We start from the raw sequence: 110,321 nt of genomic DNA, 5'->3' as shown, positions 1-110,321 counted from the left end.
TGATAAGTTTATAAAAAAGGTAATCGATGTTCAAGGTTGCATGCTACTTTATAATTGAAAGGATAATATTCTCATCGTTGCTAATCGATTGTCTAAAGCCTAAATATTTAACAAATCCTGTCTTATTCCATCGATTACCGTAAACAATAGTAAACATCAATGAGAGGATTATAATTGCTATTTTGAATTCATTTGAGTAATTTGATGCATTGACTTATAGAAACGCGGTGTCAATTATAGATTGTGGAAAGATAATAGATTGTCGAGCTTTTGTAACTCTATACGCATAACACGATTCTTATTATTATATATTGATAAAAAGTGATCTAAATATAACAATCAACATGTACATGTAAAGCAAATCAGCTTTGTAACATACCTTAGGAATTCTAAAGAGGTGGTTAGGCATAAAATATCAAAGCTGCATCTATTACTGGTAAGTTTTAAAATACCTTTCATTATTTCTTTAAGCTCACCTGAACCATTTAGGCTCATGTGTTTACTATTTATAACATGCATAAGGAGACCTTGAAGTTTTTAATAAGCTATAACTTGAAATAATAAGTTGTGTAATAGGTAGTAGCATGTGACATGTTTATTTCGTTCAAGGTTAGCAATTTTGATGTAATTTAAATTTGACTTCCAAATTGTTATGAATTTGTCCTTCGTTTATCTTTTTTCTTTTAAATAACTATATATTTTATAAGGACTGTTAAATGAGAAGGTGTATAGCATTAATTAAAATCGAACAATTTGATTAATGATTTTGACTAAATAATCTCATTATTTTCATGAATGAAGATTACAGTTTTCCCTCCTCCACTGTAAGTTTCCCTCGCCGATTGTAATTGGGATAATTATATATTGATGTAAAATGAGAAGTTAAAACATAATTTTTCTATATATATCTATAAAGTTATCAATTGTCACGAAAGTTTACATACGTTTAAACCTTTGTTGAGTTTAAAAATAAAAAAACCCACCAGTCTTGGGACAATTTATTCTGGTGGCAAATTGTAAACATATTAGTTACTACTAATAAGTGCATGATTGACATGAGCTAATTGGCCTCTGTGACGTCGGAAACGTAATTGCAATCGATGACGAAAGGCTTTGGCGAAGGGACAGGTATACGTGTCCTAATTTGATGCGACATTTGTTTACTGATGACCATTATTTGTTAATCGACAAAGAAGAGAAAAACAAGGTAACCAACACAAATTTAATGAATCGCATCATCTATAAAAGGAGCAAGTCCAGATATTTTGACAGGGTGAGCCGTTGCTTGTCATGCTTCACTTGCCATTTGAATTCAGCCTTAGTCAAACTGTCCCAATTGGGATTAACTCAACAGGGCATGAACAATATTTGGTTAAAAAGTGACGTTGGCTGGACAAGTTATGGGGATTGGACACGTTTGAGGGGAAGGACAAAACTATGTGAGTCCAATATACAAAACATGTATTAGAACAATATAATAACAATATGAAAGTTATCATAAAATTAAAACTGGCTACTACAACCTATGGTTTTACTCTCACCTTTACTAAACCCAATGGTTTCAGAAAAAATAATTGAGAAATTCTTGTACGAATGAGTTGAAATCACACAAGCTTGCGATTCTTGACAAACAAAATGTCTAAACTGATGTTTTCTTTTTATCAGTCCTGACTGTCGTACAGAAGACGTAAATGCTCTAAACCTTAATAATTTTTTTAATGTATTTGCTTTCCAACAAACACCCCAGTTATTGAATAACATTGTATATAGGACACAAAACGGTTTGACATTGTAACTAAGCAATCTCTTTTCTTTTCGATGATAAAATAAACATTCTGTCCCGAGAACCAAGTTATTTTATTATGCATTTTATAAACAAAACACGCAAATTAAAAAAGTCGCATCTGCTCTAAAAAAAATACAGTGTAGTGTTTTAAGGGAGCTACCATTTGATTTTTATGGGGGGGCTAGGATGAAATTTGAAAAAAAAAGGCAGGACAGGATTTTGAGTAAAAAAAAAAGGCAGGATGAGTAACTTGGTAAAAAAAAAGGCAGGATGACAATTGTGGTAAAAAAGTCAGGATAAGCTAAGAAAAAAAAAGGCAGGACCGAATAGACTGAAAAATAAAAAGGCAGGACAGAGATTACAACTAAAAAAAAAGGCAGGACATGATTTTTCATCCTAGCCCCTCCATAAAAATCAAATGGTAGCTCCCTAAGTATATAGGAAATTTACATAAAAAATATAAAACATTCTAACGGCTCTTACACAAGATTCGGACAACTGTATAAGAATGGAGTATAACCTTAATCACCATACACTAAAACTTAAAACTTTTACTAAATTCTGTCACAGATATAAAGATTTGACTAGAAAATTTGACTGGTCCTGAAAGAAAACTTTTTAAAAATGGTATTTCACATTCTAAATTTAACAGTAACATTGTACCAAAAGGGCGAAAATCAACATGTGATCCGTGTAAACTCATTGGACTTTTTTTATGAAAAAAGTAACGTTTATCTTACCAATGTTGTAATAAGATCATTCCGTTGTCCATTTGTCTGATGTGTTTTATCATTTGATCTTGCCATTTGATAAAAGACTTTCCGTTTGAATTTTCCTTGGAGTTCAGTATTTTTATTATTTTACTTAAAATATAGTTTACATTTGCACAACTATCGATTTTTGTCATCGTTATAAATAAAGGAGTAGGTCCGGTAAGGACCGATTTTGGACTCAAATTTCAGGTTCATCCAACGAAAGATTTTGACTACTTTTTAAACAGTTAAGTGTCTATTTCATTTACTTTATGATTTTAACTGATTTGATTCAAGCTCAAATATAAAAAATCTACCAAATATTCCAAAACAAAATGTCACTTTTCAGATGGTTTTTGTCAAAAATGAAATTAGCTGCATCCGTGTTCATCCTCAACCTTTATATATATGTTATGTATTTGTCATAAAATACAACTTACATTTCAATATTAAGGATGAACACGAATGCGGCCACTTTCGTTTCACACAAAAACCGTATAAAATTTAACAAAAATGCTAGAATTGTGAAGATTTCAGTAATTTAACATGACTTCATGGTGCTAGTACCCGATATATGTGCATTGTGTTGTCAAAAGGAGCCCAAATTTATGTAGCAGAAGCATTCTACTGTTCAATAAATAACTAAAAGTTTACATTTTTAAAACAATTTTGTAAAACTGCTATATTTTGGGGCCAAAAAGGGGTCTTACTGGACCCACTCCTTTGTTTTCCTATCAAATGGGATGTATAAATACACATCCCGGTCCATTTTCTACAATGAGGTTAACTCCTAACTATCCTTCAGCCTGTCGATACTTTATTTTTGGCATTGCACATGTCAAGTCTTTTTCTTTTAACTAGCTTTCAGAAACAGCGAGTGCTACGAAATCGTACTTTCGTGTTAATTTGACCTGCTAATTCAATTTGTTATGATTTTGTGTAATTTGATGTTCACTTATTCAGTGTTACATTTCGTCTCTCTATTTTCAATATATACCAACTTTAATAACTATTTGGTATGATTGATTGATTGTTGGTTGCTTAACGTCCAGTGTCTATTTGGTATGACTATACATTTTCACTTCTGTTCTCGTTCTATGAACAACAAAATTCTATATTTTGTAAAATATATTTCCGTTCTTCATTACTTTATACCTAGCAACAAAATAATTTTCATTTACCTGTATACATTATTCTATTTGGCAGTTGTCATTCCGATTTCATAATTAGTTGTTCGGTGTGAGCCATTGCTCCGTGTTGACGATCGTCCTTTGACCTATCATGGTTTACTTTTACAAATTGTGATTAGGATGGAAGGTTGTCCTATTGGCACCCACACCACATTTTCTTATATCGATATAATGGAATTTATCAGCTCTAAAATACTATTTTTTATCCATCTTTATCAAACTTGACCTAACCACTACTCTACATTTATATTATTGGACTAAATTTGTTTTAATGTAATTTCAACCCTACTTTCTAGTTAATGCACAAGATAGAAGAAATACATTTCGAAGATGTATGGGATAAGATTTGCAAGTTATACATGATAGACAACGAAAATCAAAGGCCGGGATCTTATACAATATTCTACTATAAAGCAGTATATGTTGAATAAGAAACGAAAACACAATCATTTCAATAAGTAAACACCGTGGAATGCAGGTAGATTTAGATGTACTGTGCATTTGCATTCATATACTGTAAACCAACTTAATTTCGCGTTTTACCCTTTCTATACCACTTTGCGGCTATTTAATTTCGCGATTTTCTGAAGTTAATTAGGAATGATCCAAGGATTACATGTTCGCGACGATTAATATTCGCGTTATTTTTCTACTCACGAAAGTCGCGAAAATAAATCGCTCGCGAAAATAAGTTGGTTTACAGTATCGCAGATCAAATTTATTCGTTCATTGTGTATTAATTTACGTTTTTTGATTGAGTTAAGTCTGCCAATTGATATTTTATCGTGTGTTTTTCTATGTTGTGATGCTATGCTATTGTTTCAGAAAAACGGAGAAGGGTGGATCCATTAAAACGTTTAATCCCGCTGCAAATGTTTGCACCTGTCCTAAGTCAGGAATCTGATGTACAGTAGTTGTCGTTTGTTTATGTAATATATACGTGTTTCTCGTTTCTCGTTTTTTAATATAGATTAGACCGTTGGTTTTCCCGTTTGAATGGTTTTACACTAGTTATTTTGGGGCCCTTTATACCTTGTTGTTCTGTGTGAGCCAAGGCTCCGTGTTGAAGGCCATACATTGTCCTATAAAGGTTTACTTTTTTTTAAAATTGTTATTTGGATGGAGAGTTGTCTCATTTGACCTCACACCGCATCTTCCTTTATCTATATAAGAAATATAGTAATAAATATGTTTATTTGTTTTTATTACTCATTTAAACGAGAGATTTTAAAAGAGGGACGAAAGATACCAGAGGGACAGTCAAACTCATAAATCGAAAATAAACTAACAACGGCATGGCTAAAAATGAAAAAGACAAACAGACAAACAATAGTACACATGACAGACTAAACATAGAAACCCAAAATGCAACACACACGAGACCCACCAAAAACTAGGGGTGATCTCAGGTGCTCCGAAAGGGTAAGCAGATCCTGCTCCACACGTTGCATCCGTCGTGTTGCTTAGGAGATAACAAATCCGGTAAATAGTCTAATTCGGTAGGTCACATTTATGAAAGGGAAGGGTATTGTAGTTACGACGTAAGGAACATATCCGATGTCATTTGTGAAACGGGTACTCCATAACGGTCAACCAACTCGTGATGGCGTCCGTAAAATTTACGAAGAGATGATTTCAACTTCACCATTTGGAACTCTTCATTTAATAGCTTCCTTGTTAGCAACAACCCTCTATCAAGAAAACCATGACAGAAAATGCAAGCACGGGAATATGGTATCAGTTGGGAGATATATATACACCGTATGCAGGTGCTGCTGGAATGTTGCTACTTAGAAATGGACAGTTCACAATTGAAAAGCTGAAATCATCTCTTTTGTCGTAAAGTTTTGTTTTCAATCGACCATCATTGTCAATTTCTAGATGTAAGTCAAGATATGAGGCCGACTTAACTGTATCTTTTGTATCCTTTATCTCTAGTTCAATAGGATAGATGCATTCGACATAGTCACCAAATTTTGAATTATTTAGTGAAAGAACATCATCTATATAGCGGAAAGTAGAGTTAAGGGATTTTGCTAACTTCTTATTTTTCTTCCTAAGAAGTTCTTGAATGAAGTCAGTCTCATAATAATAAAGAAAAAAGTGGGCAAGAAGAGGGACACAATTCGTTACATTGGAATGCCGATAGTCTGTTGAAAACACGTCCTCCGAACGTAACAAATATGTCGTCAATAAAAATAATAAGCTTTTTGATAATGTTAGTTTCAGAGAATTTTTTGTTAGAATCAGAGTGATCCTTTACAAATTGTCTCTGACAAAGACATAATCAGAGATTAAATCTAATTTTATCTGTGGTAATTTCTTCAAAACTTTGCGTCAAATGTAAGGAGCGAAAAACACTTTGCTTTTGGTCTTGATTTTTTTTACATACTTAGGCTGTTAAACTGGGTTTTATCTTGTGATTTAGAAGGGTAAACAAACATTTGTTTGGGTAAATGTACACTGCGTTACTAATTTGATTTAAATTATACAATAATCCAACCAACATGTTACTACTTTAACGCATAATATGTCAAATAAGAAAAAAAGAATATGATATACATAAACTATTAAAATTTTGATGTTGTTTCTTAATTATCATTTATAACTGTTGATGTAAATGTCATTTAATTTTTGTGAGTCTTTGTTTACTCCTTGGTTTTGATTGTTATTGTCTTTGATGTGTTCCAATAGCGCATAGTTATTTATAAAAAAAATAGTTGAAGAATTAACGATGTGCCAATTGAAAAGGCAATAACCTTAAGACAAACACTTACATTTAATTTAAACTTATACTTTATAAGAAGTAACTTTCAAACAAACCTACAACTACGTTAACGTTTAAGAGGACTGTTTACAAGGCAAGTGTGCAACCATAAAAAATACAACAACAAAAATGTGTCCATAGTACACGTACGGATGCCCACTCCCATTATCATTTTCTATGCTCAGTGGACCGTGAAATTGAGATAAAAAATACAATTTGGCATTCAAATTAGAAAGATCATAACCTAAGGAGGATGTGTACAAAGTTTCAAGTTGATTGGACTTCAACTAAACCAAAAACTACCTTGACCAAAATCTTTAACATGAAACTTGCACTATCCTTTTCTATGTTCAGTGGACCGTGAAATTGGGGTCAAAAGTCTAATTTGGCAATTAAATTAGAAAGATCATATCATAAGAAACATGTCTTATAAGTTTGAGGTAGATTGGACTTCAACTTCATCAAAAACTACCTTGACCAAAAACTTTAACCTGAACGAACAGACGGACGGAAGGACGGATGGACGGAAGAACGGACGGATGCACAGACCAGAACACATAATGCCCCTCTACTATCGTAGGTGGGGCATACAAATGTGACATCCGCTTATCACTTGGTAACAGATTTACTTTTGTCAGTTTTTATCGACTTTTCCCTTTTTAAATCTTCCTTGGAGTTCAATATTTTTGTAATACTTTTTATCTAGCATGATCTTTTTAATGGGCTCCAGTTTTGTTTGAGTTCGCGTCGCTATGTAATTTATAATAGAAACTAAGTTTAATTAAGTTTACTAATTCGTTTTTTCGTTGAGTATGAGTTTTGTTTGTTGCTATGAGGCGCTGTCTATGTTCTTGCATCATGTACCGTTCAATGTTGACTTTTGCGCCCCTATTGTTGATATGTGTACCTATCATGTCTGTTTGTGTTGTTCACACATCGTTGCCAATATATTGGAGTTTTATACAACTGTCATACTAGTAAGAGGTTTAGCTAGCTTTAAACCCAATTTTTATCCATCTTTTCCCTACTTAATGTCATTCAACGGAGAGACAAATACCCAATGCAAATATAGACGAATGAAGGGAAGAACTCTTTAATTTGTAATAAGAAAAACAAAATAACACTCAATAAGATTGAGGTTGCAAATTGCAGTTGTCGCGCTTGCATCAATGACGATAGCAGTAGATTATCTGTGTTCAAATCTCATAGACAAAGCAAGCTGAGGGAATCGGTTGAACAGCAAAAGAAGCGAGACCGGGTAATGATTTCCTATCAAACTTTATTCACAGTGTGAATCAACACACGTTCAAAATTTCACAGGTTTGTCCTGAGAAACAAATTTAACAGTTTATCTAGGTTAAATGTTTGTATTGAATAAAAAAAATCATAATAAGGCTTGGAGTCCTACTTTCATATTTAGATAGATAATATATGTTTTACTTTATTAACACAAAATTAATGTTTTGAATTGCATCTATCAAAGCCGGAATTAACTTTTCCGATGTTAACAGTTGTATTTTCTGTTAAAATATGTGTAACACAATTGAGCGTTGAACCGAGTAATTAAAATATGTAGACAGGATTTAAATACAAGATGTCAGATAATTGGAGATTTCTTTTTTGATTATATGCATCACTTAATGTATTGGTTATAATTTTATTTTTAACAGATATTGAGAGTATAAAAAAGTATAACAATACTTCAGAACCAAGTACTTGTAGCTAGTCAGTAACATGGAAGTTGTTTCTCACTTTTGTTTGATTAAATCATTTGAAGTGTTTATATACCTTCCTTTTTTCCTCGGAGATTATTTTTATGCCCCACCTACGACAGTAGTGGGACATTCTGTTGTCTGGTCTGTGGGTCCGTTTGTTCGTTCGTCCGTCCGTCCGTTCGTCTGTCCCGTTTCATGTTAAAGTTTTTGGTCAAGGTAGTTTTTGAAGATGCAGTCCAATCAACTTTGAACTTAGTATACATGTGCTATGATATTTCTAATGTTTATGCAAAATTAGAGTTTTATCCAAATTTCACGGTCCATTGAATATAGAAAATTATAGTGCGAGTGAGGCATCCGTTTACTTTGAACACATTCTTGTTTTATCTATTTCTGCAAAACAGTAATATCATTGAACAGTTCATAAAATGTTAAAATCCATTCCATTCACTAATGATTATTTCAATAACCATAGGCTCATATTGACTGGCTTCATTTTGTTCTACTTTCTCTCATGCATAAGAAACTCAAGTCAGGCGTACATAACTATCAGCATTTGAGAGGTTTTATGAATAAAATGTTTATCAGTGTTGATTAAAAATCCGTACTTTGAAATGGAACTAATACCAATGACATCTTTGCCATACAAAAAGCTTAAACACATGAGAAGAATTGATAACTACTGTAATATTTCTGACTTGGTACTGGCATTTTCTTATGTAGAAAATGTTAAATTACCGCTGTTCAAAAGTCATAACTCGATTGAGAGAAAACAAATGTCACAAACCAAAATGGACAGAAACACACCAACTATAAGAGGAAAACAACGAAATGACCGATCACAGAAGTGCAACAAAAGACAACAGAAACACTAAACTGCTACTGAAACAAAAGCCAAAATACATATATGAAAACCCCTGCCATATTCCTGACTTGGAACAGGACATTTAAAGAAAAATAGTTGGTTAACCTGGTTGTATGGCTAGCCAAACCTTCTGCTGATATGGCAATGTTAAAAAAAATTCGATAAAACTACGTGACAGAAATACAGACGCATGTTTGATGTCAATGATGTTTATTCATATTGTGTGTTTCACATTTATGATTTTGTTTTAGAAAACAACAAACATAACAAAATTCAAAATTCAAATTCCCTATGAGACTGTTATAAAGATGAGAAGTTTAGCTAGTTATTAAAATAGGTCGACCATTGTTTACTTACGGGAATGTCTGTACCAAGTAATAAAAAATGTGGTTTTCCATTCGTTTGATGTGTTTGAGCTTTTGATATTGCTATTTGATTAGGTACTTTGCATTTCGAATTGCCCTTGTATTGAAGGATTTTTAGTATTTTTCTTTTTGCCTAATCATTTAGCAAAACCAAAAGCTCAAAACCACCAAATGATTGAAAAACAACTGTCATATTCCTGACTTTGCACATGCATTTTCTTACGTAGAAACGATACTATTAATAGCTACGGATGCAGAAAGAGATTGACTTATAGGTACCAGTCTTGTATTACAACTCCAATTTCCGGTGCATGTCAAAACATGGAGGGAAACAAAATAGTGCATTTTTTTCTGAATTTTTTTCTGAACTCCATTTTTTCTGTTTGATTATAGGTTTATGCTGAATTGAAACATATATATAGACTTTAAAAAAAATCTTGCATCTTTTGGGGATATCAATCCAGGAAAGTGGAAGGATATCATGTTTACTGGAAGTGGTGCGGCCTAGTAAAAAAGCAAACAGAAAGTAGATCAAAAATGTTTCGACTTCAGGATTGCGTTACTTTTTATTCTTCGTGACAACAACCTCTTTTTTTCGATTAAATCACAATTTCACATTTTTTTATACATGATATGAACATGAAATTTTTTTTCTATGTAGCATTTTTTATTTTTTTATTTTCAAAGATCAGCTGTTTAGCATGTAAGCCTATGGAGCAGTCAATTACAAGACTGCAACCTATAAGATGTTTATGAGCAGTGAAATATTCAAATTGTGTTTGCTTTCATGATATCGTCATGACTTGTATTGATTTCTTTACCATTAATGATCATGGTTTATATTCCTTTCAATTAACTTTATTCTTACTTTTTATATTACATAATAAATACTTGTTTTCGATCAAACATTTAAAAAATAATCCAAAGCATAACAATAAGATAAATATTTAAGGCAAAATTCTTCAGATAACTATTATGGATATTGATAGTACATTGCCTCCTTGACGATCTTCGTCTCATTTCATGCCACTGCTGGTGGACGTTTCGTCCCAGAGGGTATCAGTAGCCTAGTAGTCAACACTTCGGTGTTGACATGAATATTAATAATGTAACCTTTTTATAAATTTCCTGTTAACAAAACTTTGAATAATTCGAAAAACTAAGGATTTTCTTATCCCAGGATATAGATAACCTTAGCCGTATTTGGCACAACTTTTTGGAATTTTGGATCCTCAATGCTCTTCAACTTTCTACTAGTTTGGCTTTATAAATATATTGATATGAGTGTCACTGATGAGTCTTATGTAGACGAAACGCGCGTCTGGCGTACTAAATTATAATCCTGATACCTTTGATAAATATTCACAAATATGATCATAAAGCGTGAACATTAAAGTGTATATTACGATAAACCTCAGTCGTTAGATTTAGTAAAAGTTATGCACATCTTTATCCTGTTATAATGATAAAGGTTATTATGTATCTTTAGTATCTAATTTCATTATCATAAGTGTTTATAAAACATAGCGTTGAAATAAACATTAGGTTTTGGAAAAAATCAGAAAAGGATTTTAACCGATTTTGCATTAAACTTAAAGGTCTTATTTCTTTATTGATTTTTTTCCCGAAAATATGCAGAAATAATAATGTTGAATGTATAGGTATTTTAAACGTTCTGTTTCACAGATTGGCTTTTTAAAGTATGTTGATTATTTTATGCAAATCCAAATACAGTAATGGTCTGGCAGTCATTAGAAAGGTTATTGATCATTTGATTAATTATTAAAGTACTTATGTCATGTAATTATCGATGAGACAGACTCCTAAATTAAACATGTTAAAATTGCATAGCATTTTACAAATTGTTTGACTTGACTGTATTTTTCAAAGTTTGTATTTTTGTATTGTTTTAAGGTTAAAGTGACATTCAGATTTTTAATGATTGCCAGAATAGGTAGATGTGTTTCGAATTCCAATGAGACAACTCTCCACTAGACATAAAACTAACAACTATAGGTTAGCTGACGACCTTTGAAAATGAGAAAGAACAACACCGCTTAGTCAGCTATAAAAGGCTTCGAAATGACAAATGTAAAACAATTCAAACGAAAAAACTAACTAGAATCATATTCAAAACAGTGTGGTCCTGGCCATTGATTGACGACCTAAATTATCCCATTGACTGGGACAGATTAGGTGAACGTTTGTCTGTAACGACCATTTCTCACTTCTTACTTATTATAGAATTTAAACTGTGGGGTCACCAAAGGTTCTTAACGCCTTTAATAATAAAATAATTTGAAAAATTATTCAGGAATAACCTTTATGTTTTGATTTATATTATTGATATAAATCAACACATCGTATTATTCCGGATTCGTTTTTCGAATTGCTTTTTTTAGGTGTTGAGAACCTTTGGTGACCCCACATATTCAGTGTCTGTAATAAGTACATAGTGAGCAGTGATTGTTAACGACAAACATTCACCTAATCTGTCCCAGTCAATGGGATAATTTAGGTCGTCAATCAATGGCCAGGACCACACTGTTTCGAATATGATTCTATCTGATTTCCGATGAGAGTAAAACAAAGTTAATATGGCGCAACCAATTTAAGCTGCCACTGAATTGCAAGCTGCTGACTTGGGACAGCCTATTACAGAATATAGCGGGGTTGGACTAATTTGCTTGCGGCAAACACCCCTTCTAGCCTCGGACAGTGGTATAACAGTACAAATACGAACAATCTATAGAATTTCAGTAAAAAGTGCTCAACACATCAAATCGATATAAAAAAGAAAATAAAACATTTAGTAAAAATGCAGACTGGCCGTGATAGTATAATTATACGTCCCTTCAACAACATAGACACTGAAACCAAATCTGAGAGTACTCACAGCTACTTACAGTTTATTCAAAGCCAAGATCAACTAATAAAAAAATCAGGCATCTAAAACTAAAACATCAATCAGTAAGGCATGCTGATGACGATGATTAAACAAAAAACAGAGAAAAAAATCACTTTTCCAAACTTCTTTTTTCTAAAATCTAACACACAAGTCTCACTCAATCTGCAATAACTAGAACCAATATAAATACAACTATACTTCATTCAATACATTACACGAAAACTGTATTTCAACTTCATAATTAATGTTCAAAGTAAACATATTAGCATGATCAAATGTACTTCAATAGATAGAAATACAAGCTAAAAACATCGTCTTTTCTATTAGACCAAATTTATCGACAATACATCATCTGTATATGCTTTTTATAAAGCTTTGTTTTGTCTCTAGTCTTTGATGACAGCATAAGAATACGGTTGTACATCTTCAGTTATTTTGGAAAAGTTACACAATACTAACATCAATCAGGAAGCAAAATCTAATTCACAATCCATTCATACAAATATATTACATAAAAGGATGTCCTGATTTCATTATTGTTGTTGAGTGACAGTCAATCGTTGCTGTCAACGAACTAATACTTCAATAAAACTTCTTATTTGCCCAAAGATTGCTTCATTTTGGTAATCAAACTCTAGATTTTCTTGAGTTCTCTGACTTTTCCAGAAATAGAATTACAAGGACTATTGTACTATTGTTCTTGCTTTGTCTATTTTTATAATTTATTTATCTAGACCTATTGTTACCTTTTCCATTATTGTTAAGATTATTTTAGGAAACACATTAACACAAACAATACCATGCAATTATATGAAAAAAAGGGAAAATACAACAAATTGATGCCACTTTATTTTTCATAGAAATAATTTATCAAATCAATCTAATGAGAAACTAGTTAGCATTAGGTACACTAATTGACATTTTTTAAACATTTTATCATATGTTAATCTCAATAATAGCCATTTAACTAATTGCTTTATTTTTTAGATTATATATCTATTGATGATGTATTATTGCGAATTAAACTAAAATGAAGAAAAATCAACACTTCTTACAGTAAATTCGATCTGATATAAGGCTAATACTATTAATCGATTGATGTGGCAATGAGTCGTGTTGAGCGACAACCGGATTATTTAATTGTAGCATACATAGTCGTTCCGACTACGATCTTGATATTACTGTTACTGTTGCTGTACGTCACATGTTCAAAACGCTTCCGTCTGAACTGGTATGAAAGGTTTCTATTGGAAGAAAAATCAAGTGATAAAAAGTTCAGTGAGGCAAAGAATATTAAATTACCACCGAAAGCATCTGTGACTAACGTGTTGTCAGCTATAGGTGTAGGTAAAGAAAGAAGATATTCAAAGGTTCATTTTAAAACTGAATGGATGCCGGTCTCACGGAAAATGGGCTCAAGCCCCAGTTCTCCAACAAGAGATGTCAGTGAAAAATTCTGGGTACCGCCGGCTGTGTTAGAGAGGAAAAGAGCACAGAGTTTGGTGCCAACTGTTCCACATCATGACAGTGATGACGGTAGGATATTTTATCATTAAAAAATGAACCACATCTAAAATAAATAGTTATATGTTATCAGACATTTTTTAAACTTTATAAATTGTACAACTGAATATTTGCTTTAACAATTTACCTATTTAAATCATATTGATAATATTAACAATGATTTTAAATATATTCTTTATTCTTCTTTCAAGTTATATATATTTTCTTAAAGGTTTAGGTATTAATCTTTTGATACATTTCGAAGTTCTTTACGAATAACAGATATATAGAATCAACAATGAGGAATTAACAAAAATGAAATCTTACGGACAAATACATAAGAAAAAATCAAATACAAAATTTGGATTTACTAACTGACAAATCCGATGAACGAGAAAATAAAATATAAAGTTCAAAATTTTCGATTGGAACTATAGGAATCAGTCAAATGAAACAAAATGTATGTTTGTCTGTATAAACGTGTGTGTTCATGCGTACTTGTGCATATATCTAAATATGTAGGCATATGACATGTATAACGTGGACCGTATTTTTTGTGTGCATATGCATATATTTGCGCATTTGAGTTTTCAAAGTATACTAACATAAATGAAGAGCTGTTTTATCTAAACAGCAAAGTAAATAAAATGTACAAATATGTAATGATCGAGTGTAAATTGCTTTGAGCAGTTACAGCTGTTGAAACATACATTAAAATGACATTTAACCGTCAATATATACATGAAGTATTATAAGTGAAAAGTGAAACATATGCAAGGTCGTATTGATTTTTATCTACATGTTTTTTATGAATTAATACTGAATCATTGTGGAAAGTGATGTGTGTTTAGTTTTACACTGACACGTACCGACTCTTAGTTATTAGAATAAGATGATATGGTATGATTGCGAATGAGACAACTCTCCAACAAAGACCAAATAAGTCTTGGTTAGTTTATTATGTATATATATATTTAAATTGATAGTATAGCATGCACAAAATAACCTACACAAGGGGGGTCAATGTCAAGAAAGTAACTGCATTATCAATTTTAACGATTTTTGATATATACAGAGACACAAATATTCTTTCATAATTAACGTCATAGGTTCTTATCGTTAGAAAAGAGAGGCGAAACATATCACGGGTGTTCAAACTCTTATATATAATTTTAAAATTCTAATTTGATGTGTAAAAAAAGTTACATATCCAATTGATATAAAAGGAAATGTAATTTTCTTTAAAAAGTCTTGGTATTCGGTTTAAGACGCTCTGATTTGACGTCATTAAAAATAGTGTTCCCTCACATGAGAGATATTTATCTTCTATGTTATGTAATAGTTTAGTATTTCACTAGATTAGGAAATAGTATATGAATACAAAACTGAATTAAGTTAATTTTGTTAAGTTTAAAATTAACTCCACATCACTACTAATAAAACATCTTAAGGAATCATATTATTTAAATGATACTCGTGGTTAGTAATATCAAAGTATTTGTTAAGGAATACACAGTTTTTCCTTTGAGGCCCTCCTTGTATTCTTGATTTGACTTCTTATTTGCCTGACTATTAAACATAATTGAGAAATTTTACCTTTTTTAGCGTATATTTTGTTCTTCATATCCCATTGATACCATATTTGTTTAATTTTTCTGCTAAAGTGTTCACTTTATCTGTACAAGATAAAAAACATATATATATCAGCCTTTGATATAATTTCTATCTTTGTAATGATAAAAATAAATCCACGCGTTATATTGATATTCATTCTCTAACTCGTTATCTTTAGACGAGGAAAACGGAGGTGTGAAGCCTCGAAACGTTGGGATACACGAATACCTGGTTTCTTTATTTGAATTGTTTTGACGTATGTGAACATAAGGGATGTTTCACAAAACTGACCTTAATCTGACATTACTGGATATCTAAACGCGACTGTCATTCAAGTGAAAGGTTTACCTAGCTATCAAACCAGAATTTATCCACTATTATATACATTAAAAATGCCTATTCAAAGTCAGTTGTTATCCATTCGTTTGATGTGTTTAAGCTGTTGTTTTGTCATTTGCTTAGGGACTTTCCGTTTAGAATTATCCTCACTGTTTTTTGTACGTTTAACTTTCATTTACAAAATAACAAGCCGCGTTTCTTAAATGAGTGTTTAAAACACTGCGTCCATGTCTCTGCTGATGAAATATTCATCTCCTCGGATGTCACCAGTCTAGAAGTTAGTATTTCAGTTTTTGATATGAATTATAAGTGATCGGTAGTTTTTGGTATATTAATTAACTGTTTACAAATTTTTGAAGGGTTTTAAATATTAAGTTCTTTTTGTACCAACATCATAGATTAAGCAGTCTAACTTTACATTTTGTACATCTTGAGTCCTCAATGCTCTTCGAATTCGCATTCGCATTGACTTGTTCTGTGTTTTTATCCAAGCATTGTGGGTGTGTATTTTAGAGACGCATCTGGCGTACACCATTATGAAAATTTGGTATGAGAACTTGCCCTTGAAAATTTGGTATATGAATGAGATTTAAGAGACACGGTATATAGCTAACAAGTTTGATTCATTTTTATGATACTCATATATAATATAAGGATTTCTTTTGCATTCCATACAAAATTGGTGAAATATACCGAATAAAGTATATGGTAAAGTAACCTTTACATTAGGTTTGATCAAAGTGAAATTGAAAAGAAACACGAAAAGTAGTGTTAAAACTGTACAGAATTTAGCATATTCATCTATTGTAATAAACATTCATAATATCTAAAAAAAAAGTTGTAGATTTAGCTAACAAAGTTCTTATATTTGTACAAAGTAACATTCGTTTATAGTGGAACATTGTTTCAACGTTAAATTAGCTAAAATTAAAAAAGCTAGTCCCTCTCTGTGATTTATATTAGATAACTGGTTAATTTCTCAATCAATCTATCATGAAGGGCCGATAAATAACTCGACTGTCATTTATAGTCTATTTTCAAAAATGAAGAACGGTTCTTTATATTGGTATGTAATCATTTTAAACGTTTTCAAATTTATGAAATTATATTCGTACATCAATGTTTTTGATACACCATTAACAAAAACTAAAATTTATTGAATTGATACATTTTGTAATTATTCAAAATTATATCAGAAATCTATACTTAATTATAAAATAATGAACCTGTCGAAGGGAGACAATACTCGCATAACTTTTAGAATCGGCACATAATACAAAGGAATGTCACTCTTGCATAAAATGACACATCAATATAATTAATTAACTGTGCATTCGTGCTCCACCTTCAAAGAAGATTCTAAATTATAAATATAACCAAAAGTTGTTAATCTATAGGATAGTGAAGACTAATGAAAGCTAACCCACTGTAAAAAGTATTTCTTTGGATTTTTTTTTAAACTTCCTCAGAAACATGCTCGAGCCACTTGACTTTCATAGCTCATCATTAAAGTTTTTACACAATATTTTAAGAAATTAGTTCAAGATTATTTGCTTCACAAAGTGTAAGACGCAATAAAAATCGTATGCTTGCATCATCTTACCCAAATTCAGATTAAATTAAATCCTGATCATTTCGACATTTGTTTGATTATTTTTATCAATACCGGTTTGTAAACAAATCACAAGTACATGTTAAGATCCGATTTAATACATATATCCCGATTTCGTCAGGTAAATATGCTAAACAATTATCTAAATTAACAAACAGTTGTAATAGGTAGATTTTATCTAGGCACAGTTGAACAAATAATTGTTCAAATGCTATATTTTATTAGTGATTGCTTTTTAAAAGTTATATGCAGTAAACCTCTAGTTTTATTTGTCAAGCACCTGTTTGTTAGTTCTCTGTATTGTATACCTAAAAGATGTTAATGATTGATTTTTTGTTGTGTCTTGAAAATAGTATATAGCAATTAACTGACATATTGAAAATGACTTGTTAAGTAGGGTACAAGTATTGTTAAGTGAACACAATCTCGTCCTATCTCATACTAGAACTTCTGTATTTGTATTGCAACCTTGATAAATATAAATATGGAACTAATATTATGAAAATCATTGTTTGATTCTATATAAAGAGAATTGTAATTACTACCTGAAACCATTAAGATTTATCCGTTCAATTTAGCAGCTCATTACGTTGATGATTTACCTATGTATTACCATTAATTATCAACAAGGAACAAAAAAATCAATACATAGATAAACATTCTTCATTTCCGACAATATCAATAGATATATGACCATTATCTGGGTTCCTTCTTGCATATGCATATCATAAGTATATCAATATAGATAAAATTTTCATTTCAAGTTTTAAGTCCAAGTCTGCGATTGTACAAATTTCATATATAGATAATTTTTCATTAGCACTTAAACTAAAAAATATAAGGATAATGTTATTTATACATAAGTCTCTCATTGCGTTATAACTTTCAAGTTGAGTGAAGAATTGTAAGATACACAATGTTATTTTTATATGATACTATTCATATTGAACATGCCGTTATTAGAATAGAACGCTAGTTTAAACTTGCATTACAGCTGAATATAAACTTGATTGAAAAGCTGGTATTATTTTTGTTTCAGCTTTAGTGTTCGAATTGCTCACATCTTTTATTTCATTCGCTATATGTTTGGCATTTTACAATTTGACCGTTATTGTAATTCATTACCTTTCTAAATGTATTTGATTTTGGCTGATGTATTAGTATTCTTTTTCATCATAAAGGTAACCTTATGCTATATCAAAGTTACCGGAACTTTTCTGCCTCGCATTTCTTCAGAAAATCCCAACGATAGGTGGCTCATTTTAGTATGTACGTTTTATTGACATTTGATTACAAGATAAACATAACATGCTCATTTTATATGTGTCCGAATGTCTGTTTAGACAAATGACCACCGGTAAACAATTGAAAATATTTCTATTATTAATACTATTCCGTTCAATGTCGATGTACATGTGTGATAATTTAATAGCTGAATCTATACATATTATATCTTTCATTATTGCCGATTATCGTATATTTACAATGAATGACTTTCTGATATTCGTTTATGTGCTATTAACTATCAGTTGACAATTATGAAATTTATCTATATATTTATTTTCCCATTGCAATGCTTTGTTGTCTGCTTGGTTTATTACATTTTAACAAGTATACAATGAAATTGAGAAGATATGGTATGCTTGACAGTGATACCACGCGAATAATACAGGAAATAGTGTTGACTTCAACCATGAGCAACACCCGTACCTTATAGAAGACTATGGTTTGCAATAGCATGACAAAATAATAAAACAATACAAAAAAGAAAACCAATATCCTAATGTTTACTTAAACAGTATACAAAAATAGAAAATGAGGTCCGTTTCATTGTGGTCTTTTTTTAATTTTATCAGCTCTCATTTCATATTTTATTGTGGATTGAGGCCTTGCTCATCACTGACCAGACATTAATTGTCGAAATACACATCATATGCAATCAAATTGATCAAATGTTGCAAGTATCACTGTTTCGTTACTTCTATTGATGGTCTAAACCAAACTCCGGACAGTGATCGTTTCCGTTTCGGAACTTTTTTTCCCTTACTCATTAGTGTAGAGTAGTATTCGGGCCCGTATGCGGATCGAAACTAGAACTGCCGGGGAGTTTGGGTCTAAACGTTTTGACAAATTTGGTTTGTTTACTTTGCTACGTTTTTCTTTCAAACATTGCATTTCTTAAATCATTATTTGATAGAAACAATCTACTTCCTTATCCTGTTGACTTAAATATTTATTAGCTTGATAGTTCAATTTCAAAATGTAAACTTTCTCCAATAAATAGGTTGTGATGTTTAGCATATAGGAAAACTCTGAAAAGAATATATCTATAATGATCGTCCATTTTAATCTGCCAAACACCTGCTTCTAGTACTTATAACTCCTTTCTTAGTAGTGCGAAATTAATTAATCAGTTTATTTGTGACCAGTACTATAAAATCTTGATAATATTGATTTTATCTTATTTTTTAGCCTCACTATGAACAGTATGGTTATTATTAGTTATTATCAGTTATTTCTAACAGTCAATTTTCCTTCTGATACCTTGTTATTTTTCACATGTGAGCAAATGGAAATTGATCGTTTGCATTTGGTGTAACAACACAAAATGTACAAATTAAAACAGCACCAATTGGCTATTTTGATATTACTGACTTTTGAACAACTGTTTTACATGTTGTAGAATTAGCTAGCTGTAAAATCAGTGTTAGCCAACTACTTTCCTCAGAAATTGTCTTTTCTTAGTCTTGAATATGCCAGTTGTTTTCTATTCGTTCTGTTAGTTGATAAAATCTCACAATTGATTTTGTCAGCTGTTATGGACCTCCCCGTGTTTTAATTTTTAACCCTGGAGTAAGTAATTTTTCAACAGATACCTACTCTGTGGTAGACCAAACTGGTTTGCGGTGAATTAGGGCAAACTTAAAAAAGTGAAACAAGCTATAATGGTGCAGGTTAGAAACAAATGTTTCGTGTTTTCTACAAACTCATCGGGAAACAATTCTTTTTCTCCAAATCATTTATAAGCTTCATATTACATCCTTTAGTTGAGTTCACCCTAGTTTTTGATGGGGTTCATGTTGCATAATCGTTAGTTTTCTATGTTTTGTCATGTGTTGTTTTGTTTGTCTGTTTGTCTTCTTTCATTTTTAGCCAGGCGTTGTCAGTTTTTTTTCGGTTTGTGAATTTGACTGTCCCTCTGATATCTTTTGTCCTTCTTTTAGTTGCTCTTTCAATTCAAATAATATAGAATATGTAAGATAGTATTCTAACAAACAAATGTTGAATCATATAATGATGACATAAGGTTTAGAAGATTGGTGAATAATTATCAGCTAATGGTGAGCATTAAAATTTAAATGTCAGATGTGAAGCGTTTAATTCATTGATATTTTAACGACAAGTTTATAGGCAGTGCAAAATGCGGAACGAAATATAAAATTCATCCTATCTATACTCCTATAATGTTAATATCCCGTTAAACTGCGCTTTATTCAACATAAGAAAATGACTGTACGTAGTCAGGAATATGACATTTGTTATCAATTCGTTTGATGTGTTTGAGCGTTTGATTTTTCCATTTGATTAGGGACTATCCTTTTTGAATTTTCCGCGGAGTTCAGTTTTTTGTGATTTTACTTTTTATCGTCCTACTGTTTAAGCATCATAATGTATATAACAAATTACTTGTAATAAAGAGGAAGACCCTAGTAATTCCAACCTTTAAGATTGATTTCCCTCTGATAATATGGAATCAATCAGGTACATAAAGTATCTGTCAACTTGAGCTTAGAATGTTAAGGTTAAATCATAAATCTCAAACTGAAATCACCCAATTTTTTCTCAAACTGATTTCAAAACGATTCAACATTCCCCCATTTCTAGATTTCGGGATATATCAATATTAAGTGTAAAAGTTCGCAATTGCCTGACAAGTGTACGGTCACGCATCACTACTACAGTCAAAGATCGGTACATCGTGTGTTTAATTTACGTAATCGACCAGTCACTACTAAGCACTGCTACTTGTATCCCAGATTTAACGGAAAACAATATCAAACGAATTGAAAAAAATATCTATGGTTTAAATTTGATGAAACAATTAGCGTGTTTGTTTCCTGATATCACTTACTTTCTAGACATTTGTCACTTTAAGTCAACAGCGGATGTACACAAAATTTGGTATAGACTTATACAAGAAATGATTTGGAACATGATTTGTTTATGTTTAACAAAAAAGCTTCAACAATTAGTCTTTTTAGAACGATTTATTAAGTTATTGGAAAGTGTACTGTACAAATTATTATGGCAGCGAAATTTACACGGACAATCAGTGATACTGTTTCATATAGACGATAGACGATATTTCCTTGGGGTATATTGAAATGACATCTTCCATTCATAAAGATGGTTTCCTTACTTCCAAAGACAACAAAGTCCCCCTCAAAAATGACAAATACCAAAGTCTATGTTTCCTATCTTAATCAGAAAAGCTGTCATTATCTAGGTACCATCTTTGTGCTTGAGTAAATAGTCGTTTTGCTTTAGCTTGTACTTGATCATATCGTTAAGAATATAGCAGAGTGTACAAAGATTATTTGAAGACCAAAGACAAAGTTAAGTACAGATTTACCGTACACACTCTACCAATATTCCAACGTACTTCTAGTCATTTTTTTTTCTTTGACCTATTTTTTACCAAGCTACCAAGATTTGATTTAACGATTGGAATAGTGAATATTAAAACATCCTTAGCACATTTTTGATACTTTTTGCTGTCTCTGTAAAAATCTCGCAAAACAATGTTGATGGGTGGATTATCTTTCTATCTATCAATCTGTCTGTTTGTCAATTTGATTTTCGAAATGATGAACAAAATAGAAAAAGATGGATTTAAATTTACCAATATTGTGATTTTTCTTGTTAAAAACCCAGTTTTTATTGTTCTAAACCTGTAAATAAATAACACAGAAAACTGAGGATTAAGCGACACGAACCCCACTTAAAAACAATTGCGACTCATAAATTCAAGTTATTAAGTTAACAACCTTAAAATTGGCCCAAAACCATATACATCATTGTTGTATCACGATGTATGATCATACAATTTAGCTACTTACAGTTTTCTTGTCACTCAATAACCCACATTTCAATACATGCTTATACCTCATATATCCTATTTAAATGAAGATAAATAAAACAACAACAAAAAAGAGGGTCACACATCTGACACAGATCGACGACTAAAAGACAGAGGCAACAGATACCAAAGAGACGTTCAAATTCGAAAATAAACTGACAACGACACTACTAAAAAAGACAAGAAGGACCAACAGATAAACAAACAAAACACAAAATACAACATAAAAATCTGAGGACTAAGCAAAAGAAACCCCGTCAAACTGAGAGTGATATTGAAGGGTGAGCAGATACTGCTCCACATGTGGAACCAATCATGTTGCTCATGAAAGTACAAATCCGGGGATACGTTTAATTCGGTAGATCTCATTCTGGGAAAGGGGACGGAATACTCTAACTAGATTCCATGACACACATGAGTATTTCAATTTTCCAACTGTCAACTACGCATTTCTCAGCAGAAATATACTTTCTGCTCTACCGTATCGCGATATCTGCGTTAGTACGTCAAGCTTGTACATCATCACACTATACGGACTTTATTAACAGGGTGGTGTTTCTAGAATTAAAACTGCTCCAACAGAGTTAAAGTGGAACAGGGACATGAAAATGAAATTGACATGACATATCGTTCAAGGTAATCATCAAATATCGAGTTACCAATACAACATGTCGGTGTTTAAACTCACCAGCAAAATGTTTTGGCCGTCTTGGATCTTTAGAATTTTATACTCGATTCCCTCAAATTTTGTTTGTTACCATGCTTTATTTATATCTCTCTAATATATTAACGAGATTTTAGCAACGGTTAACTATTGTTTGCTTGATTTCCATAATCTCTTTTTTGGTTATAACCTAAAAATGTAATATACTGGTGGAGTCGTTATCAATGGGCAAAGACTTCTCTAAGAAGTTAAAAGAGATTTTCTAAAGTTGGCTTATTCGGAGATCTTGTTGGTTATTATTGTTGTTTCAAGCTTCTCGCTAGATCTAGTTTTTAATTTTGTGTTTCAATCAAAATATATATAATATAAACAATATAACTGGTGATATCGGTCATATGACTTATTTGAAGATTATTTTTAGTTCATATCAAAATAAAGCTTGAAAATTCTATATAATATAATAAAATAGTACTAAAACTATCAAAATATAAACATGACTAAGACAAATAAATAAATAAAACGCAATATGCCCCAGTTTTGATAAACTTTAAAAACGTCATCCTTTTGCATATTGGTTATCTGATAATCCTTACCTGACAAACCATATTTTATAAAAACAATTTTTTTAGATTTGATCGGCGTAATCTGTACTTAATTCTTGAATGTAAGCGCATTCTATTAAAGCTGAATTTGTCATACAGTTTGGTTATAGCAGTCGTATAATTCAGTGGTAAAAAAACGAACACTATCAATTTAATTAAAAGCTGTTACATGTATTTCATGTAAATAACATAATGAGGATACACTTATGAAGACATCGCAAAAAACGACAAGTAATCTAAAGACATATAGGCGTCACAATGCAGTCCCTAGAAGTGTATTTGCAATATGTCAAACTAAAAGTCTGATGGGTAAAGAAGTTAATTTGGCATACAACAAACAACAGACATTAATAATATTTCGCAGAATTTTCTATTTTATGCAAAGTAATTTTTTTCCCATAAATGTCATAGGTTTAACAACTCATGAGAATTGGATATTAAACTCGAAAATATGATAACTAGACAAAAGTTGACTTGCTACCGCTACTATGCTTCTTTATATCAGTGTTTTATCTATGATGAGTTTATTTTTAGTACAATAATAAATATGGAAAATCCTTTCCTGTAAATATGTTCAGATACAGAAGAAGTGTATCCTGCTAATATAAAAAAAAACTCATAAAAGATACCTGGCTTTTTATTTTGTAAGCCAGACAAGTGTTTGGTTAACAAAAGACTCATCAATGATGCTCGAATCAAAAAAGGCAAAAGGCAAAATAAAGTACGAAATTGATCTTTAAGCACACGAAATGAATTTTAATTATAACTGTATAATGATTTTATATAGACTATGTCTATACATTTATCATTTGAAAATTAAAAAAAACCAATATGTGGACGTTATAATTCTTTTGATTAAATATATCCAAATATTTAAACTGCTTAATAAACATAACTTTATGCATAACACGTTTGTTATATCGTTTATAAACATAGTTCTTATTAAATACCTCCAAAGAATATACCCATTGATTTAACCCATTTAGAATACAATTTGAACATACTTTATATGATAACAGTGATTTCTCAGTATATTGTATTTCCAAATATGCGTCGTTATACTGGAAGTTGAAACAAACTTAATGTGTACAGAAAATCTGGGATCAAATAGAGGGGTATTTACAATTCATTTACTGTATATTTAACCGTTGTAATGGTCATCACATTCTTTTTTTCAACCATCAACTCAGTAGTCAGCACTTATGTGTTGACATGAATTATCACAGATATTCTAATATCAAATCAAAGTCACTGTTTTCAAAACTTTAAATGGTACAAATTACTAAGATTTTCTACCCCAAGAAATATGACATAAGATGTATTTGACAAATCTGTTAAGATATATGGTCTTCGTTCCTCTTCAACTTCGTACCACTTTTCTTTTTTTTTTTCTAATTATTTTTATTCAAATTCACGGAATAATCCTTTGTACATGAAAATTGTAACAGCGTAAAAAGTTTCAGGCATAGCATCTTTGATGATATTTTTTTTCATAACATATAGATTTAACCTAAGGTTAAATTTATTGTTCGAATTATGTCGGAGCTGTATATATCCCATATACTTGTTATTCTTCTTACATATCTTACGCTTAGTATACAGTTTGATTGTCCCTCTGTATCTTTCGTCCCTCTTTTAATATACAGTCGTTCTTACCAGACTGTTTATTTTTCATCAAATTTTATGTAGGGCATATTTTATGCCTGGGGTTAAAAAAAATCAATATCTGGAAAGTAGATAATTTGTCTGTAAGGAATTTTAGTAGAATTTATAACACCTGTTGACTGCTGTACCCCTATTTTGAATATTTTTACCTATCATGTTTTTTTTTATACAAATCGTTGTCAATATAATTGAACTTTATGCAACAGTCATACAAGTGAGAGGTTTAGCTAGTTATAAAACCAGTTCAACCAATTAGTTTCTACATAAGAAAATACATGTACAAAAACAGGAAAATGACAGTTGGTTTGTATTGTCTTTCATTTTTGCTGGCGTGGTTGAGTACTTTGAAACATCCCGGCATTATGTTATTGTTCTATTATAATGTCACTTTGTTATTGTTCTATTATAATTTAAGAAAAACTTTGATCTATATCTCTTCCTGTGTGACGTTTACAGAATGCTGTCAAACACACGACTCTGTACTTGAGTTGATGTGAACCTTGCCATTCAGTTACATGTCTTCAAATATTTCAATCCTTTATGAGTTGATTTGAAACACATATATAGATAAGCAATGAATATGGTTGTTTAATTTGATATATACTTATTGTGCTTCTTTGATGTTTTTTTTTTTTTTTTTTTTTTTTTTTTTGATTGAGATTGTGTCATGGTGATGACTGTTGTACCCCTATTTTGACAATTTTACCTATTATGTCTATTTTATTCACGCAACGTTGTAAATATAACGGAATTTGATGCTATTGTCATACAAGTGAGCGGTTAAGCTATTTAACCAGGTTCAGTCCAACATTTTCTACATTTGAAGATGCGTGTACCAAGTCAGGAATATGACAGTTGTGCATTCGTTTGATGTGTTTTGTCATTTGATTTTGCCATTTGATATTAACGGGACTTTCCGCTTTGAATTTTCCTCAGAGTTAATTTTTTTTTTGTGATTCTACTTTTCATTATCAACTCGTTTTATTTGTTTGAACTTTTGATTTTGAAATTTCATTACGGACTTTCCGATTTGAGTTGTTCCCATGAGTTCAGTTTAGTTTTTTTATTTTTACTTTTTGATACTCATGACAACTAAAACGAAAACAATACTTAACTATTAATGCAAGGAGTTAAATATAAAATTAGCACTTTGAATTCGTTTTTCAGTTGTTCTTCTGCGTGGGCAACTCATAAAATATATTCACCACTAGTTTTATTGGAGCGTTCAAGCAAAGTTAAAACTTTTTTATCCTAATTTTAAATTCATTGCTCCATGTGATTAATATGTCAAAACCCATCAATATAATCCTAATATATTTATTTTTATGACTTCGTTAAATTGAATTGTAATCCTTCATTTCTGTTTGTCTTGTATTGATAGCGGTTTGTAATGTCCTATTAATCTATGACACCCCAGGGTGTTAATGTCATATGCCATTTAATGAATATCAGTTTTCTATTTATACGGCTTAAACTAACAATGCAATTTGTAAATTAATATAAACAATATAAATACATTTCAATATCAAAATTATATTTACATTAATTAATAACCTTGCACCGTAAGCGTTTTATAGGAATAAAAAACAAATCCCATTAATCGATGTATATTACAGCGTGACATTCCTGTATGCTAATATTGGAATCAACATGCGAAATGGAACTCTAAGATAACAGCAAAATCAAACAAAAGTTGTTAAAGCGGAGTCACATCAATAAGAAAGATATATTTCTAAGCCGACATTTTTTAAGCAGAATTCCTCATCATGACACCGACTTAATCTTTATTTGCAAGGGTGGGATGCAATAACAATGTACATAGATCCGATCTTGTATGAATATTTGAAGTTCATTCAGCTTTTTAGTTATTTTTGGGGTTGGTATTTACAAATTACCGATCATTGGTAAAAAAAAATAATCTTATTTACGTAAATTTGAAAGCGACCATGTAGCAACCTAGAAAATAAAACTTTGAAACAATTAGTAGAATGAGTAAATGACACTGCATTGAATAAAAGGGGAACTGATTTATATCTTAACTGACAGGACTACAATTCAGCTATCCAAGTGTATTAATTAATTTCTATATTTTTTTTACTGTTTTGCTCATTTCGGGCTACCTTTTACGACCCTTTTTTAGACGAAATTGTATCCCTTTTGAAGATCTATGCATCAGCTATGTTCATGTTTATATCAATCATTTCATATTTACTGCCTCGATTATTCATGTCTGTGCTACCTATGCGTTTAACCAAGCGACAACTTAATTTCGAAATGAACAAATTACATGTTTCACCCCGCCGCATTGTTTTTGCGCATGTCCTAATTCAGGAGCCTTTGCTAGTCTTGTATGATTTAAGTTTATTGTGTATAATTCGGAGTTTAGTATGACGCCAATTATCACTGAACTACTATACATATTTAGGGGCCAGCTGAAGAACTCCTCCGGGTGCGGTTGTTTCTCGCTTCATTGAAGACCAAATTGGCATTCGGCTGTTGTTTGCTCTATGGTCGGGTTATTGTCTCTTTGACACAATTCCCATTTACATTCTAACTTTAATTGGGATTTCACAAAAGGTTTACATGATTTTGGGAACAAGTACTCCATTTTCACGCCGAATATCGTGTTTGTTCTGCATCCATATGTCTGATAATGATCTGATCATCTTAGGCAGTCCTTTAATCAGTTATTATATGTGTCGTAACACGATCCTGGTTTTGAATATCGACTGAGTACCTATTCGCACTTCGGGAGATGCATGAGCCCCCAGATTTTTGTTAACTATGGACACTCAACTCGTCTTGCTGTTTTTGGAATTAAAGCAGTGCTTGTTATCGTTGTTTCCCTTGATTTGTATTATCTTAATATTTGTGTTTAGATTTGAACTTGATAAACTACTATTGCCTAATTTATACGTTTGGGTTATTTTTTTTTACTTTTTATTTCGTGTTGCAAAACTTTGTACATTTATACTGAATGTAAATAGTACAAAAGTGTTCAAGTACAAGTTCATGTGATAATCAATAAAAAATTATTGTTTCAAATTGTTATGCATCTCATGTTTCAACAATCATGTCTATATACAAGAAAAATTATTGTAAATCGAACATTTGTTGTCTAATAAACACATTTAACACAGCCGAATTTTAGCAATGCAACTCTAAGAAATAAGAGTACAATGAATTATTTAGAAGATAGCATATGGATAATGAATAAAACGAAAATAAGATGGATACATGTAAAACTAAAATAGAAAATGAACGATAGTTTGGATAAATAACTATTACAAACACATGTAAAAGGTATTTTACTAATAGTATCACTAAATATAGAGACAGTTGTTAGAAATGTAGTTCACATGACAAATATTACATTGTTAATGATCACGTTTCAACGATTAAAGATTTTAATCAAACTGATATCATCATTTTCACTTTGATTACATATATATAAAAATAAAATATAAGTGCAGTCATTTGTCATCAGTAATTATGTATGTTAAAACTTGTATTATTAGAGCTCATTTTATAAAGATTAAAGTAATAATCGTGTATCTGGCATAAGGGGTTTGCTCTTTGACCCTATTTGCCTTCGTTGGTTCCATCTCAAAAGTACTGGTTTAAAAGACATAGAAAAGAAATACAGTTGTTTATTCTCCTCCAACAAAATTCTATACGTGAAATACTGAATTGTGCATTATTTTAACATTCAAGTGTCACATATCAATAGTAGATATGGAGGAATTAAATATGAATATAAAGCGTTAAATATGAATATAAGGCATTGACTATGAATAAAAGGCATTAAATATGGATAAAAAGCATTATATATGAGGAAAACACATTATATATGAGGAAAACACATTAGATGTGAAAAAAAACATGAAATATGTATTAAAGGCATTACATATAAATGAAAACTGTTGAAAATTAATATGATAAACTTGACATGAAATAGTATCTTTGCAAACGGATCGGCAACTATGTATATATGGCATAATTAAATGGGAGCGCTTCAAACCCATCCTTTTCGTTCATCGGTAAAAATAGAAATTGAATCACATTGAATTTCTAAAAGGGAGAAACAGCATCAATAAGTCCCCGAAGGCATCACCAGCCCAGTAGCCAGTACTTCGGTACTGGCATGAAAATACGGATTTTTTGTGTTATTGAAATTTGCTGTTACAAAATATTAGGAATTATTATAAATTAAGGAATGTATCTCCCTCATGCAAAGCTCTGATTCCTTTTACGAATTTGGCTATACTTTTTGGACCTTTTGGATTATAGCTCTTCATCTTTTATATAAACTTTGGTTTTCAAATATTTTGGCCACGAGCATCACTGAAGAGACATGTATTGTCGAAATGCGCATCTGGTGCAACAAAATTGGTACCGTTGATTTTATTACTAGACTTTTCAATTTGGACAATTACATTAAATTTAGGATTGAAGTAGTTTTATTGGTAATCAACTGCATTTTATAATACCTTCATTGAAAAAAATAATTACTGATTTTAGAACAATAAAAGTAAAGCTACAGAAATGTCTGATAATATACAAAAAAAAGAACAAAAATGCAAATGTTTCTTTTATAGGTATTTTAAAATCATTTGGTATCTGTCGTCGCTTCTCTTTTGAATGATAAGATAAATTGTTATAATTTATTTCGACATCAAAAAAACGGAACATAGCTATTAATGATGGGATGTATGGGTCTACGTCAATTAAACAACCAATCAGAACCAAAAACAATCATAGACATCAAGAGGATGTACTCTTCTTTAGAATAAAATTGCATGTATAACATGTCAAGCTCTAAATCGTTTTGAGCCAGGAAATATATGACAAAAAACAACAATTTGCTCTAAGTATACAAAAAAGACAAAGTACAAAACTTTAAGATATAAACAAAGACACCAAAATGATACAAAGTTTTTGACGATGGGCATTCGTATGGTCATGCTGAGAGGACAAACAAGGTTGTAACACTAAACTTTTCCCTTTTAAAATCAGAACGTACGATTAATATTAGTTTGGGGACAGTTTCAACAATGTTACATTCAAGATAAGGTATAAAACTGAACTTGTAAAGAAGAATATCCTCCTAATAAGTGATTGCTAAAGTAGAATGCAAGATCAAAGTATCATCCCTACTGATAGAAACGCTATAGGAATATTCACTTTTTACAAAACTTAAAACAAATGACTTTTGGTCTGCATTATAACTGTTACAAATTAAAAAAGATGGCGAAAGATACCAAAGGGATAGTAAAACTCATAGATTTAAAATAAAATGACAACGCCATGAACACAACATGTCTACTTCTTCGAGTATATTGGTTTATTCGTTTATAACTCATTGAAGACAATGTTTCTTCATGTCTAAATAAAATCAATATATCTAGTGATTTAATCGACGTGAGTTACCTCAAACTCTCTTTAATACCCACCATGCTTCTGGATATTGTGGTGTGCGCTCAAATTATTTGACACACATTTTTAAATCATCATTTGTCAAAATTTGTTGTCTAAACATTTTCACCTAGATCAAATACCAAATGCAATATAAAAAACAGACATATTTTTATCAATTTTCTATACTGTAATAAATTGCTTTTCAATTCCTTTAATAAAAGTGCTATTATTTCCTTTATATTATCACACCGTCTATAATGTTGTCATTATATATATGTCTTTGCATCACATAGAAGCTGTTTCCAGTATAATGTTTTAGGAATCATAAAATTTGATCAGACAGAAAAACCGCTAACCCGATAATTATGTTTTTGTTGTTAAATTTTGCATAGGAAAAATATCAATATTTTGCTTTATTGAATTATGAACCTTTTACTAACATTCTAAGTAATGCTAAGAAATTCTGTCTGGGAGAGGTTGCCAAGTTTGTAGAAGAGTTTTCATTATTAACAATTTAGGTATTTTATATTGGATTTCTTCTTAAACGAGGTCGTTGATCTACATACTTGGAGACTTATTTTATTCTAATTAAACATTTCTTTCTGAGGAAAAAATAATGACGAGTTTTTTAATGGCAAAAATGTACAAAAACATTTTTTAAACATCTGTTTAATGTACGATGCATTTGCTTCCTTCTTCATGCAAGTAATCAAAAGTGGTCTATATCAGATAATCGGATCAAGTCTGGTTTGAGTTTAGCATACGAAATTTGATGTTTACACCTTTCTTAATCAAGTTTTGCATATTACTCAAATTTAAACACGCATAAATACTCTTTAAACATAGAACATCATCACGTCATGAATGATTGTAAGTAAAAATACCTCGACAATATACTAGAAGATAATATTAATGTTGATTCAGTTGTTTACAAGTCCTGTCAAATTCAAAATAGGCTTAATATCTTCTTTGTTCATCTTTCCAAAAAAGTTTAACTGAGGTAGAATTAATGAATTGGACTATATTCACGATTTGAAACTTTACTGATGTGTCAGTTTAGTATAGATGTGGAAAAATCTGTACTTATGCTATAAAAGATGTGTGATTCAAGGTTAAATGTTAGACCATGTTATGCAGAACGAATTTATTGACAAATTAGCATAATTCTTTGCTGGTTCGTTACACGGCAGGTTAGACAGACCTAATCAGATATTTTAACGTCGACCTCATAAATAATCGTATCAAATCTTATTGAATAAATGCAATAGTTCTCGTTCTTTATCAAAGTAATAATTCTATTGAAGACATCCACACACAGCAGATATGAGTTAGCCTACAGATTTATTGGAGTACTGAAGTGCTTTTAGTTTAATAATAACTTGAACATATTTATAGACATATTTGTCGAAATCTATGTTAAACAAAATGTGTGTACATTGTCATTTGGTCAGTGAATTGTTGAAACAATAGGTTTGGAACTTAAATATCTTTATTCTAATTATGGAACTGAAATGATACATTCATTAATATATATCGCACACATGGACACCAGAAATCTATGTGCAACTTGTTTAACAGCTTTATCCTTTTCGTTTGGCTGCTGGTTTATTGACGTTTGACCTACATTTTTGTACCTTTCTGTTTGAGACTTTATCAGGTTGCTTCTAACTCAGTCAGAAGCTCTGTTTTACTTTTTTATTCCCGTTTAGTACCATAGCTCTTCTAGAATTTATAAATATTTAGCTTTTACAACGACAGTCTCCTATTGTGATTTTTTTCAACAAAAGTGTCTCTAATACAGAAAATCAGGAAGATGTCAACATGTTTTAGTATTTAATTGCATGACACAATTTCATAAAGTATTAATAATTCTCATAGAAATATCTGTTTAACAGTGTCTATAATTATTAGGTTTCTAGTACTTTAACAACGACTTAAGCTATATTGAATCCCATAAACTGCGGACCAATATAATAAATGTTTCTGATAAACGTGGTTTTATAGAAAGTCGAAAGAGAACAATTGATAAGAGATTAGTTGATGTCATGCCAATTCTTAATTATAGTCAAAAATATCACTATGGTTAATCAATTTTTAACAAAAACAAGAAAATTGACATTAAAATTTAAATTAAAGATAATGTTATATACATGCTAAAAAACATCTATAGGTTTTAACCATATTTTCTAATGCTTTTCACAAATTCTCTTCAAGAGATCGATATAAAATGTTTATGGCAGAAAATAAAGTAATCATGTTCTAAAAGTATTAGACAACATGTTGCTAATAAAATCATGAATATATGTTCTTCTACATATCATTAATTTCATTTTAAAGAGACAATGACAATCAAAGCAAATGAGTAAACAAAGACTGACAAAACATTTACATCAACAGTTATAAATAATAATTAAGAAACAACAGGAACACCACTAAAAACCTGGAGTAAAATCAGGTGCTCCGGAAGGGTAAGCATTTCCTGTACCGTATACGACACCCTTCGTGAGATCATTGAATACTGTTAGCCATTTCTTCAGTTATTTTTTTAAATCAAGAATGATTCAAACCCCCATTTTTTTTTCTTAAAATGTCCTTTACCAAGTCAGGATATGGCAATTGTTATATCATAGTTCGTTTCTTTGTGTGTTACATTTTGATGCTGTGTTTATGTTGTGTCGTAGTTCTCCTCTAATATTTGATATGTTTCCCTCAGTTTTAGTTTGTAACCCGACTTGCTGTTTTTCTCAATCGATTGATGAATTTCGAACAGCGGTACTTTATTTCTATAGATAAACTGTTGAAATTACCCCCTACATCCTCATATGAAATGGTTGAACGTTTAACCTGATGAATTTTGTTGTCTATTAATCATGTTTTTCTTTGTCTTATATGTTCTCCTATTTATTTGTATTGTAGTCTTGTTATATTATGTTGTCATTTCAATGTTATATTTAACATTGCCATTAAAGTGCGAGGTTTGGCATGCCACAAAACCAGGTTCAACCCACCATTTTTTCCCCATTAAAAATGTCCTGTACCAAGTCAGGAAGATGACCATTGTTATATTATTGTTCGTTTCTGTGTGTGATACATTTTAACGTTGCGTCGTTTGTTTTCTCTTATTTTTCAGTGTAAATTCACATTGCGATAAGACGTGTCAAGGTACTTGTCTATCCCAAATTCATGTATTTGGTTTTGATGTTATATTTGTTATTCTCGTGGGATTTTGTCTGATGCTTGGTCCGTTTCTGTGTGTGTTACATTTCGGTGTTGTGTCGTTGTTCTCCTCTTATATTTAATGCGTTTCCCTCGGTTTTAGTTCGTTGCCCCGATTTTGTTTTTTGTCCATGAACTTATGAGTTTTGAACAGCGGTATACTACTGTTGCCTTTATTTAAATTATTGTGAAAAGTGGATAAACATCTGGAATGTTCCACTTCAGAATGTTCCACATCAGTCTGACGTACTAAATTATAATCCTAGTATCTTTGACAACTTTTTAACAGTAAGGACAACATCTATGTTTCTATGCTTTTCCTTTAAACCCTAAGTGACTATAACTTAACTTCGTCTAACCATATTTGAAACATCAACATTGTCAATATCGCATATATTAATGACAAATACCAGCGTGTTTCTTTATTTGTTTCCTTTATCTTAATTAAAATCTTTTGAAATGTTTCTTTTAAAAAATTAGTTTTGGTTGAATCCAACTTGTTTTTTTTTCTTTTGTGAAACATGTGCTGTATTGGAGTTTTGAGTAATGATAAGAAATCCGCGATCTTTGTACAATTTTTTTTTACCCAGGACGATACACTTGATAGGATTTGTATTTAAAAAATGTAACAAAAATACACATCTCTAAGGCAAATTCAGAAAGGAGATGTCAGTAAAAGCTACCAAAATAAAACTCCATCAATCAACCGATCAAAGAAAATACAACTTCTATATTCATAGCTTGGTTAATGCATTTCCCAATGAAAATGGTAGTTTTTAACTTATTGTATTGCAAGCTTAACTTCTCACTTGTTTGAAGCTATTTAAAATTCCGTCATATTTACAAACTTAGGTAAGAAACTGAGAAAAAAAATAGGTTATGGGACAAAAGTTGGGATTCAGTAGCCAAAACTGTGTTAACAAAAATCCCAGACATATAACACAACTGACTGTGAACTTCAAAGAAACATACAAATCAATCTTACAAAGAAGCTAACAAAAAGTTGTTATATATAGATAGTAATAAAGTCATCATTGATGTCAGGATTAAACGTACTTACGCCAGATGGCCGTTTCATCTACAAAAGTACTCATCAGTTACATGTAACTTCGGATGCGTGAAATATTATGAAGTTATGTTTACATTTTACATCACTGGGTCGATACTGCTGCTGGTGAAACAATCAGTCCCCGGGGGTATCATCCGATCAGTAGTCAGTACTTCAATAGTGCCACGATTTATAACAAACCTTTCTTAAATTATCCGCTTGTTAAAATATAAGAATTATTAAAAAAAAAACTAACGTTTCAACTATCGCAGGCTAATATAAAAAAAAAGAAGATGTGGTATGATTGCCAATGAGACAACTTTTCACAAAAGACCAAAATGACACAAACATTAACAACTATAGGTCACCGTACGGCCTTCAACAATGAGCAAAGCCCATACCGCATAGTCAGCTATAAAAGGCCCCGATAAGACAATGTAAAACAATTCAAACAAGAAAACTAACTTTTTATAAAATTGCTTCTCACTGGTTCTTATACTTTCTAAGCTTTACAATACACGTTCCTGATGAAGATGACCAAGAAAACGTGCAACAGGTGAAAAAAAAATATATTTGCTATTTTTTTGTAAAAAAATGATTTTTTACTTATACGACACACTATTAATTATTACCTTATATATTGATAAGGTATGTAAGAGACTATGGTTCTTTTAAAGTACATTGATGATACTGATCATCAAGCATAATACAAAGTTACGTGTAAAGAATTGGTTGATAAATCGTGTGAATACTGAGTTAACTAGATAAATTTTGTTAGTAAAACAGATATTGAGCACTTTCGTCTAAGAAGATCGCCCCTTAATCATTTTTTATATACTTTCAATAGTTACGATCTTTATATACAATAAATAGTACGGAAGACTTCGGAATAAGGTTAGTACTTTGTATTCTTAAACTGATAGGGACAATTATTCGGTTGAAATCAAGGTAAAACAATCAGGTTCTAATTCGTGACCTGAACCGAACATTAAACATTTATCAATATAATACAAAACTCTCACATGGGAGTAGCCACTTGCAAAGGTCAAGTGTATTTTTATTCAGGTAATAAGTACATGTAATTCATTTTGTATCATTGATAATTGTCTGTCTCTAACTAGCACTGTTACATCAATATTTGCGAATCATCTTGGACTATCAATCTGTAAATAGATAATTTTTGATAATTATTTATTTTGAAAAAAGCATCTAGAGCATTTGACTACAATGACTCGAATGACTTTAACTTCTATCAAATCACCCTTGCATGAAAGTGTACCCACATACTGTAAATATCCAATCAAACAGACCTTTCTATAAATAGCGTAAAAACGTGTACCTTACCAAAAAGTAAAATCCCAAAAATACTTAACTCAGAGAAACAAGTTGGGAAAATCAATATATATCCCATATGCAGGTGAACTTGCTATATTGCTACTTAGGTGGGGGAAATTTATAATTTAAAATTTAAAATCGTCTCGGTTGTCATAGATTCTGGTACTGAGATAACTGTATAAGTCAAATTCAAGATATAAGTGTCTTTTGTTTCTTTAATTTCTAGTTCTGGGGGGACATATTAATGGAACCCAATCAGAAAAGTTCGGATTGTTTATAGAAAGAACATCATCAATATATCTGAAAGTGAAATAAAATATTCTGGCTTCTTTGCTCCTCTTGTTTTTGACAAGTGTCTGAAGGAACCCCGATTCATATGAAAATAGGAAGAGGTCGTCAAGAAGATACCAAACTAGCATCGATATATGTACAACTTTGATAAATATAAATATGATGAACGATTGTTTTGTTATTCCTGGTACATGCGTTTATCAGTTAAGTGTCCCTTCTTTTCAATTATCAACAGATATGAGATACCAGTGAAGTTTCTGTTTAATACGGTTTGTTGGTTAAATTGTCCTTCCTTTTCAGTTATTATCAGATGTAAGAAACCAGAGAAATTACTGTTAAATACGGTTTGGTGGTTGCTTCTCGCGATAATTTATCGGTTTAACTTTTTAATCTCTCAACGATGACAATTTTTTTGTAAATCTTTTTTTTTCATAAAAGCGTCGTGATGAATAGAATCTGCATGAACGCTTGCCAGTTTGAAATAATTATATAATAATAGCGTTGACATTCAGAAGCTGACAGCATGAATGAAAATGCCATATTAAAAAATCCATTACCAGAACTAGTTCGTGTGGGAGTAAGAAGAAGCGTGTGGCGACAATATTTGAAGATTAGTGAGGCGCTGTATGCTTATTTGTTGTTTAAGGATTTGTGGAGAGCAGTATATGTATAAGGTTATTGTATTCTAAAGCCTCCAAATCTTTTTTCAATTGTTTGGAAATAATACTCCAGTAGATTTTTCTCCGCAATAAATAATGTGAACGTGCACTAAATATAGGTTTTATAGAAAATAAATCTCTACTGCTAATGCTGTAGTTGTTATATACTAGATCAGCCTTGGAATAATTCAGCAAATTAAAAAAACCATTTAGTAATGTTGGTTAGTATCTGGAGAAATAAAAGGTTTTATATAGCATTAGTGAAAGTTAACATGATTGTTTTGTCTTCAATGTTAAATTGCTGCTCTTATTGGTTATAGGTATGCTTTCATGCGTGATGGATGAGTTTTTGTATTAGATTATAGTAGACAAATGTTTCCATAATACCAATTGAAAGTTACGCAAACGTTGATTGAAGTACAATATAAATTTGTTAGTATATCTTAACAATGGGTGTTGTAACTAAAAAGTATAATCACAAAAATACTGAATTCCGAGGAAAATTCAAAACGGAAAGTCCCTTAATAAACGGCAAAGTTAAACGCTCAAACACATCAAACGAATGGATAACAACTTTCATATTCCTGACTAGGTACAGTCAATTTCTGACATAATTAGGATCCCGTGTGATAACAATCCTCTCGTGTCCGTCGTATTATGTCGGTATATCGTTTGTCATAGTATGTCTGTCTTTTGTCGTACAAAGTCTGTCTATCGCTCGTCGTATGTCTTCCGTCAGACGTCCGTTATATTTTTTTACTTCAAAAACTTAACATAATATAACACGGAAATCTTGTGAAGTGTTTTCTTTAAATGCAATTATGTGAAAACTATTGCTGGTGCCTACCGATCAACCAGCTTAACAGTCGTATCTTTAAGGAAACTAGTAATAAAGTCATATAAAAAATAAATCCGATCAGATCCGTGTAAATGGACAACTTTACCACAGATAACATAGCCTGACAGAGAGACGGAAGATATCAAAAGGAGATTCTTACTTACAAACAACAGCATTAAAATCAATTAATATGAGCGTGTATATGATGAAAATATATATCTTTTACACGTACTATAAGTAGTTGTGATTTTTCACATGAAGAAATATGTCTTCTTTAATAATGAATTTTTGAACAGCGGCATTTTACTGTTGCCTTTATTTATATAACTCTGAAAAGATTTTGACACAAATAAAAGATATGAAAAACGCGTTAATTAATTCGGCTTTTTCTGCAGTTTCTTAGATAAGGCTATTCGTAATGTCAACGGGGACTTAAAATAGGTCGCAACTTCTCCCCCTTTTTGACAACGTCGATTTCAGATTTCACATGTTTCACCTGATGAAATGAAAACATTTAATCAAACAGAGATATGTGTTGCCACTAGAGATAAAAAGTTTACCAACTCGTAAGTGATGGCGTACTTAATTATAATCCTGGTACCTTCGATAACTATTTGAATGAAATCCAATTCTCACTTCTTATAAATTACACATAAATTGCCCTTCATAAGTCAGTATGCCATTTGACTTAGATGTAATCATATATTATACCTGTTGTGTTCTACATAAGCAAATACCTGTACCCAAGCAGTCATATGACAGTTGTTTTCCATACGGTTGATGTGTTTAAGCTTTTGATTTTACCATTATCCTTTTGAATTATTTTTTTTCATTTTACCATTTTCAAGAACAGTGTTCGAATATAAAACCAGTAAGATGTTTTGTGATTGGCAATTTAAAGCAAATTTTAAAATAATGATTGTGAAGCCTGTCTTTGAACAATGTTACTATAATAAGACTAACTGGAAAGGTTCTTGATATTTCATCAATAAAACAATGGTCGTATATTGTAACTTAAGTCCCTCCAGAGTCAGTAATACCATTCCCATTTAATTAACTGGGATTTAGCTTATTCTACCCATGAGACAATAAAGTAGTTCAGACATATATGTTCGTCTTTAATTGTTTATTATGCATTTTGCGGAACGTATTTCCTATAAAACTTTACACGACCTTCTCATACTCACTAATTAAGTACATAATGTATATTTGAGTTTTGGTGTACATTTACGATACTAGCAACTAGAATTCCTTTTAAAAATTCCTCAGTAAAAAAACGGAAAAATGAAGATTTTGTTTTCTATATTCTTATTCTAGATATTGTCTTTCGATCATAAAAATTAACCTTGTGTACAATTAGGGCAATGATCCATGGAGTTTTCACAATTTATCGATAAATAAATAGCTTCAATTTTAGAATTTGTCTTAATGTGACCTATTTCAAACAAGTAGGTTGAAAAATTTCTTAGTTTCACTTAAGAATAGGAATTTTAAGTTTAAAAGCTAATTTGAAACTTGTTAACGATATAATTAATCGGCATAACTTTAATAGAAGGAAATAATGGTTTGTCTCCAATACACTTGTTCCGCAAAATCATGATTCATACTTTATAATTGAAGACTGGCGGTCGGACATATCTAAATCTTATTCTATCGGTAAGCACACTCGGCAATAGCATCGCGGTCAGTGTGTTTTTTGGAGGGAACTGCAATATTAAAAGAAAACCATTGAACTACTGCATGATAATTGTGTAATTGATTTTCATAGTTTGTAGATAAATTTTGATAAAGAAAACTGATAGCAGATTCTCAAAAGAGTAGTCTAAGTCCTTCTTCTGTAGTATCACTGGCCTGTCAACACTGATGTTGTTTTTAGAATCGGCTTATGCCAGGTGCGTTTTGCCCCGATCTTCAATGAGAAGGTTTCCCAATTTTCATACTGAAAGTATGTTGTAGTATTCGGGATGTCTGTCTTGCAGCTACGATAAGGACAAAAAAGTGCTGAAAGCGGCGTTAAAATCAGATTGGACTTAATTCTGTTAAACGGTATATCTTTTTATATGAACTGTTAACAGCGATTTTTAAATGACCTTTTAATGAAATCAGTCATTCCCTTCGCGAACCTATTTGTAACTCTTCGAAGGAGAGTTCAAGTAAGAGAATAATTCTATCTTTTGTACAAGTGAATCAATTTTGTTATCGAAGAGAACATGATTAAATCGTGTAAGGTGCTAATGCATAAGGAATCTCCTTAATATAGTATGACTTGAAGCTGTCCCCATCAAATTATAATTAGAGACTTGAACTTTGACCTTTGTAATATAAAGCTGTTGTAAACGGTTTCTTAATCGTTTATAGGCACGTCAGTTTTGTAAATAATTCAGGAAAACTGTCTATTTTAATTCACACTTGAATGTATAGGGTTAATTTTCCAATTACGAACTCGTTGTAAAGATTTTGAGTAATGGAGAAAAAAAATATTCGTCGTCGCCATAGATGCGCTATATGGAAACTGTTTCTAGATTTTTTTATTCGATTTTAAAATTAGAGATGCAAATGATTCGACATGATCATATTTCTTCCTGATCTTGTGATACAGTACTTTTTGTTCTTATTGTCGTGTTCTCGCATGAAAATTCCAAAATGGTTCTGTAGAAATATTTGAAAGCAGCTTTCAGTGTAATACTGAATGTCAAAAGTTAGCGTATTTGTCCTTAAAATACAGATTTTTAAAATCGAATTTATTTTTTCCTCAGATGATTTTCGTGATATTATAAATTGGCTCTGTACATGCATTGTGTAAACATGATCATCTAAGACAGTCAATAAATGTGTAATGCAAAAATTCAAGTCGATCTATCAGTAAAATAGTGAAAAAAGATGAATAAAATAATATTTTTTCAAATGTTTGCCTTTAAACATTCTCTTTTTGGAAAAAAGGCTTCTACCAAAGTTTCGGGAATTCCATGAAAGTTCTACAACGTAAATGATGTCTAACAAAATCAAAAATTATGTGTTCGTGTTAACTGCACAAATAAATACTTGTATATCCTTTTATAAGAAAAATAAGGCGAAAAAATTAATTCATACTTTTGTTCAGGATACTGTCATACTGATCAAGATAAATAGTAGTACAATTTTGGTACAGTTCCATAGATTTTTGATAAAGTATTGATGAACGTAAAAAACTAATCTAAAGCTTTGTATCTTAATGTTAACCGTAAAAAAGTATAATTTCATTTGTCAGTAAAATAAAGAATAATGAACCTACACCTATACGCAAAACTTATCGTGACCAATAATCCAAGAAATTTAAGTAAATTCCATATGCATCCTACCAGACGCACATAAACGCCATACCATCATTCATACTTCAGATATTGCTGGTCTTTTGCTAAAAGTATACCAGAAGACGAAAATTAAACCCTGATCACGGATTAAGGAAAAGGTAAAATAACATTACAATCGCACTCCAAGGGAATTCAAAACGGAAAGTACTTTATAAAATGTCAAAATCAAAAGCTGAAACACATTTAATGGAAAACCACTTACATGTTCCTGACTTGGTACAGGCTTTTTGTAATGTAGGAAATGATGATATTATCAAGTGACCCCTGTATTACGGACATAGACATAAAACGATGTGGTATGAGTGACAATGAGACCTCTATCCTTCCAAGCCACAATTTGTAAACATAAACCACTATAGGTTAAAGTGAGATCTTTAACACGGAGCTTTGTCTCACACCAAACAGCAACGGTTTATTCTATGTAAAAAACGAGAATAATGAAACACTCATGAACCACATCAATAAACGACAACCACCAAACATCAAGTTTCAAACTAAGGGCATGTGGATAAACATGTAGCGGGTTTAAACGTTTTAATAGGTACCAACGTTCACCATTCCCTGAAACAATAGTGTAACATGACTACATAGAAAACACACTATAATATATCAATTGAAATGGCTGAACTCAATCAAAGACATATTAAAACAAATTTTTACATTCCATTGATATCATGTTGTTGTTAATTTGTTCTGCTTTGTTATAGTTGTGTATATTGAAATCTTGCTTAAATGAACATCATGAATGTATATAAGAACTATTCTTATTTAAACTACGTAAAATAAATTAATCTACTTTATTATTGATTCTTATGTTTTTGACATATATGTTATCAATAACGTTTGAGGGTCAATAGATCAAAAGAAGTCTTATTACCAATAGTGTGTATGTCATTTTGTTTAATTTGTCGTTGTCTTTGAACGAAATGAGCTTGCAACTAGATCTTCTTAACAAAAGAAGTCTGATTAAAACTTCTGTCAGCAAAGGAACATGATACTAATAAAGTAGTCTCTTTTGTGTGTAATCTCGTCAGTTTCTTGTAATGAAGATATTGTTGTCTTTTTTTATTTGTTGCAAATGTGTCCACGTAAGTCAGATGCTACCAGTAATTTCTTGTTTAGTTATGGTCTGTTTTCAATAGTTTTATAAATATTTCAGGAACATATTGACTTAATGTGTTATTTATATTGTAAAAGGAAACATGCTTTTATATTAGTAAATGCATATTATTGCCAAGACTCTTTCAAGGAGATTGACATATTTGATAAAAACAGTAATTTGTTTTTGTTGAAAAAAAAAGAGTGATATAATGCCATAAACACTTTACAAAGGAGAGGCAGATTTGGGAGGGACCGGTTTTTCACCCAAGGATTCAAATACTACTATATAATAATTCCACATACTTCATACATTTCCTGTTTCAAACGTTGCCTAGTTTACCGAATTTGTTTCTTATTTATGACAATATCACGGGATTTAACCACTACATCAACTTCCACTGACCAAACTGTCATAAAACCACATTAAATCCCAACTAAACCAAACCGCCCAACAAACACACGATCAGAAAGTTTATATGGTCTTCTATGTCAGACTTTTTAAGAAACAAACATACATTTAATGGGCATATGCGCAAAAATTTAGTATTGCTTTACAAGTTATGAATACCCTAATATCCAGAGTATACTAGTACCTAGACAAAAGGTAAAATATGAACCGCATGCCAGCAGTTTAGGGGTTGAATCAATGACTCATCGGAGACCGGATAGAGTGAAAAGACTTCCTGTGGACTGTTGTGAACTATGAAAGTGTTAAATGTCGGCGTACCAGTTTGATACAAAGATAGGTTGGTGTGTATTTTATCTTTTAAATCTGTTTGATGTTGATAGATTTGGTATTTCAAACTTTATAAAACACAAAAATCGAAGGGGCAATGAATGCAAAGGTCATGCAAACAAAAAAGGAGATTTGAACAACCGAACTCGAAGTGGAAGAGGAATGATATTTTAGCGTAAAAACAAAATTTAATCCTGGATTCTATGATGAGTTTATTTACAAGCACTGGGTCGATGCCACTGCTGGTGGAGTTTTAATTCCCTTAGGGTATCACCAGCCCAGTAGTCAGCACTTATGTGCTGATATGATTTATCATTGATATGGTCATATTTATAAATTGACTGTTTACAAAACTTTTGAATTTTTGAAATCCAAAGGCTTTTCTACATCAAAAATAGATTACCTTAGCTGTATTTGGCAAAACTTTTAGGAATTTTGGTTGTCAATGCTCTTCAACGTCGTCTTTTATTTGGCCTTTTCAAACTTTTTTTTGGATTCGAGCGTCACTGATAAGTCTTTTGTAGACGAAATGCGCGTCTGTATTTAAAACAAAATTTAACTCGGTATCTATGATGAGTTTATTTAGTACAATAATTCTAAATAAAGCTTCTAGAGTTGAGAACTAAATTATTTTATAAATGTGTATTATATTATACAATATAAGGTTAATTTTAATCTAGCAATCTATCCAAATCGTCGTTCATAAACAAATGCAAATATTTTGTTTTAAATTCTGGCTTTCTATTTATTAAAGTAAATATTCTATGCTTGTCTTGGTGTGTTCTGTTATACTCTCCAAAAAACTCAAAGAAGTAATAAAACATCGCTGCAGAAATAAAAAGGTCTAATTGACAGAAGTTGATTTGCTCAATTAAATAATTTCTGAAATTTCGTTAAAAAGAAATCAAATTCATTCAATAGCCCCAAAAGATGGAAAACTGGAATTTTAGATAAATCCTAATCAACACTATTTAATCCTATAACATTTTTACTCGCTATATGCTCAAACACTTTGCTGAAGTTAGCATTTATATGAAATGTTAAATTATAATCCTGATATCTATGATAACTATTTACACCACTGGGTCGATGCCTCTGCTAGTGGACGTTTCATCCCCGAGGGTATCACCAGCCCAGTAGTCAGCACTTCGGTGTTCACATGAATATCAATTATATGGTAATTTTTTTAAATTTCCTGTTACAAAACTTTAAATTATTCGAAAAAATAAGGATTTTCTTATCCAAGGAATAGATTACCTTAGCTGTCTGTATTTGGCACTTTTTTTTGGAATTTAGGGCCCTCAATGTTCTTCAACTTTGTACTTGTTTGGCTTTATAACTATTTTGATCTGAGCGTCAATGATCAGTCTTATGTAGACGAAACTCGCGTTTGGCGTTTTAAATGATAATCCTGGTACCTTTGATAAGTATATTCAATTGGTTTGTTTTTTGTATTTTTTGTTTGTTTGAAGCGATTTATAGTTCTTTATTTAGGACATCTTTGAGTATTTTAGGCATACGTGATATATACTTGTCGGAAACTTCAATTCTGTCCATGGGAAACACTATGAAAAGTATAGGTTACTAGTAGTATATCTAGGAGATTATGATGTATGAGTGTATGAAGTTGGAAATCATGAAGTCGTAGATGACATGACATAATTTTAACAGAATTATAAATCTTGTAGTTTTATATAGAACGTAATAAGTATAATATTTCAGTTTTGGCTGGGACAGTTTTATATATCTAAGACAGGGGTTAAAATTCTTATTCCAGGAGAAGCATGATAAACTTATGTATAATTGATGTCAGTTTGGTAGATGATGGTTAACACGTTTAATTCTTGTTGTCACGTTTGATGTCCGAGGTTTGACATCATGTAGTTACAGATAGTTTGTTATTTGAAATTTTGTGTCGGAGAAATCTTAATAATTGATTGTGAAAGTTTTGAAATATTGATTTCCGTGATGGTTAAAGATGTGTATTAGAGAAAATCTTTCAAATAATCAGCCATTCATACTCGAAAATTTATAGTATTTCAAACAAGTTGACTTTCATTTGACAATGCATCTCAAGTAAGATTAAGTCAGATTTAAAAAAACAAAGAAAAAATATCATCTGAAATTGCGTGTTTGATATCCTAAAATAGTCCTTCTTCAAATGTTTCGCATTATTTGATAAAACTAGAAAGATAAAATGTATTTTGTTGGAATATAATAGTGTTTGAGGTGCCAATTATATAAGCAAGATGACCTTTATAAAACCAAAGACTAGAAAATTATATTAGTTACTTTTCCAAAAATAAACTATCGAAGTTACGTCTAATGCCAAACATATAATCGAAATAGAATTTCTTGATTTATTCTAAACTAACTATATGATTTTCCGAAGAAGGCAATACATCCTATATATCATTTTTATATTCATTACTACTGGTTGCGTTGACATTCAAGTTGCTCTTTCAAAAGTTAAAGTTTTGTAATGAAATATATAAGATGTTTCAATAAATATGACTTTGGAAGGTAAAACATTATGGGTAAAAGTAAAATAACAAAAATACTATGCCGTGGAAAATTCAAAACAGAAAGCGCTTTAACAAATGGCATATAAAAATAAACTAAAGCTCAGACATATCAGAGTAATGAATATTCCTGACTTGGAAAAGGCATTTTCGGAGGTAATCTCTGTATGGATAATTGACTTTTCCTGAATGCGTTGCGGATAGTTATGTTATTCGATTGAAAACGCAAAGGTTTAAGTTTTAATTGTAGCTCTAATGGATATCACATCAATTATAACACAATTGAACAAAACAAGGTGATTCTTGTAGGTTTTTTTCTAGAACTATCACCAATAATGTCTTAATAAATTTACTTTAACATTGTCTGAATCATATTGAATCACTTGTAATTATTAGTTTGAAAATTATTGTTGATTGTTCTGCTCCTTTGTTGCCGCTGTGATTAGCAATATTTGTTTTTTTCAGGAGGCTCTTGAAGGTCTTTAGAATTATCACCAATGTTGACTAGTCGAGAGGCTCTTGAGGTTCTTTAGAGCCATCATCACTATTGCCATATAAAGCTCTCGTACTTATTGATTGATTATTCTGTAGAACCATCATCACTATTGCCATATCGTAAAGCTCTCGTACTTATTGATTGATTATTCTTTAGAACCATCATCACTATTGCCATATCGTAAAGCTCTCGTACTTATTGATTGATTTTTCTTTAGAACCATCATCACTATTGCCATATCGTAAAGCTCTCGTACTTATTGATTGATTATTCTTTAGAACCATCATCACTATTGCCATATCGTAAAGCTCTCGTACTTATTGATTGATTATTCTTTTGAACCATCATCACTATTGCCATATCGTAAAGCTCTCGTACTTATTGGTTGATTATTCTTTAGAACCATCGTCACTATTGCCATATAAAGCTCTCGTACTTATTGATTGATTATTCTTTAGAACCATCATCACTATTGCCATATAAAGCTCTCGTACTTATTGATTGATTATTCTTTAGAACCCTCATCCCTATTGCCATATCATAAAGCTCTCGTACTTATTGATTTGATTATTCTTTAGAACCATCATCACTATTGCCATATCATAAAGCTCTGGTACTTATTGATTGATTATTCATTAGAACCCTCATCACTATTGCCTGTCATAAAGCTCTCGTATTCATTGATTGATTATTCTTTAGAACCATCGTCACTATTGCCAAATCATAAAGCACTCGCACTTATTGATTGATTATTCTTTAGAACCCTCATCACTATTGCCATATCATAAAGCTCTAGTACTTATTGATTGATTATTCTTTAGAACCCTCGTCACTATTGCCATATCATAAAGCTCTCGTACTTATTCACTGATTATTCCTTATAACCATCATCACTATTGCCATATCATAACGCTCTCGTACTTATTCATTGATTATTCTTTAGAACCCTCACCACTATTGTCATATCATAAAGCTCTCATACTTATTGATTGGTTATTCTTTAGAACCATCATCACTATTGCCATATCATAAAGCTATGGTACTTATTGATTGATTATTCTTAAGAACCCTCATCACTATTGCCATATCATAAAGCTCTCGTACTTACTGATTGATTATTGGTGATTGCTTTTCGCTGCACGAGCGCAAAAAAGACTTTATCGAGGCGAGAGATATTTCAAATACAATAACAAGTATATTGTAAGTATTGTTGACTATAATCAATTGTGACCGTCATGGGGCTTTTGAAGGTCTCAAAAACTTTCCCAAAAGTTGGCTTGTCATTAAGCTCTTGTAGTTATTTAAACTATAACCAATTCCAACTTGTCATGAGGCTCTAGTAGATCTTTAGAACTATCAGCAACTATTTTTAATGAAAACCCTCTTTTTCAAGTCAGGAATATTAAAACAGAGACTTACCGAATATTAGGTTCAATTGGTTCTTCTTTGGTCACTTGGTCATTGTTTGATTGTTATCTCGTTAATAATCATGCTTTTGATTTCATCATAAAAATGATTTAAAAAAAATCATTAATATTAAGTATTTGAATCAGAGGACGTCATCTATATAGTGGAAAGGGTTATGACTGTTGAGGAAACGTTTTTACCCTGATCGCATCATATGAAAAGAAAAACAAAAATAATAGAATAAAATGGATCGTACATGATTGATACAGTCACAACACGTGGTGGGGTTGTGCCTATTTTACGTGTGAACTTGTTTGTCTAGACACAAATTTCACTTAAGGGCATACGATACAGTTACAGTAGAGGTAATGACGTTGCTAACGTAAAATGTTATTTTCGCGACGTCAAACTGTGACATATCGGGAAAAGATGCATTTTTGATTTAATTTGAGAACGAGTTCATGGACCCCTATTTTTCAAAACAGCAATTTGTTTCATTTTGCATGGAGATTGTTTGACCCAAATTTTAGAAAACTGTAAATAGAGGATTTTTTTTAATTTTTATAAACATGCAGCAAAAAATGACATATTTTCCTCAATTCATGAACATTTGATAAATATGAGCTATTTCTGAATAAAAAATGCGTAATGTTTTAGGATACTTATAAAATATAGAAACTACCGATTATTTAACAAAAAAACAATTTGTGTTTATCTTTTATAACAAAACAGTTATGTCTTTCGTTCGAAAAAGAAATTACAGCCACAGATCTGAATGTTGAGCAAATATACAAAATTTCGACCTCATTTTACTCAAAAAGTAGCACATGAAGGTATATCTTTTATTACATATTTGATTTTTTAATCAAGTAAAAAATAGCCTATATGCAAATTTTCACGAACTTGTAAATACAGGATCAAAACTGTATCGTATGCCCTTAAAGGTACATTGAGAATCTGTAATTTATCCAAATAGACGTGTATTATTCACATAATAACAAACGTTTTTATATTTCTAGTTTAATCAAACTGGGCGAGATGTCATATGTGTAATCTAAGTTTAAGAGGAAGTCTATTTGATAGGGTCCAGATCAACAGTTAATCAAATAGATTTCTGTAATAATCGAATTGTTGGAAGCTGAAGTGACACTTGGTGATTTGCTTCTGTTTTAATTCCTAGCACGATAGATCGATCTCTAACATAACGCCACTGTGTAATTACTATGCCATAACAGCTAGTGCGATACATCCGCTTTCATGGTGTAATGAAATGAAACGCGGATAAAATAAATATCCGTGAACAAGAAACGAAGTTATAAAATTGGATTATATACAGTACAATTATATTTCAACTGTTTTATGCATATGAGTAATTGGGGAATAAAGCTTGATATTAAAGGTCTTTATAACGTTTGCAACAGTGTTACAATCAAATTAAATCGAATAATCTGAGAACGTAAATCATAGCTGCACAAGCTAGATAATAAAGGATTTGTTATAAAATATACAAAAAATGAACACAGTCAAGCAAGGTCTTGCTCGGGTTTCGTGAGAATTAAACAATAGTTCTTCCCTTGTTTGTATGCATGCACATGTGCTTGGTTGATTTGTCAGCATTCTACCTATCTAAGCATGATTTTGACAAAGAAAATGTTCAAGCATATGTTACTGACAATTATATTGGAATACATTAAAAAAACGCTATGTTCTTTTTTGTCATATGATATGCGTAAAAAACAAGGTTTCACCAATATTAAGGTACATAATTATTAATTATCGCTATTATCTGTATTTTTCCTTTGATGTTTTTTTGTGATAATTTTCATATCACTCGTGAAGAGTGAGAATGAAAATTATCGCTAGTTTCTAAGGTCCTTAGCAACAGCGTATTAATGTAATTCATGCGCTAGAGTGTTGGCCAATCAGAAAAGATTAGCCCGAACTATACAAAAAAATGTAATCTGATGACTGCGCGCTGAAATGTCAACAACACAAGATAATTTCCCTTTTTAATATTTTACCGTGAATTTCGCCGTTAAATACATAAGTCTACTTCAATTAGACAAATCATCGTAGGTCTGTCTGCATGTACATTTCTTCATGCATGTATATTTCTTCGTCTGCTTTGAAAATACATTATATATTCAACCGTTCGCTTCATTTTGATACGTAGACACACCAAATTACACCTTATCAACAGTGAAAATGGTCTTTGACATATTTGAACACGCCGGATGGTCAGATGAGATATCTTTTTTTCAAATGAATGAACTACCTGAGCGACTACATATTTATATAAAATAAGCCTCCGCCAAAAAAAATAGTACCACAAAAGAAAATGCATTATCATCGTATAAGATACTTTTTTTTACTGAAATTTAAATTAAGTGATATTCGGAAATACAAATAATAGCGATAAATAGATTATTTATGTTTTTTTTAAACTCGATGCATTTTCTCATTCTAATCTCATCTCAGGGCTCCGCCCTTCGATGAGATGAGAATGAGAAAATGCATCTCGTTTAAAAAAACATAAATAATCTATAAATGTATGTATTTTTTTCCTATCTGAACTTCTGAAACAAAGCAAGTATAAGCTATAAAGAAGCTGAACTGACCGACTAAACCAACTATTCTTTCCTTTGTGATTTATAAGAAGAGGTAAAATTAGAGATACCTTTTTAAAATAAAAGCCAATGATAAAAAAAATTAAAAATAATAAAACTAAACAAATATATTGACACTTACTCGTTTTTACGCATCTTTACATTAAAATTATATGTCATTTCCCATAAGCCTCTAATGGAACGACGATCTAAAAATCATCGATTAAGATTACGTATGTTAAATTATTTTCCTCCATAGTTGAATGCATGTTTTCCTGAACGTTCATCGACTACAAATTAATTAAACATTGTTACTCTAGAAAAGAAAATCAGCGAACAAAGGAGCATTTAAAAAACATTGAGTATAAGATTGACCTCCCAAATAAAGACAACAGTAGTACACCGTTGTTCAAAACTCATAAATTTATTGAGAGAAAACGAATCCGGGTTTCAAACTAAACCCGAAAGAAACACGCTTACCATGGAAAACAGTGAAAAGAGAAACACTGAAGCGCAACGACAGACATTACATGATATCAAAAACAATAATCAAGGGGTGAATGGAAATACTTTAACACGGGTAACTAAACCACAAACCACACCAAGACTTTTCTGTGTTCAGTATTTTTGTGACTCAATACTTTAATTTTGCAGCTAAGAATCCTAGTACAATTTTAGTTTGATGGGTCATAATCTGTATATTACTGTGGAGTACTGCTACAAAACAACTGACAAATAAAAATGAGAAAAGAGAAATCAGCTGTTTTATCGTTATTATAGTTCTCAATCTAATATAAAAAAAAAAGAAGATGTGATATGATTGCCAATGGAACAATTCCCACAAGAGACCAGCATAACACAGACATTAATAACCTTAGGTCACCCTGCGGCCTTCAACAATAAGCAAAGCATATACTGCATCGTCAGCTATAAAAGGCCACGAAATGATTATGTAAAACAATTCATCCAAACAAATTTAACTGCCTAATTTAGGTATAATTATATAACCCTGTTGTCAATTCTAGATGTTAGTTTAGAGGTGAAAATTTTCTAATATTTACTTTCAACTCTTTTATCTAAATATTGCTAAGCTGAAACTTTAATCAATGTATGATTTGTTATTGTTGGCCTTCGGCTGTTATCTCCTCTTTTGTCGGGTTGTTGTCTCTTTGACATATTCCTAATTTCCATTCTCAATTTTATTGAAATTATTCATTTCTTTTTTTTTCCTTCAGAGGGAAGTTCCGGAAATGTTACCCCTGGATCGGTGTCTGGTTTCCGTGACTCATCCTCGTCCTTCACCTTCGCAAATGACGGGTTACCACCACTGCCATCACAAAGACAACGAAGAGCTTCAATGCAAGATGCTATTGATTTGAAGAAGATTGATGCTAAGTTATATGATAGAAAGGTATTTATTGTGTAGATTATGTTACAAAATTTATATATTTATCATTATGTTTATCATATATAAGAAGCCTTTTGGAATGTTTTTTACAGAATTCATGCATGAAATAATCCATCACAATTTTCAAAACATATGTTTAATATTTGTGTTACTCAACCAACACTGTCGATGCTTGCAGTACAGGTTTTACTCATTCTTGAAGGCGCATTCTGATCTATAATTGCTAACCTTTTTGTCATATGGTGTTAGTAATAAGTATAAACGAATTAAACCCGCTTGCACCTGTCTTAAGTCAGGAATCTGATGTCACTAGTTGTCGTTTGTTTATGTAATTTATACGTGTTTCTCGTTTCTCGTTTTTTATATAGAATAAATAAACCGTTGGTTTTCACGTTTGAATGGTTGTACACTAGTAGTGTTTGGGCCCTTTATAGCTTGTTGCTCGGTGTGAGCTAAGGCTCTGAGTTAAAGGTCGTACATTGACCTATAATGGTTTACTTTTATAAACTGTTATTTGGACGGAGAGTTGTCTCATTGGCACTCACACCACATCTTCCCATAGATATAAAAGAAATAGTTGATGGGCTGTTTTGCTTATATTCAGCTTAGGGAACGATCATGTGATAGTCATCAACAGAGCTTTATCTGACGGAAAATAATCGGAAATTATTTTCTACTTGTGTACACACTTAAAACCATTCATGTTTAGGGGTAAACTATTCATTTTTATTCTGTTTCAATTCCTACACTCCTAGATTAGCAAATTCCCAATTGCTCATTGTGTAATATTTATTTACAATAGTTTCACACGTATACTATCTTATTGTGTCTTTCCGTTTTCGTCTAACTTTGTCTATCGTCTTGTAGTATCATGGCTGTTATTAGAACTATAACAATAGCATGATGGGACGATTCAAAAAACATGTAAATATCCTTTCAGTTGACGTATTTTTAATCTGTTAAATACATCCACTATTATTTGTCATCATCTATCGTCCCTCTTTTATTTGTCATCTTGATCATATAGATACCCGGATGATATTGCATGATCGATTACACAATGTTTCTAATCACGTGTAAATATCATTTTAGTTGACATTGGTGTTTTTTTTATATAAATAAGCCATCTGTTAATCGTCATGTAGACTTGTGTTTCATAACACATGAGAATTAGATATCGTTTGATACCAACCCGGGGAATCTGATTTCAATACAATGACACACTAACCATTGCGATATCAAATGCATACTCGTTTTGTTCACGCATCGTTAAAAATATAATGGAATTTGATGCGACTGTCATACAAGTGAGAAGTTTAGCACTATAAAATCAGGTTCAATCGATCATTTTCTACATTTGATTATGCTTGTACTAAGTCAGGAATATGACAGTTGTTGTCCATTCGTTAAATGTATTTTATCATTTGATTTTGCCATTTGATTAGGGACTTTCAGTTTAGAATGTTTCTCGGAGTTCAGTATTTTTGTCATTTAACTTTTTTTTATATATCCCACAATCATGGATCTCAGAAAATTTAGAATTATAGCATGTTGTACTCTAATTTAATTTTGTAAGCAGATAGAAAAAAAGAAGGACGATTCCCGTAATTTATATATTAATGTTCTACCATTCAGTTTTTACTCTGTTCAAGTGTAAGTCTTTTTTTTTTCTTTACGGTCTAACTCAATGAATAGTTAAATTTTGTAGAATCAGTTGTTTCAAAAAGATATCTACCTTCTCTATTCTGTTTTTTGTAAATGGCATAAGATTACCTACATTATGTGTCAAGTACAAAAATAATTATTTAAGAAAGGTACAAGTGATATGTTTGACTAGCTGTAAAACTAAGATTAATCCACAACATCAGGATATGCCTGTAACAAGTGAAATATGATATTTGTTGTCCATTCGTTTGATGTGTTTGAACTTTTGATTTTGCCATTTGATCAAGGGCTTTCTATTTTGAATTTTCCTTCAAATTCGGTATTTTTGTTATTTTACTCTTTACGATAACAGAACTGTTTCGTGTTATTCTTTAAGGGCGACAAATCAAGAAAACATTATTTGCACGCTATATAATGAAATGAATAATTACGGGGGGAAATGTTGTAATTAGCATTAATTTCTCCTTGATGAAATTGTAGATTAAACAAAATATTCCTTGTTAAATTAAGCGTTTTGAATGCACTCTTTCATTTCCGGTTAATGAAAAGGAATATTTTGCTACAATTACTGTTTTCTCAATCGTAACGTTGGTTAACTTCTCCTTCCCACCTACGCTTGAAAATCTTATTACTCGTACATTCTAATCGATCTCTGATGTTAATTGATAAACATAATTCATTAACTTATATTTAAAACTTTAATATATATGATGGATGGTTAGGTCAACAAGAGTATATGTGATATGAAATTAAATTACTTTTTATAAGAGAAAGTATAATATTGGTAAAACATATAGCTATTCATACTGCAAATTAAAGTAAGGAAGGAAAATAGTTAATATTTGAACAAAACGTTAATTTAGTATTGTTTCGAGTATGGAAGATCATTACTCACAATAAAGATCAGGTAAAACAAATGAAATATGTTGGAATTTTTCTGAATAAGAAGGAAAAAACACGCTAAGAAAAGTATGTCAAGATAATAAGTCAGGAATCTGATGTACAGTGGTTGTCGTTTGTTTATGTAGTTCATACGTGTTTCTTGTTTCTCGTTTTTATATAGATTAGACCGTTGGTTTTCGCTTTTGAATGGTTTTACAAAACTAATTGTTGGGGTCCTGCATAGCTTGCTGCTCGGTGTGAGCCAATGATTTGTGTTGAAGGCCGTGCCTTGACCTATAATGGTTTACTTTTATAAATTGTTATTTGGATGGAGAGTTGTCTCATTGGCACTCATACCACATCTTCCTATAAAAACTAAGAAACAAAAGTGGTAAAAATTTGTCATTTAAAAGCCATTACTCCGCAGAGTAAAAATGTCATTTAATCGTTACAGAGGAATTTAAATGTAACTAGAACACACCCGTGATATCAAGGGTCCATGACTGAATTAAAGTATATTCCTATGCGCAAGCCTCGTTTTAGTATTAGTATTGTTATCTGATAAAGTCATGCCGATTATAAGTTACACAGTTTTTCTTTTAATCAATAGCATTGTCCTATTTTAGTTATAAATAAAGTTGAAATTTTTGATTCGCTGTTTTACGTCATGCCCACTTACAAATTGAAAACTACCTTTACGCCTTATTTTTAGTCCAGATTTTTAGTATTCGTATTGTTGTCTTAGAAAGTCTTACTGATTAAAATACTACAATAGGTAACAATTTGACAATTTAGTAGTGTCAACCCGGTGATTATGACCCGTGTATATAGCATATTAATCCTGAATACACCGTTTGGTGGTGCGCCTGTCAGATGCGGAACATACAGATAAGTTAAAAGTTAACAGGTGAATATACTATTGATATCGGTATCGGACTCGACCCGGAACTTCTTAATTATTGGCAATAATAATAACGTGGAAAACAAAAGGGCCTGGAGTGGTGTAATTTTTAATCTACACCTTTGTACTACATTAGTTATATATTAAGTTGAATTCTGTGATTCGTCGTTTTTACGTGATGACGGCTGACAAATTGGACCTCGTAATTTTAGTATTATAGATGGACAGTAGGTAAATCTCAACATTATCAACATGTTTCTCCCTGTCAGAGTATCCTTATGTAAAGAATTTTTAAAATTAAGGGAAAATGCATTTTCCATAAGTTTTTTTTTTTCTATACTGGCAATGTTGATGTGCATTCGGGTCATCGGAAACCTATTCTCTAATAGATACCCGAGTGCCGATTGTAACCAAATTTTGATTAAGATATTGTCAAAGTGATGACGACGATAGATGACAACGGACGCAAAAGTAATTAAAAAATTAAATTGGTCCATTTGGACAATTTGACGAATGAAAAAGAGGACAATCGACCTAAGATTAGTCAGTAAAACAAACAAAAATTCAAGTAACAATGTTATTAAAAAAAAGAGAAAACTCAATTGTTTTTCTAATAGCCTCTCTGCATAATATTAGTGAACACGGGCATCAATAAGACTCTATAAACAGATTAAGATACAAATACAACACGACAAAACATCACTTAGAAAAAAAGATATAGAGCAATACGAAGCTTTCAATCTTATCTAATCTATCCTAATGTCACCTCTCCATTAAAATAACATTTTTTCAATCTACCCTTTGAATACATATCTCCTAGTTCTTAACATATCGACAGATTGAAAGACATATTGATGTACTTGTTATGCAGTGTAAAACTACACTTTGATTTCAACAGAACCGTTTGTTCTCTGAAATCATCTAGAGGCTTGATTGTTTTGATTGACCAGAACATTATTAGTGGACGACGTTGTTGTTTCAGACATCGGCATTCATATCGGAACCAACTTAGCTCCAAGTCTAGCTGACTTTTTGATTTATTCGTATGCATCAAACTTCCTTCTAGTACTTTTGGCAAAGAAAGAACTGTATCTAAAATTATCCTTTAACTTCATAATTGTAATGTACATGATTTCATCTCTCTGTTTCCCCAATGTGAAAAGTAAAATTACAAAAATACTGAACTCAGAGGAAAATCAAACCGGAAAGTCGCTATCACATGGCAAAATCAAATGACAAAATACATAAAAAAAACGAATGGACAAGAACTGTCATATTCCTAAATTTCTTAATTTTATGTAGCAACATTCCATCAATACCTGTTACTAACATGGATTATATATGTTATTGTTGATATAATAATCAAGGGTTTGTATTTTTTATCATGATTTCCTTATCATATGATCGAATTTGTCATAATAATAATATCTTTGTGAGTACTTTTTAATATGTGTAACAAATGATGATGAAATGTATACGATTTGCAAGCCGCAAAACCGTCCTTCTTTTTGGTTATGACAAAAAACAATACGATTTATTAGTTAATACTCAATTGAATTTATCGTGAAACGTAATCAATTTCAGCGACGATGTAGAGATAGATTATTAGAAACGGCTGGGAAACCCACAGTTTAAAATACATGATAATTGAAAACTAGAAAAATGTTAAATAACACGAAAAAAGACCAATGAGAGAAAATTCCGAAAAAGGAAATATTTGCGAACAAATAAATAGAAATCCACACTGTGTATATTGCTCTTTTACTCAAATTATAACAATAATCAAGGAAATGCCAAATTTTAAGACAAAGGAAATTGCAAGAAAAGAGTAAAAACAGTATTAAAAACATAGTACTCCATAACATAAGTGCACACGGAAGCACATTTTTTACTCTGAAAGTTGAAATATATAATCAATTGGAGAAGTAGCATGATCTGAAATTCCTGCTGACAGTCACGATAGTTATACAAATTTACTGAACAATTTAATTCTGTCAGCAGTCATTGTATGATTAAAGCATGTTACATCATTCGTCACTTCTATCCTATTCTTTACAACTGGACACACAAAAAAGCATAGACTCTCTTAGATAATAGAATTGAAACTGCTAAAAGCTATTTGTGGTATCATTCTTAATGTCTAAAATTGCATTAAGACATTGATCAAACTAACGTTCTGTCGACTGGTGACCCATGATGAATCAATTAAACGTTGGATTATGGAAATTTCTGTGGAATAAAAGACGTGAAGTGAATCAAATATGTTACGATTTTGTTTTTATGGCAAAATGTTAACATCCGCATGTGGGAAATTAGATGTCATTCCGTGCTGAATATTATCACGTTACACAGAACATCTTTGGAAATAAAATGACAGTTTTGTTGCACTTTTATGGCATTGCTGAATTGCTGAATAATTTTTAGAAATGCAATTGCCATACTAATTGTGAAAAAGGAAAGTTAATTTGTTTACATCGTTTCCTTATATATTTAATTCATATTTTTCGAATGCATGGTAAACCGCATAATGATTAACAAATCATAGTATTCTTTGTAGCAAAATCTGAATACTTGTTTTTCTTTTCTTCTACCTTTCCCTAAAGTTAAATATGGGTTTGAACCTTTTTGATTCGATAGTTACTGTTGAGTCCTTTTGTCGAAAAAAAACGTGCGTTTGCCTTTAAAGATGTTAAGCCAGTTGATTATGAATTACCATTAACACAAAAATAGAGGCGAACGATATCAAACTCATATGCTGAATTCAAATTGACAATAAATAAAGTCATCATAGATACCAGGACTATTTTTTTTATATACGCCAGACGCGCGTTTCGTCTACAAAAGACTCATCAACACTTCATAAAACACAACATAGAAAAACTAAAGGTTGAGTAACATGAACGCCAACAAAAACCGAGGGCGATATCAACAATTAAAAAAAACCACACAGTCAATCGAAATAGCTCATGCATGTTACGGACTTCAATTTAAACAGAGTTAGGAAGAAGAATTTCCTAAAATTTACTCTGTTTTCTTTTGAAATATAACCTATTAATGATATAGACACTTTTGACTAGCGAATTGATTCCTGGATCGGATAGAAAAGGAGATATGTTGGTTCCAATTGGAATGCCGATTTTGTTTTTAAACCAATGGCCACTCACACCTTTTTGTAAATTAAAAAGTATCAAGCATCTACACGATTTCAGATTCAGAAAACAAAAGGATTTGTTTAAATCTGAGTGTATTTTCTAACAGTATAACTGTTATCTTGCTTGACATTATTTCATGGCGGGTAACGCGTGAAGAGGCAGGTCACGCTTTATTTTTTGACAACCAGGTGTGCTCCTTTTGGAGGTTATGTACTTCTTGCTTATTTTGTATTTATCTTGTTGTGTATTTCCTAATGGATTTGGAGGCTTTGAACACCAATTAACTTCTATTGTCTCAACGTTAAGTAAAATAGCCATTATTATTTCTTCAGTAAGTGAAAAGAGCCGGTAAAACAATGAAAACAAACAATACTTTATAAATTGCGTGCGACAGAAGAGTTTTTTCTGGATTTATCTTTATCAGGATTGCTTAAGTAACTTGTATTGTACTGCGACTTTCAATCATCTGATAACGGCAATGTGTCATGACAAAGCTATGGAGTACATGTACTTTATTGCATTCAGTTATAATTCCCACGATCATACTGCTACAAACTTTCCTGTGGTGAGTTTCAAATTCCCGAGTTTAACTATAATATCACGATTCCTATTTTTTTTCCTCATATAAGTATGACAAGTCAAACAGAAGAACAAAAACGATAAAAAAATAGATACAATTATTTTTCAGTTTTACTGTCAAGTTAAATGGAAGTGTGTTTGAATGAATACATAATCTAGCAAAGAAATGCTTTCGGAAACCAGACATAACAAGAAAATTGCATCAAAATCGTTGCTTCACACCATTCTCCTTTATTTCCGCAAACGATGATTATCTGTTAGAAAATGAACAAAACTCGTATCGTGAATTTTTTACGTGCACCATTCCTCTCTTAAGTAAATGTTGTAAACTATTGCGTCTGTTAGAAAAGGGAAAACTCTTGTTTGTGGGAATATTTTCTTCTCTTTATTCCTCTTTCCTTCTTTCTACGACTCATGATTTTCAAATGCCGCTCTTTTATTTTGATTTAATATCTTCAATTTGATGAATAAATAGATGCAGACAATTTGTATTACAACGATACATTTTAAAGATATCAATTTATCTTATATGTTACACTGCCATATAAATCAATTTGAATTAAACATTATTGCAGTAGCTTTTCAGTGTCTTTTCATTGTGGAAACTTGCTTCTAATCTGACAAAGTCCTTGCACATAATTGAATTATTATAACCTAGAGATTGTAAGTGTGTTCTTAAATCTCATTCATTATAGATGATTTAGAACCGATCCTTGTTTGAAGTAATTGTACGTTCATTCGAACATTTTTCTTTAGTTATATCGACTTTGTATAATAAGCAAATGAAATATCCTGTTGACAACACCTGATACCAAACACCAAACACTATGTATTGTTTGTCTACTTACACATTATACTTATTAACTCTAAGATTAGGTTTTACTTGAGTTCATGTCCCCACTAATATCTTTATAAGAATAAAAAATAAAAGAGAAAAAATTATATATGATGTATGTATCAACAAAAGTAGGACGAAAGATACCAAAGTGACAGTCAAACTCATAAATCTAAAATAAACTGACAACGACATGGCTAAAAATGAAAAAGACACAGAGACAACCAAAGAATAAACAACACGAACCCCATCAAAAACAAGAGGTGATCTCAGGTGCTCCGGAAGGATTAGCAGATCCTGTCCACATGTGGCACCCGTTGCAACTGTTGCACTAGTAGTTTAATGGTAACTTACTCGATGCTTTGTAAGTGAATCGTGTTCTAAGGCACAAATCAGGATACAATTGCAAAATACATACAAACAGCATTATAAGACAGAGAGTTGTCTTGTTAATCCCACTGCTAAAGCAATGAAGTTTAAAATGCACATATATTTTTAAGGAAAGATCAATTACTTTTTGTCACGTCCCTTTTTAGTTAAAACTCTTGGGAGTAAACAGTATGTTATTTTTACGATAATGTGTATTCCAAGAAGGTAATTCGGTGTTTGTGTGTCCTATGTCAGTATAAACTGTGTTTTTGTTGTAGCCGTCTGTCGGTCGTATTTAGGGTTTTTTTGAGTCCAAAATCAATTTCAGCAATTCGAACCATTTTGACCACAAATATTGCTAGATCTCGATGAGACTATCTATAGCTTTTAAAGCACATTTATTGGCTATATTCGATGGGAGTAACCACATTTTATTCTGAGGCCTTTCTTTCTGAGGAATAGATTCCCTTGGCTGTATTTGGCAAAACTTTTAGAAATTTTGGTCCTCAATGATCTTCAACTTCGTTTTATATTTGTTCTTTTTAACATTTTTTCATTCGAGCGTCACTGATGAGTCTTTTGTAGACGAAACGCGCGTCTGGCGCTAATAAAAAAATTCAATCCTGGTATCTATGATGAGTTTGTTTAAGTATTTCGAAATGTACGAAAAATTTTAGGTCCTCAATGCTCTTCAACTTTGTATTTGTTTGGCTTTTTAACTATTTTGATCTGAGCGCCACTGATGAGTCTTATGTAGACGAAACGCGCGTCTGGCGTATAAAATTATAATCCTGGTACTTTTGATAACTATTTACACCACTGGGTCGATGCCACTGCTGGTGGACGTTTCGTCCCCGAGGGTATCCCCAGCCCAGTAGTCAGCACTTCGGTGTTGACATGAATATCAATTATATGGTCATTTTTATAAATTTTCTGTTTACCAAACTTTGAATTTTTCGAAAAACTAAGGATTTTCTTACCCCAGGAGTAGATAACCTTAGCCGTATTTGGCACAACATTTTGGAATTTTGGGTCCTCCATGCTCTTCAACTTTGTATTTGTTTGGCTTTTTAACTATTTTGATCTGAGCGTCACTGATGAGTCTTATGTAGACGAAACGCGCGTCTGGCGTATAAAATTATAATCCTGGTACTTTTGATAACTATTTACACCACTGGGTCGATGCCACTGCTGGTGGACGTTTCGTCCCCGAGGGTATCACCAGCCCAGTAGTCAGCACTTCGGTGTTGACATGAATATCAATTATATGGTCATTTTTATAAATTTTCTGTTTACCAAACTTTGAATTTTTCGAAAAACTAAGGATTTTCTTACCCCAGGAGTAAATAACCTTAGCCATATTTGGCACAACATTTTGGAATTTTGGGTCCTCAATGCTCTTCAACTTTGTATTTGTTTGGCTTTTTAACTATTTTGATCTGAGCGTCACTGATGAGTCTTATGTAGACGAAACGCCCGTCTGGCGTATAAAATTATAATCCTGGTACTTTTGATAACTATTTACACCACTGGGTCGATGCCACTGCTGGTGGACGTTTCGTCCCCGAGGGTATCACCAGCCCAGTAGTCAGCACTTCGGTGTTGAAATGAATATCAATTATATGGTCATTTTTATAAAGTTTCTGTTTACCAAACTTTGAATTTTTCGAAAAACTAAGGATTTTCTTACCCCAGGAGTAGATAACCTTAGCCGTATTTGGCACAACATTTTGGAATTTTGGGTCCTCAATGCTCTTCAACTTTGTATTTGTTTGGCTTTTTAACTATTTTGATCTGAGCGTCACTGATGAGTCTTATGTAGACGAAACGCGCGTCTGGCGTATAAAATTATAATCCTGGTACTTTTGATAACTAATTAGAACCCTGAATCTATAGAAAATAACCGAATCGATGGTATTACCTGGTATTGCCTGTTGACACAGGAGTAGTAACAACATAAATGGTGATATCATCGTGGACTAAAATACCACTAGCTGTGGCATCGACATTCCATAGTAACAGTAATTTTTGTGAAGAAGATAATTTATTCGTTTAGGACAAGTTATATTTTAGGTTGATTGGTATGATCTTTATTTTTATATGATAATATTTTTATATAAGCACATTTTTTTTTCAGCAACTGTGTAGACAACATTCATTAACAAGTAATGAAGAAGAAAATCTCGGTGCAATAAATTGTAGTTTACAGTACAACAAAGAGACTCACCTGTTGTCCGTCAACATAATTCAAGCAGAAGATCTCGTAGCGTGTGACGTCATTTCCGGTACCTCGAATCCATATTGTAAAGTATCATTATTACCAGACCACAAAAGTCAACTTCAAACCAGAGTCCACAAGAGAACTTTGGCGCCAAAATTTGATGAGGAGTTTATATTTGACATATCCCCTTCAAAACTACCAAACTGTTATCTAGAAATTTTAGTTTTTAATTATGATCAGTTTTCAACACACGATTGTATTGGTCAAGTCAAAATTGCCTTACTTGACAGTTTGAATTTAACAGATAAAGTTGTTATGTGGAAAGGAATTTCTCCATATCAAGAAGAAGGAAACAAAAGTGTAAGTATTGAGAAATAACATATGTTATGACACCATCTGTAAAATTCAATTTCTAACTGGGATGGCGATATCATCTTTTTGCTTATCTTATATGTCTTCTTTTGTTTAATTGGTGATTATTTCAGTACGGTTACAATCAGTTACAAAAAGATGACTTAAAATGCCTTTCTTTACACATCTAGTACAGCCTTAAGCTGGATGAAAATAACAAACGCCAGTGAGATATTTCTATAAGTTAATGAATACATTAAAATAACCTAGATAGATGTAAATTAATTGGGAAAAAAACATTGAAAGGGGAAGGAAATAAGTGTCAAACGCATTTAAAAGTCATTTACAATTATTCAAAGACTTGAAACAAAACGACAAAAGAACAAAGAATTAACCGTTGTGAAAGCCTTGCACTAAAACCACCAAAATAAATTTACAATAAATAAAAGTCCTAGACAAATCATCAGAAATGAATTTACAATTATATTTTTTTTTTTATCAAAACCACTAAAACGATTTCAACAGTTTTACACAGCCTTGGAACAGATCAACCAAAATGCAAAAAAAAAACCAACACCCCTTTTGTGGTGAGGTAATGAATCTTACATCTATTTGATATTTAGAATCACGTAATTAGTACTGATCATTTTGTTTGGACAGTCAACTAGAAAATTTAGCGTCAGAGTGATTGAAACAAATTGCAACTCTCAATTTGAATGAATGTACCTTAGCTGAAGAAATAATGGTCATTTTTTTCAGAAAGATGTTGGTGAAATTATGTTTTCCTTGAGTTATCTTTCAAGTGCCGAAAGGTTAACTGTTGTTGTGATGAAAGCGAGGAATTTAAAACTGGCAGCAGATGAAAGTAAACTGTTAGGTACGTTATATTATAGTCGATGAAACAAAGACAAGTTTTTGGCACAACATTTTGGAATTTTGGGTCCTCAATGCTTTTCAACTTTGTACTTGTTTGGCTTTATAAATATTTTGATCTGAGCGTCACTGACGAGTCTTATGTAAACGAAACGCGCGTTTTGCGTACCAGGATTATAATTTAATACGCCAGACTCACGTTTCGTCACCATAAGACTCATCATATAATCCTGGTACCTTTGATAGCTTTATTAAATTTGATGAAACAAAGACAAGTTTGACTAACTATACATTTTAATAAATAAGATTTATCAAAATCAAAAATTATATGCTATCCCACCATAGGCTCTCAATATGACATGAAGGGATATTCTTGTATATGCTATCCCACCATAGGCTCTCAATATGACTAGAAGGGGATGTACTTGTATATGCTATCCCACCATAGGCTCTCAATATGACATAAAGGGGATGTACTTGTATATGCTATCCCACCATAGGCTCTCAATATGACATGAAGGGGATGTTCTTGTATATGCTATCCCACCATAGGCTCTCAATATGACATGAAGGGGATGTACTTGTATATGCTATCCCACCATAGGCTCTCAATATGACTAGAAGGGGATGTACTTGTATATGCTATCCCACCATAGGCTCTCAATATGACATGAAGGGGATGTACTTGTATATGCTATCCCACCATAGGCTCTCAATATGACATGAAGGGGATGTACTTGTATATGCTATCCCACCATAGGCTCTCAATATGACTAAGAGGGGATGTACTTGTATATGCTATCCCACCATAGGCTCTCAATATGACACGAAGGGGATGTACTTGTATATGCTATCCCATCATAGGCTCTCAATTTGACATGAAGGGGATGTACTTGTATATGCTATCCCACCATAGGCTCTCAATATGACATGAAGGGGATGTACTTGTATATGCTATCCCACCTTAGGCTCTCAATAGTACATGAAGGGGATGTACTTGTATATGCTATCCCACCATAGGCTCTCAATATGACATGAAGGGAATGTACTTGTATATGCTATCCCTGCACATGCCCTTTATATGACTAGAAGGGGTGTGCGTGTTAATTCTATACCTGCACATGCTCTAAATATGACCAGTGTTAAGAATTGCGCTAATATTAACGTACCTTTTTGCGGTACGGCCGCTATTTTTGTGACGTCGCGTTATTGTAATACTTTATGTTGTATTGAATAGAAACGTATAATGGCAGACGTAGTTCTATCTTTAACGCCTTAGATAACTTACGATAAAATACACAACGCAACGCAATAATCTACATTGGTGCCGTGACCAGGATATTGACAGTGTTACTTCAGAAGACTTGCACGTGAAACTGAATAAAAATCTACAGAGAAATAATGAACTAATCAACCATTTTCGCTCAAGATGGAAACACGAATATCTGACGTCACTCCGTGAATTCCACCGTACATCTGGAAGAAACGAACAAACAATACAAATAGGTGACATTGTACAAGTACACAATGACACAAATCGAATAATGTGGAAATTAGCAGTTGTACAAGATTTAGTTCGTGGAAAGGATGGACTCATTCGATCAGCTGTTATCAAGGCCGACACAGGAATTACCAACCGTCCGATTGTGAAGCTCTATGGGTTGGAAATACGCAGTACACATGATGACAGTGAATGAACTTTTCTGCCCTGGAGAACCTTCTGCCCTGGAGAAATTAGTGGATGTATAGACTGTTCAATTAACTACGGTTATTATATAGACTTGTGAAAGTGTTAAATTATTCAGACGTGAACAGTTAAAAAACTATTGAGAGACTTTAACTATGATTTTATTTCATTTTATGTCACAATTTACGAATTTTTCATATTGTATTTCAAATTTAAGTTAAATATCATTTTCTGCGGCCCCAGAATGTTAAGAATTGCGCTAATATTAACGTACCTTTTTGCGGTACGGCCGCTATCTTTGTGACGTCGCGTTATTGTAATACTTTATGTTGTATTGAATAGAAACGTATAATGGCAGACGTAGTTCTATCTTTAACGCCTTATATAACTTACGATAAAATACACAACGCAACGCAATAATCTACAACCAGAAGGGCTTACGTGTATGTGCTAGCCCTAACATTGCTCAAAATACAAATAGTATTTATATTATAATGCCAAACAAATCTCTAAAAAGAAAGACTCAAATTAAAATTCAAAAATTATATGGCTACGGCTGTTCGTTCGTTCGTCTGTCCAGCTTCAGATTAAAGTATCTGGTGAAAGTAGTTTTTAATTAAGTTGGAGTCCATTCAACTTGACACTCGATATGATCTTTCGACTTTTAATGCCAAATTAAAGATTTTACCCCAACTTCACGATCCACTGAACTTAGAAAATTATAGTATTAGTAGGGCATCCATGTACTATGGACACATTCTTATTTTTCTTTTTATGACACGGCTTTGGAATAGTATAAGGTATCACGCATGTACATGAGAATTGTACTCCGTTTCAAATTTCATGCCAATAGAGTACTCATTTATTTATAATATTGTACCTACTCGTATGATATTCAAGTAAATAAAATCGATTACCTAATATAAGAATTTCTAAATAATTTTGTACGGAACGTAATTAAATTTTTGCTTTTCTTCCAACCCTATCAACGTTCTTTGTTTAAGAAATTCATCACGTAAACCTTCTGTCATTTTATTTCTGTATTTTAGTGTAGTCATTGAATGTTTAGCAATGAAGAAGAATATTAAGCAAGTTTATTTTCAAGCGCTGACAGAAATTGTCAATTGTCAGTCGAATTTGAAATTTGAAAGAATGATGTTATATAATTTCTTACACTAAAATCTAATTTTCTGTCAGCTAATACAAAATATCTGATAAATATGTGACTGCTGACATTTCTGCAGTTATACTCACGAATTTATGTGTAGTCATATATATTACTAGCAGTCGAACATGCCCTAACTAACCATAACATAAAATAGTTACGAAACTATCCTTGTAAAAAAATAAGAATCCATGAATCAAATTTGTTAATATTGTTAAGTGACAGTGGATTATTTACAAACGATTTCAGTTGTTTCGATACGAATGTATTGTCTGTTGCCTTATTACATACTGTAAACTTGTAAAGTAGCACTTAAAAAAACTGATTCAGCATTCCAAAATTATTTAAGAATTGAATGCTACTTTTTGTAAATTTATTGGGTGGTAAAAGCGTTGACCGAAGTACATTTTGTATGAAGCGCGGAAGCGCTTCATTCTAAAAATGTACGCACGGTCAACGCTTTTACAACCCTATAAAGTTTCAAAAAGAAGTATTCAATACTTATAATTACATTTTTTTAGCTATAATCATGAAAACACGATTTTTATCCAGCTTTATTTAATTCACCTGTACACTTTTTTTGTGGGACCTCGTGTCATCATGCATGATAAATGTTATTGTCTGATGCAATTGTTTACGGAATAACATGTTAGCCAATCAGAATAACGTATTATAATGAAACTTACATCTAATGTAATTATTAAATTACAATGTGAAAATTTATGCCACACCACGTGTTTCGTGAAATCGGTATCATACGTGAATCTCACGGGACTCATCGGTGAAAGTAATATAAAGCCTGGTAATTGAGTAGACGGTCAGGGTACCAGTATGACATGAAATCAAACCTGGGGATATAAGATAGTGACAAATGCACTAACTACTACCAAATTGAAACTGCCAGGAATTTATATGCTCACGATTGTTTACTATGTATTTAAATAAAGGTAACAGTAGTTTAACGATGTTCGAACGTCATAAATCGATTGAGAGAGAACAAATACGGGTTACAGACTAAACGGATGTAAACACACCAACTATAAGAGGAAAACAACGAAACAAAAGACACACTGAAGTCCAACTAAAATATGTATATTAGTCATTGAGACACATCAACAAGAAGGAGACTCTGATGAACAACTTTGCAGAGGAAGATGCTCATTTGATTTTCTTTTAAAAACGGTCTTTTTTATTTTAATTTCTCGAATTCGTGGAATATATTGCTATTTTTTTTCCGTTTGTATTTTGTCAGGGTTGTTTTCGTACGTTCGTCTGTTTTTTGTGAAGTTTATATAAAATCGTACGTATATCAAAGCATTGAGAATCTTATAATTTACCTGTTGATTCCAATCGTTTTGTTTCCCAAATGTAAGACATCTTGTTCATTCAACTCATTCAATGACATTTCTTCCTAAATCACATTTCACATCTATAATCCACAAAAGTTCAGGGTTGAACTCAACATAATATGTTTTTTTTTTTTATCTTTTCAAACGGACGAATGTCTGCATTAATGAATTCTACTCCAGTTGTTCTAGCTTATTTATTTTTTGCAGATCCTTATGTAAAGGTATCAATCTTATGTGATGGAAAAAGAATTAAAAAGAAAAAGACATCGACAGTACACGTGACACATGAACCAGTTTGGAACGAAGCTCTTGTGTTTAATATTGGAAAAGAACTATTAAAAAGACTGTCGGCAGAATTTCAAATATTTCATGACAATACAATTGGAAACGATGAACTGGTAGGCAGAGTGAAGATTGGCTACGATGCATTAGGTGATGGGAAAATTCATTGGAATGATTTGATGGCAAGTAATAGTGCTGTTCCACGATGGCACGAGCTTCAAGAATGACAGCAATATGGTTTTCTGTAATTTTACATTTCTATTGTGATAAATGAATAATCCTTATGTAAGGTCGTATGTTAACGTCTGCCTACGAATGAAAAGTCATACGTTTACTTCCAGCAATGTGTGAATGATTTTTAGAACAATTTCAATATTTAGAAGAATTTACCTTTACTTTTTTATATGATCATATTTGGTATTCAATCTGACTAACCTGAACTTATTTCCGCTAATTATGCAAATAATTGACAGATACTTGCATAAAAACATATACTCAAAATATTATAATATATTCAGATTGCTTTTGGGTTTGTTGCTTAAAGTTCAATGCAATGTTAAAATATGTGGTCTTTCCTTTTACATATCCAAACTGTATGACCATATAATTAATTACTCTACTATGTTTTGAAACATGCATGATCGAAGCCTCTCATTTTATGTAGGCATATGTTTATAGCTTACATGTTTATACTTTAAAGGTTAATTTTCGTTATATACGAATTCAAAAATCTAATATTCTCATCCAGAATTATCATGATCATTCGATTGTCATATCCTTTAGTTTTATTTAAGCTCTGACAATTATTGTAAAATTGTTGTACATATATAAAGAAAGACGCTATAAGAAGCGATATGGTTGCCAATGAGACAACTCTTCATAAGAGACCAAATGACACAGCAATGAATAAATATAGCTCACTGTACGGCCTTTAACAATGAGCAAAGCCCATACCGTTTTGTCTCTATAGTAAGTAATTATCTTACAATCCGTCCTTTCTTCAAAAAAGGATAGATATTATTATTCTAAAATTCACATCAAATACAGATGTCCTTTTCCCAGTCTTTTGATACCGATATTGAATTATAAAAATGAAAACAACATAAAATTACAGGGTAATGAAAAAACTTGATTTTTTATATTATTTTGTTGGTTCGCTGGACTTAGACTTACTTTACTATTGTTTAAGTTCAATCTCTAGGGGTTTTACCGTTAAGCCCTCATCTTTCTCTATTGTTTACTAATTGTGTTTATTTTCTTATCAGCTTGTTCTTGAGCTAGGAGCTGACTTCTTGTATGCTTTCCAACAACATTTTTGTTTTGATGTCTTTAGCCATTAGACAAAAATATCACGAACAAGTAAGTTGTGGAAACAAAATTTTGAACTTACAAATATAACTGTCAAGCTGGTCTCTTCATAATGCATTTTAAGTTTCACCGGCAATTGAGCGTGTAATCATTAAAATTAAATGCGTATCTACGTAGTTTCATTCTATACTTCATACAAAATATGCTACTAGTAAATGCAAATTACAAAAAGCCGCATTCAGATCCTATATAATACAGTCTTCTTCTTGTAAGGCGGATATGGTTAGAATGTGATTCACTGTATCTTTGCTTTTATATTCATTGATGTGACAAGTAATCTCTGTGGTAGAGTGATTATGTCGAAACAGTTCCTCTAATGTGACAATTCATAAATATAATTCTGTTTCAAAAGTACGACTGACCGTAAAATGACCTGGCCACATCCCATTATCTAGCTGAAGTGCTAACTTTAAGCTACATACAAGAATGCATTTGTATAATTCCATGATTAGGTAAAATGTGTATCAATCTAGTGTCTTCTATAGCAATTTAAAGACAGGCATTTATTAAAGGTTTCTTCTTTCTGTTCAGCTTGCTTTTATATGGTAGTGGTCTTTATAATAAATTTACAAATATCTGAAGTGATATGTCAGCAGTCTTATCATAGACTGTCGAACAAACCAATTTAGGACTCGTGCAAGACATCTAGATAATATGATATGCCTATTGTGTTATTGCTCTTACTAAAACATTCTTGTCATTAACATGCTTTTTTCCTAATTTCAATGTACATTTCAACAATACTTATTTCTATGTTTTAAAATAACTAAATATGTATAGAGTTTCCTTAAATATTGAATATGGTTTTTTTTTCATTTTACAGTGGTATTTTGTGTTGATTAGATAACTGTTTTTATTGATTGTATGTTTTATGTATATATTCGTAATGAAATAATCTTGCCAACCTTATGTTTTGTATTCATTTTGATAACACAGAACACGTTAATTGTAAACTTAAACATTTCTTAACAAAATATATTGCTGATAAAGGGAAATACGTCATAAATTCAATTTCTTAAGTGAAGACTTTAGATGCAGGCGAAGATCGACTACGGTAAATAAAAAATGGAGACAACCCTTTATCAATTTCATGAGACCAAATCATATTACTGTATATTCCTTCATCAGCAACGTTCTTAATAGTTATCAAAGGTAATATCAACCTCATATTTGAAACCCATGGTGCATAAGGGCCGTAACATTTCAAGAGCTAAATCTAGGTTAGACATTTTTTATTATTAAAAAATAGCATCTTATTGTTAATCTCTGTCTAGTGTGTGTCATATGCGCTTAGTTATAAATTGTATCTAAATATGGTGAGGAAGTTTAATATGTGTATACGTTGTTTGTTGAATGAGAAGACTATTAAAAGATTTTTGTACATTCTGTTGATCTATATACCACAACCTAATATCGGCTTTCACTGCATACGATATTTTGCATAATTTTCAATGCTAGATGCGGAGTTTATCAGACTTTTGCATACTTATCATATGGATTTTGCAATCCGTATGCAGTAGATTTTAAGGCATAAACGTGCGTCTTCATCCGATCGTTGGTAATATAATGTATATAACCTTAATAACTTGTAAATATTCCTTGTTATATTGGAGAAATAAAAAAAAATCAACTCAACTTTTCGTGTCGTTTTTTTTTTATGTCATTTTTCGTCAGGTTTAAGTCGGCTGAAGGTACCCATCCAATTGACCTACATTATTTCATACTAATAACCTAGTTAATGAAAGTATGAAGGATCATTCGAGATGTTCGCGATTTTAAATTTGACCAATATCTAAATTGCATTCTAGAAACCTAATTTTCCGAAACATACTATTAGATGAATGAAATCAAATTTATTTCAACAATTAAAGCAATGCTTTTTCACGCCTCTCGATAACAGGAGTATATTGATGGCACCAATGCATCGAGTATGATAGTATCATACGTTATTTCTCCATTCGAGAAGGTAAAATTTTCATATTCATAAAGTGGGTTTAGGAAAAGAGGGACGAAAGACACAAGAGGGGCAGTCAAACTCATAAATCGAAAATAAACTGACAACGCCTTGCTAAAAATGAAAGATGACAAACAGACAAACAATAGAACACATGACACAACATAGAAATCTAAAGAATAAGCAACACGAACCCCACCAAAAACTAGGGGTGATCTCAGGTGCTCCGGAAGGGTTAGCAGATCCTGACTTTCCAGAGTTACGGGACTTTAACTGTCAGATTGAACTGCAGTGTTCACATATTATACCATAATTAAGGTAGATTTGGTTTTAATAGCGAGACCTTACATAAATAATTGATTTTGAAAAACCGTGATTTTCGGATACTGATTTTAGACTTTAATAGTCAAATGAATAAAATGCAATTTTACATGTAAAGGTGATGTTTGATTCCAACTCTACTAACTGATCACGCCATTTTGATTGATGAATGTAGAATAGCTTTTTACTTTATAATTGTTCTAGTGTCATTGAGTTATTGTTGATGCAATATTTATACGCTTTAGAACATCCTTATGCAAGTTTTTTTCTACAGAGCCACATTAATTGTCCTCTAGAATATTTCATATAAAAAGTGTATCATGTGCTCTTGGCATAGCTGCTTTTTATTTTGTGATTGAAGATAATTCCAACTGTTTGTGTATGCCCTTAAGGATCAAACTCTCTCACATAGTATAAATGTTGGTCTTCTTGCAAATTATAATACATAGAAATAAGCTTTGGTGAATCCGAGCAATAGAGATAACCTCTCGAAAATGTTCTTTATTGCAAACATTGCACCTGTTTGATAAATGAACCAAATCGTTTGAATCCCGCCATGTTGGATAAATTCAATAAAAATCTGTCTAAAATCTTTTGAAAGGAAAATAACACTTGTTACATTCATGTGCCCGCTGCGCTTCTAAATTATCATTTGTTTCAAAGTTTCACAAGGGAAATTTATATACATACATTACCACTAAGATATAATTGGTTCGTTTCTTATTGCTATTTTTTATATTTATGTAGATTCATGAGCTAAACGTATCATTTGATGTAACTAAACCCAATACGACGGGGTAGTTAGGTTAATTACTGCTTAGAATTGGAAAATAAAGTTTAAAGTTAAAATCACCACGTTACTCATAGATTCTTGTTTGAAATAACTTATATGCGCCAAAATCTAGATGTATGTAATATGCATGGGAAAAGTAGCGTAAAACGTAGACAACCCAAATATCAAATAGTCTGTTTCTAAATGTTCGTTTGTTTTGTTGCAGTTCGGTGTTTCAGTTGTTTCGTTGTTTTCATCTTATAGTTGATGTTTTACCTCAGTTGATCTAAGTTTAAGTTTGTAACCCGGATTTGTTTTTACTTAATCGATTTATGTTTTTTTAACAGCGGTGTACTATTGTTGCCTTTGTATAATCGAACATATTAACTATATATTATTATTTGAAATTTGTGAAGTTTTTTGACTGGTAATTCGTCGTTCTTGTTTATGTTAATACCAGAAGAGAGAAGGAGAAGTATCTATAGAATTTATTTTCTAAATCCTCGTTTTTCGGAAATGTTGAAGGGGTATACGTAAATTTCCCCGTTTTTTCACAAGGATTTAAAAGGGGGACGAAAGATACCAAAGGGACAGTCAAACTCGTAAATCTAAAACAAACTGACAACGCCATGGCTAAAAATGAAAAAGACAAACAGATAAACAATAGTACACATGACACAACATAGAAAACCAAAGAACAAACAACACGAACCCCACCAAAAACTAGGGGTGATCTCAGGTGCTCCGGAAGGGTAAGCAGATCCTGCTTCACATGCGGCACCCGTCGTGTTGCTTATGTGATTACAAATCCGGTAAATAGTCTAATTCGGTAGGTCAAATTCATGAAAGGGAAGGGGATGGGGATTGTAGTTACGATTGTAGTTAAAGCATATTAAACATATGTGTCGTGTGGGTATTAAGCATCCACAACCTTAAGTTTCGACGTATGATAAGAACATAATGTGTTTATTAAATCTTGAGCATAACATTTACAAATGTGAAAAGTCCCAGTCCTTATACTGTGGATTCATTAATATTCGTTGGATACCAATTTTCGTGGATTTCGTGGGAACAAGAGAACCACGAATTCAAATATTCAACGAATTACAAATTTTCTAAAGGAATGATTGTAGATTTTGTCAAAACCACGAAATCAAATATCCACGAATATGTTAGTTTTCCACAATCCACGAAAATTGGTACCCACGAAAATAAATGAATCCACAGTAACTTCTCAAAGGAATCTATCTATTCTTCTGCAGAAGAAGACAATGATCAAAACATGGATAACAACACAAGGTCAAAATGTCACAATCGGAAATAGGACACCATTGATGCATAACAGGTTATACTACCGTATGGCGGGTTATTTTCGCGAGTCTAAAATTTTGCGATTTTCATTGAATAAGGTATACGAAATATTTTGGCGGCTATTATATTGGCGGATTCAAAAATATTAATACCTTTGCATATGGACTTTTAATCTGGTGGAGTTTATTTTGACTATTTTGTTCTTTCCGCGAAAATAAGCGACAGTTTACACCCTGCGAAAAAGCCCGCTATAAGTTATTTGATATCAAGGAGCTTAGACTGCGAAAACATATAACAAGTGAGTTAGACACAGACATATAATATCGGTCAACCAGTTACGATGACCTTGAAACTGATGTAGTGTCGATTTCAGTCGTTCTTCATTATAACTCAAACTAAAGATTAAAGAATGATTCATGTAAGCTAGAGGTTATGTTTCATTTATGCAATAAGCCAACGTTTTAATTGTTATCCATAAGTCTATTCTATATTCAACAGTTGTACATCAATTTCAAGGATTCAAAGTATACTTCAAATATTGCAAACCATTTCGTGTTCACAAAGGCCGACAAACAGAAAACAAGCAGGAAACAATTTTGTTACTTTACTGAAGAGGGAAATTAAGAAACAATTATGTCAGTTTTCAGATAAGAAGTTAACAATGTCCTCTAACTTTAACTTTCCGCTATATATATTATGTTCTCTCACTAAATAATACAAAATTTGGTTACTTTGTCGAACGAATCTATCCCATCCCATCGAAATGGAGATGAAGGCTACAGCACATCTTGACGGACATATAGAAATTGACAATGAGGTTTGGTTGAAAACAAAACTTTACGACAAAAGAGATGATTTCAGCTTCCAAAAAGAGAATTTCCATTTCTATGAAGCAACATCCCAGCAGCGCCTGCCTACGAAGTAAATATCTCCCAATGGATACGATATTACTGGGCTTGTTTTTGCTATCATGATTTCCTTGATAGAGGACTCCTTTTCACAATGAAGCTATTAAACCAACAGTTCCAAATGGTGAAGTTGAAATCATCCCTTCGTCAATTTTACGGACACCAGCACGAGTTGGTTGACCATTATGAAATAACCGTTTCACAGATGATATCGGATATGTTCCTTATGTCGTGACTACAATACCCTTTCTCTTTTAACGAATGTGACCTACCGAATAAGACTATTTACCGGATTTGTAATAACATAATAACACGACGGGTGCAACATATGGAGCAGGATCTGCTTACCTTTTCGGAGCATCTGAGATCACCCCATTTTTTGTTTGGGTTCGTGTTGCTTAGTCTTCAGTTTTCTATGTTGTGTCTTTTATGAGTTTGCCTCTCCCTCTGGTATCCTTCGTCCGTCTGTTGAGACCTATGCAAAAATGAAATGTTTGTGAGAGGTTCCTTTCACTTCAGTTACAGTAATTACTTTTTCTTACTCTACACTACACTATCGCTCCATCTTTTCAGATATATATTTTCTTGCCTAATTAATGGTCATTTGATAAATCTGAAATTTGTTTGTTGCAAATAATTTGAAGTCTTTTTTGTAATGTAAAAGGTATATATATATTGTAGCTATGAAGAGAAGATTCACGTACTTGTCTGCAATTAAGTTTCCCGACAGGTTTATGTATTCCTATGAGCACGAAGTGTTTATTTGATAACAGGTTCACACATGTTTTGTTAGGAATCACATTGTATGGCCAAAATTTAATTCCGCTTCGTTGATATAATCAATAACGCTTCCTGTTTCCTTGGTCATGATGTTTTTGCTTTCAATAATCAAAAATACTATTATTGCTCTTATGATATTTACATGAGGGAATTGCCTCAAAATAAATATATTATAAGCAGGACACATTGTTCTCTTGAATATTTTCACATGGGAACATCTGAACAATTCTTTACAATACAAAAGGCTATGTGTTATTCCCTATTGTTTCTTTTCTTACGATGATATCCAAATTCGGTCGCTGTACGCTTGTGTCTCTAGTGAGGTTTCAAATTTCAGTGACCGTATGCTAGTATTAAATAATTGAAATAGGGCTTTTCCAGTTTGCTATTTGTAGTAATTATCTATAGATGGGAAATAGTATAACTAGTTCGGATACTGGTTTTGTTACAGTATGTTCTAATTATAAATTTAATGTTAGGTGCATAAGGCACGAGGAAAGTTTTGGCAGTTTTTACGGGTGGGGTTTAACGGTACTATATAAAGTTTGTCATTTAAATGTCTTAGTTTCAAATATGCTCGCAGTTACGTTGAATCGAAGTTGGTCACATTAGTATATATGCAATTGCTGCTATGTTTATTGTACGTACAAGCGTTGGAGGTTTTAGCCGAGGAAAAAGAAACTATGCGAAAGAGGAACAATGTTATATGTCATGTATTTATATGTTGTTTCAAACCAAGAAATATTTACAATAAAGTAAAATGAAATATTGCGTTGCAAGAGAAAATAAGATGTTACTGCGAGCAACTAATCCTATATCTGTGTTTGTCTTGTTTATAGCCTATTGAATTTAGTGGTTTAATACTTTAAATTCGGACGAGCAGGGCGAAGGAAAATTTAACTGCTAATAATTGAATCTGGAATTTCATAACCGTAATTCACTCAAATATTCTGCTAAAGTATTTCTCAGATACGAAAAGGTATTATAAAAAGTGTCATTTCAATCTTGTTATCTATGATGAGTTCATCAATACCACAATTCTTATGAAAAGCAATATATCTCATTCTATTTTTTTGTTGTTGCAGTAATAACAGCTTCTTGATCCTTTGAATAAACTTATTCTTAAAGAGTATCATTAAAACTATATTAAAACTATAACCATATCCTTGAGTAGTGTTTATATGTAATAACATTGATTTGTCTTTGATTAATAAAAAAAATAGCATAATATATTTTTCAATACTGGTACCTGTGATAAGTTTATTTTCTTGATATCCTGTCGATATTCATATGTTATTATATTGTGACGTTGCAGAAGGCTTGAATGGGACTTCTTGTGACTTTTTTTTTACACAAAATTCCTTTGTTGTTGTATACTAGTTAAAACTTAGACCTGGAAGAACATGATTCATTTATAAGTTGAAATTTGGCTTTGGGAGAGCTCACATTAAACACACGTCCTCTAATGTCGTTACTTTGTGGATTTCATCTTAAGGTTAGTTTATTAGTGTCTTTTGTGCCGCTCGTCCTGACTATGCATGAAATATTTGCCGCTGGATGTTTAGCAATCAATCATTCGTGCCGTTTAAATAAATCAATCCTTTTCGAACTGAATTTTACATTTTGGTCTTATGCTGGGTTTCTTATCTTGGTTGAAGGCCGTATGGTGTTATATACTAGCTCAAATCCTTGCTATTTGGACAGTTGTCTCGTCGGCAACCAACAACATTTCATTAATATGTATTAATGTTAAAACATTGCTTAAACTGAAAACTTTTACAAAAGGTTGGTCAGGGGCCCTTGAATATTGTCTTCAACAGAATTTTTAAGACCGTTAAGTTAAAGAATAAATAGTTCATTTGAATAGGTCTGAGAGCAATGAACATTAGTCCATCCTTTTAAATTAACCTCTGTATCAAGTTTTTTCAGCTAACCTTTATTGTTCGAACATTTACTGCAACTTAATAGACAAACTATTGTAGCAATTCACAAGCAGCAGGAATTTTCTGACCTGAATATGAACATTAAAAAATAACAGTTGTAACATTAATTTTTAGACGTATATAAATTATAAAAATCAGAAGGTTGAGATAACTTATTTTTCTATGTTTTCATATATGACGTAAACACTCGACTGATCTTTAATGCGTAACAAAAGTCTGTGACTCAATATAAATTTGGTATCAACAAAGCTGTAATATAGGTAGCAAGAATATATCATGTTATATACCTTGTTAACTGATACAAAAAGTAAAATCACAAAAGTACTGAACTCCGGTGAAAATTCGAAACGTAAAGCACCGAATCAAAAAGAAAAATCAAAAGCTCAATCACATCAAACAAATGGACGGCAACTGCCATATGGCTGACTTGGTATAGACGTTTTCTTATTTTATAAATAGTAGATTGAACCTAGCTATAGCTAGCAAAATCTCTCACTTGTATGACGCCGCATCAAATTTAATTATATTAAAAACGATGTGTGAACAAAGCAAACAGACAAAATAGGTAAAATTGTCAACAATATGGGTACAGCAGTTCACATTACAACGGTCATACAAAACATCGTTGCAAAATCCCTGACAATATTATTTTCTATTCATAAGCGATGATCCCGATTTTCAGTGTATTTTATATAATTATTGTGTGTTATGTGAATGGAGGAATGATAAAATAGAGTATGACATAAGTCATACTACACAGCTGCAAGATGTTTGTCCCTGTTTGTTGTTTTATAGATATTGTCAAAAAAGCATATATAATACTATATACACTATATTGCCTTTATTTTTTAAGAATGACTCAAGCTATTGGAAGCCGATCCTGCAGGTTGCTCTTTAATGTTTTGTTTTTCTATGCCATTAAATCAATATAAATTTGGTATCAACAAAGCTGTAATATAGGTAGCAAGAATATATCATGTTATATACCTTGTTAACTGATACAAAAAGTAAAATCACAAAAGTACTGAACTCCGGTGAAAATTCGAAACGTAAAGCACCGAATCAAAAAGAAAAATCAAAAGCTCAATCACATCAAACAAATGGACGGCAACTGCCATATGGCTGACTTGGTATAGACGTTTTCTTATTTTATAAATAGTAGATTGAACCTAGCTATAGCTAGCAAAATCTCTCACTTGTATGACGCCGCATCAAATTTAATTATATTAAAAACGATGTGTGAACAAAGCAAACAGACAAAATAGGTAAAATTGAAAACAATATGGGTACAGCAGTTCACATTACAACGGTCATACAAAACATCGTTGCAAAATCCCTGACAATATTATTTTCTATTCATAAGCGATGATCCCGATTTTCAGTGTATTTGATATAATTATTGTGTGTTATGTGAATGGAGGAATGATAAAATAGAGTATGACATAAGTCATACTACACAGCTGCAAGATGTTTGTCCCTGTTTGTTGTTTTATAGGTATTGTCAAAAAAGCATATCATATACTAGTAATACTATATTCACTATATTGTCTTTATTTTTTAAGAATGACTCAAGCTATTGGAAGCCGATCCTGCAGGTTGCTCTTTAATGTTTGGTTTTTCTATGCCATTAAATCACAAGCTATTGTCGAAAGTGTAAATTCGTTTATTTGTGTTATTCATTTGATTTTATTTGGCCTTTTTTTATTTTTTGGATCCGAACCACAGGCACTTGTTTCTGTCAATATGGAGTTTACTATCCATACCAGTACAAAAAAAACACAAGGTAGCTGACGGGAATTTTCAATGTGTTCGCTTCTACCAATATTTTATTACTTTCCCTTGCCCCTTTCACGAATAAAAATACACCAGTCTTTCTGTAATTGATTTATCTTTACAATGAAACAACTCTCACGTACCTTGAGAATACCCCTCAAACAGAATAACACACTTGAGATGAGAATTATTGACCTTTTTCCAGACCATTGAATATGGAAGGACTAAGCTTCCGGTTTAATTAGGAAGTTAATAAAACTGTGCAATCCCATTGGTCACATTTTTCTGGTTTCTGGTAACTGGTATAAATAAACAGGTAACCAGATGAATTCGACCAATCAGATTGCTGTGTTATATTAACTTCCTAAGTAAACCGGAAGTTAAGTCCTTCCAAATTCAATGGTCTGGAAAAAGGTCAATAATTCTCACTTAAGTGTGTTATATTGTTTGAGGGATATTCTCAAGGTAAGTGAGAGTTGTTTCATTGTAAAGATAAATCAATTGCCGAAAGACTGTTGTACTTTTATCCGTGAAAGGGGCAAGGGAAGGTAATAAAATATTGGTTGAAGCGAACACATTGAAAATTCCCGTTAGCTACCTTGTGTGTTTTTTTGTACTGGTATGGATAGTAAACTCCATATTGACAGAAACAAGTGTCTGTGATCCGAACGTCACTGTTGACACTTTTGAAGACGTACTGCCCGTTTGCCAAGGTTTGGCGTACAAAATGAATCCTGATATTTAAAATGAGCGAATTCCTACTTATTATGTCCAATTTTATCCATTAAAAAATGGTCAAGCAAATCTAATAATTAAAGCTTTTTTATTTCACCCTAAAGTGAATATTGCTGGTAACCAAATTAAAATGGCACTTTTTCTTTAAGTATATAAACGCGTGCGTGTACTTAGTAAACCAAATATTAACATATTCATATCTTTTTCTTTTGTAATATTTTGCAGGGTGGGCTTTTTTTGGTTGCTGTCTCATACAGTTTTACCCCACAGTTCCTTTTGTTCATATTCTATTTACTGTTTCTGCTTAATACTCTGACAACTGTTTACAACGCTACAAGACATAAATTCTGTGGAAAAGCCGTTGTAATACAGCTGACGCGTTGTATTTGTTTACAATGTCCATCAATTAGTTTCCGATTAAAACAATAAACAGTTACATTGAAACGACTTCGCACCAATTGCGTATCGGGATGCTACCACGACACTATTCTTATTCACAACACGTTCTGTCTGGTCATGTGATTAAAGGTAATCGATTACAAAACGGTCTGATGTCAGAACAATTGAAAAAAGGGAATTAATCACTTTCAGACTTCAGTGGAGTGCTTACATTTTAGCATGTTTAGTCTTGAGGATTACTTGAAGACGAAATAATTCTATTCACGAACTATCCTGGACAGTTTTTTTATGTGTCAAAAGATCGATTATAGCATCTAGGTTAATGTAGTTAACTCGATCTTGAATCACCTAATAAAGACATTATCTGAATAAAAAACTAATGAAGAAGATAATGAAAATCCGTAAGTTCTGATGATATTAAAAGATCAGTAAGAACTATTCATTACAGCTGACACAGATACAGAACTAAGAAACAGAAGAAACAATAAACTTTTAAACATTAATCGCATTACAATACCAAGTGCATGATGTCTGAACTAACCTAGCTAATGTGTATCTAATACATGTATTCAGTACGAGGACGGGCCAGGTAATAAACTTATAGACAGATGAAAGGTGCAATGTATTCTTACTTATTTGTTATTTGTATAAAATATTAGTCTAAGAATATCTATTTACATATAACTATATCCGATTGTGAGATATAATATTTGTTACAACCATTCTTTGTTTATAAGGGAACTTTTTTTAAAGCAAGGCAAAATGATGGCTGTTCAATTTTCACGAAAATAAATGGACGATATAATACATGTAGATCGCAAAATTAGTGTATTTCTGCATTTTAATATTTGTATATCTATGAGCGGAAGACGTGGATAACTTCATAGCTGGAACGACCAAGTTTTAGTTGTCTATGCTGTTTACAATATCAGCAGGCGTTTTTGTCTTAAAGGTCACAGTTTTGTTTAATATAAAACAAAAACAAAAGTTTATGAACTCGAATTTTCCGAGGACAGAAATTCAATATTTTTCATTTTGAAACAAACTGGTCGAGTTAAGATTTATTTTCCAGACTTTTATTTTTTGTCGAAACAGGTAGTAAAACATATCTAGCGTTTTCAGAATACGTTCCTAATCTCTTATTGCTTGCACTGATCTACAAAAATAGTTCATGTAGAATACAAACACTTACTATCACTGACATATCTATTGTAAAATAATAACAGTCAGTATATATGTAATGGCGACTAATTTAAATTTAAAACTATTTTATTGTTCAAAATGACAAAAGGATCAGACACAAGTTTTACAATTTAGTAACGTCTTCTCCGAAACAATACAAAATATACACATTAATTAATGATCACATCAAATATTTCATACTAACAAATAATTTAAGAATAAAGACGATTGTATCCAGCTTGTTGGAATATGTGCGATGGAGCTAATAACTGCCGCCACAATTGTATTGAAAAATATCTTTCTTTTAGCAATAATGTGTGTCTGTTTACAAAGGTACGTAGTGGAACATTAAAGCTAAATAATAAAGTTGGTCTTTATAAAAAATATCATGACAGAAAATTGTTATGTAGATAATATGAAATCTTATTTAAGATGAATTCCATTTTGTTTTTGTTTGTCCAGCTTATAAGATCTGTGTTAACAAAACATTTACTACTAGGTTTTAACTCCCTCAGGCAAAGTTGGTCTTAGATGAATTTGGCTATTTATTTTAGGTAATTTTTTTTATATATAGCTCTTCAACGGTTTCAACGGTTACATCTTCGGATTTCAAATGTTTGGCTTTGAGCGTTCCTGATGAAGGTAAATCCAGAAAAGCGCTTCGGACGCAAGAAATTAATAACGTGTTGTTTTCAATAATTTACTAAGTATTATTGTTCTTGGCCTAATAAACCACAATAATACTTCAAGCGTCTACTTAGTCTCGTAATATCAAATTATGTAATCATGTAAACGCTGAATGGAATATTAGATCTAATATATAGTCTAATAACTTTACATGTCTTTATATTATACTATTGTTCTTAGTTGTCTATTCGTAAAACAACGGTGTAACATCACTGTCTGTAAGTGATCCGTCACTATCGAGTCGAACAAAATCAAAAATCGTCTGGATAATTTAGACAAAGTGAAGTTATAAGGTATATAGTTTGTAGTTCCTCTGAAAAATCAATGTAATTTATATCATCCAATCACAATGCTTTATGGTATTAAATCCTTTGCCAAGTATTTCATTAATGTTTTTTTAATGTTTTAGTCCTCAATTCAAATAAAAAAAGTTGATCCGGCCTTTGATTTTCTGAGACAGATAACAATAAACAAAAAGCAAAACAACATTTTCAATGGTACTACTTATTCTGCTCGTTGTGCGTCATAAAACCCATTTTGAAAAATCAATAGTTTGTACGGGATTATTTTAAGCATAATTTGTCATTAAAATAACATCCTAAGTTATTTTTACATAGTTAAATTTGAAATATACACCTATTTGCTTCATAACTTTTTGGAGAGAGAAAAAATAGTCCATTCATACGAAATTAAACGATTAAACTTCTCAACTTCGATTTGATTTGATATTAACTTATTTAGCATACTGTAGACATGTCTAGTTATTCAAAATTAAAAGAAATGTACAATCCTATGACATAGTATTCCGGACTGAGCCACTTTTAAAAAAATGATAACTGTACAAATATTCCTAAGGAGAAGGAAATCAAATCTTGATATTGTAGGATAAACAATTTAAAAAGGTAAAGTATGTCACGAAGCCATTACATTTTGTATTAGGTGTATTTTGTTATAAAAACTGTCATCATTCAAATATTGTGATCTCACTGCTTCTATTCGGGTTCCATTTGAATATTACTTTCTGTGCAATATTTTTTTAAATATACTTACAAACACGTTTCAGTGGCTCTACAACTCTAGCCAAAGAAACCCTAATCATGTAAGTTATTTATATTTGAATTTCTATAGTTATATCAAACATTGGTGTTTACATGTACTATTTATTTTTTTATATTAAATAATAATTCTAGTTTTCAAAACCAATTATTGTTTTTTTTTTATTATTTAACTATAAAATTATCGCTCGATACTCTAAGATTCGTCTTGAAATGAGATATTTGTTTGAGGAGAAAATAACATAGACCACACGTTGAACGATGCCATATTCCACGATAAACAAAGGCTAAACAAATCTAATCAAAGATGGCAGGTTAAAGAAGCGTTTTTCTGTTCTGATTTGACACACATAATTGTTATTTTACGTACATAAATTCATTGTGCTGAGTGTGAATTTGCATAGCTATCAGCTAGACGTGTCACGGTGCTTTCTATCCAAAATTCATGTATTTAGTTTTGATGTTATATTTATTATTCTCATCGGATTTTAAGAAATGTCTCATCGTTTGTAGTTGTAAATCTTAGTTTTCTTATTCGTGTGTTAATGTTAAGATAATTAATCACCCATTACATTTATTAGATGTTATACGATATATTTGGTTTACAGTTTGATTTAGAAGAAAAACTGACAAAGCTAGATAATACAATGAATTATCTAATTACTACCACAATTTTATATTTATTAGTATTGAAATTTTCATCATTACTAGTATTATGAATAAATATTCAGAATGAAAAATAAGGATGTTCTTATCCCAGGCAGAAAAACTAAGCCGTATTAGGCACAAGTTTTTGAAAATGTTTAAAATTTACGAGTTTTGAACAGCGGTATACTACTGTTGCCTTTATTGGTTCTCAATGCTCTTCAACTTTGTACTTGGTTTGGCTTTCTAACTCTTTTTTTATCTGAGCCTCAATGGTAAGTCCTATGTGGACGAAACGCGCGAAACGCGCGTCTGGAGTATTGAATTATAAACCTGGTATCTCTTGATAGCTATTTTTCGTGTATTTCTTTGTAGATTATATAATGTCAATTATGCCGTTGGTTTTCTCGCTTTAATTGTTTCCCATATGTCAAAGACAAAAGAAAAGCAACTCTTGTAGAAAAAAAACTATTCAAGAATATTTCTAGTTCCTATTTATGTCCAGACAAAATAGCTATTAATTACTTCATCAAGACATAAATTTTGCTCTTATAATGAATTGATAACACTGCTTATAAGTTTATAACACGTCAGACACAAAATGATTTAAAAATCACTGTTAGTACTGTTATTCAAAGAAAGACAAAATTTTCATTTATTATTTGTTGATTTTGTATGATTTGGATTTAAACAATTGTCGTCTCGCATTGTAAATTTCGCTTCGACTTATAAGATTTAGTATCCATTTGGTATCTTCTGTGTCTTCTATTTTTTATTATTGTTTCAGTCATCGGACACATACTTGTTTATTCAAAAAATCCTGTTGGCAAATCCTCAGTTGCCAAGAATGCAAACTGAGCATTCCCGTTTACATTTAAAACCAACTGTCCTAGAAAACAAAAGGCTAAAAAGTGCAGTGTATTACCAGAAAAAGTAGTATAATAATTCTTTTTATTCTTTTATATGACAATGAGTGTTATACTAGTAATCAATTATATAACATTATATCATAATCGAGTGCACCTCTTAACCTTTGATTACTTAATGCAAATACATAAAAGGCAGACCACATAACATTGTGACTGTTATCTCCTACAAGATTTGTAATTATCACCTTGGTTACCTTCGTAAGTTATTCGCTATTTGTATCTAGAAATATATTTTCCTTCACAATACACTCATCATAGAAACCAGGATTGAAATTTTGTGTTTGCGCAAGACGCGCGTTTCGTCTACAAAAGACTCATCAGAGACGCTCGAATAAAAAAAATAAAAGGCAAAATAATCTACTAAGTTGATTAAAAAGATTCTAAATTAAGGTGGATTCTGGTTCTGGTTCTGTAGCAAAGTATCGATTTAACGAAACCGGATGCATTTCAACAGTCAATGTCTCTTCATAATTTATTTCCGTGTTTCGACATTTATCGAGAGACCGAGATAAAGGGCCTTGAACTCTTTTTTAACATTGGTTTCATTCCCATAAATCTGTTTGTTTTGTTTTGAAATTTTATGCGACTGTCATTCAACAGCTGAGAAGTTTAATACACCATTTTCTACATAAAAAGATCATGTGCCATGTCAGAAATATGACAATTTTCATCCATTCGTTTGCTATTTGATTACGAACTTTCTGTTTTGAATTTTCCTCGGGATAATGTGTTGTTTTTTTTTAAATTTTAATTGGTAATCGAGGCTTGACTTCATTTGGAATTGGAAAAATAAAACAAAACTCAAATTCAAAAAATGAAATCAGAAACGAAAAGTATTACTAAGAAATATAAATGTTTTGAACGTTTATTGAATATTATAACAGTCTCACCTTATAAATTGAAATTCTTTCGAACCACTTTGCTGGACTTTCTTCATAAAGGACAATGATTAACAAAAATATAGAACAACGCTAAAAGCAATATGACCTAGTTATATTAATGGATATCAATATCAATAATATGTTATGTAAAAGTGACCGATACAGTACAGTTCTAAGAAGTTGTGGTGTATAAGATGTGCTTTGATAAATGATAGACTTATTTTTGTTTTCATTTTGTGATATGTAATTTGTATCAGTAAAAGAAAATGACTTTTAATGGGATAGCTTAATCAAGATGGACATAAAAGACCCTATGAAGAAAGAAATTAAATCTGATTAGTAGTCCCTGTCAATGTCTGCGTCAACAGGAGTGTAGAAACATTCAGTAATAGAATCTTAGGTAATACCTATAGAATACCATATTAGCCTGGGAGTGGTTGTTATTGACAATTTTATTATAGAACTAGTTTGCTATTGTAGGTTTTGAAGTTTTTTGGAATACATGAATTCTAAATCTGAACTGTTGAATAACTCTTATAGTGTGTTATATAATAATCTCATTGCTTTATTTTGCATCAACAATGAGGACAATAATTTTAAACAAAGATTTTCTGTATATTCTTCAAAATCGATATTCGAAAGTGCTTTTCGTATGATTTGATATCCCCATCTTGTATTCTTTTTTTACATAAAATAATCTTAAACATTTACATTCTCCTTCGGGTATTAATCAAAGTACTACCTCATTATGTTGATATTTAGGAAGCTTGTGCAACGATGGTTTTACTTGGAAATATGTACATAACGGACATAAAAAGGCAGAAAAAAGGAAGGTCCGTGAGTTTGTTTTCGAGATTTGAATCATTGAAAAGTTTGCGGGAAATTATTCTCATAGCTTGTTCATTCATTTAACCTTGACACATTTATTCTTTCAAAAACTATGAAAAAGATAACAAGGAATTTATAAGAATTTCAAATATGGCTATTATGTGAAAAATTATGAAATGAAAACTTAGGGTTAGTGAGCGAAACATGTATTAGCACTTAATTAATAAAAACCAGGGGATATTTTATCACCCTGGTCATTCAATAGTGTGTATGCAAACATACCATAGAACAAATAATCGTCATCTAACGACACCTCTATTTTCACAAAAAGAGAAAAATGTGGAATATAATATGTCAGTTAATGAGGACTAACAACTGAGGTTATGAAACCTACGGTAAACGTCATAAACCTTCACTTCAAAAGTCATGCATTTAAGTTTTTGCATGTATATGGTGAGTATTGCTAGAATTATGTCGTATTGTTGATTAAACATTGTTTTATGTTTTATGAGTCCAGTTCAACCAATTTTTTTTGGGGGATCGATTTTGTGTTGAAATCAATGTCTTTCTTTTCAAAGCTCATTAAATGTTGTATATCAATTTAAAGTAGGGATGTCAAAATGTCTGAAATCTAATACTCGGATACTCGGTCAAGATACTCGAGTACTCGCGAGTACTCGGATGAATCTTAAATGTCTACTGAAAAGTATAAATTTTAGGTGTGATGCATAAACCAGAGACTCTCTGTACTCTCTGTCTCATGAATATTTGCATATCAAATCCGCAAAAGTAGACAATATATTAACTATAGATTAAAGATTATAAAGTTTTAAATAAACATTTATTACATCAAATGTACATCTCATACCAATCATGTTTACAAATAACTATTGATTAACAATTAAAGGTGAGAAAATTCGAGGATCAAAGGTAAGTTTACGGCTTGTAGTATAAGTTATTGAACCGTGTTTTTACACCGTTAAATGTCACTAATCAGATGTGTGGGGTTCAATGCAGGTGACTTTTATCTTGTTCTTGTTTAAAAAAAATTATCTGATCTACAACTTCAGCTGAAAGTCTGTTTCTGAGTTTAGTAACCACAAGTCCGGCACATGAAAATATCCTCTCAGAAGGAACGGACGTTGCTGGTACTGCTAACACACGTTTTGCAATTATAGATAAACGTGGGTATTTCGTCTCGTTTTCTGACCACCATTCAAGTGGAGATTTATTGAAATCAGATTTATCCAGTAAATAACTTTGTAGTTCTAACTCGTCTTGAGACTCCGGTTTGTCAGGCGATTTACTAAGCAAACAGTCAATTCCACTTGGTCGTCGTTGTCTCTTTGGTGGCGGAGTATCGGAGCCGCTTGTCTCTGTCAACCGTTTTAGAGGCATTTCATCGATAAGACCCTCTAAAAATTCCTCTGCCGTTTTTGTTTGTTCAGAAGATAAGAGAAAGTTAACTGTTTGTATCGGGTGTCCATGAGTTATGCAATTACAGGTGTGGAACAGGCAGTCTTCTTGTCATTTGGTTGATAACGTCAACTCAACTCATCACTGATGACATCTTTGGTCTTACGAATTATAACTCCGTCAGAATCTTGTACCTTTAAACTTCTTCTTATTAATCCACATACAATCGGATAGACCTCAGACAAAGATACGCTGTTTTCTGAACACATGTACGTCGTTACATTAGATAAGTCCATAAGAACTGTGGACAGATCATTCATTTAAAAAAACTCCATACGGCTGACTTTGGTGGAGGCATTTTAATGTAATGATTTTAAATTAGCTAATTTAAATGATATTTTTGATCTGAGTTGTTTTTACGATGTCAATAGATTTTAAATTAAAACTACGAAGGGTATATTTCAAAAGGTACGTAAGTGGATGAAATTTGAGGGGAAAGTCTCATAATTATAAAAAAGGCTAACGAGTATCCGAGTAGTAAAATGGTACTCGAGTACTCGGCCTTCCGACCGAGTACCCGAGTACTCGAGTACTCGTTGCCATCCCTAATTTAAAGCAATGTCAAACGAGGCGAAGCCAAGGTTGACAATGTTTATTCGAGGGACAACAATCTACTCTATCACTCTTTCAGCTATGTGTTATTTAATTATCATACTGAATGTTCTGATATTATTGTCTTTTTAGTTTTAGATTCATTATAATTTGCTATGAAGTCATGTGCATACAATGTCACAACGTAACCGTCTTTAGAAAAACAGTAAAATTCAAGCAAGATGAGTCTTTTATACTTAAACACTATACATTCTATGAAAAAGATCTGAGGCAAAAACTTAGAACTCGAGCATTTTTTTATGTAAATTTAATTCATTTATCTTTAAATTGTCGATTTTGACTGGTCTACAGAGAGATGACATAAAAAATATTCTCCCGCTCAGCCATGGGATAGAGTTAATTAGCTCCCTCGTATAAGCCAATCAACATATGACATTTTAATGTGAAGGATAATAGCACTAAATATTAAGATAAGCAAAGATCCCATATGTCGAGCAATCAGGACCCAGTAGGCGAAGTTGCATTTTGTGGATACAGCAATTGATTTGAAATTATCAATGCTGTTAAAAGATTTATATTTTGTGAGTTGTGTATATGTCTGTTGCGTGTCAGGATGAATTGTGTTCATTACAGAGTCTGTCTAGACAAGAACAGTGACAAAATGTTATTTCATGTAACAGATATACCTTTTTCATTAGATTCAAAATAACTTAATTATGTGTCGACAATATTCCTTATATCAGTTACAAATGTAAAAATTAAATTTGGCAAAATGTAGGTAAAAGAAGTTAAAAATACCCAGATATAATTAGAAAATGTCAATAATAAAAGCATAATACACCATTACTGGAAAACAGGCGATACTTGAATAATCGTGAACTAACAAAATAAGACTGATAAATAGAAAGCGACTAAATCGGGCCTAAAATTGCAGCGCACGTGCAGGATATCAATAGACGTGTTTACACTTGTATGCAAATGTGTCAGCGACCACGTGCATTCACACAGGTTCCCGTAAACTTTGCTATCATAATTTCAAAAATTTGACGTCACAACGGCAGGCGGTTATTCGAAGTAGATCTGAGGGCATTCGTATGCAAAATTCAGCTAAATACCAAAAGTGTAAATACGTTTATTGAATCGTCATAACACCACGTTTCATCCCTTTTCTCTGGTAATCGAATGAATGATTTTCAAATTATTACATAAAATATTCTTTAGTTGGTAATAATAAACACTGGGTATCAATGGTATCTGAAATAGATATAGGAGGAAGGAAACATTTCTATTATCAAAAATCGCAAATCAAATCTGGGGTATTTTTATTTTAAGAAGTAGTTTTCTAAAGACGTAGTTTTAGCAAAACGTCAAAGTAATAGATCTACTCGTAAGTAAACTGGTACAAAACCTATTGACAGATTAAGTTCTCCTATCATATATTGCAATACTAAAAATATAATAAGGAAAATTCAGAAATCGCAAATGAAAGAAACTTTCACTGTCCTAGCATAAGCGAGTAAGAATCTAGTGTCCATTCGTTTGATGTGTTTGTGCTTTTGATTTTGTCATTTGATTGGGGATTTCCGTTTTGAATTTTCCTCGGAGTATTTTTGTGAATTTCTTTTTGACAACATAATGCTGTTATAAGAAATAGATTACCTAAGATGCTTAACCTTTATGAATTATGGCCCTCAATGCTCTTCAACTTTGTACTCTTTTTGGCTTTTTTAACTTTTTTTATTATTTTTTTGTGAGTCTTTTGTAGACACAACGCACATAGAAAATTTGAATTCTGGTATCTATGATGAGTTTATTTGACAATGCTCATTAAAATATGTCAGCTTGTCCTAGTTTTCACAAGATTTACTTACTATTAAAGGACACACACATTAAGTTATGAAGGGTAATAAACATTACTACTAAACTTATCATAGAACCTGGGGAAAATTCAATGCGCCAGACGCACATTTCGTCTATAAAAGACTCATGAATGAGACTCGAATAAAAAACTTTATAAAAGTAAAAAAAGTACAATGTTGCAAAGCGTTGAGTGCTAATAATTTTGTATATTTGAATGAAATATCTGCCACATTTCAACGTTTTGAGACGTCTCTATTCGTATTCTGCATCAGTATGAACACAACTCACATATTTTATTTGAGAAGTCGAATGGAAAATGTGTAACAAGTAATAAAGAAAGAATCATATAAATATGGTTTGATAAAAAAAGATTCCTTGAATTCTAATACTAAGGATGATCCCATTTACATATGGAAGCTTATACAAGTCCTGACAAGATTTACTTTCTAATGACAACCCAAGTAACCTATATTCATTCTGAGAAGGTTTACTATCAAAAGAAGAATTAAGAAAATGGCAAATTCAAAAGCTCAATCACAGCAAACAAATTGAAAACAGAAGTCATATTCCTGACTATGTACAAAAATATTATGTGGGTTAAACCTTTACAAAGTTAACAGTCTAAGAACCAACCCATAAACATAAGTTTTTTAAGATTTCCTTTCTTACGACAAACTAATTCTCAAATGTGAGGTAACAATAGTTTTGAAAAATGTTATACTGTGAAAAACTTTTGGATGCAAGAAATAACATGTTTTACGGAATTGTTGATGTTTTACCAGTCCAGGAATCTGTACGCTTTTTTCAGCAAACTGATAGCGATATAATCGTAGCCTTACTTGGTGGTATTACAGATTTTATGCAATCTGTGAACTCTGACAACTGGGGAAACATGATGTGTTGCTTGGCAGATCATATATTTCATCTGTACGGTAAATTTAAAGTCGAATTATCTGAGCATAGGTTTAATTTTGGTCACTGAAATATCTTAACTAAACAAATGTAGCATATAGATATACATATATATTAGTAACATTGTTTTTTTTTTTGTTTGTTTGTGTGTGCTTGAATTGTAGTCTGTAATAATATGTTGTTCATTACTTGTAATTAGTATATTTGTGTTATAAAATGTAAATCTTCAGTATAATGGAGGAAATAAAGAGAATCAATCAATCAATCAATATGAAAGGTAACACTAGTTATGACCAGGTACATTTTATAACGAAAAAACATCACCATGTGTATTACTCGATTTATTTCACTTGACTGGGCGTAGTTGAACCGATTCGCTCACAATAAACCAGTCCATCAATATATGGGTGTTTTAGGATAAACTCACCAATGAAGTGTCCAGTCATTGTTTTGTAAATTCCTTTGATGACACTGATAGGTGATTAGAAATCAGTTATAATTATAACGGTAATCATCCTTATCACACACATCTTGAAATAGACTGTCCTTATGCAAATTAAAACGTAAGCTCCGCCCGATCAGTTGAATTAACATTGGTAATAGTGTTCCGCTAGTTTTTACAATATTTACTATCTAAGGACGACCCTTTAACTTATGTTTATAAGGTAACCCTCATCATTTGTAATATTACACTAATTTTGACAAGAATCCTATATAAGGTCAAAATTTGATTTAAATTAGATTGAATGTTTCAATTTAATTAAGAACATAAAATTAAAAACATGTTGGTATGCACTATTTACATTTATGTAAGCAAGACTTTGAAATTATAGATAACGGGGATTTGTGTATCAAAGAAATGAGGTCCTGTAACATTGTAATAGTTCTGTCTCCTCTAAAAAAATTGATCGGTTTAACAATCTGCTAAATAGTCTTGAATTGTGGATAACCTGTTTATTCATTTCTTCATTTATTAAAACTTTCCAAGTGTATCTCCATTCGTTGCTGCTCGTCTGTGTCTTCCTCTTCGTTCAGAACCTCCCGTACATGACATTAATATTAGAACAGTTCCAATGATTGTGTACAATATGGCTGCAATACACGTCATCCCAAAAGAAAAGCTCAGATGATGAATGATATCCAGACGGTGTAAGAGGAACATGTCTGAATTATTGTAGATTCCAGAACCAAACACAGCCACAGATATCACAAGAAAACCTCCTGAAAATATTACAAATACGGCTAAGGTAACCTATGTCTGGGATAAGAATGCAAGAAATTAACTAACCTGGTATTATGAGTTGTGCTAGTGACCTAATACGGTATATATGGGGTCAGTATATTCCATATAGGGTGGGAGCGAAGCTACACTATGTAACGAATTTATCTTTCCGACTATCTTAACGTGTAAAATTTAGACTTGTGATCTATCAAATGAGCCAGCCAGTCTTCAATATTGTTAGCATTAAGAAACTACTTCCATTGATACTACAAGAATAGCCCACGATAACAACTTATTTTTATGAATTTATTTAAATTTCTTCGTCTGTTGAAACGTTTAACATTTTTCTCAGATCCGTTTTGTTTTTTAAGGGACGTAACTCTACTACTAACCGTGCATGAAATAAGCCCCGCCTCTCTACTAACCTAATATCAAATACACACGGTCTTCACGCGGACGCTCTTAACCAATCACATTCCTAGAAATGTATAGGAGGTAAGATAAAGATTGATCGTGAACGGGAGAAATTTTTCCTTTCCTTTTCTTCTTACATCACATGAAAAACTCAAAACCTGATACTTTAAAAAAAAAAAAAAAAAAAAAAAAAAAAAAAGCCAAATGCAATGTGTAGGACAACTAGGACGGATTTTTTTTTAGACGAACACAGGCACATGTATGCCACTTCCGAAAACAAAGAAATTCAAAAGTATAATTAACCAACGTTTAAGTTACATAACCACAATATAACATGTATAAGATACCTACCAGTCGAAACGGTCCATAAACAAGACAGGCAATCGCATAAATAACTTGAAGATTTCCGAAAAATTATCAACTGTCTTGGATTAACCAACTGCAGACAATATATCCCCTTGATATAAATAACTATATGATGGAACAAGGGAACATGATATCAAGAATATAGTTGATAAAGGACAATGTAATAATAGTTTTCATGGCATACGTATCGATCGAAACTAACGAAATAAACATCGGATAAATTAAACACTTTACGATCTCCTATCTATATTTAAAACAATTGAAGGCATCCATTATTTACGGGTAGACTTTTTTAAGGTTTTTAGATGATAACACAATATTGACTGCTGTACCCCTATTTTTGACATTTTTACTCTTTGAGTGTGTTTGTTTTGTTCATGCATTGTTGACAATGTAATGGAATTTGATGTGACTGTTATACAAGTGAGAGGTTTAGCTATCTATAAAACCAGGTTCAATCCACCATTTTCTACATTAGAAAATGCCTGTACCAAGTCAGGAATATGACAGTTGTTATCCATTCATTTGATGCGTTTGGACTTTTGATTTTGCCTTTTGATTTTGGACTTTCCTTTTTTAATTTTCCTCGGAGTTCAGTATTTTTGTGTTTTTACTTTTTATTATTAAAACTGGCTCAAATACCAATCAGTAAATAACATGGTTGTATCTTATGAAAAATATTAAATTCTTAGTTTATGATTGAAGAGTTCAAATCAAGAAATAAGTACGCTTCAACCACAGCATAGTGACGTTTCTTACATTTTGTTAATCTTAAAAATGCATACCAGTTACAAAGCATCCAATTACAGTTCGACCTTGACAATGGTTGTTTCCTGTTCCTCTAAATATAAACCAGAGCAGCATAATTGTCACCAAAACACCACTTATAAATCCAATAGCTGCAAACACTCGTGTTGCTATCCAGTAACCTACAAATGGCAAAATAAAAACGTAATTTTCTGTTTGATCATGTAACTGGTGTTTGATACTAGTAGACAAATTGGTAAAGGGTGCTGATATGAACCCAGTGTAATGTTGACTTTAAAAAGTAATTCTTCAAGGTTTCTCACTGTTGAATAAAGGTAATACTGTCATATTTGTTTAAAGAGTGGCCGTAGAATTATTAGAAATATAGTTGAAAGATTTTTTTTGAAAATAGAAAACAAAATGTTAAAGAAGAAATAACGTTTGTGAATTTAATTCTGTTGTTTTAACAATTAGGTCTGAATTTGGTTTTGAAGGTGTCTTACAGTTTAATGTTTTAAGATATTCGATCATTTTATCATTTTATTCAAAAATTCTACCTCCATATATATCAATCAAGTTATGTGGTGGATCAGATCCTCGGACACAGGTTTAAAAAAAGATAATAAGATTATTGCTGTAAAATTTGGTTCCTATTCGTAATTTGAGCGAAGCATTTTTTTTTTTTAAAGTTAATGTATGCGGGATCACAAATGTTGACAATAGCAAATACAACACTTGTATAAATATGGCCACAAGTGAAATTCAATATAAGGGACAAGAAAATCAAAAACTGGGAAACAGGTTTGGTACTAAAAATTATGAATCTTAAACACTTCAGAAAAAAAGCACTATAACAAATAGAGTGAGATAACAAAATATCATTTAAATAACATCGGAATATAGTTTTGAGAGCCATATTAGGTGTATATAGACAGATAGAGCCGTTAGATAATTTACATAGATCAGATTGCAATGTAGATGAACAGAACATTCAATGATTCATGTTATTTTCATATTATCTGTGCATACATTACCTCACTGTCCTGTATGGAATCATTAACATTATATACATCAAACATATCTTAGATAGGACCCGTGTGTGAGTTGCATGCATTTTCCATTTCTGATTTCTTAATATTTAAACAGAGTAAATGCAAATACTCTAGTAACCTTACCAATAATCTTCTTGGCTTTTTCGTACCAATCTTTCTCCCATTGATAATCGTATTCTTTCTCGGATCCAAACTTAGCAATTAATCCTAAGTCAATACAACCATTGCCACCGAAGCACCATTGCCATAGCCCAATGTAATGGTTTGTTTCAAGCAAATCGACTAGTAATTTGCTTGGTTTGATATAAACCTTAGCGGCAAAATCATCAGGTATACTGACAGTCAGCCAGAAAGGTGTGCCAATTCCAAGAACAAGCGATAATGTTGCTACAAATGTTAAAACGAAAAGGCATTTGTTTAAAAGTGTCAGCTTTTTCCAACTTTCAATATACGCCATGATATAGCACTGAATTGACAATGTGAAGTGTATTGGGAATCTCATTGACAATTTTTTTCATTGGACATTGAGCTTGAAATTTGAACATCGACATTGTTTAGACTAAAGTAGATAAGTGACATTCACTCTAACAATAGTTATTTCCGGATGTGCGATAGATTGTGATTAATTTCAATGTCTTCCTTAAAGCCATACAAAAGAACTTTTTTCAAACTTATAAAATGACAGGAATGAAATAAAATTTTTATAACATGACAGAAAACGACCACGTGATGTATTATGATCTTCTTGTAATTCACAAAAGAAAGATCACAACTGTCATATTCCTGACTTGGTACAGGCATTTTCTAATGTAGAAATAGTGGATTAAACCTTGTTTTATAGCTAGCTGAACCTCTCACTTGTATGACAGTCGTATAAAATAACGGTGTCTTTTGGCTTTTTCTACCTTTTGTATTTTACTATTCTGACTATTCCTACATGGGAGATTGGTGGAAGTACAATAGATGTTGTTATTGCAAGATATGTTGTTAAAGTCATTAGCGTCTTAATTTGAACACAGGTGAATCTACATTTAGAAATCATATAAGAATTAATATGTATATGATTGAATGGGGTTTTTTTTCGTTTGAAAACATGCAGTAAGTTTTTCTGATATTATAGAATTTCTAGAAAATATAGTTATTTGAAAGAAATGGAAGTAAAAGCATTTATTAGTCTGCAAAATAAAATTATTTAAAAGAAAAAGTAGTAAAAGCATTTATAAGTCTGGAAAATCGTATTGGAAAGTGAGTTATTAAACCAACACTTTCAACTTTGGCCTCAAAGAATTTATTAATTTCATGTTTATTGTGATTAGTTTAAATTAATATACAAATGTACTATCAAAAGTAATGCTACACGTACTTAATGATACTCAGTGTCTTAAGTAAACACCACAAGCTATGTCAAACAAGTAAGCATTATTAAACAGACAGATTTGTTTCTGTGATGGTTATTCTCATTTCATCAAGATTAATGCACATTTAGATATCCGATTAACATCAAAAACTTTAGGTAAACAGAACTTAGTACACAATTCCTACAAGTTCCAGATAAAGTTAAGGCGTGAAGACCGATGTTATTGGAAATGCTCTACCCGTTACTGCCCTGCGACTATCAACACAGAAAACAGCATACCAACCAAAGTGGATGCTAATCAATCATCATTCAGACAGAATGTTACTCAGAGAAGACGATGTACTAGTGCGAATGAAATATTGTTGTAAAGATGTTCTCACTGCAAGTCATACTATTTATGAAGAAGAATTGGTAAAACTACGTGACCTGGAACGGAATGATGACACACACCAACTAGTTGAACACACGCCAACCTTCTACTCGTGTAAAGACCAGCTTTACAACGAGAGACACTAGATATTACCAGTACTACCAACATCAGTAGCAGATATCACAGTAGATGGTGAATGTTCTGAAACTACTACAGGACAAACTTTCCTACTTGCAGATGATAACACCAATGGTTGAATGTTTATATACAGTACCCAAGAGAACCTCATACATCTAGCAGCAGCAGACAACATCCACTGTGATGGAACATACTAAATTGTCTATTCTTCTTACCAGTACACTTGGTACAATCAAAAACCTGATAATAAATTAAGGCCTTCGAAAATAGTGGAATTAATTACTTTTGGAGTGTCAAGAACTCGTTGATAGTACTCGATACATTGCATGCGTATATTGGTGTTTTTGAATCTGTTCAAAGTTTTGATTTTTTTGCACTGTATACCACATTGCCCCACATTCTCATTAAGAAAAAATTCACACACCTAATTAAATGGGCATTTAAAAAGTCGGAATGTGAATATATATGTTCAAACTCTTTTAGGTCATTTTTTAGTAGCAATAAACAAAAAACTATGTAAATTGGACATGCTTTGATACTATATCTGCCCTTGAATTTTTACTAGATAATATTTTTGTTCGCTCTGGAGATTCCGTATATCGTCAGGTTATCGTAATTCCAATTGGGACTAACTGTGCACCACTTATTGCTGACATATTTTTGTATTGCTATGAGTTACAATTTATGACAAAAAGTAGCAAAGATCCATCGAAACAACATCTGATAAACAAATTTAATAATACTTTTAGATATTTGGATGATATTTTGGCTCTCAATAACGACGACTTCAGTATGTATAAAGAAATTTATCCTGTTGACCTTACTTTAAATAAAGCTAATACTAAAAATGACCACTGCCCTTTCCTCGATCTTGATATTTATATCACTAACGGAAAGCTTACATGTAATACTAAAAATTATGATAAAAGAGATGATTTTTCATTTCCTATTGTTATGCTTGGTCCGTTTCTGTTTGTGTTGCGTTTCGGTGTTGTGTCGTTGTTTTCCTCTTATATTTAATGCGTTTCCCTCGGTTTTAGTTTGTTACCCCGATTTTGTTTTTTGTCCATGGATTTATGAGTTTTGAACAGCGATATACTACTGTGGCCTTTAGTTAATTATCCATTTTTAGATGGTGACGTTCCCTTGTCACCATCTTACGGTGTTTATATATCTCAACGTGTACGATTCGCTCGTGTATGTAACAATGTTTTAGATTTTAACGAGAGAAATTTATGTATTACTGAAAAATTATTACACCAGGGTTTTCGATATCCCAAACTAGTCAAAACATTTACTAGATTGTATCATCGGTATAAGGACATCATTCGTAAATATAGCTCAACATGTAGACTTCTTATACGTTCAGGTATTCACATCCAATCTTTTATGGAAATATTCTTTATAAAGCCCAAAAATGTCAGTATTCACTTCAGAAACTAACAAAACGTTGAAATAGACTTTTTAAGAAGGAATATAGTTACGATACTGTTGGCAGGTCATCAAAGATTGCATATTTTGGCGTTAATATTGATTCACTTATAGCGTCTTTGCATCGGAACTAAACACATTTATTCAAACATTAGTTGTTGGCATGCCACGGGTTATGTTCTTCTCATATATGTTATTATGGTATGATACTAAACCCCTAACGGGAAGGATTGTGTCTGGTATTCATATGATGAAATCATAATGCAAATCGTTCAATCAGTTTAATTGAAGTCTGGAGCTGGCATGTCAGTTAACTGCTAGTAGTCTGTTTTTATTTATGTATTATTGTCATTTTGTTTATTTTCTTTGGTTACATCTTCTGACATCAGACTCGGACTTCTCTTGTACAGAATTCTAATGTGCGTATTGTTATGCGTTTTCTTTTCTACATTGGCTAGAGGTAAAGGGGGAGGGTTGAGATCTCATAAACATGTTTAACCCCGCCACATTTTTGCGCCTGACCCAAGTCAGGAGCCTCTGGCCTTTGTTAGTCTTGTATTATTTCAATTTTAGTTTCTTGTGTACTGATGGCGTTCATTATCACTGAACTAGTATATAATTGTTTAGGGGCCAGCTGAAGGACGCCTCCAGGTGCGGGAATTTCTCGCTACATTTAAGAACTGTTGGTGACCTTCTGTTGTTGTTATTTATATGGTCGGGTTGTTTTCTCTTTGACACATTCCCAATTTCCATTCTCAATTTTATGTTTGTGCAACACTGTTCTACATGTTGTACACTTTCCACACCAAAGTTGATAGTATTATGTTTCCACTGGTTTACAGTCTCCTATCCGTCAAAGATCAGCAGATATACACAAGGTTAATCGTTATTCTTTAAGATCTATGTAACGAATGCAACATACTACTACAACCAGACACGATGTTTCCCCGACTACGAAATAGCCACCAGAAACGCAGCCAATTCAATCTTCCCATGAATCAACATTAAAGGGTGCTTTTTCCACTACACTCAGTGTATCTGGCGAAATGCACAGAATAATGGTATTCAGAATTAATACAGTGAAAAAGGCTACATTCAAATAATTGTTTGAAGACCTGCAGTGCTGCCACTTTTACCACCCAATACAGTTGAAGATGTTTGGTTTAACGCATTAGATGACATTAATGATGCAGATACAAACACACAATCCCTTAACTTTTACAGACTATGTAACCAGCTATCGGGTAGAAAACAACCAAATCCTATTAACCACTCAACAACAGAAGGTCCTAGAACAAAAAATCATTTAGAAGGTTTGCATAGTCAACTAAAGAAGTTCGTAAAGGCATCCAAACATCTTCAGCATGATCAAGTTGTTGAGACAAAAAGCCTCCCATGCTCTCACACCTATCCAACACATAGCCGGCGGGAAACGTGTTCCAAGAGAGTAAAAATACAGGGAAAATGTATGATTGCCGTGCAAACACAGAAAACAAGGTTACTGAATGATGAACTAACTCCAGTCGAGTATGGACATTTTGCTTTTCATCTCCTGCACATTGATTAACTCTTTGCATTCTCTTGTATGTTCAATTGAGTGCAATGTATTACCGTGTGAGTGCTATGCTTAATGTCGTCAATTGAGTATACTTTGGTGCTTTGTTTAGTGTTACTCCAAAACTTTAATTATTTATATTTCAATTGATAGTATTTACTTGTAAACATTAATGTTTGCACCTAACAAATAACAAAGAAACACAACAGGGCATATAGACAAAGCACAAAAGCAAAATTAAAACAACTTAAATTATTTTACCTAAACAATTCAAATTGAAAATGTAGGAATAGCCGGAATAAAGTTATATTGACAATGATGTGTGGACAAAACAAACAGACACAATAGCATGAATAGGTAAAATGTTAAAATAGGGGTACATCAGTCAACATTGTGTTACATAATCTTAATAACTATAAGATATATATATATGAACTATCAAACATGTAACTAAGAAACACATAAGGGCATAAAGACAAAGCACAAAGGTAAAAATGAAACACATAGCAGAAAAACACAATGACGGGATATACAAGTACCGAGCCACGTCAAATGAATATCACAAAAAAAAAATACACTAAAGAAGTACATAAAAACACAAAGAAAGATACTATAACATGTTAGTAAGATGATCTGGTACTCAATTAATAATCACTATAAAAACGGTGATCAGTCAAGTTATGATAAAAAAAAACATAGTTCTGAGAAGGCTCAAATCTGCAACTCATTCAATAAAGCATTTAACATAAATTTGTGTAAAACACGTTTTTCATACGTTTAACGGATATTAAGTCAAACATAAACCTCCTTTGAAATGAAGAACAGCAATATTTAAAAAGGGATTGTTCTTTTGCTTTATTAAATTTGAGCTGATTTTAACTCGGATTTTAAGTCTGAGATGGATACCCATAAATCTATCCTTTCTATTTAGATTCAGATTTCAATATGGGAAAAAATATGGCAAGCCGTTGTGGAATTTATTCCCTATTTATTAATATTAAAAAATCATTTATTAATATTAATAAATGATTTTTTAATATTAAAAAATCATTTTTTAATATTAATAAATCGAATTTTTAATATTAAATAATACGCTGATTTTTTAATATTAATAAATGAATATTTAATATTAAAAAATCATTTATTAATATTAAAAAATCATTTATTAATATTAAAAAATCATTTTTTAATATTAAATATTCAGTCTGATTTTTTAATATTAATAAATGAATTTGTAATATTAAATAATACGCTGATTTTTTAATATTAAAAAATCATTTATTAATATTAAAAAATCAACATCAATGTAACCTTAGCGTTTAATATAAGGCAAATCAATCATTATCTGTCAAACGCTTTAATGATGATTATTAGACAAGTCGGTCCGTAGAAATTTTGGAGACTAGTCTATGTTAAGTTAACTCACCATCTGATATCGACCCTGACAAGTATTTTAAGGAAAGTTTGAACTATTTAATGATAATAAACTATTAAATATTAAATGTTTAATTACATTTTCTTTTAATAGTTTCTGAACTTGCCAAAATAAAAGCGTTTTACGGACAAAACAAATTGACAAGGACCGATATTTGGCAAACATACCACAGTACCGTGGTTAAATATTCTGCATTGCCCCTATCAGAGCTTTGAAAAGATCTATTCATATCAATATTTAAGTTCATGAAAAGATCAAAACATAATTAATGTCACATTCAAGTGTACCACTGACTAAATTCTCGATCATTTTATTTACTTGGGTCGACAATTCGACATAAGCGATTTGTAAAAAAAAATAAGGACCGATATTTGGCAAACATACCACAGTACCGTGGTTAAATATTCTGCATTGCCCCTATCAGAGCTTTGAAAAGATCTATTCATATCAATATTTAAGTTCATGAAAAAATCAAAACATAATTAATGTCACATTCAAGTGTACCACTGACTAAATTCTCCGAATTTATTTACTTGGGTCGACAATTCGACATAAGCAATTTGTAAAGAAAAAATATCATGTATACACTAGTAAGCATTAGTGAATGGAGTATTGGATATAATAATATGTCATCATATCCCCCTTTATATAGAAAATATAACTAGAACTTTCGTTCAGATCATTACGCTTCTATCAACAAATGCTAGAATAAACCTCAACTTAGTTATAAGTAAATGAGCTGTAACGACAAATTATTTGCCAAAAGAGAAGCTGTTCCCTCTCTGGAACGCGGCGTAAATTTAATTTTTACGTAAGGACTTATTGAAACCTCAATTACACACAATTACACACATGATTTTTTGTTGATTAGTTGCTGGTTTTCAATTAGCTTCCCGCACTTGGTCTTAAAAGACGGACGAACGAACGGGCGCACAGACAAATAATGAATGAAAAACAAATATGTTACACGGCAACAAACGACAACCACTGACATACAGGCTCCTGGCTTGGGACATGACCACAACAAAGACAGTAAGTACCGTGAGATCTGAGAGTATTCGCAGTACTGACCGCTAGAATGCCATACAGTATGACAGGTACTTGTTGGTTATCCTATTGGTATAGTAGGTTCTTGTTGAATGTTCTAATGGTATAGTAGGTTCTTGTTGAATGTCCAACAGTATGATAGGTACTTGTTGAATGTCCTACAGTATGACAGATACTTGTTGAATATCCTATTGGTATAGTAGGTTCTTGTTGAATGTCCTACAGTATGATAGATACTTGTTGAATATCCTATTGGTACAGTAGGTTCTTGTTAACTGTCCTAATGGTATAGTAGGTTCTTGTTGAATGTCCTACAGTATGTTAGGTACTTGTTGAATGTCATAATGGTATAGTAGGTTCGTGTTGAAAGTCCTACAGTATGACAGGTTCTTGTTGAATGTCCTACAGTATAGCAAGTTCTTGTTGAATGTCCTACAGTATGGTTGTTCTTGTTGAATGTCATACAGTATGACAGGTACTTGTTGGATATCCTATTGGTATAGTAGGTTCTTGTTAACTGTCCTAATGGTATAGTAGGTTCTTTTTGAATGTCCTACAGTATGTTAGGTACTTGTTGAATGGCATAATGGTATAGTAGGTTCGTGTTGAAAGTCCTACAGTATGACAGGTTCTTGTTGAATGTCCTACAGTATAGCAAGTTCTTGTTGAATGTCCTACAGTATGGTGGTACTTGTTGAATGTCCTACAGTATGACAGGTACTTGTTGGATGTCATACAGTATATTAAGTACTTGTTGAATGTCCTACAGTATGACAGGTACTTGTTGGATATCCTATTGGTATATAAGGTTCTTTTTGAATGTCCTACAGTATGATAGCTACTTGTTGAATGTCCTACAGTAATACAGGTTCTTGTTGAATGTCCTATTTGTATAGTAGGATCTTGTTGAATGTCCTACAGTATGACAGGTACTTGATGGATATCCTATTGGTATAGTAGGTTCTTGTTGAATGTCCTACAGTTTGATAGGTACTTGTAAAATGTCCTACAGTATGACAGATTCTTGTTGAATGTCCTATAGAATAGTAAGTTCTTGTTGAATGTCCTACAATATGGTGGTTCTTGTTGGATGCCATACAGTATGACAGGTACTTGTTGGTTATCCTATTGGTATAGTAGGTTCTTGTTGAATGTCCTATTGATATAGTAGGTTCTTGTTGAATGTCTTACAGTATGACTTGTACTTGTTGAATATCCTATTGGTATGTTAGGTTCGTATTTAATGTCCTACAGTACGATAGGTACTTGTTGAATGTCCTACAGTATAACAGATTCTTGTTGAATGTCCTATTGGTATAGTAGGTTCTTGTTGAATGTCCTACAGCATGACATGTATTTGATGGATATCCTATTGGTATAGAAGGTTCTTGTTGAATGTCCTATTGGTATATTAGGCTCTTGTTGAATGTCCTACAGTATGACATATACTTGTTGAGTGTCATATAGTATGACATGTACTTGTTGAATGTCCTACAGTATAACAGGTACTTGTTGGATGTCCTACCGTATGTTAGGTACTTGCTGAATGTCCTAATGGTATAGTATGTTCTTGTTTAATGTCCTACAGTATGACAGGTACTTGTTGGATATCCAATTGGTATAGTGGGTTCTTGTTGAAAGGCCTACAGTGTGAAAGGTACTTGTTGAATGTCCTACAGTATAGTAGGTTCTTGTTGAATGTCCTACAGTATGACAGGTTCTTGTTGAATGTCCTATTTGTATAGAAGGTTCTTGTTGAATGTCCTACAGTATGACAGGTACTTGTTGGATATCTATTGGTATAGTTGGTTCTTGTTGATTGCCCTTCCGTATGACAGTTACTTGTTGAATGTCGTATTGGTATAGTAGTTTTTTTTTAATGTCCTACAGTATGACAGGTACTTGTTAGCTATCCTATTGGTATGGTAGGTTCTTGTTGAATGTTCTACAGTATGATATGTACTTGTTGAATGTCCTACAGAATGACAGATTCTTGTTGAATGTCCTATTGGTATAGTAGGTACTTGTTGAATGTCCTACAGTATGACAGGTACTTGTTGGATATCCTATTGGTATAGTAGGTTCGTATTTAATGTCCTACAGTACGATTGGTACTTGTTGAATGTCCAACAGTATGACAGGTTCTTGTTGAATGTCCTATTGGTATAGTAGGTTCTTGTTGAATGTCCTACAGTATGACATGTACTTGTTGAATTCCCTACATTACAGTATGACAGGAACTAGTTGGATGTCCAACAGTATGATAGGTACTTGTTGAATGTCCTTCAGTATGACAGTTACTTGTTGAATGTCGTATTGGTATAGTAGATTCTTGTTGAATGTTCTACAGTAAGACAGGTACTTGTTGGATATCCTATTGGTACAATGTATAGTAGGTTCTTGTTGAATGCCCTACAGTATGATAGGTACTTGTTGAATGTCCTACAGTATGACAGGTTCTTGTTGAATGTCCTACAGTATGACAGGTTCTTGTTGAATGTCCCATTGGTATTTGATATTGCCTGCTTACTAAACTAAGAGATTTTCTACGCAGGCCATTGGAATAGAGGTAGAAGTTGACATGTTCCAAAGCAATTAAAGCTTAGACACATACGTGTATATCAGCAAAGAATGGTGGTTTTGGGTATCCTGGTATGGCAAATATAACTTTCCTATTTACAACCAAGATATTTTTCATGTGCCCCATGTTTAGTTTAAACATATTTATTTATTATAGTAAATTGGGAAACAAGTTATTGCAACTTATATTTATACCTTTTCACTTTGCAGGTGCGAGTGCTCGTTTAAATATTTTTATTAATGCAATAAATCAGCAAGTTTTCTTGACAATTGTTTGAAAATTTAAGAGAAATATCTTGGAATATTTACTTTTTATACGCCCATCAAAATTTTGACGGGACGTTTTATGGTATATGCAAATGTCCGGTGTCCGTCCGTCTGTCCGTCTGTCCGGCGTAAACATGTCGCGGCGTAACTTGAGAACGACTTATCAAAATTTCATGAAACTTGAGATAGTTGTTGCTTATGATGGTCAAATGATCTGTATACTTTTTTTGTGAAAATAAGATTAAAACTTTTTGAGTTACGGCACTTTGTAACTTAAACAGGGGTGTGTTTTTTTCACATGTTGCACCGTATCTCAAAAACGATTCTTGACTATGGCTTAAAACTTTAAATACTTCTTAGTTATATTAATCTTAATATCTATATACTTTTTGGTGATGATTCAAAATTCAATTTTTGAGTTATTGAGTATTTTGTAAAAAAGGGGGAGGGTTTTTATACATGTCGAACCATATCTCAAAAACGATTTATGATTATTGCTTAAAACTTTACACATGTCTTTGTTATATTAATCTAAAGATCTGTTTACTTTTTGGTGATGATTCAAAATTTCATTTTTGAGTTATTGAGTATTTTATAAAAAAAAAAAGGGGGGGGGGGTTACATGTTGTGCCGTATCTCAAAAACAATTTATGATCATTGCTTAAAACTTTACACACTTCTTTGTTATATTAATCTAAAGACCTGTATACTTTTTGGTGATGATTTAAAACTTTATTTTGGAGTTATTGAGTATTTTGTTAAACAGGGGAGGATTTTATGCATGTCGCGCCGTATCTCTAAAATAATTTATGATATTTGCTTAAAACTTTACACACTTTTTTGTTATATTAATCTAAAGATCTGTATACTTTTTGGTTTTGATTCAAAATTTTATTTCAGTGATATTTAGTTTTTTGTAAAAAAAAAAAGTTAGGGGTTTCACATGTCTTGGCGTGTCTCAAAAACAATATATGGTTTTTGCTTAAAACTTTCTCAGAAACTATTTATGATTATTGCATAAAACTTCCACACAAGACATCGGGCGTATCATGCGCTCATGGCGAAGCTGTTTATTAATACATATATTCATATTAAAGTTTATGAAATGTGTCATTATACTTCAAGATTTATTTACTTTTTATCATGCAAAAGGTATATTTATTGGCACCATGAAGCCATTTAAGTGCAAAGCCACTTTTATTTCATCATCTTTGATAAAAAAAAATATTTGTTTTGTTCACAAGTTGGTTTATATACAATAGTTCAAGAAAAATACAAACATATTTTTGTAGAAATAAACGGTTTTTATTCAAAGAAAATAATCAGAAAAATGAATTGTTACTTTTTGTCCTGTGACTTTTTGTCCGTGAGTTTTTGTCCTGTGACTTTCTGTCCTTCATTCTATATGAATCTACCTTAAACACCACAAAGGACAAGGACTTTTATAAGAGCACACAGGACCACAAAGCAGTTAATATGTATATTTTATATTTCAGAAATGTCAATATATGCTATATTTCCATTCTCAATTTTATATAAACGCTTTATCAAATTTAATTTTGAACAAAAACAAATCATCTTCATTTCTTTTATTTAAATAAGGCCGTTAGTTTTCTCGTTTGAATTGTTTTACATTATCATATCGGGGCCTTTTATAGCTGACTATGCGGTATGGGCTTTGCTCATTGTTGAAGGCCATACGGTAACCTATAGTTGTTGCTGTCTGTGTCATTTTGGTATCTTGTGGACAGTTGTCTCATTGGTAATCATACCACATCTTCTTTTTCTATATCTACAGAAACGGTCTTACTTTACAAATCATAAATTGCTATGAGGAACAATAAGTGCATATGATGCAATAAAAAAAGGTGTAGTAAAAACGGACTGCACAGCTGTCTTTTGGGTACTAGTAGATGTTTCGTTGGGCTGTTTGATGAAATTGAAATAAAGCTGTTGCAGTCTAGATAGTTCCGATACGTAATTGTAATAAAAGTGTATCAGCATGCCGTGAAATGTATGGCCTTGCAGAATGTATTATAAATAAAACTCTCGACTTATCTTATACCCTCTGAAAAAATTCAGGATGAAATGGTTTCTATTTCTCTTTTTTTACTTCAATAAACGATGACCGATGTCTTTGATCACCGCTTGTGTGGTCTAGACTTATAAAACTTGTATATTTTGCATACATTTCTTTATTCTACATTGGCTAGAGGTACAAGGAAGGGTTGATATCAGATCTCACAATACATTCAGGTATCGCATCTCAAATTTATTTGTTCATAGTGTGTTAAATTAATCTACGTATTTTGATTGAGTTAAGCCTCCCAATTGATCATGTGTTTTTCCATGTTGTGATGTTATACTATTGTCTCAGTAAAAGGGAGAAGGTTTGGTACCATTAAAACGTGTAATCCCGCTGCAAATGTTTGCACCTGTCCTAAGTCAGGAATCTGATGTATAGTAGCTGCCGTTTGTTTATGTAATTTATACATGTTTCTCGTCTCTCATTTTTTTAAATATAGATTAGACCGTTGGTTTTCCCGTTTGAATAGTTTTACACTTGTAATTGAAGGGCCCTTTATTATGCTTTATAGTTTGTTGTTTGGTGTGAGCCAAGGCTCTGTGTTGAAGGCCGTACCTTGACCTATAATTCTTTACTTTTATTAATTGTTATTTGGATGGAGAGGTGTCTCATTGGCACCCATACCATATCTTCCTATACCTATTAACCCCATGGCATTTGTGTGCCTGTCCTAAATAAGGGACCTCTGGCATTTGTTACTGAGTCGTGTATGGTTTTTTTTAATATTATTTTATTGATATGTTTTGGAGTTTAGTATGCATGAAGTTCATTTTCACTGAACTTTCTTTTCTAAGTGTTCTTCCGACTATTTTGAAAAGCTATTGATTATTGTAGAAAGATTATTTCCTATGACCTGGTAAACGGACAGAAAGTCACAGGACAAAAAGTCACAGGACATAAAGTCACAAATTTGGTAGGACAAAAAGTTACAAATAATTTGTTGACACTTGTTTGAATATATAAGAGAAATATCTTGAAATATTTACTTTTTAATACATATATTCAAATTAAAGTTTAGGAAATGTGTCATTATACTTGAAAAATCAAGATTTATTTAATTTTAATAATGCAAAAGATATATCTCTTGGCACCATGGAACCATTTAAGTTCAAAACCACTTTGACATTTTGTTTTTTTAACAATTATTTGATTATCTTTGATATATTTTTGATAATTTTTGTTTACAAATAAATATAGGCAGATGTGGTGTGAGTGCCAATGAGTTGGTATATATATACAATAGTTCAAGAAAAATTCAAAAATATTTTTGTAGAAATAAGCTGTTTTTATCTTTAAAGAAAATAATCAGAAAAAATGAACTGTGACTTTTTGTCCTGTGACCTTTTGTCTGTGACTTTTTGTCCTGTCACTTTCTGTCCTACATTCTTTTATTGTTTACCATTTATGTCTATTAAGTGGGCAGCTTTTATTGATATTATGTTCATGTTTAGTAATATTTTTAACAGTTATTTCATTAAATATAATAAACAAATTTTTTTATAGATTTCCGTATAAAAAAATGGGTGTCTAAAAAGATATGTACCTTCTTTAATCTAATCAAACGAAACCATTTTCTTATCACTGGATTGTGTCTTGCAAGTTTTCAAGTAAAAAGGTTATTATCAGAATAAAAGATTAGAGAAAAAGATAAAACAACAACCGTATGAGAATATAAATCTTTCAAAATTTCTTTTTCTTGCATGAATTAAATTATAATTGTTTTGAACAGTCATGAAAATAACTTTTATTGCCTTTTTCCTGTTATTTTGGTTATGTCAAGATTTATTGGGGACAGTTGTTATAGAAATTAAACGTCAGTCATATATCACAAGTAAACCTTTGATAATTTGGTCACCTGAAATTACATAATCATTTACCTGTTAAAATCACACATTTTTGTTCCGGGAAGATTTAGAAACAGAACGAATAGCTACTCTAGCCGTGGTTTTCTCTTCTTTCTCAGCGAGTACACATACATTTAGTATTTCCCACAATGTACATTTATTGTTTATATTCTACAATTTACAACTGGGGCTTTAACGTTTATTTTTTCAATACAAGTCTCAACATTTTTCAAAGAAATCTACATAGTTTAAACGCAGACCGCGAAGTGGTCACGGCAGAAACAAAAATATTCTCATTACCGTTTGCTGATCTTTGCTCAATATGGAGTTGGAGTAACAAGAGACTTTAATTGTACATTTAAGAAAAAAACTAAACTTCATTTTTCAACTTGTTATTTTTACAATAATTGGCTGATTGTCGGATAAAAGCAGGTGTTTCGCAGATGTTTTTGTTATTCACATTTTCCACCGATCTAGTTCAGCTACATGCTTGCAGTAAGGTATGATCATAGTAAATAAAAGCGCTCAAACAACTCTTATATATAGGTGGCGTATTTATTAATATTAGAAAATGATTTTTTAATATTAAAAAATCAACCTGAATATTTAATATTAAATATTCATTTTTTAATATTAAAAAATAAGACCATTTATTTATATTAGAAAATGATTTTTTAATATTAAAAAATGATTTATAAATATTAAAAAATGAATATTTAATATTAATAAATAGGATCTATTTTTTTATATTAAATATTATTTTTTAATATTAATAAATCGAATATTTAATATTAAAAAATGATTTTTTAATATTAAAAAATAAAACCTATTTATTAATATTTAAAAATTACTATTTTTTAATATTAAAAAATATTTATTAATATTAAATATTCGATTTATTAATATTAAA

General features: G+C 31.7%; 2 protein-coding genes across 3 annotated transcripts; one reads left to right on the top strand and one right to left on the bottom strand.

Annotated features, from left to right (window-relative positions):
- Positions 1–336: 336 nt before the first annotated feature.
- Positions 337–71,216, top strand: LOC134708167 (synaptotagmin-6-like). Of its 2 annotated transcripts, none has more exons than XM_063568492.1 (6): positions 337–436; positions 13,336–13,884; positions 51,746–51,921; positions 62,439–62,882; positions 63,633–63,750; positions 68,155–71,216. In XM_063568492.1, exons 2-6 carry the CDS (start codon positions 13,455–13,457, stop codon positions 68,454–68,456), a joined length of 1,470 nt encoding a protein of 489 aa, XP_063424562.1. In that variant the 5' UTR covers positions 337–436; positions 13,336–13,454; the 3' UTR covers positions 68,457–71,216. The 2 variants fall into 2 exon arrangements, with proteins under 2 accessions (XP_063424562.1, XP_063424561.1); XM_063568491.1 differs by lacking the exon at positions 337–436 and adding an exon at positions 1,129–1,207.
- Positions 71,217–91,878: 20,662 nt separating this feature from the next.
- On the bottom strand, positions 91,879–95,761 carry LOC134705456 (uncharacterized). The gene is made up of 3 exons (XM_063564180.1): positions 95,425–95,761; positions 94,288–94,431; positions 91,879–92,721 (listed from the first exon to the last, which is right to left on the bottom strand). The coding sequence occupies exons 1-3, from the start codon at positions 95,756–95,758 to the stop codon at positions 92,474–92,476; spliced, it is 726 nt and encodes a 241-aa protein (XP_063420250.1). The 5' UTR covers positions 95,759–95,761; the 3' UTR covers positions 91,879–92,473.
- Between the last annotated feature and the right edge of the window lie 14,560 nt (positions 95,762–110,321).

This window comes from Mytilus trossulus, chromosome 2 (assembly GCF_036588685.1).
Source record: "Mytilus trossulus isolate FHL-02 chromosome 2, PNRI_Mtr1.1.1.hap1, whole genome shotgun sequence".
Taxonomy (NCBI): Eukaryota; Metazoa; Mollusca; class Bivalvia; order Mytilida; family Mytilidae; genus Mytilus; species Mytilus trossulus.
This window is presented reverse-complemented; position numbering and strand designations above follow the sequence as displayed.

Coding starts and splice junctions, on each gene's coding strand:
- LOC134708167 (XM_063568492.1), top strand. CDS start 13,455: ATGAGTCGTGTTGAGCGACAACCGGATTATTTAATTGTAGCATACATA. Junction 13,885..51,745: donor ACATCATGACAGTGATGACG/GTAGGATATTTT, acceptor TTTTTCCTTCAG/AGGGAAGTTCCGGAAATGTT. Junction 62,883..63,632: donor AAGAAGAAGGAAACAAAAGT/GTAAGTATTGAG, acceptor CATTTTTTTCAG/AAAGATGTTGGTGAAATTAT.
- LOC134705456 (XM_063564180.1), bottom strand. CDS start 95,758: ATGGCGTATATTGAAAGTTGGAAAAAGCTGACACTTTTAAACAAATGC. Junction 94,432..95,424: donor AAAAGCCAAGAAGATTATTG/GTAAGGTTACTA, acceptor TGCCATTTGTAG/GTTACTGGATAGCAACACGA. Junction 92,722..94,287: donor AATTGGATGCTTTGTAACTG/GTATGCATTTTT, acceptor TAATATTTTCAG/GAGGTTTTCTTGTGATATCT.